The sequence below is a fragment of the Vicia villosa genome, linkage group LG1 (assembly GCF_029867415.1).
Source record: "Vicia villosa cultivar HV-30 ecotype Madison, WI linkage group LG1, Vvil1.0, whole genome shotgun sequence".
Taxonomy (NCBI): domain Eukaryota; kingdom Viridiplantae; phylum Streptophyta; class Magnoliopsida; order Fabales; family Fabaceae; genus Vicia; species Vicia villosa.
In genome coordinates, this window is record NC_081180.1 from 172,447,513 (window position 1) to 172,591,691 (window position 144,179).

General features: G+C 34.3%; 7 protein-coding genes and 1 long non-coding RNA gene across 12 annotated transcripts; 3 read left to right on the top strand and 5 right to left on the bottom strand.

Annotated features, from left to right (window-relative positions):
* Positions 1-2,304: 2,304 nt before the first annotated feature.
* Positions 2,305-10,307, bottom strand: LOC131644655 (DEAD-box ATP-dependent RNA helicase 38). Its single transcript, XM_058915212.1, has 8 exons — positions 9,868-10,307; positions 9,492-9,785; positions 8,615-8,842; positions 7,389-7,454; positions 4,541-4,948; positions 4,321-4,450; positions 2,960-3,045; positions 2,305-2,846 (listed from the first exon to the last, which is right to left on the bottom strand). Exons 1-8 carry the CDS (start codon positions 10,060-10,062, stop codon positions 2,784-2,786), a joined length of 1,470 nt encoding a protein of 489 aa, XP_058771195.1. The 5' UTR covers positions 10,063-10,307; the 3' UTR covers positions 2,305-2,783.
* Positions 10,308-39,191: 28,884 nt separating this feature from the next.
* LOC131644656 (aspartic proteinase 36-like) lies at positions 39,192-49,346 on the top strand. Of its 2 annotated transcripts, none has more exons than XM_058915213.1 (10): positions 39,192-39,633; positions 39,854-39,983; positions 40,109-40,365; positions 41,130-41,357; positions 47,417-47,579; positions 48,114-48,187; positions 48,305-48,401; positions 48,499-48,562; positions 48,685-48,756; positions 48,837-49,346. In XM_058915213.1, the coding sequence occupies exons 1-10, from the start codon at positions 39,371-39,373 to the stop codon at positions 49,010-49,012; spliced, it is 1,524 nt and encodes a 507-aa protein (XP_058771196.1). In that variant the 5' UTR covers positions 39,192-39,370; the 3' UTR covers positions 49,013-49,346. The 2 variants fall into 2 exon arrangements, with proteins under 2 accessions (XP_058771196.1, XP_058771197.1); XM_058915214.1 differs by having other exon boundaries at positions 39,193-39,627.
* Positions 49,347-52,749: 3,403 nt separating this feature from the next.
* On the top strand, positions 52,750-55,897 carry LOC131659592 (polyadenylate-binding protein 7-like). Its single transcript, XM_058928766.1, has 8 exons — positions 52,750-53,128; positions 53,484-53,596; positions 53,713-53,906; positions 54,040-54,299; positions 54,408-54,514; positions 54,590-54,779; positions 55,197-55,414; positions 55,649-55,897. Exons 1-8 carry the CDS (start codon positions 52,927-52,929, stop codon positions 55,895-55,897), a joined length of 1,533 nt encoding a protein of 510 aa, XP_058784749.1. The 5' UTR covers positions 52,750-52,926.
* Positions 55,898-60,058: 4,161 nt separating this feature from the next.
* On the top strand, positions 60,059-66,329 carry LOC131644657 (splicing factor Cactin-like). 2 transcript variants are annotated; one of them, XM_058915216.1, is made up of 15 exons: positions 60,059-60,225; positions 60,382-60,695; positions 60,778-60,869; positions 61,174-61,273; positions 61,544-61,615; positions 61,797-61,859; positions 61,948-62,088; positions 62,267-62,362; positions 63,985-64,269; positions 64,364-64,502; positions 64,607-64,761; positions 64,882-65,058; positions 65,348-65,614; positions 65,692-65,801; positions 65,846-66,329. In XM_058915216.1, exons 2-15 carry the CDS (start codon positions 60,423-60,425, stop codon positions 65,853-65,855), a joined length of 1,980 nt encoding a protein of 659 aa, XP_058771199.1. In that variant the 5' UTR covers positions 60,059-60,225; positions 60,382-60,422; the 3' UTR covers positions 65,856-66,329. The 2 variants fall into 2 exon arrangements, with proteins under 2 accessions (XP_058771199.1, XP_058771198.1); XM_058915215.1 differs by having other exon boundaries at positions 60,060-60,225; positions 65,692-66,329.
* Positions 66,295-69,031, bottom strand: LOC131644658 (peptidyl-prolyl cis-trans isomerase FKBP16-4, chloroplastic). 3 transcript variants are annotated; one of them, XR_009296582.1, is made up of 10 exons: positions 68,876-69,031; positions 68,628-68,783; positions 68,454-68,509; positions 68,223-68,278; positions 68,089-68,146; positions 67,434-67,508; positions 67,150-67,239; positions 66,830-66,907; positions 66,637-66,700; positions 66,295-66,540 (listed from the first exon to the last, which is right to left on the bottom strand). XR_009296582.1 is itself a non-coding variant. In XM_058915218.1 (10 exons), the coding sequence occupies exons 1-10, from the start codon at positions 68,934-68,936 to the stop codon at positions 66,513-66,515; spliced, it is 696 nt and encodes a 231-aa protein (XP_058771201.1). In that variant the 5' UTR covers positions 68,937-69,031; the 3' UTR covers positions 66,295-66,512. The 3 variants fall into 3 exon arrangements, 2 of the variants coding, with proteins under 2 accessions (XP_058771201.1, XP_058771200.1); XM_058915218.1 differs by having other exon boundaries at positions 66,637-66,677; positions 68,631-68,783; XM_058915217.1 differs by having other exon boundaries at positions 66,637-66,677.
* A 32,196-nt stretch (positions 69,032-101,227) lies between these two features.
* Positions 101,228-102,815, bottom strand: LOC131620411 (protein CHUP1, chloroplastic). Its single transcript, XM_058891483.1, has one exon. The coding sequence runs from the start codon at positions 102,777-102,779 to the stop codon at positions 101,430-101,432; it is 1,350 nt and encodes a 449-aa protein (XP_058747466.1). The 5' UTR covers positions 102,780-102,815; the 3' UTR covers positions 101,228-101,429.
* Positions 102,816-114,411: 11,596 nt separating this feature from the next.
* On the bottom strand, positions 114,412-117,366 carry LOC131620419 (uncharacterized). The gene is made up of 5 exons (XR_009289107.1): positions 117,144-117,366; positions 116,503-116,595; positions 115,952-116,101; positions 114,791-114,887; positions 114,412-114,689 (listed from the first exon to the last, which is right to left on the bottom strand). It is a non-coding gene; the product is annotated as an uncharacterized LOC131620419 (long non-coding RNA).
* Positions 117,367-130,238: 12,872 nt separating this feature from the next.
* Positions 130,239-133,586, bottom strand: LOC131659615 (uncharacterized). The gene has a single exon (XM_058928784.1). The coding sequence runs from the start codon at positions 133,584-133,586 to the stop codon at positions 130,239-130,241; it is 3,348 nt and encodes a 1,115-aa protein (XP_058784767.1).
* Positions 133,587-144,179: the final 10,593 nt, after the last annotated feature.

Sequence of the window (144,179 nt, forward strand, 5' to 3'; positions counted from 1 at the left end):
GGTACTCGTAAAAACATTTAGATCAATAAGATTTTTTTAATACAAAATATAATTTTGTTATAAAATATGTGAATAATAGAAGCTAAAAAAATGTAATAAAAAATAGAAGCTAAAAGAATTATAAATGAAAAAAGTATGAGAAAAATTAAAGAGAAATCTTATTAATATAAAAAAGAAAATAATATTTGAAAATAAGAATAAAAGATAGGAAGATATATTAATTCATTAGGAGTAGATGAAGATATATTGAAAAATATCTGGTACCCATGAAGAAATAATAATTAAATGTATAGAAAATTTTCGGTACCCGTAAACAAAATTGAATGTATAAAAAAATATCTGGTACCCGTAAAAACACTTATATCAATAAATTTTTTTAATAAAAATATAATTTTGTTATAAAATATGTGAATAATAGAAGCTAAAAAAATTTGGACGAAAAAAGTATGAGAAAAATTAAAGAGAAATAAAAAAGAAAATAATATTTGAAAATAAGAATAAAAGATAGGAAGATATATTAATTCATTAGGAGTAGAGGAAAATATATTGAAAAATATCTGGTATCCGTGAAGAAATAATAATTGAATGTATAAAAAAAAATTCGGTACCCGTAAAAAAAATTGAATGTATAAAAAAATGTCTGATACCCGTAAAAACATTTAGATCAATAAGATTTTTTTAATACAAAATATAATTTTGTTATGAAATATGTGAATAATAGAAGCTTAAAAAATGTAATAAAAAATAGAAGCTAAAAAAATTATGAATGAAAAAAGTATGAGAAAAATTAAAGAGAAATCTTATTAATATAAAAAAGAAAATAATATTTGAAAATAAAAATAAAAGATAGGAAGATATATTAATTCATTAGGAGTAGATGAAGATATATTGAAAAATATCTAGTACCCGTGAAGAAATAATAATTGAATGTATAAAAAAATTTTGGTACCCGTCAACAAAATTGAATGTATAAAAAAATATCTGGTATCCGTAAAAACACTTATATCAATAAGATTTTTTAATAAAAATATAATTTTGTTATAAAATATGTGAATAATAGAAGCTAAAAAAATTTGGATGAAAAAAGTATGAGAAAGATTAAAGAGAAATAAAAAAGAAAATTATATTTGAAAATAAGAATAAAAGCTAGGAAGATATATTAATTCATTAGGAGTAGAGGAAGATATATTGAAAAATATATGGTATCCGTGAAGAAATAATAATTGAATGTATAGAAAAAATTTCGGTACCCGTAAAAAAAATTGAATGTATAAAAAAATGTCTGGTACCCATAAAAACACTTATATCAATAAGATTTTTTAATAAAAATATAATTTTGTTATAAAATATGTGAATAATAGAAGCTAAAAAAATTTGAATGAAAAAAGTATGCGAAAAATTAAAGAGAAATCTTATTAATATAAAAAAGAAAATAATATTTAAAAATAAGAAATAAAGATAGAAAGATATATTAATTTATTAGGAGTAGAGGAAGATATATTGAAAAATATCGGGTACCTGTGAAGAAATAATAATTGAAGAAAAAATTTTGGTACCCGAAAAAAAAATTGAATGGATAAAAAAATGTCTGGTACCCGTAAAAACACTTATATCAATAAGATTTTTTAATAAAAAATATAATTTTGTTATAAAATATGTGAATAATAGAAGCTAAAAAAATTTGAATGAAAAAAGTATGAGACAAATTTAAGAGAAATCTTATTAATATAAAAAAGAAAATAATATTTAAAAATAAGAATAAAAGATAGGAAGATATATTAATTCATTAAAAGTAGAGGAATATTATTTGAATTTGAAATTTTTGAAAAAAGAGAAAATCGAAATAAAATATTTTAATAATATATTATACATGTATAGGTGAATGAGTTGACAATATATAGTAAAAGTTGGTATATGCATTGACAATGTGAAGATTGATTTGATTGATACAAAAATTTATTTTATTAAATATATTTATTTGTGAATTTGAAACAAAGAAAAAAATGTAAGAAAGAAAGAGAAGTTGGATGGAGAAACCATCCATGTGGCACAATAGAAGAGCAATAAGGACATTTTGGTATTTGACCCAACATATAATTTTCTTATATTATAGATATGTACAGGAAATTTTTGGATTGATAAAGATGATGAAGAAGAAAAGGAAGAATCCTAACAATTTTAATTTAGGGTTAAAATTTTTTTTTTTAAATAATTTAAAATAGTCTTAACTGCCATGTCTTTTGTTACAGTTAAACGGAAGAAAAAGAACTCGGCAACTTTAATTGTCACCTTATAGTAACACTATTATTCACCAATGTTTCTTTATTTGATATAGATAAATCCTCTCAAATGCATAAAGTTTAACTTTTTTGTTCTTAAGTTACCGCTGATAATTTTACAGTACTTGAATACACTGTTGCAGTACGTACAATCATCTCAACACCCAAAATTTATCCACAGAAACCAGCGTAGATAGCAAGCTGCGTGGATACCATAATTCGATCTGCAGGCATTATTATCTACCACATAAGCAAAAGACACTTCTCTATACTCAGTTGGATACACAATTACGGGGAGGAATGGGTTCATTGATATCAATGTTGTATCATTAAAAACACTAAAGTGAAACTATCCATCCCCGAAACTCAAACCAGAAACTTAAACCAGGATCTCCACGTATCCATGTAAATTAACTTGTCAAAACGTCAATAGATATGCTGTAATCCAAGCACACATTCAGGTGACCAACACAAAGCTACAAAGATCGGTCAACTTTGGGAGATTCAAATCAGTAAACCGGCTTCCTTAAGAGCAGCTTTATAGTCTTCGACACTTCTTTCTCGCACCTACATTCAGTGACAGAAACAAAATGATTTATGAAAGATACTAATCTTTATAATCCTTTGCACATGCATACAAAGTCTTTCATAATTCAAGTGCATTAGGAAGTAGTATATACCTCTGCTACATGGGTTCCAAAATGGTTTTCAATCTTTGACATCAGCTTTTCATCCCTTTCGTCGCATATCAAGTTAAATACAGCACCTATTCAATCAGATGAAACAAATTTAAAACAAAAACTTAGTATTTTGCACCACTACTGAAAAATCATGCATAATTTACTCACGAGTGAAATTATAAATTGACTTCCTTTAGAAAATGTTAAAATACATGCCAAACAATAACAAATGCTGGCCTGGATCAAGGGGAGGATTGCCCGAGCCCTAAAAAGAAATACATAAGGCATGTAGATACCATCCCCTAGCCATATATCTAGTTGATATGGGATCTTAGAATGGCAGTTGAATACCCGAGATTGGACATATGGAAAGTAAATTTTAGACATCAATGGGAAACTCTATCAGGTTTCAGATAAGACGAAATGCCAAGTCAGAATTATACCTAATTCAACCCTAAGAACTAGCTCAAGGGGAAAAATTGGCCCAGTCTTGCAACGATCTGAGTACTTTGATCATATCTCTTACCAATGTGGAATATCTTTAAATATTGATACAGAATAGTAAAAATTGAGTGTATTATTTCCTAAATGAGAATGATTACCAGAGTTTCCTCCTATAATCCCCGGAGCAAAGCTCCTAGGAGAAGAGATGATTCTCATTTCCCAACAGAAAAAGATGTTGGGCATATCACCTCTTGCTATCCCTATTATTTAATATAGCTACCCTTTCCCTCCAACAGATTGGCCACATTAGCAATTTGAACCAATTCTGTATTCGGCCCATTTGTTGGGCTAAGGCGCAAACCCCCACTACCTAACAAACATAATAAGGACAAAGCGGAAAAATTTTAAATGGAATTGGATTGTGGGGCCAAACAAGCCAATATTACAACATTACCCCCACCAAAGTAGGGCCAATCAATTCAAGGGTCTGCACGATCAGGTTGGTGGAACATGAAAATGCAGCTCACAGAAATGAGCAAATTCTATACACTTTTTTGTCTGGACTTTATCAAGCCCAGAATAACATTCACATTCCACATATACAAAAAGCTTGAAGTATTACTAGTTAGTTCAGAGTAAGGAAAGAAACATCTATTTTTCAACCAATGAAACGTTGTGGCAACAACACTGTTTCTTTGAGGGAAATAACACCAACAAAATATTTGCGGCCAACATTTACTTACTCTTTTGATTATAAATTCTTGGTATAAGGAAAGAGCATGACTAAAATACTATGAGATACATAATATTTGACTTAAACAAGCTGAACACAATATTAACAGGAAGCTCACTTGATAAAATAATATAATAGTTAATGATTGCTACACAACATTAAGCCGACAGTTTTAGAAACTTACCCTTGCGCCCAAATCGCCCAGCCCTACCAACCCTGTGCAAATAGACCTCACAATCAGGCTCGGGTTCACGGCCACGGACGAACTCAGCAGCATACTTCAACGGAAGATCATAGTTGATAACCAAATTAACCTAAACAATGAAATGGAAGGATGCATAAAAAACCAACGAGTCCAAGCACACATAAAGGGAAGCAGAGAGAAAGAGAGACCAAATGAGCACCTGTTGCTGATCAAAGCCACGGGCAAGAACATCAGTTGATATAAGAACCTGAGTCAAACCATCTTTAAACTCCTTGACTATCTTGTCTCTCTCGTCATGTTCAAGAGCACCTTGTATGGAAGTAACTTCATAGCCTAAATCAACAAGGGCTTTATGCAACATTTTCGCACTATTTCTAGTGCGCACAAATATAATAGTTTGCCCTACATTCTCTCCTATTTCAAATATATAATTTTTAATCACTTCAATCTTAGCAAGTTCATCAGGAACACGAACTTTGTACTGCTTCACTGCATCTAAAGATAGCTCCTCTTTCTTCACGAAAAGTTTATTATGCTCCTTCTTCTCAACAATCCTTGTAACAAAATTTTTGACAACGTCGTTAAATGTAGCAGAAAACAGAAGAACCTGCAGAAACACAAGGCAATCAAAATTTTCTTAGAGAATAAACACTCAAAAAGCAACTGTAACATACAAACATTTAAAATCTTTGTCTGATATGATTCTACTAGTTCCTTTCTAGAAAAGGGAAATGTAGTACTGAAAAAAACAAGATCAATAGATAAATGAAAAAAAGCAATGCTCCCAGTCAAGGATGAATCCTCTTTAGCCCCAGGCTATAAGCCGAGCTAAGAAAATACAACCAGAAGATCACATCTCTGTAACATTCTTATAGAAGAAATTTCAAGAAGCTGAAAAGTATGACGGAAATGGAGCTGGCTCCTTACAAGATTTAAAAGATAACAATTAGGAAAGCAAGGGTCTAACAGGGTAATGACAGTAGACTGATAAAAAATAAATTATTCCCCAGTACAACCTAACCAACCACCGATTGCCACCATAAAATGTATTGTACACATCTTCTGTTACACACCTCCTAAATAATCATTCCAACTCCTGGCCTGATTCTTGTATCCTCTCTCCCGATCCCTCTTTGCCATGTGTCCATTATGATATTATTCCCTCTCTTTGCATAATGGGCCTATGAATATTCCCCAAACCAGTTTGATCTTGTCTTAAAGGTGAAATTTACGGAAGACTATTAATAAAAGCACCGTCTTCCCATCTATTCTCATGATCTGAAAGAACTGCCCATTTAATTAAAACTCATCAAGAAACTTGTGCACTATTAACACCTATAAGGGTTTGTGAAAAAAATAGCTCTAAGAGAACCAAAGAGACAATTCCCACTCTTCAGTTTAAAACTGTGGAAGACCAGATGGCCCTCTTGGGCTTCAATACATGAACGACCAGATGCACCAGTTTACCATTGTGTAGGAAGGTAAATCCAGCCTATTAGCTTCAGTCCCTACCTTTTTTAATGACATAAGGGCCTTAAAACCTTGGTCCTGGTTTCTCATTGGCACCAATGTTATCAGAAGCTAATCATTCATCAACACATGGGGATATTGGGTCAAATAAAAATGTTACTATAAAATTAAATACTCCCTCAGTCCCAAATATTTGTCGCATTTGACCATTTCACACGGAATAAGAAAATATGATAAAAGAGAAAAAGAATGATGATTTTACTAATTATCAAAACTAACTATTGGTGTATTTTTATTATCTTAAATGCAAAGTGAAGAATAATAACTTTAGTGTGATGCACATAACACTAATTAGACGGTATAGTTAAAATATAAGCAATTAAAGTTATATTGGAAACAAAAAGTGACAATCTTTTGTGGACATTTTTTTGTAAAAGATGTGACAGTTGTTACGAGACAAAGTGAGTATTAAATTAATAAATTTTATAAAAAAAAAGATATGTATCTATTCAAAACATGCCACTTTAACTAGAATAAGTGTTTTAAAAGGGCAGCATTAGGGTCCAAACTAAGGGAAAGACTTTTCTCTCCCTTCTAGCTAACTTCTCATCGTAATTCATAAAATCATTATCTGTTGTTCCCTTCCAAGTCTTTCTCAGTCCTATGAGAAAAGACTTCTACTGGATTTTGGGAGCCAGCCTAAGTGGCAGTTGGATCTGTGTGCATGCAAGGGCACAACATTATTGGGTGAGTATAATAAGCTGTAAAACATCTTACTGTTTACTTTCTCATAAAATAAGATGAAAAATGGCACTGCAGTGCGCTTCAAACTCCTTTCACAAATTGTAGGAAGTGCTTAGATAGAACCTAGTTTTGTTCATGCCCTCCCGATGGAAAGCAATCATAATAACACATCATTTAAAAACGGTTGTTTGACACATTGTTTAGTGTAAAATGATGATGTAGATGCTGTCTTTATGTTGTCAGTGGTACACTAGAGAGGAATAGCATAGCTGTGGTAGGGCACGACGCAAATTATTTTGGTTTGTGAGCCTCCGTCATAGCAGTTGCAGAGGCCGCTAACTGCTGGGAAATTGCAGCCCCAAACTGATTTCACAACTTCTCGCTATTATGGTTTTGAGGCGAAATTCCTCAAATCCTTTTTTAAACAGTTATCTTTTTTGAGGGTATAAATGTCAATTTGAACCCTTTCAAGGGTAATGTTCTGTGTGTTCCTCATTAAGTTATATTATTGGTCACGGACTCGCGGACAATCATTATGTTCTTGCTCACAATCATTTTGTTCTTCCTACTTTTAGTGCAATTTTGTTATGTCCTTCTCTGTTTAAGTATTATTATTACTTTGGTCACTGAATTTTAGTCTTGGCAAATGGCAATAGAAGTTATCCCGCTACTCACTATAGCATTTTAGAGAGTCGGTGCTACACGACACATTTTAGGGGATTAACAACTTAAACACAACCTGTTTATATTGAGTCAACGCAAGAATTTTTTGTATGGATGGATGGAAATGTCAAACATAAAAGCACACTAATGCAAGAGAGAGATCAACAAACCTGACAGTTTGAATTGAATTTTTCTATTTCTTTCATTATCCTCAGTGAGTCATCTTTGAATCCATCCTGCAACAGCACATTTTTACAGTTACTAAGTAAATTGAGATGTGTCATATTTAGCAACCAAACCCTGCTAAAAAATATAGAGGAGAAAAAAAGTATGACAAATCAATTAAACCAAAACAATTCCTTGAACCTAGAACTGGGTCTTATATTTCCTACATATTTACGTGGAATTGTTTTCACTTGGAAGTAATTACTAGCTAGAACTAAATAAAAAGATGGGTTGTTTAAGAGCAATCTCTTCCCCTTAATCCATTGCAAGAAAGGGAGAGTCATCCTAATATCCATAAAAAAAACTTTGATCTGCAGGCATTATTCATGCCATTTCTGCAAAGGCCATCAATGTAATTCTCTCAGTGGTCCACCACAACAAATAACCAATCACATAAGTTTTAAGCTGCTTCATAAGTGGCAACTCTATATGCAGATTAAATGCCTCTCACCAATGCAACATCAGCTCTTAATGTCAGTACCTTTTCATAGTTCATAAGAGTATTAGCACTAAATTAGGGTAGAATACACAGGCTATACATAAGTGACGATGTGTAGGCGGAGTGGGGTCAAGAAATCAAGAATGGGATTGCTAAGATGGAAACCAAGTGGAAATTAGATGTAAACCAAAAACTGCAAAGGGTTGGTTCATCTTTGTTTTAGTATATCAGCAAAAGAGGGATTGTGGGAGCTAAGGCTGTAGACTAATAATTTTAGTAGTTGTTATTTCATTTTAGTAGGATCTGTTGTCTCGTCAAGGGAACTGCAGGGGTATTAGCACTTTTCGTGTAATGACCCCATGTGGTTGATGGGTAATGTTGTTCATTATGTATGTTGTTCATTATGGGCTCGAAAAAAAGGGAAGTCATACAAAATACAGCATTTCAGTATAACATGAGTACAGTGCACAGTGGAATCTGAAATTCTGAATTATAATTTTAATAATGTTATGCCCGGTGGTATCTACTAATGTTTGGGCCAGGTATCTAGTAGTGACATACTCTAGCATGTTAACATGTCCATAAGGTCTTGAAATGGTTTTGGTTTATGATAAATATTATACTTATGTTTCTTGTACTTGCATACAACTCTAGACATAAAATAACACTGTAGTCTGTAGTCACATTCCTTTTCTGATGCAAACAATATCTACTCAACATGACAAAATTTACCTCAGCAAGCATTTGATCAGCCTCATCAAAAACGAGAATCTTCAATCTTGTCACCCCAAGTTTCTTATAAGTCATCAAATTCTTAATTGTGCCTGGAGTACCTATAACAATCTGAGCCATAATAGGCGACCTTTTTGAAATTGGAATCGAATCCCTTCTGTCCATAGGAACTGCACACTCTGAGCTAATCCCTGTGTACTTCCCCATCTTACGGAGAACTTCAATGTTCTAAAACACACCCAACAAAGAAAAAATCACTCCACATTGTTCAACACAATCTATTATGAAATCAGAAAACTTAAATCAAAATCAAAGAGAAATAACTTATCTGTTTGCATAAGCATTTGTGAAATTTTTTGAAAGAGTTTATGAAATCAGCTTATAATATATCCATGTGTAGATTTTAGCTTATTTCCATATAAGCTATCAAGGACAGCTTAGGGAATAAAAAAGTTTACAGCTTATATAACAGTGGTTTGACATTATTTAATCTAATACAGAAACATAAACTTGTAGTGTGTTTGGTTATGTGGTGAAAAGAATTGATTTTGAATCAATTGATTCTGTAAAAGCTAAAAGTGAGTTGAAGGTAAAGTGATTTATGTTGAAGTGAGTTGAACATCAAATTTCAATGTAAAAATCACATTTAAACTCAAAAGCTACAAATTCTAGCTTCAAGTAGAATCAATTTTGGAGGCAGAATCATTTCGACTTTAGAAGAATCAAACAACTCAAAATCATTATAAAACCAATTCTCCACCTTTAAAATTGTCTTTGACTCTTCCAAAAGTTAAACCAAACATACATTAAGAGGTTTATGCTATAAGCACTTAACTAAGTTGTTCATCCAAATTGGGCTAAAAGCAAAGCATCTAACCTGAATAGCTAACTCCCTAGTGGGGCAAATGCAAAGAGCTTGAGGAGCTTGCAAAGTTGGATCAACACGACTAAGCATCCCAAGCACAAAACAAGTGGTTTTCCCAGAACCATTATGTGCTTGCGCGATCAAATCCCTATTAGGAGGATTGAGGATCATCGGCAAGCTCACTGCTTGTATCTTGCTAGGCTTTTGAAACTTCATCTCTACATATAGTCCCTTCAGAAGCTCGTCCGATAAAGACAATTCCTCGAATGTCGCGGCCGACGTGTAGGGAGTGTCACCAGATGTAACCTGCATCATAATTCAAAAAGATCAAGTCATGTTTTCAAGATTTGAAAGATGAAAAAAAAAGAGGATCGGTGGTGAACCGAACCGCTTGGATGTTTGAGTCGTCGGGATCGTCTAAGAACTTAGAAGAAGACTTCTTGTCTTCATCGATGGCTAATTCGTCGACTTTGAGGGTGGGTGTTTCGGAGGTGGAGCTTGGGGATGGGATGGTTTCTTCGTCGGCTTGATCGGCCCAGCTTTTAGACGCCGGTGGAGGAGAGGTGTTAGAAGATTCTGCCATGATACGGATTCGAAGTGGATGAGACTGGAAGTGGTGAATGATAATTCAGTTGGCAGTGTGAATCGGAGTTCGAAAGGGAAATGGGCAAGGTGGCCGGAGATACTCTGGCGGCGGAGGTGAGAGGGATGTTGAGAAGTAGTGGTGGCAGTTAGGGTTACGGCAGTTGTGTTACTAGTTACTTGTAGTAACTCTGACTATCAAGGTTGCGTCCAGTTAAAGCAGATACAAATCTTAGGCCGTGAAACTATGCGATTTTGCATTCAGATTTTTTTTTTTTTATATAATATATTTATGACAGTAGATCACCCTTTTTCTCTATATTTATTTTAAATAGAAGATTTTTCAAAGAAAAGATATTTAAATTAATAATAAATTTTTTTATATATAAAAATATTTAGATTAATAATAAATTTTTCTTGTAAATTATTTTTGGATCAAAAATATTTGATCATAAAAATCTTTATATCAATAAAAGATTTTTTTACGGTATATAAATATTATTTTTGTTTAGGTATCATTTATAAAAATATTTGGAACAATAATAAATTTTTTTCTCGTATATCATTATTGACTCAAAAATATTTGAATCATAAATATTATTTTTTCGTATATAAAAATATATAGATCAATAATAAAAAAATTTCCGTGTATTAAAAACGCATATGTATGCATGGATTCTGGTCTGGTACGCGCATTTTTTTCACAAATATAAAATAACATTTATAAATATATTTTTATCAACAATACACTTTTTTTTAATTCTAAAAATATTTTTATCAAAATTAGATTTTCCCATTTATAAAAATATTTATACCAAGAATACATTTTTTTTTATTTATAGAAAAATTTATATCAAGCTTTTTCTGCTTATAGAATTTTTGTATCAACAATACACATTTTTCCGCTTATAAAAAAATTTATATCAACAATACTTTTTCGTTTATATAATTTTTTGTATGAACGGTACATATTTTTCCGTTTATAAAAATATTTGTATCAATAATAAACTTTTTTCAAAGTAGTCTTTTATTTGTAAAAGAAAGTCATACTTTTAAAACAAAAACAAAATTATTTTACCAAACATTTTTTACATCAAAACTATATATTTTAATTTTTCATATATTATCTTTTAAAATTTTGTATTTTAAATTAAAAAAAATTCAAAATAAGAAATTAGATACATAAATAATTAAAAAACGACACATTTTTTTCATGTTTGGATTAATACATTATTTTTATTCTTAATTCTTTAAATGTAAAAAACTGTAATAATCAATGTGTTTCGCACGGATTTTGGTATGATTAGTCGTGTGTTCATACGATACTGGTATGTTACCCATAAATTTGCACGGGTACTGGTGCGTTACGCACATTTGCTTTTAAAGATATAATAAAAATGAAATAAAAAAAAATTTTCAAACCAAAAGAATTTATTATATTGAAAAGAGATAACAAATTGGTTTCTATAATTTCTTTCCTGTATAAAAAAATTTGAATCAACAGTATAATTATTCGTAGATATTTAAAAAAAATTGAAATATCTATAAAAAAATTAAATATATAGTAAACTTGTTTTCATATAAGTATCTTCGTGTTTGCACGGGTACTGGTGTGGTACGCACGCTTTTGTTTTTATAAAAAAAAGTTTGAGTAAATTAAATTTCATTTATAAAATATACCTGAAAAAGAATAGACGAGATATATTAATTTATTGAAAAAAATAAATTTTTATATTAATTTAAGTAACCATCAAAAAATGCAAATAAAAAGTTCTACAAATTAAAATGTATAAAAAAGTAACAACGTCTCGTGATATTTAAAGTTCTTAACAAATATTTAAGAAAATTAAATATATAAGTAAATTAAATAGAAAATAAATATCATGTTAAAATAAATAAGAATAGAATATATTGAATTAATAGTTAATGTTTGTGGATGATATTGTTATAAGAAAATTAGAAACAAAATTTAAAATGAAAGCTTTTATAAATAACTAAGATATCTCGATCCTCTCCTGTATTATTTAGGTTAAAGGTTCAAAAAAAATCCAAGCAAATGTTGGGGTAAAATAGGTAATGGTTAGGACAAAAGGTTAAAAACTAATTATTGCCTTGTGTTTCAAATATATCTATCCTCTTCTATATTATTTAGGTTGTGCATGTCCTTTCCAATAAATGTCCATTGAACCAAAATTTTCATTCTGCCGTTTATAAAATTAATTTATATAAACTAATTTGAAAGACATGTTTAAATATTAGTTTTACGTAGTGGTGTTTAAAATCAAACCGGTCTAATAAATAATTGTAAAATCAAATTGAATGGAAAAAAAATTATTTGGTTCAGATGTTTTTGGATCATTTTTAATAGAACCGCGAGATTTAATTTGCAGTTTGTATTTTACAAACCAAATCAAATCAAACTGCATTATGTTACAAAATCTTACTAACTAATATATATTTCTTAAATTTTATTTCTTAAATTTTTAGAGAAATCAACTAGTATCATGTGTATGTTTTATCATATTCTTTGTATGATATTTATTTTAATTTATATATTATCGAAAACAAAATATTATTCATTTAAAAATACTATTTTGACAAAATATATTTTATCTTATTCTTTGTGTATTTTCATCTCTTAAACCTAAGATAAACAAACTTTTTTATGTAATGTATGAATGATTAAACACAGAATTATATTTTCCTCTATATGTGTATGTATGGCTCAATGAGTTTTTTTTTGTAAAAAAACGAACTAACCGAACCAATCAAAACTGTCCAAATTACATTGCAAACACCCCTAATTTTATGTAGTAGTTTAAAGGTGTGATAGGTAAAATTTCATTTTATTTATATTAAAAAGGATTCACTCGATAGTGCATATATGTGAGAAAATAAATAAAATAATAATAAGATGAAAAGTTTGACGAGGAAACATGATGAATGAAGGATATAAAAAGTTGGAGATAAAGTTTTCTATCTAAGAGTTGTGTGCTTTAAGTTAAACAAATTATAATAATGCAACAGTAAAACAATAAACAATGGGATGTTGTTGTGTAGTCCTGTTACAATCGAGAAAAAAGGGCAGTTGTATGTAATATATAGTCTATCATAAAAGAATTCATTTTTTTACAACAAGAAAATCAACTCATATCATTAAGTAAAATGTGTTCAATACAAGGAGGAATCGTAAGAAAATAACTACGCCTAGACCAGAATTGGTTGTCTTTGCTATGGAGTGAGCAACCGAATTCGCTTGGCGTTTTACAAACTTCACCTCGAAGTTGGGAAAATTAAGCAACAAAATATGAATAGACGAAATAATAGAACTAAATTCTGAGCAACCCTTGTGATTAGAGAGAATAGCTTGAACCGTGTATTGGGAATCACTCTCGAAGATAACATTCTCCAATTGCAAATTTATGGAACTATGAATAGCCTCTTTAAAGGCCAGAGCTTCTGCTTCAAGAATTAGGTAGTGACAAAAATCCCAACCTGCACAAGCACAAACAAAACTCCCCGTGAAATCTCTCATACACTAGCCCCTGTTGGTAGTGCCTCTATCCGAACTAAAGCCCGCATCAACATTACATTTGACCCTCCCCTCCACTGGCGGCTCCCACAACAGATTCGATTAGTTATTATCCAACTGGACACCACTTCTTTGCGTCGTGAACCACTCATTCCAACTACAAAAAGCATTCAAACCAAGTTTAGAGTACATTTCACTCTCATTATTCCAAATCAAATTATTCTGGTTTTTCCACAAAAATTCAAGCAAAACCGCAACTCTACCCGCAATCAACATATCCTCCCTACTACAAATATCAAGAATAAAAGATGTAACACAATGGAAATTTTGAGTACGGGGATCAATAATATGGGATCAACCTGCATCCTGTCAACATCGATTTGTAACCAAACACCCAAAGAATACATGCCACGAATCCTCCACATGATGCTCACAAAACGGACAAGTATCTGGGCAATTTACATGATGATCACGCAACCTTACTCTCGTCGGAAGACAACCCCGGTAAATTCTCCAAAGCAAATGTTTAGTCCTTGGTGGTACCTTAATTTCCCACAGGCTACTCCATCCCCCATTAACACCAACAGTTGTCGGTCTAGAATGTTCCCTCCTCCACAACCTATATCTCGACCGAACACTATAAACCCCATTTTGTTCCTCTTTCCAATTCCACTTATTTTCCCTTACCACTTCAAGTAAGGGAACTTGAAGAAAATCGTCTGCCTCTATAGCATCAAACAAACCACGAATTAGCGAAACATTCCAGAATTTACCATCAGGAGATAAGAGATCATTAATAGTCATATCATACACACCTTGTTTTTTAGGACCATTCAACCCCCCCTCTCTTCTCCCCCTAATCTAAGGTGACCCCGTCAGTGGAGTGATACTACCATCCCCGATACTCCACCTGCAACCAATAGACAAAAGATTTCTAGCTTCCCAAATACTATGCCATACAAAACTTGGGTTATTACCCAATGTAGCTTCAAATAACGACGATTTAGGAAAATACCTCGCTTTAAATATTCTGGACACAAACGACTGAGGTTTAGACAAACGATGCCAACCCCTCTTAGCCACCATAGCTATATTGAAAGCCTTAAGATCCCAAAAACTAATACCTCATTCGCTCTTAGTACTTGTAAGTTTATCTCACGCCATCCACCTAATGCAATTTTGATTATTGCCTCCTCCCCGCCAAAAAGAATTAAGCATTTTCTCGATTTCAGATACAAGACCATCAGGAAGGATAAACCGGCTCATAATAATGGTAATAATAATTATTATTATTATTATTATTATTATTATTATTATTATTATTACTATAAGGTATTAAATACGTTTTTATCTTGGAACCTTTATACCTATAATTTTAATACATATCATATCACCATAAATAATATTTTACAGACATCAACACTATACAAATCACAACTTACTCCACATACAAGTATATGTATATGAAGAGTAAGATATTACAACTTACTTCACATACTCACCATTATTATAGGTATATGAGGAGGAATATTTTTACTACAAAAGTAAGTTATTACAACTTACTCCACATACTCACCATTAATTTTTTCTATTTAATGGTTAAAAATATAAGTAATTATATATGAAGAGAGAAAATTATTAAATTAAGAAGAATTATTGGTTAGGATGTGGAGTAAGTTGTAATAACTTATTATTAGAGTAAGAATATATATATATATATATATATATATATATATATATATATATATATATATATATATATATATAATAATAAGAGAGAGACAGGAGGGATATTCTTACTCCAATAGTAAGTTATCAAGACTTACTTCACATCTTGACCATTAATTTTTTTCAATCCAATGGTTAAAATTAATGAGTATTATTTTCTCTCTCCTTGTTTAATTGCTTGTCATTTTTAGCCATTAGATTAAAAAGAATTAATGATCAAGATGTGGAATAAGTCTTGATAACTTACTATTGGAGTAAGAATACCCTACCTTATATATATAGGAGGAGGAGGAGGAGATCAATCAAATTACACCTGGAGAGTTATACCACAAGTTACACTCGATCATAACTTCATTTCGAATAAATATTTTTTAAAATTAACCGTTGGATTGAAACATATTATCATATAGATCATATCTATAAAGTTTGAGATTAATCTATAATGATTTACTATGTCATTGAATTACATCAAAATTAATGTTATATGAAAGTTCATTTTGAGGTTAATCTTTGGATATCTTGATGGTATAGAAAATCATTATAGATTAATCTCTAATTTATAAATATGATCTATATGATAATATGTTTAAATCAAACGGTTGATTTTAAAAAAATATTTATTCATAATGCAGTTATGAACAAATGTAACTTGTGGTGTTATATATATATATATATATATATATATATATATATATATATATATATATATATATATATATATATATAAAGCATTTGAAATAATTTTTTATACTATATTAATAATAAATAATTACTATTGACTAATATAATTATCAAATCCTTGGTAGAACATTAATCATGCGTTAAACCACAATAATATTCTCTTTAAATGCATATCAATTTCAGCTTCAAAGCTGTTGATCCTAACAAAATCTTCTTTTTCTTCCTTCCAACAAAAACGCAGACACTAAATAAGCATCTTTCATAAGAAATAAGGTAATAAAAACAAATGCAAAAAAAAAATTTAAATAAAACAATTTCAAAATTTAACCGATCAATTTTCCTTTTGATATAAAAATTGCAACCATAAACAAAACTTAAAAACTAAAAAAATTGATTTTGCCAAAGACATGGACATTTGCAAAATATTTCAATATTTTTAGTTGTAAGGGTAGTTGCTCATAAAAAAACAACAATACTGAAACACAAAGACATTTATTTTGATAGACCTTTTGGAGGAAATAGAATGAAAATGTTTATAATGTATTTTATGAAGTTTATTTTCATTATAAAATCATATCAAACACATAAAAAATAAAAATCAAAGAGGATATTTAATAAAAAAATATATAAGAGAGAACAAAAACTTACGTTATATAAACATTCAAGTATAAAAGTGTTTTTTTTTTAAGGTAAAAACCAAATGACAAAAAGTAAAAAAAAAAAATCAAATATAAATCACATGAGCTTAATGATATAGCTTAGATTTGTTGTTGCCTTCACATCCAAAATGTTATCCATTATATTTTGTATATTTTCTAGATCTAAAGAAGAAAAACAAATATATGAGGTTCAATATGTGAAATATCAAACAAATTTAAAATTTTGAAAGGGAAAAAGATAAAGTCGTAACACTTAAATCATACCTTATGTTGAAGAAATACTTAACTTCAAGAACATAAATCCATACCTAAAATATTCAGATCTTTTCAACCTAAAAAAATAAAGGGGAAAATATGTTAAAAAGAGATATGGATTAATGTTTAAAAGATATGGACTTTCAATATTCTATGAATATGTCAACATTTTGAAATTGAAGAGATATGGTATGGATTAGAGTTGAAGAAGACACACCACAGAATTAAAAAAATGGGGAGAAAAGTGAAGGGGGAGAGAGAGAGAGAGAGAGAGAGAGAGAGAGAGAGAGAGAGAGAGAGAGAGAGAGAGAGAGAGAGAGAGAGAGAGAGAGAGAGGGGGAGAAATTATAAATTTAGGAAAGAGAATGAAAGAGGTTAATGAACCAAAGCTTCTCATAGAAACTATACGTATATTTTATTTAGTAATAAATATGACATGAATTGGGAAAAGAGTGTAGTAGTGGCTGCTTATATGATAGATAAAAGCAAATAAAATTGTAGCTTAAGAAGGCAGCCACGTGGAGGGCTTTAGAAGTAGCAGGGCATTTTGAGTATTTTAAGAATATTGAATTTTCTTATATTATAGATTATTAGTCTTCATTTTTAAGTTTTAATTTTTAGGTCTCTTAAATTAATCGAGTTTTTTAGATTTTATTTGTCTATGAGAATTTTTGTTGATGTGTTAGACTCGTTAATGACATGTTAGACATGAATGGTTTTATCTTATGTCATTGTGAAAGTCGGTTCATTACTCTCATTTAACTGATATATATAATTTAAAATATAAATTTTATTTTCTCTTATTTGAACCTTAGAATCCTTTATCTATTTTGTTTAGTTCATGAAGTAGAAATAGATTGAAAAGTGGTAGTGACAGTGGATAAAAATTTCAAATGCAATGGAGAAGGAGCAGACCTGTATAGTTAGCACTACAGTGCTCAAGTTAGTATGTGAGGAAGAAGAGAGAAATGAAATTGATTTTGAAACTTGTTACCTGAATTTGACACATTCTCTATATATATTAGAGAGGAAATAACAAACTCGTTATTAGTTAGGGTTGAGTTCTAGAAAGTCCTTTGATGCACTTGTAGTCGAGATTTTTGTTATTGTCATATGAAGAACTATCATGCACCAAGAATATTCTCGAAGGAATATTACTTTTTATAGTGGTCAGTCGGGATCGATATGACCGACCCAAAATAGTTTCCCTCAAGCCTAAGTCTATGTCCGACAAGGTTTGGGTTTGTTACTTCAGTTTTGGTTACCAACCACTCTCGCATTTGTGTTTGGATGAGCAAAAGAAAATGTTTCAGTCCTTTGGAGATTCATGCATTTAATGTTCCACACTTCAAACGTCTTTTTGGAAGTGACATCATTATAACTCTTGGAAAACGAAACACATCAGCTTGTGAATGTGAGTGACTTGACGTGTTTGATAAAGTCTATTTCCTTTTCTATGTTAGAATATAGTCCTTAAAAGAGTCAATGCAGTTATCTTTAAGTCATTTCTCCTGTTTAGTAATTACTTTTTATCTTTAGTGTTTCACTTTCCTACTTCTAAAAAGTTAGTGTAATATGGTGTCATACTCCATTTTTTGTCCCAGGGTCATGCATATATCGCTTTTTCATCATTAGTCGATCATTCATGCATCAGGTTGACCAAAAGTCAACCAGAAGTTAGCATTTGCATCATTTAAAAGCAAAAAATAACTTAAAATCACATTTCATTGCATTTCATGCATTTTCAGTACCTTGGGCGTCTTTTTGAATCATTCTACTATCTTCAAAATAAAATTTTGGTTCTATAGGCAGACCGGTAAAAACGATTCGACACTTTACGGAAAAATATGGGACAAAATATTTTGAGTTTTGATCTTTAATTGACTTTTTATGAATCTAAGTTACAATTACATTTCTACCTGTCAGAGTCTACTTAGCCTAGTATTTTTAATTGCACTTTTGGATTTTTTCAACTTTTTTTATTAAACTTCATTGCATGTAATTTTTTTTATGCGTCCATCTTTAGTTATTGATAAAAAAATTGTTCATATCCCTTTTTTATTAAAATAAAAGTAAAAATATATTTGTTTCTTTTGGTTGTCACATTATGCTTTATGCTTTGTTTTTTAATAATAATAATAATAGAAAAAATCAATGTTATGAAAACCGGACCGGACAGGCCGATTCAACCAAAAATCAGACTTGATTTCGGTCTAATGTAGCCTCACAAACTGCATTGCAAAAAACCGGCCAAAAACTATTAAACTGAAATTAAACCGTTCATAATCAAAAAAACTGGCGGTTGTCTGATTTGAGCAGTCCGTTTCTTTTGTAGATATGAACCATGAAATATGTTTTTCAGCATTGAAAAAACTTCTAATGAAAGACATAAACAAAATAATTAAAATATAAGGTGATTCGAAGAAAAGAATTGAAAATAGAAAACTATAAAAGACAACAATAGATTCAAAGAATTAATGTTATCAAAATAAGATGAAAAAGAAAATATGAGAGCAAGAAGTGGTGAGATGACGGTTGTAGATCTAAAAGATGAGAATGCAATATTTTTGGGCTTTGTTTGCGAGTTTGGAGGGGAGAGGAGGGAAAGACATTCGAAAACGGTTTTAAAAAAATACATATAAAAAAAAGACATTTTTTGAAAAAATGATTTTGTATAGAATGATATAACAACATAAAATATATTTGGAAAATTTATGTAGGCCCTCAAAAATCCCCAAAAACCCACCTTCAATACAAATTTTAAGTTCTCCAAATTAGGAAATTTTTGGTGTTATAATTTTGTTGGATTCACCAGAGAGATCTTTGGTTTATTTCTTAGAAGTATAATTTGAACATTTCTTCTGCATTTACGGTGTTTGAGTTGTTTCTTCATTTTGTCATTTATGGAGGGACACTTGTTCATACCTCGGTTGGTTATATTTTCTTTCTACATTTTATTTATATTATTTTTTCTTTATTTATTTATTAATTTGAATAAGTCAATTTTAATTTTTGTTTATTAATGGGTAGTGAGTAATTAGGGCTATTTTGAGTCCGGGATATTCCGTGTATGCGATGAATTGAGACCCGACCATAACAACGATGGATTTTTTTTGCCTAAAATCAGTCTGATACATTCGATTAAATCAAGACCGGGCCAAATTTAAATTATTTGCCTTATGATAACCGACACCGATCCGATGATTTTTGGCCAGGTAATCGGACCACCCGAAGTTTAAACAAAATAAATAAATTTTAAGAATTTTCAACATGTTTAATTCACAATCAAAGCTTCCAAATTGTTTGAAAAACTAAATAATAGAATTTCCAACATAATATTGTGCATAATTTTGAAACTAAATTCACATTGTATCATTGGACATTATATTACAAAACCAGCTCAACAAACTTGTTAAAACATAAGTTATGAAACTTATGTTTTCAAAAATGTACAAAATATCATTACATTATAGGCTAAAATGCAACTTTGGTCCCCCTATTTATCTATTTTTTGATTTTGATTCCCCCGTCCACTTTCAAAACCATCATTTTAGTCCCTATTTTAAGTTTGTTGCTTGGAATTAGTCCCCCAGTCAAATTGGTGCATAATTTAAGTGACGTGGCATGATTTTAGCTAATGTGTCAATGTCAAGTTATTTGAATATTAATTAAATTCATTTTTTATTTCATCTTTATTTTAATATTTTCATTAATTAAGATAATGTAGGGCCCGTTTGTTTGGCTTTTTTTAAAAATGTTTTTTATAGTGTTACATAATTTTGTGAAAATTTTTTTTTACAAGGAAACTTTTATAAATGCTTCAAATGAAAATTTTGTTTGAATAGTTATTCTTAAAACATGATTTTAGGTATTTCATCTATTTATGGGAAAAAATTTGGATATCAAAATTTCAAAAATTACACCCAAATATGTCCGAACCAAATTTCTCCTTTGCCTCATCAAATCTTTCAGGTGCTAGAAGAAGAGGTGGTAGATGTTGGTGTGGGCTTAAATCTCAATTGATGACTTCATGGACTTACGAGAATCCAAGAATAAGATTTCATGGTTGTGGTAATTACAAGGTGATGAAGAAAAAATGTTGTAACTACTTTCAATGGTATGCCGAAGACATGAGCAACCATGCAAAATATGTGATTAGAAGTTTGAAAGACAAAAATGATGAACTTCTGGACTTATTTAGGGACACCAAGATATGGAAGATTTGCTTCAGATAAAAATTAAGTTAATGTCTTATTTGGTTTACTTTTGTATGGTGTTTATAATATTACTTGTCTTTGTATTGGTTGCAACATATGTAATCAAATGAAATACTCAAATGGTTGTAAGTTATTTTGTCTCTTTAATGGTTGTGAATTAACCTATTTTGAGAAAATACACAAGTACTCAATTTATCACGTCCACTTACCGTTGGTAAAATTGGTAATAAAATTGCTTTCAAAACATGAAATAACACTGACTGATAAAGTCAGAGCAGCTTGACAATTTAATCTTGAGTTGCTTGACAATTTAACTGACTGATGAAATAACACTAACTTATCAGTAACACAATTTAACCTTGACAAAAGACTAATGGAATTATAATGCCTTGCTTTTCATATAGGCATATCAAGCAGAATTGGCATAATTGAGAGAGTTGGCCTCAAATATAAACATTGATATCATACATAATTCATCATAGGAACTAAGGAATAAGATGAGATCAAACAGAAATTATCATAGGCTAAATTGAATCATAAGGTAACATATCGAGCAGACCATACAAAGTTGGCCTCAAATATAAAACACTCATATCAAATAGAAATCATCATAGGATAAATTGAATCGCAAGGCAACATATCAAGCTACCTAATGTACAATGAAATGACAACTTAATTAATATACATACCTTGGATCAAAAACTGCACCAATAGAAATCAATGTATTAGACTCTAACCAATACTTGTCATATTTCAACTTCATTTTATTAGCAAGAGCCTACAATTGAGGATAATTTGAGATGCTTGAAGGTTTATCAAGTAGAACCTTCACCATGTAAAGCTCAACCAAAAACAGATTAGCAGTAGGATAAGAGGTGACACTTATAATTGATATAATATCAGTAAAAACTTGTAAATATCATGAACATCTTCCAATCATTTGCCTCAGACATAAAGCTGAGAAATGCACCATTTTCCCTAGCATATATAAGCCACACTTCCCTATAGTGGTATGTAGTGGACAATATCAACCAAGTTAAATTCCACCTTGTCTTGGTATCCAACACTTGCATTCTGCCTTCAAGTTGCAACTCATCAACAAATTTTTTGAATGCTTTACATCTGGTTTCAGAATTCAGCAACTATTTAACATCATTCCTAATTTTACCAACAGTTACCTTAATCATATCAAGACCATCTTTCACCAGATCACCACAAGTCTGTGGTAAGACTGACCCTGTTAATCAAAGTCATAAACCTTTTCATCTCAACTATCCCAGCCTCATAAAATGTCTAACAATCAAACTTAACATGTTGCCTAGTAATCTTGTGGTACCATGGATAAATCTATTTTACAAACTCATTAAATATGACATCTTCCATAACACAAAAAGGAAATTCATGACCTAGAATCATATGCGCTGCAATTTCTCTAACCCTAGTATGATAATACGTCTAGGTTGCCAAACTAGAAGTACTATCACATATGTTTAACCTAGATTGTGCAACCTCTTTGTCATTATTACCTTTCAACCTCAACTTTCTCTGAATACAAGCTTATAAATGATTCTTACCATTAGAGGTACTTTTCCACTTCGTATAATACGTGTAAAACTTACCACACCATCTGTACTTCCATTTTTTAATGCCATCAGGTCATTCAATAAGCATCATTTCAGTATGAACAGTAGATTTTTTGGGACAAGGAGCTTTACCAAAAGGATTTCTCTAACTTTGAGAACTTTGATCTTAGTCAATTTGAGGGGTTGACCCATCAGTATTTGTAGTATTTTGAGTAGTAGTATTTTTAGTGGGGGGTATTTTGAGTATTGTTATCAGTTGGAACTGGAAGCTCCAAATCAAGCATCTCATCAATCTTTAAGTTACCTTCATCCGTTGTCTCGTCTCCCCCAATGTCACCAAACAACATATTAATATCAATCAGATCATCCATGGTTGGAGTCAATTAGGAATCTTGAAAAGACACGGGAGAAAATACAATCAATCAAACAATAATGTAATAGGAAATTAGAACAAAACTCAACAACAGAAGCCCTACTTTATTAAGAACAGAACATAAACAATTATTCAAAACCCTAGCTGAACCTTTATTATGACCAAAACTCAACAACAAAAAACACTAACCCTTTATTATTATCAATGAAACATGAAACACAAAACTTTGGTCAAAATTGTAACATGCATTTACAAACTCCTAAACAATCAAAATAGTTTGGTCAGAAAGTAACAAAATATTTTATGTAAAAAAATTAGGTCAAAACTGAAACATAGTAATAAACAATTCATCAAATCAAATATACAAACATGGTAATGATAAAGAATAGTATAAGAAAAATAATAAACAAAAAAGGTTGAATACATTATCATTTTAGGGAAGCCTTGAACGATTAACTCCATTTCTATCTGAAACAGATATACTTAATACTCACAAAGAAGAAGAAGAACACGTAAAATCAATAACACTACACTAAAGTATTTGGCGTTAGCATGATCGGAAAAAGAGAGGGGAATAGAAGGTCGTCAAAGGAAGGAAAGAGACGCATGGGGAGCGTAACTGAAGGAGTGGGAAAAAGTGAGAAAATGAAAACAAATTTATATTAATTGTTTCGGTTACTCATTGGATAATTGGTCCGAATATTCATTCAGGAATCAAATTAAAATTTTATCCATTATCGGTCCATGCTTTATTTTGGTCGGTCCAATTGATCGGGTCTACCAGTCCGGTTCTCAGGTGGATCTCGGCTCCTTAAGCCCACAAACAACCCCAGATTTATTTTTATTTAATAGTTGATGATTCATTGATTATTTCATTTTTATTTACTATTTGTTATTATTTACTCTTTTTATTTAAAATAAATACATTGATCTATAAGTTGTTGAATTTTAGAGCATTTAACTTATTGTTTATGAATTGTTTTTTGGTTAATTATTTGATTAGTGCTAATTGTGAGAATTATTTGATTAAACATTTTTCTCTTTACATAAATGTTCATGCCACCATTTATAAATTATCACATTTGACATTTTGCACAATTTTAATTTCGTCGCATGTACATAGATTCACAATAACTAACTACTCATGCAACTCCTTTCATTGCATTACGATTTTAGAGTTAATTTCAATTTAGATTTCGAATACGTATAGATGCATATATTCTTGACCAGCCTCGGATAGGGTTGATTCCTACATGAATTGCCTTACGAGTGCTTAAACATGGCACTAAATTCAAGTCCCAATTTCGGTCTCTTGGATTTTTTCTTGGGCTTTGTTCTGAGCACTTCAAAATAAAGTAAGCACATATCCACACTCCTGGAGACCCAAGGAATCTAAGGGAAATATTTTTTGTCTCTAAAATTAGTCGTATAAGAGCATCAGACTCTCTCTGATATGTAACGTTTCACACTCTTTTAACTCTTGCTTCTAAGCATCATTTTCACCGTTCTTGATACTGAATCACTGTCTGGGTTAACATGAGCTGAACCCCTATGAAAATAGACATTGATTGTTTGTATGTGTGATTTAATTTCACACTCTTTCATTTTGTTGATGATTGGTATTTGACTCTACACTTGATTGAGTTTCATGATTACTTAATCTTTTGAATATCTCTTATGTGCTCTTGCCCTATTTGATTGATGGTTCTTACATTGATAATGTCATACTTATATTGCTTGTGCTTTAATCCAAGGGAAAGTATTGTGTGTGTTTGACTTTCTAGTCAATTGCTTGCCTCTTTGTGTGTGCTTTATACCTCTTTTCTCATCCTTTTTCCTATATATTTGTGTTTGTTTCCAACCTTTGTTTTCAAACTTACACCCATTTTTTAAAAAACTTTCACTTAGGTTATTTCATTTTCAAACTCCTTTTCTTTAATAAATGCTTCTATTCACTTTAAGTGACTCAAACTCTTTTTATAAGACTAAAAAAAATACAAAACTCATCCAAATCTTTGTGTCACTTTAGATTTTCATTTAAAACCTTTTAAAAGATTAGCCATGAGTCCTCTTTATATTTAAGATGTAAATTCTCGTATCTTCATAGTGATGATTGAAATGGTGTTTATTCTTTTCCACTTGAGATAGTTAGTGGCATACTTGTTGATTCTATATTCAAGTTGGAGCTCTTCCCTCATGATGATGCAAAGATCCATATTCTCATACTTGTGGGTTGATTAGTTGAGTGTTCTCCTTAAGATGACAATATGTCTCTTCAATTTAAAATCAACCAAAACAAACCTTTTTGTTATTTGTACCTTGAACTACGAGATTTTGATCCTTCATTGGTACGCAGGCATAAGACTTCGTGCCTTTCCAAATCAAAAAAAATCATTAAAAAAACATTTCTCTTCTCATCTCACTAATCTTTTTGCAAACAAACATTTTTTAACCAAAAATACATATATTTCAAGAGGTTCAAGTAGAGTACTATAGATACATAGGATTTTTATACCTCCCATTTGTATAATCTACCCTCGTACCTTTGATCTCTATATTGCTTTGCTTTTAGCTTGTTTTTACCTTAGTATTGCTCATGCATGTTTAGTTGTGGGTTTTGTTTGATGTTTTCCCTTTTTCCCTTGGAAACAATAAAGTTCGATGGTGATTTCTTATCTTGTGAGTCAAGTTAATCAATAACTTAGTCTCCGATTTTTCACCGCGACATATGGGTAAGCATAAACGTCAAAGTTAAACTCATTATCTTTAGATCAATTTGATTATAATTTGGTTAAATAAATGGCAGGTTGCAAACTATTATGCAAAATTTTCAAGAGATGGGGTGATAGGGTGTTTCTTAACTTAAAGTTGATGACACCGTCTGCGTATGTGGGATTTGTATAGAACATTCTCATTAATTCTGGGTACCTTTCTTGAGGTTTCTTAAAGACGAAGTTCTTTAAGCCGACGGAGTTTAAGGCTTCCATGAGTGCATAAAATTTGAAGATTTCTTCATCTAAGTAATGAGAGACATGTAGTTCTCTATCAGCATAATGTTAGTTAAAGTTATTTTCTTGAGTTTGGGTAGAGAAATCTTTAAAGAAGTAGGAAGGTGATGATTGCAAGAATCAAATAAGCCATTTGGAGGTGATGATGGATGATTGAGAGAGCTAAAATGTTTCTAAAATAATGCACAAGAAATAGTATGATGAGACGAGGAAAATGAGAAAGTTACAACTATTTATAGTTTATATTCCAATTGATTAGAAGGACGCCTCAATCAATTGGCAACCTAAAAAACTGTGAGTTGGCCGTTATAAAAAGTCGTTGCATTTAAGTCTCACTCAACTATTCTTTGTGATGATCTATAACCCTCATATTTTTTATTTTTGAGATGATCCAATTGATTGGATTATAGTGTCAATTGATTGATTGGCCCATTTCTAACATATTTTGTGTTGGGTTTGTGTGTTGCACCCCTGTTTGACCTTATTTGCATATGTTTCCATAAGGAACTTGAAAACTCATCTTTATGGCTTGTAAAATAGATTCATTGAAATTAGCAACAACAAAAAAAGTTAAAACCACTATGTGAAGGGTTTAATAAAAAATTATCCGATTATTTGAACCTTTAAAATAATGTATACCTCTTTTATAAAAAAAAATCTTGATAAACCCTTCCCTTGAGGGGAAACACCGATCATATTTATGGTGTATCCTTATCTACACATATTTGTATGTAAGAATTGGTAAAACAACAAAATGAATATGTCCATTATAGGCATATCCATTCAACTTATCATTAAGGATCATAAACCTTGAGATATTCTCAAAACACTTGTTTTGATCACTATACTTGACATCGTGTTTTTTTTTTATCAAAGACTTTGTAAAAATTGTATACTTGAAAGTATACTATTGCTTTGCACATCTCCATTGATAATCCTTTTAAAACTTAGACATGCAAAGTATACATGCAAAATGTAACACCCTGATTTTTGATATTTTATTTTAATAAAGTTTTGGGATGTTTTTAATTTAATTATTTAAGTTGGTGAATATGGGTAGAGTTTTATGGTACTAAAATTAATGTAGAAGTGAGACATTGCGGTTTAGTGGTAAATTACAGTATAATTATATATTTTTTATTTAATTAAAATAATAGAAAATTATTGAAAATTATGCTTTGAGGAGAAAAATAGAGTTTTTAGTAAAAGAATAAGTAAAAAAGTGGAATTATAGAGAATTGAGAGGAGTTTTTAGAATTAATTAAAATAAAAGGAGAATTAGGTAGGGGAGTGAAAGAAAAGTTGTAAGTACATGAAAAAGTTATAAAAAGAGGCAAGAGAGAGAAGAGCAAATCCTAGGAAGCTTTTGAAGGAGAAGAAGAACTTCATAACCGTAGCTTAAAGTTTTATGCGAATTTGATGTAAGGAGGAAAATTATTCATGTATGAGTGTTTTAAGCATATGGATAGCGAGAGTTCCTTACCCTCCTTCCTTCTTCCCTTTTATTTTTCTCTTTTGATGATATTTAAGATCAAAAAAGGATTGTGCAAAACCTTCCAAGACGATTAATATTTTAACATTAAAAAGAGTGAATGAATAATACAATTATTAAAAATAAAGATAATAAATTAAATTAAATAAGTGTAGGCAATGTGAGATGAGTGCGGACAGATATTAGCATTGCCCTCGTAACTAAAATTCAAATTTTCTATGCACCTGCCCCTGTTTACATTGGATTTCTCGTTAAATTTAGAGCGGAGACGGGCGGGTCCAAACACAATGTGTTGGAAATCCATTAATGAAAATGATGAATTTCTTTCAATCTTGATGAACAAGATTGTTATCACTCACACAATGATGATAAAAATAAGAAAGGAAATTTAAAGAAAAGAGACTAGAGTTTATGCAGAGTAACTCTCTGCCCATAAATTGTGGAAAAACTTTGTTATTAACTTGCAACCGCAAATTCTATGAATACAACTTAATTGACTTGATTACAAAATAATGAGGGTTACTCCCTATTTATAGATTTAGCTTAGCTTGCTCCCTAAGCCAAAGCCAAAAACTATAAAAGCCCAAAACAATAAAAGTCCAAAATACCTATTTTGAAACTAAATTAAATCTAATCTTTTTTAAATCTAAATTAAATCTATCTAGATCTAAAACAAATATGTGTTTAACAAACTGTTTTCACACTTCTAAACAAAACAAATCTTTTCGACACAAGGAATTACAATTTAACACACCATCTAATTTATTATGTCTAAACTAGTTATGTTCATCATAACTTTTAGTCTTCTGAACACTTCGACTTGTACTCCCTTCGTCATGATGTCTGCAATCGGATTCTCAGTTCTACAGTGTTCCAATTTTATCTTCCCTTTAGCTATCTACTCTCGAAGATAATGGAACCTCATTTTGATGTGCTTACTTCGACCAATTGCTATCGAATTCTTCGCCAGGTTGATAGCTGACATGTTGTCGATCTTCATGGTAATTGATCCATGATCTTTACCTGTTATTTCTTCGACCAAGTTCACCATCCATGTTTCCTGACATGCACAAAGATAAGCAACTATGTACTCTGCTTCACATGATGATAATGTCACTAATGGTTCCTTTCTCGAACTCCAAGCAACTGATGCACCACCTAGCATAAACATATATCCTATTATGGATTTTCGACCCTCAACATCACTACACCAACTCGAATCAGTGTTTCCCACTAACTTGCATTCTTTTCCTTTATCAACTACAGGAAATAAAATGCCATAGTTAAGCCTTCCTCTTAGATACCTTAATATCCTCATCACCACTGCTAGGTGTGATACCTTTGGCTTCTGCATGAATCTACATACCATACCTACATTGTATGCTAAATCAGGCCTTGTATGACAAATGTATCTTAATGACCCAATAATTCTTCTGTACTGAGTTGGGTCGACATCATCTTTATCTACATCTTTCGACAGTTGCAGTCTTGGTTCTGCAGGTGTCAAAGTCGAGTTGCATTCTTCCATCGCAAATCTCTTGAGAATTTCACTTGTATATCTTATTTGATACATCATTAAGCCTCTACTACTTTTGTAGAATTTGATTCCAAGGAAATATGAAATGTCGCCCAAATTTGACATTTCGAACTCCTTGCTAAGATCACCTTTTAAGTCTTCGATCTCTTTCTTGCAGCTTGTAACACCCCATAATTTCCATTATTTAATTGAATTGGAATTTAAATTATTAATTTGGATTATTTGGAGTTTTGGTGATTTATTGAAATATTATGAGAAATAAAACAATTGGGACTAGTGTGATGTTAGTATAAGGGAGGTGCAAACAAGTAAGCCCTACTAAGTTAGTTTTCATTTTCATATATTCAAAATTTTAGAAAGAAAAGAAAATTAGAAAGCAAAAGAGGAGATAAGAGGAGAACTCAAGGTACGTGAAATCAGAGGAAGAGGAAGAGGAAGCTCTCAAGGTTTCTTGGCTAAGGTAAGGGGGGACTAATTCCTTTTAGCCTATATTATCAGTTTATGGATGATAGAATTGATTAGGTGTATTGTTTATCTCAATTGAATGTATCAAAGGTTTTGGAGATTTGAAACCTATAGGGTAATTTGGAGGATTTTTACGAAATTGATAATTATGGAGTATGCTTGATGTTAGATAAGCCCCAAGGTTAGGAATGTGTTAAAATTTCGAATTTGGCACTGTTTTGATGATATAAATGTTTGGGTATGTTTTGGTTTGAGTCAGGAAGATGAAATGTTGTCAAAAAGGAGATTTTTTGGTTCTGGTATAGTGGTAATCAGTTACGGTATATGCGTACCTGGTTACCACTCGAAAAATGGCATTTCTGAACTTTTTAACACGGCGTAACCGGTTACCAGCCATGCCATACCCGGTTATGGCTGAGTTTGATAGTTTTAACTGAACTTTAAATATTCATAACCTTTGAACCGTAACTCCGTTTGAGTCCCCATTCGAAGCATTAAGAAGCTAACAAAATGCTCTTTGTGATGAAAATAAATTAAGTAGAACTAGATGATCTAATTATTAATTGGTTATGGAAATGACATGTAATTATATATGTGTATGTCATGAATTAATGTTATTTAGGAATAACATGTATTAGTATTGTGTATTATGTGCTAGTTGTGATACATGGAATTGATGAATGCTAATTTTATGCACTGTTGTGATTGTTACATGATGAGTGTATGTTGTACAAGTGGTGGATAATTCAATATGTTGAATTATGGTGATATGCTTAAATGTTAAGATTATATGGATAATTTTTATTTGCATATATTTTGGTAATTGTATGTATACATGATGCTTAAATTTATCAAATGTAGATGTTGTTTTTGGTGGTTGTTGAGAATGACATTGATTGTCTTGTATGCAATATATCATTTGTGATTGATAAAAGCTATGTGAGTGCTATTGATGAATGTGATAATATGGTTATGTTGTGACTACATAACTGAGATGTTGATGTTATGTTTGGTGTGAATTATGCATGGTGTGATTATTTGATTGTGCTGAAACGTGAATATAATAAATTCGGTGTTATTAACAGTGAGTTATGTTATGGTGAAATTGTTCGTATTGATTCAGTGTTGATGAATAGTATGCTATATGGTATACATGCATTCATAATCATATAGTGGTTGTATCGCAGTGGTGTTTGATTCAGTGGTAGCTAATTTCCATTGTGTGGAATTAATGAGTTGGCGGTGGCCATATCCCGGTGGTGTTTGGATTGGTGAGATGGATTAATCCCATGATTGGTACCATGTGCATAAAGTCATTGCATTTGTATATGTGTTGTTATAACATGATTGGAAGATTTCCATTTTTATATCGTGATGATGTGGTTTGTGTTTGATTCCATTCATAATTGTTGGTGAATAATTTCTGAAACCTATAATATGTTGCAATAGGGTGTGTCATACCCCAAAACTTGCCCACTATATTTCAAGCTTTGATTCACAAAACAACTCAAATGGTCAAGAGTCGACTGATTTGACCTAAAAGTCAACTGTGGTCAAAGTATAGTCAAAATTCCTGATTTTTGGTCAACATCCTTATTTTGAAGTATCATTCATCATTTGATCAAGGGTTGATCATGATTCGTCAAGGAAAGCTCAGAAATCAACAAAACTCAAAGTTTCTAAATTAGGGTTTTTAACCTAAAAGTCAACTGAACTTTGACCAGCCATAACTTTCACATGGAACATCAGAAATTTTCCATTCAAAGCTCATTTTGAAGGAAATTGAATTATCTACAAATTTGCATCTCACATGCCAAGTCTAAAAATGCTTCGTTTGAGAGATATGGATCAATATATTATAGGTCCTTTTTGAAAGTAAACCAAAAATAGTTTTTTTGTCAAAGCCCATATCATCAAGATAAAATCCTCAAATGGAAAAAATATTCCAAAGTGGCTTGTAGAGGACATCTTGGTGTTTCCAAAAAGTCTTAGAACTTTTCTATATCTTAAAAATTGAGGGAGATATGCCTTATCAAGGTTGGACAATTTTGAGAGAGAAATGTGAAACAAAAGGCTCCAAAATGGATTTCTTTGCAAAGAGGCCCAACTTTTTATGATCCAATTTTAATCCTCGAGTTATCAAAGTCCTAAAATCTGATTGCCACGAATTTTTGAGTTTTATTAGATTTTATATGAATTATTAAATCATTTAAAAGTGATAATTAACTCATATAAATCATGTGAAATTCAAATATTCAATTAGAGATCTTATTCTAATCAAATCCAATCAACATTAACTCCAAAAATCAATCAAATTTCGTGTACCAATTTATTGGAGGAAGATTGGATCAATTTGAACCAAAATTAGAAAGAATAATATCATATTCCTCCAAATTTCCAAGTGATAAAAAACTCAAGATCCAAACCCAAATTTTACCCTAATTCAACCTATTATATCAGGACACAAATATTACATGAAGAGGGGACGAAATTGGCAAGAGAAATCTAGGGTTTCCAAGAGAGAAAATATCAAAGAAGAGGTGCAATTCGAATCCTTTGCTTGCAGCCATCATTCATCAAGACCAGGCCCTCAAATCATCTTATGAACATCTATAGGGTAAGAATAGGTTCGTGTTTGAATTTGTACGTGATATTGGGCATTCCTAACCACCCAGATTAGTTCATGTGGATGTGTAAAACAGGTCAGAGCCCCTGGAACGACGCTTTGAAGCCCATAACGTAAAACACCATTACTAGGGCAAAGGAAGGTTTTGATATCGTTTTCTATGTTCCAGCGAATTCCAGACCAAACGGACATCTGATTCGTGATTAGGGAGTAGTTTAACATCGATCTGGGCTATTATCCATTCCTATTGACGTTGTTGTTGCAGGTTTTAAGTTCCGAAGGATTTTCCGCAACAAAATTCGCATGAAAATCCATGGATGAATCCGCAGGTATGGTGAACGAGGAAGATGAACAGGAGCAAGGAACTTTGACTAAATGACGTGGCGCGTTGGGCGTTTCTGGTTCGTCAGTCAACTAACGCATGGGGTCCACTTTAATTCGCGTATGACTTTTCCATTTGAGCGTTGATTGTTATTTATTGCACATTGACGATTTCAATTACAACATAGCGAGACAGTCCAGTTGGCAACAAAGCAGCGTTTGAGACCTTGAAGGCTCGGGTTTGAACCCAACGCCCTTCACTTCTTTTCCTGGCTTTTTCTCCACTTCCTTATTTTCTTCTTTTTGTTTACTTAATTCTTGATGTTTTCTATTAATAATAATAAGTTAACAAATAGGTTAATAGCTTAATTATTGGGTTGATTTAACTAATTAGGTTTAATATTTTTAATTTAATTAGATAATTGAATTTAATTAGTAATTGTTAGATAATTAGGTTTTTATTAAATTAGGTTTAATATTTTTAATTTAATTAGATAATTGAATTTAATTAGTAATGGTTAGATAATTATGTTTTTTATTAGATTAGGTTTAATATTGTTAATTTAATTGGATAATTAATTTTATTTTAATTAATTAGGATAGTTAGTTGATTAATTAGGTAAATTAATTAGGATTAATATTCAATTTAATATTGTTAGATAATTTTAGGATTTTTAGATTAAGATAATATTAAGATAATTTTATTTAGGTAATTTAAATAATTTTAATTAAGATAAATATTTTAATTTAATTATTATTAGGATTTTTTAGGTTTTAGCCTTAAACTAAAAAATCATAAATAACTAAGAAAAACCTTTATAAAAATGTGCCCATTAATCTAGGCAAAAGCCTGTAGATTTATTTTACCCTTAGGTTTTTTTAGCCATTAACCTTCAAGGTTTATGTTTGTCTTTTGTAATCAAACATTGAATTTCTTCAAACGCGCATTCTCTTCTCACCTCATAGTTTATGATTGTCGTATGCTTCTTCTCAGCCTTGGGGTAAAACTTGTTTATTTATTTAATTTTGCCTTTATTTAAATTTTTGCCTTTATTTAATTTTTGCCTTTAACTTTAATTATTTATTTTTAAAATGTCGTTTTTGTTATTTATTTTAAAGTCTAGAAAATGTGTATAGACGTGCAAGGTTTTTGTAATAGTTATAGATTTTATTTCCTGCCTTTATTTTTCTGCCCACAGGTGTTTATTGTAATAACGTAGGAATTTATATTTTCTGCCTTTAATTTCTGTATAATATTAATTGTTGTGGTTAGTAATAATAGGGAGTGACAAGCCTGCTAATAAATTTAGTTTGCCTAATTTACAAAATAAAATATCTGAATCTAACCACATGATTGTGACACACACCTTTAGGGTAACCCTTCTTGTTGCCTGGTTGCCTTGTTGCCTTATTGTTGCCTTTAATGTTGATTCTAAAATAGTCAAGTCCCTCAATTCCGAGGATACCTAAAGCAAATGTTGTCCTCAGTTCATTCATCATCAATTTTGTCCCTCGAGGTTGCCTTATAAAGGATGATTGTCCACATTGCTAAGGTATCCTCGCCTGTTGCCTAAAAGATAAAATGACTATTATATCCTTCCCTTAGACTACCTGCCCTCTTTATGGCAGGGTCAGTCTTATGGCGGACGATAACTCCGATGACCCTTTACATCCAACGAAAGAACTTCCTACCCTCCTATGGTATGGATAGCCCTGAAAAGCTAAAAGAACAATTTTTATAATTTAGGGGTAATTGCTTTTTAATTGCTTGCTCTTTTTCAAATTCAAGAATATTTTTCCCACTCATTTTCAAATACTTTCAAAAACAAGGCTATGCTTATTTACAAGCTAAAGTCCTTAACAAAGTTTTTATTATTCACACACTTCAAACATTTTTGAAAACAAAGTGAGCTAAGCAATTAAGAGCCCATGGATAACCATTGATACAAAGGGTGCTTACACCTTCCCTTTGTATAAATTACCCCCCGAACTCAATCTCTTTCAAAAAAGGTTTTTTTTTCTGTTCTTTTAACCTTTCTATATATTGGATAAAATAAAAGTCGGTGGCGACTCTTGCTATCCGCAACATTTCAAAAGGTCAGTTCTCCCACCGTATTACAGGGTGAACCATTTATTTATGATATTTTGTTGTTTATGAACACATAATATAGTTTAATTGTGAATATGTCTCACTCTTACAGTTGATCATTTTCAGATTAAGGAGTATCGACGTTGTGCTTGGTGAGGATAGCTCGTAAAGCTAATCCGTTTAGTTTTTGGTCGTGTCGGTGTCATGCTCTAATCTTGTAACGCTGCGGAACGTTTGTTTTAGAGTTATTTTGATAAACTCTTATTTTATTGGTTTGGATAATTTCTAGTTGAGTTATGAGTTGGTGATTTGGTACTGATAACTGATTTTTACATTATTCAGACTTTGAAATGTATCTTCGTTGTGCTAAACATGTTTGCTGAATAATGTGATTTATGTTCCTCAGAAAAGCATGACAATGGTTTTTAATTTTATTAAGGATATATAACATCCTTTTTACCTGTTTTACTCTGAATTTATTTTATATTTCGCGGGGGATTAGAAGGGTGTTACACAGCTACCCGTTATCAACAAGTCATCGAAATAGAGACATAGTATAAGCAATTCACTATTGCTTCTTCTTACACATACTCCATGTTCAGTTGTGCACTTCACAAATTCCTTTTCCCTTAAGAAACCTTCAATCTTCTTATTCCAAGCTCTTGGAGCTTGTTTCAATTCATACACGATTTTATGAAGCCTGTACACCTTTCTCTCTTCGCCATGTTTCACAAACCCAACTGGTTGTTGAACATAAACTTCTTCGTCTGAGGGTCCATTTAGGAATGAATACTTCATCTCCTTCTGACATAAGTTCCAATTGTTTATTTCATCTAGACCAACAACCAGCCTGATTGTCTCGATCCTATCAACAGGTGCAAAAACTTCATCGAAGTCGATTCCTTCCTTTTGAAGAAATCTTTTCACCACGAGCGTTGCTTTGTGTCAAGTTATTTCCTATTTGGGATTCATCTTCACTTTGTATACCCACTTGACACCAATTGCCTTTTTGCCTTGAGGAAATTCGACAAGTGACTAAGTATTGTTGTCTTCGATGGATTTTACTTCCTCATTCATATCTTTCACCCACTTCGAATCCTTCAATGCCTTAGCTGCATTGACAGGTTCGACATCTGAGTAGAAAGCGTAACGTACCAGCTCACCTTTATTATTAATCACATCATCTGATGTAATCACATAATCTTGCAACCTTGCAGACCTGTGTCTTGTTCTTTGAGATCTGCTTGTACTTGATTGATCTCTAACCTCCTCTTGCCAAACTTGTCTTTCGACTTGATAAATCTTTTTTGACATTTTCAGTCGAATCCCATTCTTTAAGCTCATCTATGATCACGTCCCTACTTATCACTACTTTTTTATTCACTGGGTCGAATAACTTGTAACCTTTAGTTGAATGATATCCTATTAGGATCATCTGACTCGACTTGTCATCAAGTTTTCTTCTCAACTGATCTGGCACATGTCTATGTGCTATAGATCCAAATACTTTCAAATGACTCAAGCTAGGCTTCACATCATACAAACATTCTTCTGGAGTAATTCCTTCTAGCTTCTTCGTCAGACATCTATTCAGAATATATATTGCGGTCGACACAACTTCACCCCAAAACTCTTTCGGTAAATTCTTGCCTTTCAACATACTTCTCGCCATATTCATGATGTTTTGGTTCTTCCTTTCTGCAGTTCTATTCTACTATGGAGTGTACGGTGGCACCACCTCACGCACAATCCCTTCTTTCTCACATAATATGTCAAAGTCTTTCGACACATATTCTCCACCATATACTTTATTTTCAAGTATTTGATGTCTTTAAAGTTGAGATGACCTAGTCGATAGTGCCACATCCATTCATCTCTCCTAATTGCAGACGAAAGGCACTTGTGCTCCATCACATCGAGTTCGATCTTGAAGGTTCTATTTTGAGACATAGGAGCCTTCAAGATTAAACTACCTCTTGCGTTGATGACTCTCATCATCTTGTCTTTCGATCGACACTTTGTAATTCTTTTCAACAACTGCCTAATGCTGAGCAAGTTGCTCTTCATGTTTGGTATGTATAACACATTGGAAATTATTGACCTTTTTCCATCTTTCCGTATAATTAGAACATCTCCGATACCTTCAGCTGCTAGAGTATTGTCATCTGCGAATTTCACCATGTTCTTCATCAAGGGCTTTATTTTGACAAACCAATCTTTCCTTCTAGACATGTGTCATGACTCATGAGCATCCTGAATCCAAGCACCATTGGTCCTTGAATTTATCTTCATCTTTTGTTGTGACCATCAACATCATCTTTTATTCTTCTTCTTCTTCTTGTTTTGCAAATTTTGCATCACTTTCTTGATCCTTATTCTTTTCTAGACACTTTGTAGAATAATGACCATACTTCTGAAAATTGAAACACTAAATTGACTCTTGTCAGGCTTTTGACCACCACATCTTCCTCTACCTGCAACACCACCTCTTTTGTTGCTTTGGTATGAGAATTTTCTCTGATTCGACCAGCTTCTTTCTTGTTGACTTCGACCAGTAGAATTGTTATAGCCACCTCTACCTTTATTTCCATTCCAAATTCCTTTGCCTTTATTTTTGTTTGCCGACTGAGCCTGCAAAGCCATATCACTTTTCGACTTACCTGCAACTCTTTCAGCCATTCATTGTTCATGAAATTCAAGCGTCCCTTGAAGCTCTTCTTTTGTCAATTTTGAAAAATCCTTCGACTCTTCTATGGCTACCACCACATGGTCGAACTTAGGGGGCAAAGACCTCAAGATCTTCGAAACAACAACTCTTGTTGTTAGTGCTTCTCCACATATCTTAATTTGATTCACTAGTTTCGTAACCCTAGTGAAGAAATCAGTTATGCTTTCACTATCTTCTATCCGATGCAATTCATACGTTCTTTTGTGAGTTTGTAACTTCACCTCTTTCACCTTCTCTGCATCTCCAAAGAAATTTTCAAGATTCTCCCAAGCTTCTTTTGCAGATTCAGAATCAGTAACCTTTTCAAAGTTGTTTGGACTTAAACATTGATGAATTATAAAGAGTGCTTTTATAAATCTTCTTTTCCATTTTTTTGTGTTCTTCCTTTTCTTCGTTTGAAGCGTCTTCTCCAAGCTCTTCTACTCCATCCTTTACAAGATCCCAAAGACCTTGACACCCGAATAGAACATTCATCTGTTTGCACCAATTCTCATAATGATCTACTTTGAGAATTGGAAAACTTGCTGGATAATTTCCATTCCCATAATTCACCACCATCGTGATTTTCTTCTTCTTCTTCTTCCCTTGATCGATAAATCAGAGCTCTTGATACCATATGTTGGAAATCCACCAATGACGATGATGAATTTCTATCGATTTTGATGAACAAGATTGTTATCACTCACACACTGACGATGAAATTAAGAAAGGAAATTTAAAGAAGAAAATAGACTAGGGTTTCTACAGAGTAACTCTCTGCCCACAAATTATGGAAACACTTTGTTACTCACTGCAAATTTTGTAAATACAACTTAATTGACTTGATTACAAAATAACGAGGATTATTTTTTATTTATATATTTAAGTTAGCTGCCTCCATAAGCCAAAACCCACAACTATAAAAGCCTAAAACTATAAAAGCCCAAAATAGCAGTTTGGAACTACATCAAATTTAATCTATTTTAAATCTAAATTAAATCTATCTAGATCTAAAACAAATGTAACAAACTATTTCTATACTTTAAAACAAAATAAATCATTTCGACACAAAGAATTACAATTTAACAAAATGAGGAGGAATTTATTTGCAATACCTTATTACACGAAGATGCTATGATGGGTACCATAAGAAAACTTGGAACAAATCAATGTATATGTTGCCACACGTGGCTCTCTATCGCAAAAGATAAATTATTCCAGTACAATAGGTATATTGTTATAATCCACCACACCAAACATAATTTGATTTTTATATAGCTTTGGTAGATGTAACATAAACAATTACAAACAAACTATTCAGAGTTAAAGTGTCTCTTTTCATATGGATTGTGGGGTTGTCCCTTGTCGATACCTAACAATATCTTTCTTTATATATGTATGTTTTCGTGATTCTGTTTTCCCTGCTTTGCATGAGAATGAGGAGGGTAATTAAGCCTAAATATCAAAATTAAAAGATCCAGTAAAGATAGACTTGATATTGCCGAAGAATAACTTTAAGTAAGAATCTTGCCATCTAAGTGCACTTTCATTTGAAAAGTTTGGGAGGCTAATTCAGCCAATGTGTCACTAGAATCAATGGATCTAACCAATGTATGAAGAATGAAAGAACCTACTTTAAAGTTTAAAGAGAAATACAACATCTAATTATTCACATATAGAAATATAATTAATTAATTTAAATATATAATTAATTTAATATATGTTAAAAAATGTAATTAATTCTTAGAGTTGAATCGATCATAATTTAATATAAAGTTGAAAAAGTGATAAATATATAAAATATTTTTCACCCACAATTTGTTATTTTGTGTATACGAGAGTAATTTTGCGTATGATTTACTACTTGCACTACTAACATCAATCGAGTTGCTACTACCGGTAAACTATCATGTTCTGAACAAACCGTAACACCTCTTTCTCTCTCTTTCTCTTTTTCTCTATGTTTCCACTTTCAATGCACCCATTTCATCACCATTAGTAACGGAAAAACCCCAAAACGGAAAACTCACACCAAAATGCGCTTTTACTTTCCGACGTTACTCTTATTATCGCTAACATGCTGCTTAGTCAGCTTGCCGGTATCCGCCGTATACACCACCGGCTACCTCCCTCTACAACGAACCCTCCCGCTCAGCCACCGCGTTGAGATGGACACAGTCAGAGCTCGCGATAGACTTCGCCACGCTCGATTCTTGCGAGCTGTTGGTGGTGGCGGTGGCGGTGGTGTTGTCGACTTCACAGTTCAAGGCTCCTCCGATCCTTTTGCCCGTGGGTATGGGTAATCAATCCTCTCTTTCTTTAAGCTTATGGTATAAGCTCTCTAGTATAGCTTATAGATTACGGCTTAACTTATATCAAAACTGTTTGATTTTGTTGTATTTTTTGTGAGAGAAGTAGTTTTTAATATATAAGTGCTTTTGTATAAGCACTTAATTTAGTTGTTTATATATATCTAAACAGGGCTAATTGTTCATGATTTTTTTTTTTTTTTGGTTCAGGTTGTATACTACCAAAGTAAAGATGGGAAATCCACCTAAGGAGTTTAATGTTCAGATTGATACTGGAAGTGACATTTTGTGGGTTAATTGTAATACTTGCAGTAATTGTCCTAAATCTAGTGGAATTGGGGTTAGTGTTTTAGATTTTCATGATTGTGTTTTTTTACTATTACTTATGGTGTTGTGTGGTTGTTCTGATTTGGAGGTTAATGTCTTGCTGTTATCTTGTTTCTTCTTGTGTTGTGTGCTGTACAGATTGAGCTTAATTTCTTTGACACGGTTGCTTCGTCCACGGCTGCGATGGTTCGTTGCTCGGACCCTGTATGCACTTATGGGGTTCAAGGTGCTGCAGCTCAATGCTCCCCTCAGGTTAATCAGTGTGGCTACACGTTTCAGTATGAGGATGGGAGTGGTACCTCGGGGATTTATGTTTCTGACGCGTTGTACTTTGATATGATCCTCGGACAGTCTTCTTCTGACAATGTTAACTCTTCAGCTCCCATTGTTTTCGGGTGAGCAACCCTTGTGCTTACTTATTGTGGACAATTATAATTGCATGTGATAGAGAGCCGGGCTTAGATGTAGGAATGAGTGCTAGGCCAAGGTGTGGAGACTGGAGAGTCTATAGAAGGAAGGGTAGGAAAGTCAAAGTGATTGCTGATGTGGTATTAGGTGTAACAGAATGAACGAAGGAAAAAGGGGATATGCGTTATGTAAGGAATTGGGGAGTGAGGGAAGGGATTACCATGAAGTTGTTAGAAGTTTGTTAGGCAGAGTCAGAGAGCTCTAAATTCTCTGTTGGAGCTTTGCTCTTGGCAGCTTTGGAATCTCAATTCCTAGCTGAGTTTATCATATACTCATTAATACAATTCCCTTGTCCTTTCATTTGTGTTATCACTTTCTGTGATTATCATCTTTGCTATTATTAGGGATGTCAATTTAATCTGTTAGCAGGGATTCCTTGTGTGCAACCCTTGTACCTATTTAAACTCAGAGGGATTCAGAATATATAGAAATTAAACCTGGATCGACATGTCAATAAGGTAGACTGTCCTTGTAAAGGGAACTACGGGACATGCTTGGGAGGACTTAAAGTCAAGAGAGAATGTTGGGAGAGGGGAGCGTTTTTTTTCTCTTCATTTTTTTGGTAAATAATGGGATTTGCTTATCTTCTCTGGTAGTTTTTGCATACGTTCCAATGCTTTTGTTAACACTAGTACTTAATATGGATTTTGGTTTGAAATAAAACTTCATTTGATGGTTGTTTTGGCAATAGGTGTAGCACTTCTCAGTCTGGAGATTTGACTAAGACAGATAAAGCAGTTGATGGAATTTTTGGGTTTGGTCCAGGTGATCTATCTGTTGTATCACAATTGTCATCACGAGGAATAACACCCAAAGTTTTCTCTCACTGCTTGAAAGGAGGTGGCAATGGAGGAGGCATTCTAGTTCTTGGTGAGATTTTGGAGCCAACTATTGTTTATAGTCCACTTGTCCCATCACAGTATGTTCTCTTCTGCACTGCTTTTCTCATTTTCTTTCCCCAGTTGGTGGATCACTTTTCTCTGTTATCACACAATATTTATATAAAGGAACATACATGCATTTTTGGAATTAAATATTTGCAATTGAATTTTTGTCTATTGCCAATCAATAATTACGAAATTTATCACTTTTGCTTTTGGAAGTAAGTATTATGCTAGGTTTGAATGACAAGAAATGAAAAGTCATCACTGCCATTTGATCACTTAAATGTGAGCCGATTAATCACCTTTTTAAGACAATAGGCAACAATTATTATTTTTTTGGGGGGGGAGTTAAAAATTTAAACTATGTTAGTTTTTAACTCCATATACAATTTCATCTGGATGAATTCTGTTTCATTATATTTAGAGTATCTTGAATTTGTGGTTTTAGACAGTTTCTTGTTACACTAGTGAGTTGGAAGATATTTGGCTTCATCTCTCTTATGGAGAAGAAAATGCTTTGGTTTCTCAAGATGATGTTGTTTTGAAGGGATATGTCTTTTCATATTGTGTTGATTGAGTCTCCCTTGGGTTCCTTTATGTCTTCTCTTAAACAAGTTACATCACATGCCACACCCTTGGTGGTTATGATTGAATGGGTTTTTAATTGAATGTAAAAGGTGATTGATAGATATGGTAAGGTATATGTGAGGAAAAGACAAAAAGGGAAGGAGAGAGAATAGAATCTATAATAGATTGTGCTGCACATGGGTCTGACAGTTGGCAGCCTGTGAGTGGAGAATAAATCCTAGGATTCAGTATTTAATGATTGGTTCAGCAATCATTAGGGTATGCAGAAATTGAGTAGTGGAATATCCACTTGGGAGAGTAATAGGCCTCTCTAAGAGCCTCTGTCATTTCTATCTTTTTTTTCTGCAATTTCTAAGCTTTCTGCTTTTAGCTTGTATTACTAGATCCCATTTGAACTCTAGTAGCTTAATAAAAATCAGAACTTTCTTACACAATCTTGTCCTTGTTCATTTACTGTTTTTAGATATTAAATTGAATCCTATCAATTTGGTATCTAGAGCCTTGGTTTCTTCTCCTCTGTGAATGGTCTTTACACGAAAGGTCATGGAAAACAGAGTCGACACAATCGAACAGAGGATGGATAACTTTGAGGGAACGATGGCACAAATTCGTGAGCTAGTGTTGGAGCAACAAGCACGACCACAAGTGACGGTGGAACAGATTAGACAACTGATTCAAGAGAGACCTACTCGGAATCGTAGACGCAATGGAAGAGGGTACGAGGAGGAAGAAGACGATGGAGGTAGCGACCGGAGTACGTTGTCACGGGAGTCGCGACCTCGTTACCATCGTAGGGGAGGCGAAGGTGGATCCCGGTTCTTCGGAGGGAGGAGACGAATGGAGATTCCGATCTTCAAGGGTGAAGATGCGTACGGCTGGCTGGTACGCATTGAAAGATACTTTCATCTGAATGGAGTCAGGGTGCAGGAGAAGTTGGAAGCAGTAGTGTTGGCTATGGAGGATAAGGCCCTGAACTGGTATCAATGGTGGGAAGAACAAGCTCCTTTAAGAACTTGGGAGGAATTTAAGTTAGCAGTGATGAGGAGGTTTCAACCGGGTCTCTTGCACAACCCGTTGGGACCTCTGTTGAGCTTAAGGCAGAAGGGGACGGTGGTAGAATATATGGAAAAATTTGAAATGATGGTGGCTCCATTGCGAAGAGAGGAGAGAGGTATGTTGGACTCCATTTTTATGAATGGATTAAGGGAAGAGATTCAGGCAGAGTTGAAGCTTCATGAGAGTCAGAGCTTAGCTGAACTCATGGACAGAGCTTTGTTAATTGAAGAAAAGAATGAAGCCCTAACAAAGAAAGGAGGAACATGGAAGGATAGAGGAGGATCTCTGAGGATTAAGGATCCTGGAGATTTTGGAGGGTTTAAAAAGGAGAATGAGAAGACTAGCAGTGGAGGGAATGAGAAGTTTAAAGGGAGGAGATTGAACCCTGCTGAACTGGAGGAAAGAAGTAAGAAGGGGCTCTGTTTTAAGTGTGGGGATAAGTGGAACAGAGACCATGTATGCAAATTCAAACACATGAGTTTGAAACTATGTGTGGATAGTAGTGAGGAAGAAGAAATAGAAGAACAAACAGAGGTGCAACAAGGGAAAGTGATGGAACCAGTGGAGGAACTTCATACTTTGCAGCTGTCTATGCAAAGTAAGGAAGGATTTACTTCAAACAAATCCTTTAAGGTTTGGGTGAAGGTGAAAGATAGGGAGTTACTAACCTTAATTGATTCAGGAGCCACTAGTAATTTTGTTGACTCAAGGCTAGTGGAGGAGTTAGGGTTGAAGGTGGTGGAAACCCCTACCTATGTGATTGAGGTAGGAAATGGTGAGAGAGTCAAAAATCAAGGAGTATGTGAAGGATTGACATTCTACATACAGGGAATAGAGTGCAATCAGAATTTCTTCTTGATGGGACTAGGAGGATCTGATATGGTGCTAGGGATGGACTGGTTGGCTAGCCTAGGAAGTATTGAGGCTTTGGAGAATTGAGTTTGAAGTGGAAAGAGAAGGGCAAGGCATATCAGATTCAAGGAGATCCTGCCTTATGCACCAGGCAGGCCTCTTGGAAATCTATAGTGAAGGCCTTGAATGATGAAGGTGTAGGGTTCTATCTGCGGAGTTTACAAGCTGACACAGTGGTAGGACTGTCAGAAGTGGAAGAATGGAAAAAGCTGTTAGATTCATTTGAAGAGGTTTTCCATCTGCCTGCAGGTTTACCCCCCATAAGGGAGCATGATCATGCCATTCGACTGAAAGCTGAAGCAACTATCCCTGATATCAGGCCCTATAGATATCCATTTTTTCAGAAGAATGAGATTGAAAAGATTGTGAAGGATATGCTTCAAGCTGGCATTATAAGGCACAACACCAGCCCTTTTTCAAGCCCAGTTTTACTAGTGAAGAAGAAGGATGGAGGCTGGAGGTTCTGCACAGATTATAGGGCTTTGAATAAGGTAACCATCCCTAATAAATTCCCTATACCTGTGATTGAGGAGCTGCTGGATGAATTGGGAGGTGCTAACATCTTCTCTAAACTAGATTTAAAATCTGGCTACCACCAGATCAGAATGAAGGAAGAAGACATAGAGAAGACTGCTTTTAGAACACATGAAGCTCACTATGAATACCTAGTGATGCCCTTTGGGTTAACCAATGCTCCCTCAACATTTCAAGCCCTAATGAATAAAGTGTTGAGGCCTTTTCTTAGAAAATTCTGTTTGGTTTTCTTTGATGACATCTTGGTTTATAGCAGGAGTAAGGAAGAGCATGAGGAGCATCTCACCAAGGTTCTCAAAGTCTTACATGAACAGAAACTATATGCCAACAGAAAGAAATGCTCCTTTGGCCAAGCAGAAGTGGAATATTTAGGCCACATCATCTCTGGAAAGGGAGTCTCAGCAGATCCCAAGAAGATTGAAGATATGATCAAATGGCCTATACCTAAGGATTTAAAAGGGTTGAGGGGATTCTTAGGTTTAACTGGATATTACAGAAAGTTTGTGAAGGATTATGGAAGGATTGCCTGGCCTTTAACACAACTACTCAAAAGAGATAACTTCAAATGGAGTGATGAGGCTCAAGTAGCTTTTGAGAAATTAAAGGTAGCTATGACTACACTGCCTGTGCTAGTGATGCCAAATTTTGAGAAGGAGTTTGTACTGGAAACAGATGCTTCAGGCAGAGGAATTGGAGCTGTACTCATGCAAGAAGGGAGGCCAATATGTTATATGAGCCAAACACTATCTGGGAGGGCTCAACAAAAGTCAGTTTATGAAAGGGAGTTGATGGCTGTGGTGATTGCAGTTCAAAAATGGAGGCCCTATTTATTAGGCAGACATTTTAAAGTCCACACTGATCAAAAGAGCCTCAAATTCATCACTGAACAGAGAATTATGGGGGAGGAACAGCAAAAATGGTTATCTAAACTATTAGGCTTTGACTTTGAGGTTAAGTACAAACCGGGTAGGGAAAATAGTGCTGCAGACTCTTTGTCTAGACAGATGCAGTATGCTCATATTTCCACCATTCAGTGTGAATTCTGGGAGGGATTGGAAGAAGAGATCCAAAAGGATGATAAGCTAAAGGCTGTGGTGCAAGCTTTGGTGCTGGATCCTCAGGGCCAGAAGGGGTTTCAATTGAAAGGAGGGAGATTGTATCATGAGAATAGAGTAGTAATTCCAAAGGATTCACCTAGGGTGGCTTGGATTATGAATGAATTCCATGATACAGCTGTAGGTGGGCATTCAGGGTATCTCAGAACCTACAAAAGAATTGCTAGTGTGGTTTATTGGGAAGGGATGAGAAAGCAAATTCAAGCTTATGTGCAGGCTTGTGAAGTATGCCAAAGAAACAAGTATCAAACCTTGTCACCAGGGGGGCTGCTTCAACCTTTACCAATTCCTTCACAGACATGGAGTGATATATCCATGGATTTCATTGGAGGATTGCCTAGGGCTCAAGGTATGGATACTGTGATGGTAGTAGTGGACAGGTTAACTAAATATGCTCACTTCATTCCTATTAGCCACCCCTATACAGCCAAAAGCAGTGCTGAAGTTTTCATTAAAGAAGTTGTAAAGCTCCATGAATTCCCTAGTTCTATTGTGTCTGATAGAGACAAGGTTTTCTTGAGCAATTTTTGGGCTGAATTGTTCAAACAGGCTAGTACTAAGCTGAAGTATAGTAGTGCTTACCACCCTCAATCTGATGGCCAAACTGAGGTGGTGAATAGATGCTTAGAGACCTATCTAAGGTGTGTTACTGGGCTGAAACCTAAGCATTGGCCTAAATGGCTAGCCTGGGCAGAATATTGGTACAATACCAATTACCATGCCTCTCTCAAGACCACTCCTTTTGAAGCCTTGTATGGGAGGGTTCCTCCTATTCTAATCAGAGGTGACACTCCTCCATCAGTGGTAGATGAGGTCAACATACTTACTGCTGAGAGAAACTTAATGATTAAGGAATTAAAGGATCAATTATGTAGAGCCCAAGAATTGATGAGAGGACAAGCAAATAAACATAGAAGAGAAGTGGAGTATGAGGTGGGAGATATGGTGTTCCTGAAAATTCAGCCTTACAAGATGAAGAAGTTGGCCAAGAGATTAAACCAGAAGTTGAGTCCTAGATATTATGGACCTTATGAGGTGATTCAGAAGATTGGGGCTGTTGCTTATAAACTAAAACTGCCTGAGGATACTAAGGTGCACCCTGTTTTTCATGCATCCTTACTTAAGAAGGGAGTAATCCCTTCTGTGACTCCACAACCACTGCCAGAATGCATGAATGAAGAATGGCAGCTGGAGCCTGAGCCTGAGAAGGTGATTAGTGAAAGAAGGAATGAGCAAGGAGAGAAGGAAATTCTAGTGAAATGGAAGAACCTCCCAGAATTTGAGAATTCATGGGAATTAATTGAGAGAATGCAGGCTGAATTTCCACACTTTATCCTTGAGGTCAAGGATAGTTTTGAAGGGGGAAGAGTTGATAGATATGGTAAGGTATATGTGAGGAAAAGACAAAAAGGGAAGGAGAGAGAATAGAATCTATAATAGATTGTGCTGCACATGGGTCTGACAGTTGGCAGCCTGTGAGTGGAGAATAAATCCTAGGATTCAGTATTTAATGATTGGTTCAGCAATCATTAGGGTATGCAGAAATTGAGTAGTGGAATATCCACTTGGGAGAGTAATAGGCCTCTCTAAGAGCCTCTGTCATTTCTATCTTTTTTTTCTGCAATTTCTAAGCTTTCTGCTTTTAGCTTGTATTACTAGATCCCATTTGAACTCTAGTAGCTTAATAAAAATCAGAACTTTCTTACACAATCTTGTCCTTGTTCATTTACTGTTTTTAGATATTAAATTGAATCCTATCAGTGATATTGCTAAGAATCAGGTTCTGAAAATGCTACTTATGCTGTTTTGGTTATTGTCAGATGATTCACAATTCTATATGATATTCTTGCAGTATAATAAACTAGTGTTTTCCTTTTTAATTATCTCAGGCCTCATTATAACTTAAATCTTCTGAGCATTTCTGTCAATGGGCAAGTTCTGTCAATTAATCCAGATGTATTCACAACGTCTGACAACCGAGGAACTATAGTTGACTGTGGTACAACATTGGCATATCTTGTTCAAGAAGCTTATGATCCTCTTGTCAATGCAGTAAGTTTTCTTGTACATCACCCAAATCTGTGTTGGGCTTGGGCATATTATTCTCTTTTGCCTTTTCTATGATGATGAATTCTGCATTGCACGTAACTAATGAGGATACTTTCTTACTCTTTGGTCTGCTTGTTTCGCATTTTTTTTTTCTGTTCCCTGAAATTATTGATTGGCATTTCTCCATTGAGTTCATTTGGATTCTCACATTCCTGTCTTATTTGTCTGGTATTAAGTTTATTATATGGATATAGATCAGTTTCGAACCATTCATCGATCTATTCGATACTTGTTTTTTGTTTAAAATAAAATCTGGAGATGCTTTAACGGCAATTTGTATGCCTTAAGATGCTTCAACAATTCTTTTTTTATGTATTAGGGATTTGTATGCCTTAAGATGCTTCAACAATTCTTTTTTTATGTATTAGGGTTTGGTAGAAAGGCTAACAAATTTTCCTTTTGCTTATTTCTCTTGTAATTTATGAATGATATCGACCTTAGTGTATATTAATCTTGAGTTTCCAAATGGATGTATAGGTAAATACTGCCGTGTCACGTTTTGCTACTCCCTTTATTTCGAAAGGAAGCCAGTGTTATCTGGTCCTAACCAGGTAATTATAAATACAATATTTGTTACGAATATCTTTATATACTTCATGTGAAAAGAGAGTTTGTCTCGTTAGGATTTTTGAATATGTCATTAAAATTTGTGTTTGTTACATATTCAGTATAGATACTTATTTTCCTTCAGTCAGTTTAAACTTTGCGGGTGGAGCATCAATGGATTTAAAACCATCTCAATATCTTCTGCATAATGGTTTTCAGGTAGACATGTCTGTCACAGCTGATTATATTCTTATTTCTTAGATATAAGTTATTCTTTAGATTTGTATACCTCTGACGTACTAATTTGCTTTAACAGGACGGTGCTGCAATGTGGTGCATAGGTTTCCAAAAAGTGCAAGAGGGAGTCACAATTTTAGGAGGTTAGTTGATTGGAAAAATTGAAACCGACTTAACTCTGCAAGGAATTGGAAAAAATAGAATTCTCTCGTTTGATTATATAATGGTCACCTTTATCATCAACGCGCTGTTTCTTCTTTTGCAGATCTTGTCCTGAAAGACAAGATCGTAGTTTATGACTTGGCTCGTCAGCAAATAGGATGGACTAACTATGATTGTAAGTTCACCACAGTAGCTGTTATCTCTTACAAAAAAAGTATATACGGTTCTTCACTCTGTCTTAATATTTGCTGCCAGGTTCCATGTCTGTAAACGTCTCGGTGACTACCACTAAGGATGAGTACATCAATGCAAGATCAAGACAGACGAGTGACAGCAGCTCAAAAATAGGGACTCTCTCCCAGTTACTACCTGTAAGCATTATGGCTCTTTCTATACACATAATAATCTTCATGAAGTCACCACATTTATAATTTAATCTAAAGTTCAACACTGAGACCTACTCGAGTTGGCAACCCTTCCCGTTTTTTGATCGGGAGCGGATGTGTTTACTTATGTTCACAAAATGGGGTATCCTCCATTTATCCAATGAAAACGGATCTTATTGTAAAGAGAGAACTGGAAGCAATGTACATTAGTGTATCTCTATTGGTTCATGTTGTAATATCTATATAGTGCTCTGTGGTCTTCCGCTCTCACTTTTAGATAGGTGTATAGGATTCTCATAACAATGGATTCATGAGTGGTGCTCTGATAATTTTATGATATTTGCACCCTTCCAAGGGACAAAAAGAAAGTTATTATTCACATTTATCTTTCACAAAAAGAAAGTTAGTATTCACATTTATCTTTCACAAAAAGAAATTATTATTCACATTTATCATTCATGAGTTTGCATAGATTTAAATATATTTTTACTTGTAAAATATATTCATTTTTTAGTTTTAGTTTCTATAACTTTTTTCCTCTTGAAACAATTCCTGTAGTTTTTCTCTCTTCATTTTAGTTCAGTTAACTTGTTTAATTCATACAACTATACAAATTTTGTTTTACCCTTTAAAATATTTTCTCATGTATCTCTATTATAAAGAATAACAGTTAATATAAACATTTGGATTGGTAGAATTAGTCATAGATTGCATGATTTCAAATGTGTAATATGTTACTACTTCCCTCTCTAACTATAAGATTTCTTTGAATAAGTCATCATAATTTAAAAATAAAGTTGATTATGTTAATAAGTTTATTAATAATTTGTATAATTATATAATTTTACTTTTGAAAAAAAGAATTGGTTAATAAGATTATTTACTATAGATTACGAACAATCATGTAATATAATTAAGAGTGTCTTGGTAAAGAAATACTATCGTTGTTTATAAGTACAAGATTAAGTTTCTTAAATTTTTTTGGGTTCTTTTTATAAGATTTTTTTTAATTTTTTCAACCACATTAAATTTTTTTATAACATACTAAAGGAAATAGAAATGTCACAAGATGAAGGGTTGAATTGTGATCCTTTTACATTTTATTTGTTAGTTTTAAAAGAACACAATTTCTTAGGAAATTCTTGGAAAAGATTATGCAAATTATCATAAATTTACTTCGTATTGTGTGTGAGATTGTGATTGATAATATAGTAAATAAAAGGAGAAAAGTGTACGAGAGATTACACACATGATTTATATTGGCTCACCAAAATAGCTACTCTAGTCTTCACAAAATAAAATTTCTTTACTTATGCTTTAAAACACTTTTCTTTTAAGTGTGTACTTTTTTTTCAACTATGTATTTTTCTAGTCTCATCAAACTTATACTACTTATTAATATAGCTTCAACCAAGTTACAATGAACAAGTATTTGTATCATTTGAAGACACACGCTCTTTTAGAGTTTATTGGTTTCAAAGAAAAGCTAATATTTCACCATATGATAGTGTGAGGTTTATAAAGAGATTTTTTTGCTAAGATGTCTTGATGATTCTGATTTGTAACGAGTTTGAGTAAGAAAGATACTGTGTATGAAGTTTGGAAGTCATGAATGCTTCTTTCTTCTTTTCTATTCAAATGCCACACTTTTTAGGAAGAATGAAATGCTCTATTTATAAATGAAAGATTAATATCATATGATGGTTACAACAATGAGATATATTTTTAGTCATGAAGTGACTCCAAACACAAACAGGGGAGGAGGTGAATTTTGATATTCAAAATTCAAAAACAATTTTATAAAAATCTTTGATTTAAAAAACGTTTATGTTAGTATAAACAAATAAACAGAGGAATACTAGGGAAAAAAAATAGAAAGAAGAGAAAAATACAACGAAAATAAAAGACTGAAAGTAAAAGAGATAAGAGATAGAAAGATTACACTAGAGTTTTATTTTGGTTTGGCCTAAACCACTTGGCCTACTCCAATTCTAAAGAATTTCCATTTGAATTTTTTATTAAAACTTGAATAAAACTCTAGTGCAATCTTTCTATCTCTTAGGATTGATGTAATTAAGATGTTCATCTTCAAGATCAAAACCCACAAACATTGAGAAATGGAAGTTTTTATGAAAAAGGATGGACAATTCAGGGTCCGGGAGCATATCATTGAAATGATTTTCTAATAAATCTTCATTAGAATCAAGCACAAAAAGATTAATGTCAGGAATTCAGTTAAATGATTAATGTCATATGTATTAGGCAGTTCAGGATGATTGTCATATGTATCAATAATAATGTCGGAGGATTCTTTTTCATTGGCAGTGGAATCCTAAATGAGTGTATTCTCATTTGAATTTAGCAAGGAGTATCCTTAATAATGATAGGTGAGCTTTCAATTGGGGTTGTTTCCTCAATTGGAATAGGTGTGTTTTTCATAGGGGTTGGTGTATTCGCAATAAGAATGAGTGTATCCTTGGTAGAAATTGGTGTATCCCAAGTAGGAATGTGTGTATCCTTGCTAAGGATTGGTGTATTCTCAGTAGGGATTTTTTTCTTTCTGAGATCATCACTGCTTCAGAGTTTTTTTGAGTTATACGAGGTTTGGGTAACAATTTTGGGAGATGATGATGATGATATGGTAGTTCTAAGTCTTTTGGAAAAATAAGTTGAATGTTTTGATTTTTTTTTTTTTTTTTTTGCGTTTGGTTGAAGGTTTGTTTGTGAAAGGAATGACCATGCCTCCAAGTTTGTATTCTTACATAATTTGAGGGTATTTGATTAAGGCTTCATATTCTAATGGAATGTTGAAAATTTTGAAAACCTGGAAGCATTAAACCCTTACACGACTAATAATTGAGTGGTTGTGTATATGTCCAATCATTTGATAGGACTAAAAAAATTATTTCACCTTTACACGACTCATGCTTTAGCGATTGTGTACACGTCTAATTTCTTAGTAGGACTCATGAAATCATTTCACCCTTATATGACTCATGAAATCATTTCACCATATTAATATTCTTATTTTTCCTTTTAAACTCAATAATCAATTGCACATTAATTGATTGATTCAACATGTGTTTGATTTCACGTTAAAAAACCAAATCACATTAAAAAACAACGTTCCAATGGAAGAAAATGTGAAACTGTTGAAGCTACTATTTAGAACTTTTGAGTTGACGTGTTTTTTAACGTGATTATAATCAAATAGATGAATATCCAAACACATACTCACTCTCACTAGAACTTAACTATTGCCTTCTCCTCAACAACATAAAAAATCTAGACACTCCCGTTCATAAAAATATACATGATACTTATGAGGTTAGATCAAATCAACCCCTCCTTACTTAGGTTTGAGTCACAAAAACTCTTTTTTTTTTTGTTGGCGAGTCACAAAAACTCTACAACCTCTAGATTAATTGATTTTATGATGTGTATTAAGAATAAAAACACTTAAGAATAAAAAATAAAAAATAAAAAAGATTGACTAATTTAATTTCAAAACAACGATAAAAGATTTGAGTCACATCATAAAAATGGTTTTAATAAAAAATTTGACAATAAAAAGCTTGTTATGTAATTTTCTAGCATATACAAATATTTAAGTCACAATATTTAATTAAATCTGTGAAAAATATAAAATGTATATAAGTTAATTATTTTTAAATATTAAAAAAATAATAAAAAATGTAAGAAGAAAAACGAACCAGTGAAGAAAACGCTCCAAATAGCTTGCGTAACCGTATTCATATTCCTAACTACCCCTTATATATAAACTGAACCCGCCATGCAAATTTCTCACACTCACCTTCACCACCCACCACCCTCTGTTTCTCTCTCTTCACATTCTCACTCCTCTCTTCTCTTCTCTCTTCCTTCATCCATCCCCGTAACAGATTTTCAATTACATCTTTTTCCAAACAATCAACGCCACCATTCTTTCTCCTTCAACTATGACGGATTCCGAGACAGAAACGGTGCCGGCTCCGATGTCATCACTTTTCGTCGGCGATCTTCACTCCGACGTAACCGAAGCTCACCTCCATGCGGCATTCTCCGAATTCAAGAGCCTCGCTTCCGTTCACGTCTGTAAAGACTCAGTCACCGGGAAGTCCCTCTGTTACGGTTACGTCAACCTCACCTCTCGTCAAGAAGGTAACGGTTTCTCAGATTCATTGCATTTCAGATTTTTCTTGTCAGTTCATTCGATTGATTAATCTTTTGCTTTTCTTGCGTTTCGAAAGTTAGTTATGCTATTCTTTATATGAACTACACATGCTTTATTATAATGTATGCTAGATTGTGCTAGTTGATTAAAGATTGAACGTTATAATCTTATAGTTATGTTTGTAATTGTATTTGTAATTGTATCGATCTTGAAATTTGTGATTTTAGTATCTAATTAGGTTAGGTTTAGTTTGTGAAAGAACGATTTTGAGCATATATATCTAAGATTGTTTGTGTGTGATCGTAGTCTGATTCTACGTGATTTGATTTTTTGATTGAGTAGCAATTTCTGCTATCGAGCTGAAGAATCAGTCTTTACTCAATGGAAAAGTGATAAGGGTCATGTGGTCAAGTCGTGATGTAAGGAAAAGTGGCAAAGGGAATGTGTTTGTTAAGGTATGTTATAGGGTTTATAGCTTTGATTTGAAATGCTTAAATGGTGATATTCTGTTTCGTTTTTAAAGTTTGATGTGAATTGTAATGGAAACTTTCTGGTGTTTATATCATTGCAGAACTTAGCGGAATCGATAGATAATGTGGGACTGCATGATTTATTTCAAGAGTATGGGAATATTTTGTCTAGCAAAATTGTCATGTCTGAAGATGGGAAGAGCAAAGGGTTTGGTTATATCCAGTTTGATTCAGAGGAGTCTGCAAATGATGCTATCCAGAAAATGAATGGCTCTACTGTCAGAGATAAGCAGATGTATGTGAAATTATTTTAGAATTTGTTAAAATTTCCCATCATCCATATCTGTATGTTTTCTCTTTTGAATTTGTTATTTGCTGTTTTAGTTATCTTAAGATTGGTTTTAATCGGATTCCATTTCTTCTCACAGATTTGTTGGGAAATTTATCAGAAAAAGTGAGCGCTCTTTGCCTGAGCCTGATGCCAAATATACAAACTTGTACGTTAAGAATTTGGACCAAGATATTACTGAAGCACTTCTTAAAGAAAAGTTCTCCTCTTTTGGAAAAATTATTAGCTTGGCTATTGCAAAGGATGAGAAGGGGTTGTCAAAAGGTTTTGGATTTATGAACTATGAAAACCCGGATGATGCAAGACGTGCAACGGAAGCAATGAATGGATCACAATTTGGTAGTTTTATTACTTATCTCTTTAGTACATAGGTCTTTTGTGCACAAACTTGAACTTTCCTGGATGATGATTCTCTGTATATATCTGGTTTTGATTTGTCATAACTAGGTTCAAAGAACTTGTATGTTGCAAGGGCACAAAAAAAGGTTGAACGTGAGAAGATCTTGCATCAGTGGTTTATGGAAAGATGCATGGAGAAAAACTTGAAATACAAGGTAATTCCATACCTTTTTTCCTATAGTTAACTAATTAATCTCAGCTTTCTCAGTTTGTCAACATTTAATTTTCAGGGATCAAACATTTATGTGAAGAACATTGATGATAGTGTTAGTGACGAAGAACTAAGGGGTCAGTTTAGTGCTTGTGGCACAATAACTTCTGCAAAAGTTATGCGAGATGACAAAGGAAAAAGCAAAGGGTTTGGGTTTGTCTGTTTCTCTACCCTGGATGAGGCTGTTAAGGCTGTAAACAGTTTTCATGGTGAGTTAAGTTTCTTTGAATCTGAAAGCCACTAAGGTGATAGGATTTGAATGTTCTGGTCATGAGTCATTTTTTTCCTAGATAAGTTTAGGTAGTACTATGAAGTTTGAAAAATGTGATCACTATGATGTTCCAATAATACTGCATATTATGTTATATTTATTGGATTATAACTTGAGAGATTAGATATATGTTACATGCTATTTTCTATGTTCTGAATTTTAATTGAAGTTCTGATCTAAAAAATTTACATCGCTGTTTCTTACTTCTTTTAAGAAATTTTCTGATGATATTACAATATTTTTATTCAAGTATCAAATCCATTTAGAACAATATTCTCCAATACTTTTGTTATGTCATCATTTTTTGGATAGACAAATGTTACTTGATCATTTAAATTGATGTTATATTCCACAGGGCGCATGTTCCATGGAAAACCACTGTATGTTGCTTTCGCTCAGAGGAAAGATGTTAGGCAAAGCCTATTGAAGCTCCAGCATACTCGAAAACCAGCTGGATTAGCTGGACCTACCACTGCTGTTATCCCCGGTGCACTTTCTCCTATCATCCGCACTGGTGTTGTTTATCATCATCCTATGGGTTCTACAACATTTTATCGTTCATCGGGTTCTATTGTGAGTGACAAATTTGCTTAATAACTAGATAAAAAGAATTCTTCAAAGTTTTTTACCGAATATTTGCCTAGTTTGTTTTTATTTGTAATACTCCTATACATGACTTAAGGTGAATACAATCCTCAAATCGAAAATGTAGTTATTGTATTAGCTAGAATAGACTAATCTTAATTTGATGTCAGTTTTAAGGAGTCTTAGATATATGTATTTCAATCTTATTTCTTCCATCAACAGATTTCCAACAAAGCTACTATGCAGCAATGGAAAAACATGAGCTGGATGATTGGCAATACAGATTCAAAAGAGTCAAGTAGTCATGCAGGACAAGCCAAGCATGTGGCCAGTGGATGGCAGCAGCAGGAGATGGGAGAAAAATCTGGAATTTCATCTGCCATGCAGTTTCTTGATCCGAAGACCCATGTTACTGGCCAGCTGGACATACTTCATTCAGATTCTATTTCAGCCGAAGTTGCTGCCATCTGAATATACTTCAAAAACCAAGAGATGATACCTGTTAATAGGCGTAGCTTGTGATGTGTTAATACTTGATTCTTGCCATCTGTGTTTTTTTTACAGGATTTGTTCTGCAGACTGCAGTATATTTCTTGTCTTTTGATGTGAATAGGTAGTCATGATACATACATTCAGCTTTTTCAGTTTAATTGTGAATAATGGTTGATATTGTACCAATCGAATAATGGATAAGGTTTGTTTTCGAGTTTAAATGTGATTGTATGAATTGTGTAGCTGACACCTACTACACAACTTCCTCATGCACAAAACGTTAGTAGGTTTTGCATTTGTCCTGCACAAAGGAAGTACTTCTGCTCAGGAGGAGGTGCAATATAGGTCCTCACACTTGCACTAGAGCCATTTCAATGTGGATGATTTTGATAGGATTAGTTAGTTTATAAGTTAGTTATTCTGTTAGTGTTAGTTGGTTTTAGGTGTTAGTTATAGTTTTCTATTGCGGTATTATTCTGTTTTTCCTTTGCAGTATAAGAGGATAATCACTGTTTCTTTCAGTTTGATGGTTCAAAGATAATGAGGAATATTCAGAATTCATCTCTGAGTTCTCACTTGAATAATTTCTATATTTTCAATGTGAAATTTTCTTAATAGATTCCAAGAGGTTTTTCTTACTGCCTTCAGAACTTAATTTATGGATTTTTTTTATATGTTCTTTAATATGATTCTAGTATGTGAAAAACATGTTTTGAAGATATTTAAGTTGTATGTTATATCGGCATGTGAAATTATTTTATACACCCATTTAATAATGTTTTGTCACATGTGTTTGAAAATACATGACTTCGATATTCATCACAAAGTTTTTTTTTTTTTTTAGATTAGTGTACAACTTAAGAGAAGAACAAAACAAAATAGCTAAACTTTCAAAAAGAAGGTTTCTGCAAAGAGTGTAATTAGTCCCTAGATCAGAGAAGTGTGAATCAGAATGGGGGAAACAAGCCAAGAAGATCAAGGTCATGTATCTGGTTATAGACACCCTATGTTCCTATAATATGATCATAGGGCGACCAAATTTTAATCAATTGGGCTCCGCCTTGTCTACTTTATATTTGCGCATGAAATACCCACCCTCTGACGGGCGGATTGGAGTCATCCAAGAAAACCAAGAAGTCGCCAAGAAATGTTAAGTGGGAAGTGTAAAGCTGAAAAAGAGTCTGAATCGTAGGCGTGAACACCAAAAGTGTGGGACAGAGGATCAAGCCACCAGAAGCGACACTAAAAGAAGGAGAGGCCCTTCCTTAGAAGGGCGAGAATATAGGAGAATGAAACTCAACTTAAAATAGGTTATAAGCAAGAAAATTTTGTATGATACCAAAAATAACATTATACGCTGAATGTTGCCATCCCAAAAGGGTGGAAATATGAGTCAACTACAAAAACCCTGGGAAAAGAGAGGTTACAAAAGGGACACCAAGATGCACACGAACCGCCAAGAGACCTACTCGTCGTCTACTAGTTGACCATCCCGAACCACCTTGAACAGGTCCATCTGATTTAGGTCCAGGTCCGGATAGAAGAAGACCACATGTTCCTTCGCCCTCTCAAATTATTGATCGAAAACGACCAACACTTCAATCTTAAGAGATCTTTTGTGGAATTGAGGGTTTTTTTTAGCGATCCCTTCAAACATCCCCCTTTTTAGCATAAGCTTATGCTTTTAAAGCCAATTTCTTAACAAGGAATTTCAAATTATCCCGTTCCTTTGCCAAGGCTTTCACCTCCCTATGATGCCCTTGAATACACCCTATGAAAAAATCAACTCAAGACTGCAACTCACCAATCGTCTGAAGATGCTTCTTCCGCTGGGCTCTCTCCACCAAGAGATATATAAATATTTGAACTTCTAAAAGCCTTGTCAAATAAGAAGGAGATTAGTTGTGGTGTGACCGATAATCACTGAGAATATTTTATGGAAAAAAGGATGCAACACCTTGTGAACTTGACCACACTCAACGAAGGGTCATTCCATAACGAGGGTCAAGGAGCTTCAACCGTCGGAATAGGCCCTCCATATACCTTTCTTCCCTCGGTATATGTTTGATTTTCTTCCGAAGGCCTCGAGGGACCCTCCTCCCATCTTTGACTCTTTGAAGGGTGAACATCAGTGTTAAGGGATATCTCGCCCTGCCTCTTTTTTCTAAACACTGACAAACCCTTGGGGAAATCTTGAGAGATGGTTGTGGCTTAATGTTTAATTTGCATTCGAACCAAACGCTCTATCCTTCCAACAAGTAAGATTATAGATATTTCCCCTGCAAAATAAAGATACCAATATATATAAATCGGTGAGAGGACAAAAGACCATGCAAGATGACTCCTTTCAGGCCATAAAGCTTACCAAAATATTTCTCTGTCTCGCCGTTATCTCCTCAGTTGAGGTAGATTAGAGTATGATGACTTATTGTTTGAAAGCAACTCAACTCCTGGATCACCTCTTGCTCAAGGGGAGAAAGGTTGTTGAAGTTTATTCCCTTGATAAGCTAAGGATTCATTGTCCACGATAGAGGAAAGCGAGAAGCGTCTGTCGCCTTTATGGTCACCAAAGAAGCACCATCTCGCCCTTTGGCTCGCACAAATGTATCTTTTCAACCCTCATATGGCTATGTGAAAGGTCTCAAACAAACGCTTACCAATCAAAGAACATTTAGTTACCCACTCGCAGACGTGGAAAGACTCTACACCATAAAAAGAAAGGAATATCCAAACGGTGGAGAGGACGCCCAGATGACAATAAATTATCTCAAAGGTCCTAATGATGCTCTAAACGTTGGGTGTGATTTGGGAGAGGTGACATTAGCAGTCACCATAAAGTATGCTTTAAAAGGCGTAAAAGGTATCAAGATCCTTAATTCATGAATGATAAGGAGGTGGAAGTAAAAATAAGGGGCGGGTAAACCACATAAAGTAGCTATATTAGCCCTTTCCGTTTCTAACCAGTGCTCCAAGATTACATCATCTTTATGCCGTGTACTCGAGAAACTAATATTCCAAAGGTACCTTGCGATACCATTTGAGTCAGAATATAATGATACAATATCTCGAACATGGACTTGTTTGGAATTCTTCTTGGCTATCAATTCATGATGAGAAGGCAAAAGGTTAAAAAGCTGTAGTACTTGGATCTATGGAAGCTTAATGAACCCCGTAATCTTCTCCCCTCCTATCCGAGCTTTAAGTTCAAAGAAGCACTACCACACATTTGAAATTTCTCCGATTAAATAGTAGAAATCCTAAAATAAGAGGCAAAGGAAAAGGTTTCTCTGAAAATAAAATCGATGCCATTTAAAAGGAAAAAACTACAAGCACGGGCAACATACTTGCCTGGCAGCGCAACTGTTGAAAGATGTAGAAATAGTTTCACAGGCCAGAGACACGCGTAGGAAAATAAACTAGAATGAATTTTTCCAGGAAAAACATCATGAGCGGCATTAAACGCCACACACGTTTCCTTCCCACTAAACAATCAAGTATACATAATTAAGAGACATTTTGACGTCTCTAAAAATTGATGGACCGATGTTTGATATCCTTCAGTTTACACACAAGCTACACCTGAGACACATGGTAGAAGGCTTGATGTCTCGCCCTAACTGAGGGAATCACTCATAACTATGGGACTCATCCTTAATTGAGGGACTCACCCATAATTAAAAGACTCGCTAGAAAGGAATAACAATCTTAAACTAAGGAAAATGAGCTTTAATCACTTCGTCATTTACAAATCTTTACAAATCTTTGTGTTTGAGGGACTATGATATGTTTGTAAAAGATCTGCATGAGCAATATTAGGACCTACCCCTGTTGGGCCCTCACGTAAGGGGTGGCTCCTAGGACTTCCACTCGTTAAATTAAATGACCCGCCCTTATGAGAATGATGACGTGTATACAATCCAAAACCAATTACTTTTAATAAGCAATTTTGTATCTAGCGGGTTTCGAACTTGAGATCTTGAAAGGAGCAAACTCTCAAGACCCTTTCACCGCTAGACCATACACACGCACACCCAATTACATGGAGTTAAAGAAGATCATAACATATCATTTGATTTATGTGTAAAATAAGCCATGTATAAAATTTTTGAAATAAGATTATTTACCGCAGAGGGGCGAGTGTACGAGAAAAGGGGTAGAAACAAAAACCCCTAGCCATTTTTGTTGGGCTTCGGCCCATTCGTCTTTACTGACGGAAAATAAAAAAAACGAATTTCAAGCCCGGCGTCGAACTCCGGCCGTTCATTGTCACCGTCGTCGTCATTCGTCAACTGTGTTCTACGCTCCAGGTTCGTTGTTTTATCGTCAATTATCTCTTTAAATTTTGAAACTCTATCTTCATCTCTGTACCGGAGAATCATTCTCTACCGCAAATACTTGTTAGGGTTAAAATCTTGTAGCGCTTATTTTTTTGTTTGTTTTCTGAAATATAATCATTACTTTAGGTTCCACTTTTTACTGAGCGTAAGAATCTGAGAAGAATAGAATGGGTAGTAGTAGCAAGAGTAGGAAATCAAGAAGAAAAAGGAAATCGGATGATTCTGAATCGGAATCAACTTCTTCGCAATCTGAAGATTCGGATAGAAGTGGTCGTCGCAGTGATCGGCGGTCACGGCGGCGGCGGAGCCGACATGACTCAGGTTCCGATAGTTCTTCTGATGACAGTGGTAGTGATAAGGGTGGGAGGAAGAGGAAATCCTCCAGGAAAATTACTGAAGAGGAAATAGCACAGTACATGGCTAAAAAAGCACAGAGAAAGGTTTGAATTTGCTCTCTCTATCTATGTTTGATGATGTTTTATGAATTGATTTGGTTTTGAAGAGTGTGTTTCATGTACTCAGGCGTTGAAAGTTGCTAAAAAATTGAAGACTCGGACTGTGTCGGGATATTCAAATGACTCGAATCCATTTGGTGACTCCAATCTTAATGAGAAGTAAGTTCTGCTCTATCTGTCTTGGAATGAATTTTAATTATTGATGTTTTTGGTGATTCGTTGCTACTATTTGTCATGTTATGGTAGAAAGGTTTTAGATTTTTCGTTTTGAGGGGGTTAATGTTTAGCAGTGGTTCTTAGATAATTCATTGTTCATTTCTTTCCCTTCAGTTTTGTTGGTTCAACTAAGAATGTATGTTGATTGACATTGTTATGTTCTAGAAGCGGTGGCTAGCTTATCTATCTAGAAATTAATGTATTAGTAGCTGAGTGATGCTTACTTACATCATTTTACTATTTGTAGGTTTGTTTGGCGGAAGAAGATTGAGCGTGACGTTGTTCAAGGTGTGCCTATTGATGAATATTCAGTCAAAGCTGAGAAAAAGAGACAGAGAGAAAGGATGGTAAGCAATTTTCTCCAAAATAGTAATGTTTTTGTATGGTAGGGACATATGCGTATAGAACGTAGACTACCTTACAATTTTTTAAAATTTCTACTTGTATTAGACAAGATTTTGTTGTTATTACTATATATACAGTTGCCAATTTGCCACTACTAAGTAGTTATTTTGTGAGTTATTGATTTGACTTATGATAATGTGGTCAATCAAAACAATCAAACTTTCCATCTACCATTTAACATTCACTAATTTCATGTTAAAATTATAATGCAGGCGGAAATTGAAAAGGTGAAGAAAAGAAGAGAAGAAAGGGCACTTGAGAAAGCACGCCACGAAGAAGAAATGGTGAGTTCATTCTTAAAATGTTACAATAGTTGTCATTTTGATAGTAGAAGTAAAATTCTTTTTTGGGCACCACCTATCTGTCTTGGCTATATTCTATGTGACGTGCCAATTATTCCCAAACCATGTTAGTGCATAAACTACATTTTTAAAAAAAAAATTTATACCCATTATCTTTTCACAGGCATTGTTAGCTAGAGAACGTGCTCGAGCTGAGTTCCAGGACTGGGAAAAAAGAGAAGAGGAGGTATGATTGCTTGAATTGCTTCCATTTGTTGTTATTCTAAAATAAAATAGTATTAGCAATCTGATGATTAAAACTGTTTCATATGCAGTTTCATTTCGATCAAAGCAAGTTTAGATCCGAGATTAGATTGCGTGAAGGACGTGCCAAGCCAATTGATGTCCTTACCAAGCATCTTGATGGCTCTGATGATTTGGATATTGATATAAATGAACCATACACAGTGTTCAAGGTTAATATTTGGCTTTATAATAGCAATATCTTTATTTTCTTTTAACTGTTATAAATTTAAATGTAAAACACTTCTCAAAATTTTATTAAATCCTTTCCTTAGTGTGACTAAAAATTTCTAGCTTCGATTGTCAATATTGTTGGATAAATTACATAATAATTTGACATTGATGATGCAGGGTTTGACAGTGAACGAAATGGAAGAACTTCGCGAGGATATCAAAATGCATTTGGACCTTGACAGGGCCACACCAACCCATGTAGAATATTGGGAGGTATCTTCCTTTGTCCATTGCCTGTTTAGTTACATCATAGTTCTCCATAGAGTTTTTTGACAGGACCACACCAACCCATGTAGAATATTTGGAGCTATGACCTCTGAACTAGTTGTTTTTGGGTCCGGGTTCCATTGTAAAATTATGGAATTATCTAAAGATTAAGAGGAAATATCATGCATTTGTTCTTATATATGCTTGTATACTCTTGGAGTTCGGGGCTTAGACCTTACTCAACTGTACAAAACCTACATGGGTGGAATGCATGGATCTCAACACGTCCATGACCGGATGATTTAAGCGTGGACATATGTGGCTAGTTTAATTGAGATCTTGGCCAAATAACAAATCTTAGATCTAGGATGGACTCTAATTCAATCTTAGAATTTGAGCTTTAAGTCTAACTGAACCTCACAAAACCGGTGTGCATGGTGAATGTTGCCCAAACCTTATAAGCACTAATCTCTAGGTGACGTGGAACTTTCAAATCTTGACTCCCACAATAGGCTTAAGAATAATCATTTGAAGTATGGATTAACATAGGTGGAATTAATAGGGATCTCAACATATACAATCATGCCTAATAATTGATAGTTTTGAATTTAAACTCTTTGGGAGTAACATTGGAATAATATCTTTTAATCATTTTGTTTTAATTCCTAAAAGTGCATTAGCACAATATCTCCTATGCAATTCTTAGTGCCCATTGAAATGAAAAGAAACAATTACTTGCAATGATATGACCTCATAAGTATAGTCTTTTTAAAGTTGGTATTTGAATGAAAAGGATTTATTTGTTCACGATTTTCATTGATATGGAAAAAAACATATGATGGTTTTCTTTAAAAGGTTTTATGGAAAACCCTAAGAAGAAAATAGTTTGTATTTCTTATGCTCGAGAAATTAATGTGTGGAAAGTCCATATGGGGCTACGTTAGACTTTCCCATTAGTAAAGATTCACACAAAGGTCTGTTTTAACTCTTTATCTTGTTTAAGGTCTGCTTTGACCGCTTATGATTTTATCTTGGTTTTACATATCCAAGAGACAGTGGCATCATACATACTTTCCGTTTGATTTAGTCATATAGCTAAAATGTCAAGAAAAGGAATATATGGAAAGATAGAGACCTAAAGACAGGTAATGGAAACATATAGTTTTCGCTTGAGTTGAAATAAAACATAGTATATGGAATACATGTTTAGTAGAAGGCACACAAATCCTAGATTAGAGACGAAAATTGATTAACATATTATACCACAAATATCATGATTTGGGTACCTTAGGTTCATCGTATGTAATGACGGGGTTATATAGGTAGATGTTAACTATAGGATCCTACTAGAAGGGTAAGTTAATTGGAGAATTGGTTTGGGCCTGATTTGTGAGAGAAATGTTACTCAAGCTTATTTTTTCTTATAAAGCATAAGACCAGCAATGCCTATTTATGTCCAATAGGCACTAAAGCTCCAACGAATTAGTTGTTTTAATAGTCTCCTCTTCTGTTTCAGTTAGCATATTAGCCAATGTGTGTGGTTTCCTTAACATGTAATGCTATGCATCTTGGCACTTAATTAGTCATTTTATATTTCATGTTCAAAGTTGATCCATATCATCATGCAGGCACTCCTACTGGTGAGTGATTGGGAGCTAGCTGAAGCTCGAAAAAAAGATGCACTTGATCGGGCTAGGGTGCGTGGAGAAGAACCTCCAGCTGAGGTGCTTGCAGAACAGAGAGGTCTGCATGGCAGTGTTGAACCAGATGTGAAGAAGCTTTTGCAGGGGAAGACACGTACAGAATTGGAGGCTTTGCAGGCGCATATTGAGTCAGAAATGCGTACTGGTGCAGCTAAGCTTGTTGAGTACTGGGAGACGGTTTTAAAGCACCTTCGCATATACAAGGCCAAGGTAATCTTCCTAACATTTTATTTTAGTATTTTATATTGCATGCTATAAATTAATATGGGTTATTTTACTCAATTATTACTTTGCTGCAATACAGGCTTGTTTAAAGGAAATTCATGCTAAAATGTTACGCAAGCATTTACATCGCCTTGAGAAACCATCAGAGGATGAAGAAGATAAATTGGAAGATGCTCATGTAATGAAATCTGAGGAAGATATTGAGGACTATGTTGAATGTATAACTTGCTTGTTACTGTTTAACTATTTGTGAAATATTGACTCTTTTTTACACTTCCTCTCTTCAAAATTTCATATGATATTTTCCTGTTTTTTTATGCAGTCCAACCTACAAATAGATCACTTTCTCCAGAACCCATCAAAGGAGAGGAGGAGGGTCAAGAAGTTGAAGATGAGGCTGGGTCCTTTTCACCCGAACTGTTTCATGGTGATGAAAATGAGGAAGCTATTGACCCTGAAGAGGACAGAGCTCTACTGGTAAATCTTATTTAGCACTTAATCTAATGGTCTTCTGTCTCTATGTTTGTGTGTCTGTATCAAGTATATAAGCTAACTCGCTAATTCGCTAACTCGTCCATGATGGTGGTACTTTCATAGGAACAAAAACGTATGGCTGTAAAGGAAGAGCAGCAGAGACGAATTCAGGAAGCAATGGCATCAAAGCCTGCTCCATCTGAAGATAATTTTGAGATGAAAGCCATGAAAGCTATGGGAGCTATGGAAGAAGGAGATGTAATGTTTGGCTCTGGTGCTGAAGTGAATCTGGATTCACAGGTATCTTGTCTTGGTCATTTGTATAATTTTCACCCTTTGAAAACTGGCTTCAAATTCTGTCACTTTCCACAATTGTTAGTTGGAAATCGGAATACAAAGTTCTGAAATTCTGAAGTTCTATTATAAAGGAGAGGGTGGTTAACAACTTACAATAAGAGAGTTTTGTTCATCACTTTAAATAGTCATATTATGTTGTCTCATAATATATTGTTATGTTAGGGTGAGATTAAATGTTTGTTAACTGAATGTTTGTGTTTAAGTTTCTTATGTAAATGATATGTTTGCACAGGTTTATTGGTGGCATGACAAATACAGGCCTAGGAAACCTAAGTACTTCAACCGTGTACATACTGGATATGAGTGGAACAAATATAATCAGACTCACTATGATCATGACAATCCACCTCCAAAGGTTGTACAAGGGTATAAATTTAATATTTTCTACCCAGACCTTGTAGACAAGATAAAAGCTCCAACTTACACCATTGAGAAGGATGGCAGCAATGGCGAGACTTGCATCATAAGATTCCATGCAGGGCCACCATACGAAGACATTGTAAGTCTACTGTTCTTGATGGTCTGAAAGGTTTTTCTTTTTTCCAGCCAAATTACTTATTTCATGTGTCTTAACAGGCTTTCCGCATTGTAAACAAAGAATGGGAGTATTCTCACAAGAAAGGTTTTAAGTGCACATTTGAACGTGGAATTCTTCATGTATACTTCAATTTCAAACGCCACCGCTACCGCCGATAATTTCAGCCACTGGTTAACTTTCTGGTGAATTTCTCCGCCGATAATTTCAGCCACTGGTTAACTTTCTGGTGAATTTCTCCTGCAAGCTTGAGGAAGCTAAGGCTACTGTTTTGAAGAGTAAAATATATGTGAAGGTGTTAACAGTAGAGTTTCTTTTAGATATTTGGAAGACTTGTGTTACTTCCAGCAAATTTTAGATATTTGGAAGACTTGTGTTACTTCCAGCAAAATTTATCTGCTATTGATGGCACATATATGACATGAAATTTAAAGTTGAAGGAATCAGTAATGGTGAACAGCCACTGCCATGAACATCGGTGGAGCAATTATGAATCAATCAATGGTCTGTGGTTGGAAACAATTGATGTATGGTGCAAGAACACAAAGCATGAAAACAACTATTATTGTTTACATTTTATGTGGTCTGGATTCATGAATTTTGAATTCTTAGCTAAGACAAGTCCTGGATTGAAATATTGAATATTTAATTGAATACAATCCAATCAATTTTTTTTTTAGCAATGTTCAACTTTTCAATCTTTCTTTTATGCCAGACCAGAAACAAGTAAAATTCTATCATCAAAGACAAAGCCATCTGGTACGTCCCCTACCAGGACATACATTATCCTCTCACAATTTTTGCTTACATAGCAAGCACTTTGAATATTAAATCACTGCACTCTGAATATTAAACCACTGCATTAGCCTTCAACAATCTTTACAGCACTCCTGCAGAGTCCAAAATCATTGAAATTAAAATCATTGAAATTACCTTCAAGAGTCCTGTAGTGTAGGAATACATAATATTTTGAAAGAATTACTTACCCAAATGGGCTTTGTTTAATGGCAAGCAGTTCAACATCCACCTGCAGAAATTGAATAATTAAACCTAGAAAAAATTCAATTTAGGTAGATGCACAAGCATATATATAATGTGTCTAGTTATATGGAGCAAAAATGAAAGTTCTATTATCAAATTATAGGAGGTATTCATAACAAAGAGATCAGAGTAATTCACCTCTATTGTTGCATTTGGAGGGATTTCTTGAACTCCCTTGCTTCCGTAGGCCAGTTCAGGAGGAACAATTAACAGCCTCTGCAGAAAACTAAGTTAATGCTTAAAAAGCATAGGATCCAATCCAAATATAAACAATTATCGCCCATTTAGTGGAAGAATATTGCCGCAAACGCTAATGGTGTGCTAAAATGTTTTCTATTAAAGTTAAAAAAACAACAAAATCTTGAGGAAGATAAATTCTGATTCAATGTAGTTCATTAGTATCGCGAGTGAAATTGTAAGAACACATATATCTGCTTTGTCTTTGAATCACTTCTTACCTGGCCTCCAATTCGCATGCCTTCTACTCCTAAGTCCAAACCTTTTAGGACATTTCCTCTCTCAGATTCGCCTACATCAAATCCATAGGGCTGCAATTTTTGCAACAGAAATATATCTTAGAAGATTTATACTTTATGATCATGAAGAAAATAATTTTCTTCAACTGTTATCATTATGTAACAAGGAAGAACATGCCTTGTTTATTATACATGGAAGAACCTGTAACTTATAGAACAATCAACTAAACGATAAATATATTTCGTCCGAGTTACTTGAATCGTACCGTTCCTCCTCCAACGCCCATTCCTTGTCTACTAGTCATAAATGTGATTCCCCTCCATTTAGCAACATAGTGAATCTACAATATCATAATCTAATTATTAGCATTTGTAAAAGAAACTGAGTTATTCAAGCCAGGATGCAAAAGCACCAATGAGTGAAACATATTTAACCATGGTTGTCAAGATCTCGATCTAGATCTTAAAATCTTAAGATTTTACGATCTCAGTCACCCCTAACGATCCCGATCTTAAGTAGAATCGCGTGTTGTAGTTAAATTGTAAAAAATGTCCCTAATGTCTAGTAATTGGCCAAATATGTTCCTATAGTCTAACGAATTGTCCATGTGGTAGTAATAACATATAAAAACTCTGTCATAAATGTCTAGAGAATATGAAAAATACTCATTTTCTCACTTATACACTTTCCTACTATAATATATCATGTAAAAATACTTCAAATATAGTAGGATCTTACGATTTCGGCTGCGATCTTATGTTTTACGATCTTGTTACCTGCTCTCGACCTTACAAAACTAATTGGGTAGGATCTTTCGATCCTAGCTACGATTTTATATTTTACGATCTTGTTATTCTCTCCCGATCTTATGTAAGATCTCGATCTTGACAACCTTGTATTTAACTGAGTTACAACCGTACTGCGACACGCGATCCTTTCACAGCTTCAGCTCCATTTCCAACCTTCAAATCATAGTACCTAAACATATCTGAGTTTTATCACACACTGCTCCATAATCCAAACAATTGCAGATGTAATCAAAACATATACTTACTTCAAACCATTCGGCAAGGTTTTGAAATCACTTTCAGGAATTTTTGCTCCTCTTAGCTGTATAAAATCAAAAACAAGAAAAACATAATTCCTATTACTAGTCACATTTTCAGAACATAAATGTTACTTCAACATCATTTTCGGGACAACAAAACTCGACAATGTTTTGATGTCCCAAATTGATGTTCTAATAACATTTCTGTTTTTAAATCATCATGACGGAGACACATACAGCTCTTCTACTAGTGCTAACAGCTTCAGCCACATCACATGCATAGACTCCAGCAACTGATCACAATCACATAAGATACAAACATTTAACAAACCTAACAACCTTGTAACTCGAACATTGAATGTCATATACACATATAAGAAAAATCATCAAATGTATAACTAACTAACTAACTACATGTTGTGAGGAGACAAGTGAGTAATGCTCTTCTTCCTTCAATTTGTGAAGACACAGTAACTGGTTCTACAGAAACATTATTGGAAGAAGAATGTGAACAGCTACATGGTAATAACCTATTTGAATTTTTGTTGTAAAGTTTTTTGTGTGTTCCTGTGGAGTTGAAAAATTCAATTATCTTAGATTATATATAGATAAAGAAAAAGTACTAGTAATTAGGAAATTGTAGAAAAGAGAGAAGTTACTTGTGAAGAGATTGGAGGTGAGGAAAGGATTGTGCTGATGGGTGAGAAGAGAGAGTTCCATGATCTTTGGCTTGTTCTTTGCTATTCTATGGTTTATTAATTAGATTGTTATGTTTATATTTTCTTTTTTAATTTGGTTTGAGAGGAAAAAGAGAGAGAGAGAAAATATAGAGATAGGATAACGTAGTTAATTCTATCCACAATTTTTATTCTTGACATTGATATTAATGTTACGAACTAAACCATTAATATCAATATGCTTATAATTTTAATATATACTTCTATAATGATAGATATTTTCTTATTTCAAAAATATAAATTAGTTATTTTTAATTGATTGTATACAGGTTTAACAACTAAATAGAAAATGATTTTTTTTTTTCAATTAAGTCACTAATATTAATTTTAACTATATTGTTGTTGAGAAAATAGTCAGCTATATTAAAAATTACAAAATAAAACAAAAAGTCTTTGCGGATTATATGTAAACCTAAGAAAATAAAGACATGGTTTTTTGGTTAAAAATCTTATCAGAACAAATTAATAGGATAAAACTGAATGAAAGAAAAAAAAAGAGTGAAGTGCAGAAAATAATACCAAAAAATTATTAAATTTTGGATAAATGTAGCGGTGAAGCATAAGTAATACTAATTTTTTTTTGATAATTTTGAACTATTGATAAAAAAAAGATGTGTATCAAACAAATTTATGGATAAAAGCCATCCAACTTCGATTTTATTCAAAATATTGGAATAATAGTATAAACTTACTCAAAGCTAACAAGCATAGTGTGGTTCCTTCTCACACCCTCTTTGCAGATGATATCATGATATTCTGCAGAGGGGATATCAAATCTCTAACTGCTATTGCTGAACTCTTGCAGGACTATGGACAATTCTCTGGCCAACACTGCAACCTTTCCAAATCTTTCATTTATGCTGGTGGAATGTCTAACAATAGACATAGCAATTTGGCAAATCTCATTGGATTCACTATGGCCTATCCTCCATTCATTTATCTTGGTGTCCCTATTTTTGTAGGTAAACCTAAAGCTTGTTACTTTATGCATATTGCAGATAACATAAGGCTCAAACTGACTGCTTGGAAAGCTAAAACCTTGTCTATGGCTGGGAGAATTCAGCTGGTGAAGTCAGTCATTCTGAGCATGTTGGTTCACTGCATCTCAATATGCAGCTGGCCAGGAAGCTTAATAAAGACAATTGAGACTTGGATAAGGAATTTTGTTTGGAGTGGCAACATGGATAAAAGGAAAATTGTAACTGTTGCTTGGAAAGCCTGTTGCAGGAAATTGAAGGAAGGAGCGCTTGGAACTATATCTTTAAAAGCCTACAACACTGCTGCCAATATGCAACTCTACTGAAAGTTTCTAAATGATAGCCAAAACTGGTCCAAGCTGCTTAAGAATAGAGTGAAAAGAAATGGCAGGGTCATCAAATACTCAATCAAGTCATCAATTTGGAATGGAATCAAGGAAGTGCACACAACTGTGATGGAAAATTGCACATGGAGCATTGACAATGGAAAAAGTATCAACTTTTGGTTGGATAATTGGACAGGAGAACCTCTAGATAGCAAATTTCAGATTCTAATCTACCATCATGCTCTCACTACTACACTTAGTGATTGATGGAATGGATCTTGGCAGCTCAACTCAAACATTCAACTGGCCATTCCATCTTTGATGGGCATCATTTCCAAATTCTCTGTGTCTGCAACTGATTTTTGTGATCTCCTGGTCTGGAAGAATTGTGCCAATGGCATTTTGTCCATGAAAGAGGCATACAACAGTGTTACTAAGCCTTGCCCAAACAATTCTTGGAAGTCATTCCCTTGGGATAGGGACACTCCTCCCTCTCACTCCTTAATTGTTTGGAGATTCATTCATAAAAAACTCCCAACAAATGAGAACCTACATATAAGGGGCTTTTCTTTTCCCTCTATGTGTAATCTTTGCTCTTCTTCTTGTGAAACTGCCACTCATTTACTGTTTGACTGTAATTATGCTTGTGGATTGTGGAATTGGCTTACCAACATCATGAACCTGAACTTTAGGATTAAGAGCATTGATGATTGCAAAAAGGATTTATCTCTTAATTGGTCTCTTCAGGCAAAAACTGTCATTCATGCTAGTATTGCTGGAATTTTTCACCAGATTTGGAATGCTAGGAATAATTCAAGGTTTGAAGAGGTTAACTTGTCTTGGAAGTATTCTGTTTCTATAGTCAAAGCCCGAGCCAGGATTATTGGAAATTCAACTAAGAGAGTTTCTAATGGTTCAATATCTAACTTCTCCTTCCTTAAGCACTTTGATATTTCTATTCATTCTACTACTGGTATTAAAACTATGGATGTCATTTGGTCTCCAACTTTAATGGGATGGATAAAATGTAATGTGGATGGTGCTGCTGTTGGAAATCCTCGATTGGCGAGTTGTGGAGGATTTATGAGAGACCATGATGCCAAACATATTGTAAGCTTCAGCTCCTTCTTAAATGATGAACCTCCTGAAAATGCAGAACTTATTGATGTTATTATGGCTATTGAATTGGCTAAAGAGAGGAATTTTGATAAGCTTTGGATTGAAACGGATTGTAGTTTTGTCGTAAATTCTCGCAACGACCTTGCTTTGGTGCCTTGGAAGCTTCGGTCTCGTTGGCTCTCGTGTTGGAACTATGTGTTAATGATAGATTTCAGAATATCTCATAACTTCCGAGAAGCCAATTTTTGTGCGGACTCTTTGGCTAGCATTGGTTTAAAAACCAAAACTACAACTTTTTATGATTATGTTCATAAGGATATCACTAGAGATTACTTGTTAGACAAGTCGGGTACCCCTAGACTTAGAATTTGTCATTAAGGGGTCTTGGTTTGGTCCCCTTGTGTTGTTTTGTTTTCTCTATTTTTAATGATATCCTTTCTTCTTTTTGCTTAAAAAAATTTTTAATCATGTTCATGTAAAACTAAATATATCAAATAATATTAATAATGGTTGAGAGAATCAATGTTCATATAGAATTAAATATACTTATATAGTAATTGTTGGAAGAATTAGATCCTTAATTATCATTTATGGGGAAAGAAGATTATGCAATTGCGAGTATTTCAAAAGTATTAACTACAACATAATACGATATTGAAACTCCTCTTTTTGATATTGTCACACGATATTAGGAAGAATTTTTTAAATTATCAAAGTTTTGAAATAAGGAATTATATTATACCAAATTTTTCTTTCTATATTAAAAAAGTATACGAGGAGTAACATTAACTATGATTTCAAACCCATATTTATCACGGCTTTATCAGATGTGAGAGAATAGTGTGATCCTTAATTTTATTGAAAAGTAATTGATCGGTCTCGAAAAATCGAAAAATTAATAAGACCACCCTCAGTGACAAGTTCCCTTTCCAGTTTGACCGTTGTAATAAATTGCATAGCAAAACAGTATGGTTGAAATTTGTCAAACTGGTGAACGTTGCAATACAATGCAACAATACTATTTAATAAAAAATTAATAAAAACACATATAGCCGTTCAACAACGGCCATTTTTCTATTTTTTTTCTTTCTTTTAATTACTTAATTACCTATAAATATAATAAAATGAAAAATTATAGATTCAAATTTCCTTTTATATTTTAATTATTATTTATATTATTATATTTTTATTTTAATATTTTTATTTTATGTTAAGTTTTAAGTTTAATTTTAATTTTATTTATTTTATATTAGTTTTAGTTTATATAATTTAAATTATTGTTTTAAATTTTATTGCATTAACCATTGTGTATGAAATCATAAACCATGACATACAAACTGACACAATAGAATTCATCAACAATCATATTCTGATCCATTTGTAATTCCAAAAAAATATAGATATACCATCTTTAATTTCTTAAAAACAAGAATTAGATAAGGAGATTTATAAAAATGAGTAAATAATAGTTAACATAGTCATTTTAAGAAAAATGAGACAACTACGTCAACAAAATTGAAAAAAAAATTATGCTTTACATAATGGTTAAAATGATGTTTTAATTGTCATAAAATTAATAATTCTAGGTTGAATAAAAATATTTATACTTAATTGTCAATTATGCTATAACTAAAAATAAATAATTTAGTAATCAAATAATGAAGTTGTTAATGATTAAATATATTTCAAGATTTGTACATATATATAATTAAGAAAATAATCTTACTTAAATGTCACACAAATACATAACAAACAAATTTGCAACGAATAAATAGGTTTGAAGAGAAAACTATTTATAAACCCATGAATATAATACGAAAAAATGTTGTCTAAATTTTTTTATTAAAAATGTATAATTATTAAATTGTGAAATACATTTTTATTTAAAATAAATAAATAAATTTTATTTAAAAAGGAATTTTCAAAAGTTAAATTTGGACAATATATAATGGTTAAAGATAATTTTCATAAAATTAGTAAATATGCATCGAATTGTAATCATAGTAAATAATTACACTAAAATGTCAATTATACTATGGTTTATAATAGATCATTTAATTAAAAATAAATTAGTACTTAAATAATAAAAAGTCAGAATGTATTTTTTATATGATTATCCATGTATAAATATAACTAATAAAAAAAATAATTTCACTGAAATATCATTTTAATATTTAATTAAAAATAAATAATTTAATTAATGAATAACTAAATTTATAATGAAGAAGTTAATTTTAAGTCAATTTTTTGATAAAAATAAATTAAATTTTAAGTCAAACATATAAACTTAATTATTTAATTATTTATCCAATCCAGAATAATTTAATAAATAAATTTATCTTAAATGTTTTAGTTATAAATAAATTATTTTTGACAAACATGATTGATAAACCAAACCAATAAACTAATAATATGAAGAAAATAAACTGTATGCTTAAATGTTAGCTACGCCTTCCATTTGTTGAATTTTTTTAAAATTAATTAAGTTTTTTTCAAAAAAATTACACAAATAACTAAACTTTCAAATAATTTACGCAAATGGTCAAAATTTAAACAATTTAATACATTGTCGTCAATGGGAGTAGCGACTACACTCATTTTAAATTTAAATTTTTGTAAAATTGTGGCGGTTCAAAACAGCCACAAATATATATATTTTTTAAAAAAATATATATTTGCGGCGATTTTGAACCGCCACAATTTTTATAAAAAATTAAAATTTAAGTGTAGTCGTCTAATGGAGTGGCGACTTGGTCTCTTTTTTAGGTGTAGTCGCCACCTAGGGTGGCGACAATGTGTAAAAAAACTGAAAAAATGGCCATTTCAGTAATTTTTTTGAAACATTAGTTATTTACGTTTTTTTTTTTTGAAAAAAGTGGTTATTCTAAAAAAGAATTCTCATTTCTTCTCCAAAAGATTGCTTATAAACTTCAATTTTTTCTCCAAAATCACATGAAGTAAAAAAATGTGTTTATCATGCCTCCCCGTCCAAAAAAAACATGACTTATATTTTACCTACTCTACAACTAATTTAGAAAAAATAAGTATGTTAATTCATTAAGTTATCCTTCATGCTCATGCTATTAGTGTGTGAGACACTTTTAACGAGCAGAAAAAGAGAAAAAATAGCAAATAAAGATTAATATTATTGAATGAATAAAAACTAATTTACAATATATCTTTTATACACAAATAACTTGTATATTAAGTAACAAAGAAACTCTAATTAACTTGGACTTGAGTTTAGATTACTTAACTTGGATTATATCACAACATACCTCATATAATCCAAGTTGTCGAACATATGCTAATCATAGTCGATTTGAACTATTCCTAATTTCTTTCTCAAATTTAAAGATTTTCCGATCTTCAATCCTTTGGTGAAAATGTCGGCCAACTGTGCTTCACTTGTGCAATGCCTTGCTTCAAGTTCACCTCGATTTACATTCTCCCTCAAGAAGTGAATTCTAGTTTCGACGTGCTTACTCCTTCCATAGAAGACAGATGCAAGAAACAAGGAAAAACTACTAAGACACAAAAGGACTAAGACGACCCTAGCTTAGACATAATCTTGGCCAGCATGTCATGAATCCCAGCATTACTCTCAGTCTGCCTCTCCATGAAAGAGCAGAACTCAACATTGGTGTCTTCTTGCTTGTCCATACGAGAAGCTAGCTCTGCTTGGTTCTTCTGAATAACCTCTAGAGTCTTCACCAGAAGAGAGGGTTCACCAGAAGAAGCTTCCCAACTTCTGTTTAGAGGGACAACATTCCCAACAGCAGCTTCCATTGTTAGATCATCAACTTGATTTTCCTCAACAGGAATAGACTCAGCAGGATGATCTTCAGCATCAGCTTCTCCCATATCAGCATCTTCTTCATACACAGGAGCAGGAAGATCAGAATCTCCATTCTCAAGAGCTTGAAGAATGGCAGCAAGATTCCTTGGAGCAGAAGGACCTTCAACTTCTGGCGGGTCAACAGCTTCTGGAATGACCAAATTGGGGTCTTCCTCAGAAGGATTTTCCCTCAGAAAGTCAAATAAGGACTTGAAGTCTCCAGTAAGAACTGGATACTTAGGTCTCCAGACCACAATATCCCTGCAAGGATTGGCTTCCAACTCCGCAGAAACTCGCGCTTCTACAAGTTCATCAATGAATTTCTTCTCTTCAAAGTAATATCTCCCTCCAAGACGACTGAACCATAAGTCTTCGTAGTTCCTCAGAATTCCACAAGGTCGTGGAGCAAGTTCTACACAAATTTCCTGAAGTTCTTCAAAATAAGCATCTGCTTTTCTTCGGAAGATTCTCCAGAATTTTCGCATAGCAACATCATTTAATCCAGCATGTTCAACTATTCTGAGAGTATCAAAGACTCTTCTGATATTCCTCTTTACCATTTCATAGATTACACCAATAGGGTATGCTCGGCGGGAGTTTATTTTGGTTATGGGAGAATCTGGGTTTGGGACAAAATAGGGTTGAGGCTCTCTATCCAAACGGAAGGATGATTCAGCTTCATTCTCAGAATCTAACACTACCAGCTCAGCTTCAGGACGAGGCTTGGGTGTGTAATTGCAGTCACAGAGCAATTGCTCATGTGATGCAGAATCTGGAATATCTGATACAGAAGGATTATTTTGAGAGGTGGAAGGAATGGGTTCATAGTTTGCATGAGGTGGGGGTTGAGAAATAGATATATTTGTGTGAGGTGGAAAGAGAGTTTGAAGGGGTTGTATATCAAGGGCAGGGTTTTTAAGGGCCTGGTCAGAAGCAAGGTTGGTTGTGGGTGGAGATGAAGGAATGGGAACATTTGTGATGGGTGAATGAGGAGGAGTAAGAGTTTTGGTTACAGGAGAAGAAAGAGGTGTGAGAACATGGATATTTATGGGTGATTCTGATGGGGCTTTTTCTGGTTGATTTACTGGTTCAGGGGTTTGAGCAACATTTATTGGTGCAACTTCTGAACGTAAAGCAGGAACAGAATCAGGTTCAGAGAGATGAATACCTTCGGACACCTTCTGAATAGCTTCAAACACAGCCTCCAGTTTCCTCTGCTTCTTACTCTTCTGTTCTTCCACAATCTTTGCCTTCCCAAGAGAAATTTCTCTTCTTCTGGTAGATTCCAGTCTCTCCTTCTCATTATCAACAGCCTTCTCACCTTCAACTACTTGAGTTGTTGGTCCTTGAATAATTCCTTCTCGCTAATTCACAGCTTCTGCTTGCTGATTCACAGCTTCTGCTTGCTGATTCACAGCTTCTTGAGCTTCTTCTTCTTCATCCGAATCATCAATGATTAATTTTCTTTTTCTTGTCTCCTTCTTTTCAACAGCCTTTTCACTTTCCACATTCTTATTTTTCATTTTTCTCTTCTTCTTCTTCTTCTTCTTCTTCTTCTTCTTCTCAGCAGTCTCTTTTTCTCTGTCTTTATTTTCAACTACAGTTTCCTGAACTTCTTCACCAACAACTTCTTCTTGAGCAGCTTTCTCAACAACATCAGTAGCAGCAGCTACACTTTGGACTACCTTTTCCTGGTTAACATAAGGATAATCAAATTTTCGCTTTGTCCTTCTTTCCTTCTTGACAACAGCATCAGGTGCAGCTTCTGAAACATCTTCTGAAGCAGCAGGCCTGGAAGTGGAAACTTTCTTGCGACCACCTTTAGCAGGAGCAACTTTGCCTTCTTCTTCCTTGAGTGAGTTCAGATATATAGTTCTGACTTCTGGCAGCTCACTTCTGAAAAAGGACTCAAAGTCAGCAAGAACAGGATCTCTTCTGCTTCTTGCTCCAGGAAGAGGTTGAGGGGTTTGAATGATAACATCAATAACACTCATCTTTCTCAAGGTGAGAGCATTCAAGCAACTTCCAGTACCAACAACAAGATCTTTGATGGTCCCTTGAGCTTCCAGATCTTCAACAATCTTGGAATGAACCAGAAGATTTGTAATAATTCTTCCAAAAGGAATAATAGTACACTTCTTCTTTCTGAAAGCATTTCTGGAATCCTTCACAGCATTCCACATGGGGTTGAAGATTATGTAGATAACATCAACCTTCTTCTGAGTGGCAATGCAATACAGAATGTATTTCTGCTCATTGTTGACAAAATCTGCAGAATGGGTTGCTTTCCTGTGATAGAAACACCCCATAAGAATCTTGGTCCAGATTTTGTAGAGATCCTTCATGCCCTTGACACGATCAGTTTTCTTCACATCTTTATAGAGAGTAGCCAACACCTCATCCCAATCAGTCCTTAGATCAATTCCATGAGCACCCTCAGGGTTTCTTAGATCAAACATCATTCTCAGGATGTTTTCAGTAACGACCACAAACTTCCCATGAACAAAAGACAGAATAGATTTGGGAGCTATAACAGCGTGCACCCAAAATTCTTTTACAAGATCTGGGTAAACCGGTCCACAGAACTCAGCAAATAATGAAGTCCATCCTTGAAAGATGATATCTTCTTTAAGATGAAACTCATGTTCTTCAAGACTATCAAAGTCTACCATAAGTTCACAAATAACTTCCAACTCATTTTTGGGAATAGAGCAGGAGATAACTGGAACAATTTCCTGATCTTCTTCTTGAAGATGGAGAGGAGGTGATGAACCAGCGTTGAGAGATGATGAGGCCGCCATTGAAACAGTACTGAGATTGCAAGAAATATTTCTGGGTTTGCGCTTAGGGTTAGAGAAAAGGGCAAAGAGGTTACAAAAGTGCATGCACAAGGAGAGTGAGAGAATGGGAGCGAAAAAGATAAACGTTATGATTTGAAATAATATTATAGATGCGGATTTGAAAAAGAATGCAATAAAATTATGAGAATGAACAGTTACAGAATCAAATGAAATCAACCACATTAAATGATGAGTGACGTTAGGTGAGAGAACGTGGTAATTGAAATGACTTACACAGTTACCTAGGGCGGCGTCCCATCAGATTCACTCACGCTTTTACCATCCGTGCAAACACGTGTTCACCATCAGAAACACTTGATGACAGCTGTGTTGCATTGCATTTGCTTCTGATGATGAATAGAACTTTTCATCTTCTGATTCTGGTAACTGATTCTGACTACCATTCTTTAGAAATGATCTAGTTCTGATAGGATCATCTTTCTTTCCAAGAATCACATCTTCTGAGTGAGCTGAAATGGGTCTAGAAGATCTTCTGACGGTTGGCTCTTCAGAAATTCTGAGATTCTCTAAAGATGCAGCAACTTGATCTTCTGATTCTTTGCTTCTTATATTTTCAGCTTCTGAAACTTTGCTTCTTGGTTCTACAGCTTATGATATATCAATATCTATATCTGCAAAATTCTCAAACTGCTTTGGCTTTTCAAGACCAAGCTTATCATCAAATCTGATATTGATTGATTCTTCTACAACCAATGTTTCAGTATTGTATACTTTGTAGCCTTTAGAGCGTTCAGAATATCCAAGAAGGAAACATTTTTGTGCCTTAGAATCAAACTTACCAAGATGATCATTAGTATTCAGAATAAAACAAACACATCCAAAAGGATGAAAATATGAAATGTTGGGCTTTATGTTCTTCCACAATTCATAAGGAGTCTTATTTAGAATAGGTCTTATAGAGATTCTATTCTGAATATAACATGCAGTGTTTATTGCTCCTGCCCAGAAGTGCTTAGCCATATTGGTTTCATTGATCATGGTTCTGGCCATTTCTTGTAGAGTCCTATTCTTTCGCTCTACAACTCCATTTTGCTGTGGAGTTCTAGGACAAGAGAAATCATGGGAAATACCATTTTCTTTGAAGAACTCCTCAAAGAATCTGTTCTCAAATTCACCACCATGATCACTTCTGACCTTTATGATCTTGCACTCCTTCTCAGATTGAATCTGAGTGCAGAATTCAAAGAACACTGAATGAGACTCATCCTTGTGTTTTAAGAACTTTACCCATGTCCAGCGGCTATAATCATCTACGATGACTAATCCATATTTCTTCCCTCTGACAGATGCTGTTTTGACTGGTCCAAACAGATCAATGTGCAGAAGTTCTAACGGCCTTGAGGAAGAGACAACATTCTTAGATTTGAATGCAGGTTTGGAGAACTTGCCCTTCTGACATGCTTCACAAAGAGCATCTGATTTGTATTTCAGATTTGGGAGTCCTCTGACCAGATTTAGTTTGTTAATCTGAGAAATCTTTCTCAAACTAGCATGTCCTAATCTTCTGTGCCAGACCCATTGCTCTTCAGAAACAGACATAAGGCAAGTCACCTTCTGCTTCTCAAGATCTGAAAGATCAATCTTATAAATGTTGTTCTTTCTCTTGCCTATAAATAGGATTGAGCCATCCTTCTGACTTACAGCCTTGCAAGACTTTTGATTGAAGATTATGTCATAACCATTGTCACTTAATTGACTTATGGACAATAAGTTATGCGCTAATCCTTCTACAAGAAGTACATTAGTTATGGAAGGAGAGTTACCATTACTTATGGTTCCAGAGCCAATAATCTTGCCCTTCTGATCTCCTCCAAACTTGACTTCTCCACTAGATTTAAGCACCAGGTCTTGGAACATAGACCTTCTTCCCGTCATGTGTCGCGAGCACCCAGAGTCCAGGTACCATGACATTTTGTGCTTTGTCTTCTTTGCTGCTAAGGATATCTGCAACAGAAATTATCTTCTCCTTAGGTACCCACAGTTTCTTGGGTCCTTTCTTGTTAGTTTTCCTCAAGTTCTGATTGAACTTGGGTTTAGCATGATAAGTAACAGGAGGAACAACATGATATTCTTTTGGTTTGGCAGCATGATATTTTTTAGGTTGTGTCACATGCTTCTTGGTGTGTGAAGTGTTAAAACTTTTGGCATGTGAAGTGAGTGTAATATCATGTGAGTGACCATATTTGAACTGATCATACAATGGCTTGTATGTGATTTTCAAATCATCAACAGGTTCAAATTTTTGTGAGGTATCACCCTCATAGCCAACGCCAATCCTTCTGTTTCCAGAAACACCATATATCATAGAAGCAAGATGACTTCTGCCAATACTTCTAGATAGAAACTTCCTGAAGCTCGAGTCATATTCTTTTAGAATATGATTGAGACTAGGAATGGATTTTTCTGATTCAGAAGGAGATTCAATATCTTTGGATAATTTTAAAACTTTTTCCTTCAGTTCAGAATTTTCCACTTCCAGCTTCTTAGTTTCAAATTCAAATAGCTTTTTCAGCTTTTTGTATTTGATACTAAGATGAGCCTTGAGTTCCAGAAGTTCAGTTAAACTGGAAACTAACTCTTCTCTAGAAAGTTCAGAAAATACCTCTTCAGAATCTGATTCTGATGTAGATTCTGATCCATCATCCACTGTGGCCATCAGTGCAAGGTTTGCCTGCTCGCCTTCAGAGTTTGATTCTGATTCTGAATCATCCCATGTTTCCATAAGACCTTTCTTCTTATGAAACTTCTTCTTGGGATTCTCCTTCTGAAGTTTTGGACATTCATTCTTGAAGTGTCCAGGCTCATTGCATTCATAGAAGATGGCCTTCTTCTTGTCAAATCTTCTGCCTCCAGAAGATTCTCCTCTTTCAGGCTTCTTTGAACTTCTGAAGCTCTTGAACTTCCTTTGCTTGCTCTTCCAGAGACGGTTTACCCTTCTGGAGATCATGGACAATCCATCTTCTTCTTCTGACTCTGATTCTTCAGAATCTACTTCTTCAGCCTGAAAAGCGTTAGTGCATTTTTTATAGTTAGATTTTAACGCAATAGACTTACCTTTCTTCTGAGGTTCATTAGCATCCAGCTCAATTTCATGACTCCTCAGAGCACTGATCAATTCTTCAAGAGAGACTTCATTCTGATTCTTGGAAATTTTGAAAGCAGTCACCATAGGACCCCATCTTCTTGGCAAGCTTCTGATGATCTTCTTGACATGATCAGCCCTTGTGTATCCCTTGTCAAGAACTCTTAATCCAGCATTTAGCGTTTGAAATCTTGAGAACATCTTCTCAATATTTTCATCATCCTCCATCTTGAAGGCTTCATATTTCTGGATCAAAGAAAGAGCTTTAGTCTCCTTGACTTGGGCATTTCCTTCATGGGTCATTTTCAATGACTCATATATGTCATAGGCAGTTTCCCTGTTAGATATCTTTTCATATTCAACATGAGATATAGCATTCAGCAAAACAGTCCTACACTTATGATGATTTTTGAATTGCTTCGTTTGATCATCATTCATTTCTTGTCTTGTAAGCTTTACACCAGTAGCTTTCACTGGATGTTTGTAACCATCCATCAGCAGATCCCATAAGTCACCATCTAGACCAAGGAAGTAACTTTCAAGTTTATCTTTCCAGTATTCAAAGTTTTCACCATCAAATACTGGTGGTCTAGTATAACCATTGTTACCATTTCCATTGTATTGCTCAGCAGAGCCAGATGTAGATGTATTTGTTGGATTTTCACCAGACATCTTGACTTAAGCGTTTTTCTCTTCCTGATTCTTTTCTAAACACGGTTAAGTGCTTGCACCTTAGAACCAGGCTCTGATACCAATTGAAGGATAGAAAAACACTTAGAAAGGGGGGGGGGGGGGTTGAATAAGTGTAGCTTTAAAACTTGTAAGATAAAAAAAATTTGCACAATGATTTTTATCCTGGTTCGTTGTTAACTAAACTACTCCAGTCCACCCCCTTGGAGTGATTTACCTCACCTGAGGATTTAATCCACTAATCACACAAGATTACAATGGTTTTCCACTTAGACAACTTCTAAGTCTTCTAGAGTATACTGATCATAACCTGATCTGTAACACCCCATATTTTCTAATTTTAATTTAATTGGAAATTAAATTATTAATTAGAATTATTTTGGTATTTGGTTGAATTATTGTAGAATTATGGATTAAGGGCCATTGGGTCGGATGGTGAGGATAGTAGTATGGGGGTGCTAAGTGAGTAAGCCCATTACTAACTATTTTATGTTTTCATAAAATAAGGGAAATAAGGAAAAAGTGTCAGAACGTGAAAAATGAGAAGTGGAAGAGAAGAGCTGAGGAACGTAAAGAGGAACCAAAGAGGAAGAGGGGCAAAGAGGAGGAAAACCCCAAAGCTCAAGGAGAATAAAGAACCTAATTCCAGGTAAGGGGTGATTGCTCTAATTATATGGTATTATGATTTTGATGATGATAGGATTGAATTAAGGAATTAGAATCTCTATTTGGGATGTTATGTTTTGTGAAATTCCAACACTGACATGTATGATTTGATGAATTGCTTGCAATTGATGATGTAGTATTGTTACATGGTGTTATGGTTTGTTGTTTGTGTACTAGAATCATGTATTTGGAGTATTTTGATGTTATTGATGATCAATTTCGTAATGGTATGAGTTGGTATGTGTTTGGGATGCATAAAAGTCTTAAAAATCATGTTTTTCAGCTACTGGGTTCGTGGGAACCGGTTCCCATGTGGGAGGAACTAGGTTCCAGTGTTTTTAAACGTTAAAAATGGCATTTTTGGGTCCAGGAACCGGTTCCCATGTGGGGAGGAACCGGGTTCCAGTGCAAATTCCAGCAGCACGTTTTGAAAACTGTTCTAACTTTAAAAGCTTCTAATTTTCAAACCGTAAGTCCGTTTTAGACGCCGTTTTTGACGTTGTTTCTTAAATTAAATACTCTACGATATAAAGTAAAGAAAACAACAATAACTTGATTTTATTTTGAAAAGTATCATTTGTTAGAACAAGATTTGTTCTGATCAATTATCTTAGTTTTGATGATAACAATAATATGAATTTTGCTTAAGACAATATGGTACTCTAATCAAATGCAATTTCCTTTTCAGGAAATATATAAAGAGTATGCATAATTCAGCTCTCAGAAGCTTTGTCTCAAAGGGTTCAGCATGCAACATCAGAACATGGTCTGGAAAGACATCAGAAGATGGTCGAAGCAGAATCAGAACATGGGTCTATGAAAGCATCAGAAGAACATGAGATCAGAAGCACTGAAGTTTTGATGGTATCACGCTCAGAAGCACTTCAAGGTCAGAAGATCAGAAGATGCTTTGCACCAAGCTGTTTGACTCTGATGATATTCAAACGTTGTATTCACAAACATCAGATCAGAAGAAAGTACAAGTGGCAGGCTACGCTGACTGACAAAAGGAACGTTAGAAGCTATTAAAGGCAACGTCAGTAGACACAGCGTGAACAAGGCTCGAGGTAGTTGACAAAAGCGTATAACATTAAATGCGATGCTGTACGGAACACGCAAAGCATTAAATGCACTCAACGGTCATCTTCTCCAACGCTTATATATATGAAGTTCTGATGAGAAGCAAGGTTAACGATTCTGGAACAAAACAACTCATATTAACTTGCTGAAACTCTGTTCTATTCAAAGCTCAGAATCTTCATCTTCATCAAAGCTCACTACATTGCTGTTGTAATATATTAGTGAGATTAAGCTTAAACGTTAAGAGAAATATCACTGTTGTGATTATAGCTTTTAAGAAGCATTGTAAAACTCTTATTTGATTACATTAATTTGTAAGTAACTAGAGTGATCAAGTGTTGATCAGGATACTCTAGGAAGTCTTAGCTTGTGTCTAAGCAGTTGTAATTAGAGTGATCACGTGGTGGTCAGGATACTCTAAGAAAGTCTTAGCTTGTGTCTAAGCATTTGTTCCTGGAGTGATCAGGTTGTGATCAGGATACTCTAGAAGACTTAGTCGCGGACTAAGTGGAAAACCATTGTAATCCGTGCAATTAGTGGATTAAATCCTCAGTTGAGGTAAATCATCTCTGCGGGGGTGGACTGGAGTAGTTTAGTTAACAACGAACCAGGATAAAAATAACTGTGCAATTTATTTTTATCGGTCAACTTTTAAAGCTACACTTATTCAAACCCCCCCTTTCTAAGTGTTTTTCTATCCTTCAATTGGCATCAGAGCGCCGGTTCTAAGGTGCAAACACTTAACCGTGTTTAGAAAAGATTCAGGAAGAGAAAAACGCTTCAGTAAAAGATGGCTGGTGAATCTCAAGCAAATCCAACTCCATCTACATCTGGCTCTGCTGAGAAATACAATGGTAACAATGGTTATACTAGACCACCAGTATTTGATGGTGAAAACTTTGAATACTGGAAAGATAAACTGGAAAGTTACTTTCTTGGTCTAGATGCTGATCTATGGGATCTTCTGTTGGATGGTTACAAACATCCGGTTAAAGCTACTGGTGTAAGGCTCACAAGAAGCGAAATGAATGATGATCAAAAGAAAGATTTCAAGAATCATCACAAATGCAGGACTGTTTTGCTGAATGCTATCTCTCATGCTGAGTATGAGAAGATATCTAACAGGGAAACGACCCATGACATATATGAGTCCTTGAAGATGACTCATGAAGGAAATGCTCAAGTCAAGGAGACCAAAGCTCTTGCACTAATCCAGAAGTATGAAGCCTTCAAGATGGAGGATGATGAAGACATTGAAAAGATGTTTTCAAGATTTCAAACTTTGACTGCTGGATTGAGAGTTCTCGACAAAGGTTACACCAAGGCTGATCATGTAAAGAAGATCATCAGAAGTTTGCCCAGAAGATGGGGCCCAATGGTGACTGCATTCAAGATTGCCAAGAATCTGAATGAAGTCTCTTTGGAAGAGCTTATCAGTGCCTTGAGAAGCCATGAAATTGAGCTGGACGCAAACGAGCCTCAGAAGAAAGGTAAGTCTATTGCATTAAAATCTAATATTAAATGCACTAACGCTTTTCAGGCTAGAAAAGAAGATCCTGAAGAATCAGAATCTGAAGAAGATTATGAATTGTCCTTGATCTCCAGAAGGCTAAATCAACTCTGGAAGAACAAGCAAAGGAAGTTCAGAGGCGTCAGAAGTTCAAAGAAATTTGAACGTGGAGAATCTTCTGATGACAGAAGATTTGACAAGAAGAAGGCTGTCTGCTATGAGTGCAATGAGCCTGGACATTACAAGAATGAGTGTCCAAAACTTCTGAAAGAAAATCCCAAGAAGAAGTTTCATAAGAAGAAAGGTCTTATGGCAACCTGGGATGAGTCAGAAGATGATTCAGACTCTGAAGATGAGCAGGCTAACTGTGCGCTGATGGCGACAGAAGATGACGGATCAGAATCTACATCAGAATCAGATTCTGAAGAGGTATTTTCTGAACTTACTAGAGATGAGTTAGTTTCCAGTCTAACAGAACTTCTGGAATACAAGTCTCAGATTAGTCTCAAATACAAAAAGCTGAAAAAGCTATTTGAATTCGAAACTAAGAAGCTTAAGTTGGAAAATTCTGAATTAAAAGAAAAACTTTTAAAATTATCCAATAATGTTGGATCTCCTTCTGATTCAGAAAAATCCACTCCTAGTCTAAACCATATTCTGAAAGAATATGATTTAAGTTTCAGGAAGTTCTTATCTAGAAGTATTGGCAGAAGTCAGCTAGCTTCTATGATATATGCTGTGTCTGGAAACAAAAGAGTCGACATTGGTTATGAGGGTGAAACCCCATACAAACTTGAACCTGTTGATAAGATGAAAATCACATACAAGCCATTGTATGATCAGTTCAAGTATGGCCACTCACAAGATATTAGGCACACATCACATGCACAAAGCTTTCACATTACACACACCAAAAAGCATGTGACACAACCTAGGAAATATCATGAAACTCACATTAAGAATTATCATGCTGTCCCTCCTATTGCTTACAATGTTAAACCCAAGTTTAATCAGAACTTGAGAAAATCTAACAAGAAAGGACCCAAGAAAATGTGGGTACCTAAGGATAAGATTATTCCTATTGCAGATATCCTTGGCTGCAAAAAGGACAAAGCACAACATGTCATGGTACCTGGACTCTGGATGCTCACGACACATGACAGGAAGAAGGTCTATGTTCCAAGACCTGGTGCTTAAGTCTGGAGGAGAAGTCAAGTTTGGAGGAGATCAGAAGGGCAAGATAATTGGCTCTGGAACTATAAAGTCTGGTAACTCTCCTTTCATTTCAAATGTACTTCTTGTAGAAGGATTAACACATAACCTCTTATCTATCAGTCAATTGAGTGACAATGGTTATGATATAATCTTTAATCAAAAGTCTTGCAAGGCTGTAAGTCAGAAGGATGGCTCAATCCTATTTACCGGCAAGAGGAAGAACAACATTTATAAGACAGATCTGCAAGATCTTATGAGTCAGAAGGTGACCTGTCTTATGTCTGTTTCTGAAGAGCAGTGGGTCTGGCACAGAAGATTAGGTCATGCTAGTTTGAGAAAGATTTCTCAGATTAACAAACTGGATCTTGTCAGAGGACTCCCTAATCTGAAATACAAATCAGATGCTCTTTGTGAAGCATGTCAGAAGGGCAAGTTCTCCAAACCTGCATTCAAGTCCAAGAATGTTGTTTCTACCTCAAGGCCATTAGAACTCTTGCACATTGATCTGTTTGGCCCAGTAAAAACAGCATCTGTCAGAGGGAAGAAATATGGATTAGTCATCGTAGATGATTATAGCCGCTGGACATGGGTAAAATTCTTGAAACACAAGGACGAGTCTCATTCAGTGTTCTTTGATTTCTGCATTCAGATTCAATATGAAAAAGAGTGTAAAATCATAAAGGTTAGAAGTGATCATGGTGGTGAATTTGAGAACAAATTCTTTGAAAAGTTCTTCAAAGAAAATGGTATTGCCCATGATTTCTCTTGTCCTAGAACTCCACAGCAAAATGGAGTTGTAGAACGAAAGAATAGGACTCTGCAAGAAATGGCCAGAACCATGATCAATGAAACCAATATGGCTAAACATTTCTGGGCAGAAGCAATAAACACTGCATGCTATATTCAGAATAGAATCTCTATCAGACCTATTCTAAATAAGACTCCTTATGAATTGTGGAAGAATATAAAGCCCAACATTTCATATTTCCATCCTTTTGGATGTGTATGCTTTATTCTGAACACTAAAGACCATCTTGGTAAATTTGATTCCAAAGCACAAAAATGTTTCCTTCTTGGATATTCTGAACGCTCAAAAGGCTACAGAGTATACAATACTGAAACATTGATTGTAGAAGAATCAATCAATATCAGGTTTGATGATAAGCTTGGTTCTGAAAAACCAAAGCAGTATGATAATTTTGCAGATTGTGATATTGATGTATCAGAAGTTGTTGAGCCAAGAAGCAACGCATCAGAAGCAGAGCTTCTCAGAAGCAAAGAATCTGAAGATCAAGTATCAGCTTCTCTGGAGAATCTAAACATTTCTGAAGAACCATCTGTCAGAAGATCATCCAGACTCATTTCTGGTCATTCAGAAGATGTCATTCTTGGAAAGAAGGATGATCCAATCAGAACAAGAGCATTCCTTAAGAACAATGCAGACTGTCAATTAGGTCTTGTATCTTTGATCGAGCCAACTTCTGTTGATCATGCTCTAGAAGATCCAGACTGGATAATTGCTATGCAAGAAGAACTGAATCAGTTTACAAGGAATGATGTTTGGGATCTTGTTCCTAGACCAGATGGATTCAATATAATCGGTACAAAATGGGTCTTCAGAAACAAGCTCAGTGAGAAAGGTGAAGTGGTAAGGAACAAAGCCAGACTGGTGGCTCAGGGTTACAGTCAACAAGAAGGGATTGACTATACAGAAACCTTTGCACCAGTGGCCAGGAGTTTGCTGAGTCTATGCAGGCTGAGTTTGAAATGAGCATGATGGGAGAACTCAAGTATTTCCTTGGAATACAAATAAATCAAACATCAGAAGGAACGTATGTTCACCAAACCAAGTATGTGAAGGAACTTCTGAAGAAGTTTAATCTTCTAGACTGCAAAGAAGCCAAAACTCCTATGCATCCAACATGCATCCTAGGTAAGGATGAGGTAAGTAAGAAGGTAGATCAGAAGTTATACAGAGGTATGATTGGATCTCTTCTATATTTGACTGCTTCTAGACCTGACATTCTGTTCAGTGTTTGTTTGTGTGCTAGATTCCAATCAGACCCTAGAGAATCTCATTTAACTGCTGTTAAGAGAATTCTAAGGTATCTGAAAGGTACTACTAATGTTGGCTTAGTTTACAGAAAATCTAAAGAATACAACTTAGTAGGATTCTGCAATGCTGATTATGCTGGAGACAGAATTGAAAGAAAAAGTACTTCAGGAAGTTGCCAATTTCTTGGAAGTCATTTGATCTCCTGGTATAGCAAGAAGCAAGCAACTATTGCTCTATCAACAACAGAAGCAGAATATGTCGCTGCTGCTGGTTGCAGTACACAGATGCTCTGGATGAAGAGTCAGCTAGAAGATTATCAGATATATGAGAGTAACATTCCTATATTCTGTGATAATACTTCTGCTATATGTTTATCTAAGAATCCTATTCTTCATTCAAAAGCTAAACATATTGAGATTAAACATCATTTCATAAGGGACTATGTTCAGAAGGGTGTTCTATCTTTAAACTTTGTGGATACAGACCATCAATGGGCTGATATCTTTACAAAACCCCTGGCTGAAGATAGGTTTAAGTTCATTCTGAAGAACATCAGTATGGATTTATGCCCAGAATGAGAAGATGAGAAGTTCTTATGTATGAGTATCTTCTGAAATGAAAGTGGATTATTTTTTAATCAGAAGTTCTGATTAAAATCTTTTAGAAATTATGATTCGGTTATTACTAACGTTTCATTGTCTAAGTTGATTCAGAACCTCTTTTAAAGCAAAACAGCTGTAACGTTTTATCTCGGATGGTAAACCTGTCTTTACTGTTCATGGATAAGCGCGCGTGCAGTTGAAGGGACGCCGACCATAGGTAACTGTGCGTATCTTATTTTTTGTCAAAATCTCTCTCCCGTCTTGTCATGTAACATTAATTGTTCTTCACCATTTTCTTTATTGTACTTTTTCATGTTTTTTTTGTCTATTTAAATCCTCCGTTCCTTTGCATTCCTCATCAAGTTTTCTCTCTCTCTTCTATTTTTTTTCTTAATGAAAAGTTTCTTTGTTTTTACATTCCAGTGATTTTATTTGTCGTTTTATACATCTGGATCTTTTGGAATATTCTTTTTGATGTTATGACAAAAAGGGGGAGAAGATAAATGATAAATGATTTGATTAATCTATCAGTTGCTGGGTAAAGCTCCCACACATTTACTAACAAGAACTGCAAGTTCTATATGGTTTAAGTGTTTTGCAGGTATAAAGAAGTGAAGAGAATCTTCAAAGCAAAACCATAAGAAGCGTTATTCTGTAAAAAGAATAAGCTTATGGAAACTGAAGCAAGCTGAGTGCTGTCAAGCTTCAGAATCAGAAGCACTGATAATAGAATTTGATCCATATTTGTATATTTGCTTTGACAAAATTCTATTTGCTCTGATATATTATTTTAGCCTATATGGCTCTGATACATATCATGTGTTCTAATATACATTTTATGTTCTGACTCGTTCATGCTGACTTTTGTCGTTTAATTTTTGTTCTGTAACATTTCAGGATGTAGAGATGCTCTGATGATGCTCTGGTACATTCAACAATGTTCTGATACAAATCTAGCATGAAGTGATGTTGGTAGAAATTCAAAGCTCTGAAGCTATCCGAGGGAAGCAGAAATCAGAAGCTGTGAATGTTCTGAAGATCAAAGAAATTCAAGTTCTGAAGCTGTCCTAGATGGAAGCAGGAATCAGAAGCTGTGAATGTTCTGAAGATCTAAAGAAATTCAAGTTCTGAAGCTGTCCAATGGAAGTAGAAGTCAGAAGCTATGAATTCTCTGAAGACAGAAGCTTATGTGATCGTCTCTACCGAAATAATCAGGGAAGTCTTTTATTAAAGTTCTTCGAGTATTTATTTCAGGGGGAGATTATTTATCTCCGGGGGAGATTGTTAATCTCAGGGGGAGACATATTCACATGCTTATGCTATAGCTGTGTAATTTGTCTTTTGCCGTCTGCTCTTTCTGATCGCAAATTCATATCATTTATATATGTTTTTGTCATCATCAAAAAGGGGGAGATTGTTAGAACAAGATTTGTTCTGATCAATTATCTTAGTTTTGATGATAACAATAATATGAATTTTGCTTAAGACAATATGGTACTCTAATCCAATGCAATTTCCTTTTCAGGAAATATATAAAGAGTATGCATAATTCAGCGCTCAGAAGCTTTGTCTCAAAGGGTTCAGCATGCAACATCAGAACATGGTCTGGCAAGACATCAGAAGATGGTCGAAGCAGAATCAGAACATGGGTCTATGAAAGCATTAGAAGAGCATGAGATCAGAAGCACTGAAGTTTTGATGGTATCACGCTCAGAAGCACTTCAAGGTCAGAAGATCAGAAGATGCTTTGCACCAAGCTGTTTGACTCTGATGATATTCAAACGTTGTATTCACAAACATCAGATCAGAAGAAAGTACAAGTGGCAGGCTACGCTGACTGACAAAAGGAACGTTAGAAGCTATTAAAGGCAACGTCAGTAGACACAGCGTGAACAAGGCTCGAGGTAGTTGACAAAAGCGTATAACATTAAATGCGATGCTGTACGGAACACGCAAAGCATTAAATGCACTCAACGGTCATCTTCTCCAACGCCTATATATATGAAGTTCTGATGAGAAGCAAGGTTAACGATTCTGGAACAAAACAACTCATATTAACTTGCTGAAACTCTGTTCTATTCAAAGCTCAGAATCTTCATCTTCATCAAAGCTCACTACATTGCTGTTGTAATATATTAGTGAGATTAAGCTTAAACGTTAAGAGAAATATCACTGTTGTGATTATAGCTTTTAAGAAGCATTGTAAAACTCTTATTTGATTACATTAATTTGTAAGTAACTAGAGTGATCAAGTGTTGATCAGGATACTCTAGGAAGTCTTAGCTTGTGTCTAAGCAGTTGTAATTAGAGTGATCACGTGGTGGTCAGGATACTCTAAGAAAGTCTTAGCTTGTGTCTAAGCATTTGTTCCTGGAGTGATCAGGTTGTGATCAGGATACTCTAGAAGACTTAGTCGCGGACTAAGTGGAAAACCATTGTAATCCGTGCGATTAGTGGATTAAATCCTCAGTTGAGGTAAATCATCTCTGCGGGGGTGGACTGGAGTAGTTTAGTTAACAACGAACCAGGATAAAAATAACTGTGCAATTTATTTTTATCGGTCAACTTTTAAAGCTACACTTATTCAACCCCCCCCCCCCCTTTCTAAGTGTTTTTCTATCCTTCATCATTTTCTCCAAATGTGGTTTATTCTTGTTTTGCATAGTTGATGAGGTGCAATGATTTGTTGTTTGCATAATTGAATATGTGCAAAGATGTGTGTTATTATAATGTGATTGCATTCTCTTTGTTATGCAAATGGATGTTGTTCGTGGTAAATATGGTTATCATGTGTTTTGATGGATGATAATGCATATGGATGTTATTCATGGTAAATGTTGTATCATGTGTTTTGATGGATGATGATGATTGATTTGTTTTGAATGATGCTTGTACATGTACATACTTGTTGTGACGTTATTGGTAAGATGTGACATGTGTGCATTCATTCATAAATCATTTGCATTGGACTCGTTGATGAAACGGATCCTTGACGGCTAATTCCCATTGTGCAGAGATTAGCAGGCAGTCATCGTGTGCCCATGTGGGGTGTGAGCGATGAGGCAGTCATCGTGTGCCCATGTAGGGTGTGAGAGATGAGGCAGTAGTCGTGTGCCCATGTGGGGTGTGAGCGACTAAAGGGCAGTATCGAAGAGAGAAGTCCTGTGAATGTGATTCACGAATTTTGGTACCACATGCATAAGAGTCTGCATGGTCTTTGTATAAATTGTGACATGTTAGGATCAAATCCGGTGTTATGATTGTGTGGTGTTATTGGTGCATATTTTTGACTTGTGCTTGTGATTGGTATGAATTGATAAATCTGGATATGCTAAGTAGGGTGGATAATTGCTTATGAAATTCTATATCTGATGATTTATAATGCTATTTAATTATGATGTAGTCTCACCCTTACTTTGATGATTTCAGATTACAGTAGCGGTTTAAGCGATCGGTAAGGATGACTCGTAGAGTTTATCCGGTTATGTGGAGTCGTGTCGGTCATGCTCTGATCTTGTAACACTGGGGGTCGATAGTCTTAGAGTTACTTGTGATACACTGTTTTGCCATTATTGGTTTATGTACCGTTGATTTTATTGGAGATGTTTTATAACATTGTTGAATGAGTTTCCGCTGTGCTGAACATATGTTTTGATATTTTTGGATATTTCCTAATAAAGCATGACACCCAACTTGGAGGTTTATTTATTTTATTAATTGTAACATCCTTGTTGTATAATTACTCTGATCTTTATTATATTTTTTCGCGGGGGTTCTTAGAAGGGTGTTACATGATCACTCTAGGAACAATCTGCTTAGATACCCTCTAAGACTTTCTAGAGTATACTGATCAACAACCTGATCACTCTAGTTCTTACAACTTAATGTAAACAAATTCTAAGAGTTACAATGCTTCTTATAAAGCTATTATCACAACTGTGATTTTCTCTTAAGTTTAAGCTTAATCTCACTAAGATATTACAACAGCAATGTAGTGAGGTTGAAGATGAAGTTTGAGAGCTTTTTGAATTTGACAGTGTTTCTGTATATTACTCAGAGTTGGTTATTTTGCTTCTCATCAGAACTTCATATTTATAGGCGTTTGAGAAGATGACCGTTGGGAGCATTTAATGCTTTGCGTGATCCGTACAGCATTGCATTTAATGTTTCACTCTTTTGTCAACTACCTCGAGCCTTGCTTTTGCTGTGTCTACTGACGTTGCCTTTAATAGCTTTCAACGTTCCTTTTGTCAGTCAGCGTAGCCTGCCAGCTAGTACTTGCTTCTGATCTGATGTTTGTGTAAACAACGTTTGAATATCATCAGAGTCAAACAGCTTGGTGCAGAGTATCTTCTTGTCTTCTGACCTTGAAGTGCTTCTGAGCGTGATACCATGAGAACTTCAGTGCTTCTGCTTTTGATCTCAAGTCCTTCTGATGCTTCCATAGACCATGTTCTGATTCTGCTTGACCATCTTCTGATGTCTTGCCAGACCATGTTTTGATGTTGCATGCTGAACCTTTTGAGTCAGTGCTTCATGCGCTGATTTTGTGCATACTCTTTATATAATTCCTGAAATGGAAATTGCATAGTATTAGAGTACCACATTATCTCATACAAAATTCATATACATTGTTATCATCAAAACTAAGAATATTGATCAGAACAAATCTTGTTCTAACATTCTTCACAGTCATTTGTTCGTAGAACCTTGATCTTCTTCTCACTTTTATTTTTGACAAGTATCTTGAATCTCTTAAAATATTTCAAATACTTTGTCCTTTGCTTGATCACATAGATCCAAAGCTTTTGACTATACTCATCGAAAAATGAGACGAAATACCTATTTCCTCCAATGGTATGCTCCTCAAAAGGGCCACATACATCTGAGTGTACAACTTCAATTATGCAGGAGGGTCTCATTGGCATAGTCAAAATGAAAGACTTTATGGATTACTTCCCTACTAAGGAACCTTCACAAAGTTTGTCAGACATCACAAGACTTGGTATACCTATTACTATCTCTTGAGTGATCAGTTGATTGAGTGACCTAAAATTCAGATGGCGAAACCTTAAATGCCATAACAAACTATTCTTGTGGTCGACAACTATTTTCAAACATCGTACCTCATTCAAAGGAGATTTCATTACCAAATTATTCTGAGTGTCGAACAGTTCCAATGCTTTATCTTTCATAACCATTGAGAAACCGTTTTTGACCAATTGTCCAACACTTAGCAGAATGCACTTCGTTCTAGGTACATAAAGTACATCTTTGATCATAGCTTTCGCTCCATTATTTCTTTGAATAACTATGTTGCCAGTACCTTCTGCTTGCAACGAGCTATTATCAGGAAGTTTGACCTTGCTCTTCTTCTACTCGTCGAAATTTTCCAACCACACCTTTAGATTAGTCATGTGATTCGAGAAGCCAGAGTCGAGGAACCACATCTTGGAGTCGACATGGTCATCATCAATTGCATCCATAACCATCTAATCATCTTAATCTTGATGGAAAAGGTTCACTCTTTCGTCCTTGCCTTTTGTCGGTCCCTCGTATTTCCTGTACCATTAGTTCTTAGTCAAGTGACCCCACTTTTCACAATTATAGCACTTTACATGTTTTTCTCTTTGTCTTTCTGATAGGTGTTTTCTTCTTTTTTCGAGGATTCAGAAGCCCTATCATCGACCTTGTGCTTGTGAGGGTTTGACCAAGACTTATTTCTCTGAGTCTTGTCTCCTTTGCCTTTGAACTTATTGGAACCACTATGCTTCTTCTATGCCCGAGTCTGCAGTGCTTGTATCGACTCTCGAACCCCATTTCCTTTCGAAAATCCTAATCTCAAGCGCCTCTAACGAACCAACCAACTCTTTTAGTTATATGGTTTCAATATTGTTGGATTCTTGAATAGCTACGATAACATGATCAAAGTGAGAGATCAACGTACACATTACCTTCTCAACTATCATCTTATCAATTAGGAGTTCACCATAATCCTTCATGAGATGTACGAGATTCCGCACCTTCGACATATAGCGTGCAATATTTTCATCTTCTTTTATCTGCAATAATTCATACTACCGTCACAAAGTCTGCAATTTAACAACTTTGAATTTCTCACCTTCTTCATAGTATTTGACAAGAATATACCATGCCTCCTTTGCCGATTCGGCATGAGAGATCTTGTCGAAATTTTCCAAATCTACCGCTGATTGAATGCAATATGCAGCCTTGCAATATTCATTCTTCAACTCCTTGTCTGCAGTTTTCTGCACATCGGTTGCATCCTGAGCAAGCTCAAGAACACCATTTTCGACCACTTCTAGGGTTTCATGAAAACCGAACAAAGACTTCATCTGCTTGCGCCATCGGTTCCAATTTGTGCCGTCAAGAATTAGAAGAGAATTTGGAAAGCCATTAGTGTCATTCATCTTTGCAGCAATTGATTCACGTTCCATGGTAACATGATCACCAACATGAAGCTCTTGAAAACACGATTAAGAACACGAACTAGAAGTTCTAGATACCAATTTGTTTCCTAAGACACGGACCAGAAGTGACTTTAAGTCAGTGTGTCGTAAACATACGTATTGAGAATAGGAGACCATCTGCTTAATTAAGAAGCACACCTATAATCTCCAGAAGATAGATGAGCGTTATATCCTGCTGGAATCCCTTAACGGTTCATCATCTAAGGTTAGTCACAGTGGTTTGCTATGCAGGATTAGTCACAGCAGGTTGGTTGTGCAGGGTTAGTCATAGCGGGTAGACTGTGCAGGGTGCTTGAGTCAATGGAAGTTATATCTCACGGAGATCACTGAACGGGTCATTGTCTAGATGGTTAGTCACACCAGTTGGCTGTGCAGGATAGTTAGTTACGATGGAGGATCGTGCAATTGTAATCAAGTTTGGTTATAGTGGATTAAGACCTTTGTTGAGAGGCAAATAACCTGAAGAAGGTGGACTGGAGGTAGGCTTAGTTAGAAGGTGAACCAGGATAAGAACGTGTCTTTTACTTTCTGCACATGTCATTTTAACTTAGAATACTCAGACAAATGTTCTTCAGAACTGTACTGAGCAAGTCTGAAGTTTTGATATCCTCTAGAAGTTAAAATGAACATCTTATTGGGTATGTAGTTTTACATCTTCATGCTTCCGCAACATCAAAGCATATTTCAATAGATGATTAAACAAAATAAAGAAAAGATGTTAAAGAAAAAAAAAAGGAATTTTAATCGATAAAGAACACAATTCAATCCCCCCTTAATGTGTTTTTCTCCACCTTCAAGTGTATTAACTGTTACTACAATGTCGATAGTAGATCTTTCAAGTTTTCCAGACACTTTTCCAAACAGATTTGCAAAGAAAATACAATAAAATCATAAATAAAAAGAAATAAACACTCACCATGGATAATGAAACCCTAACCATCAAATATATGAAGTCTGGTATAAAAACGTGTTTTTTTTTGGAAAACATGTAAATAGTTGAGCTCAAGGATATCAAAATAGGAAAACCAAAACAACATAAAAACTAAAATGAATGGAAAATCGAGCAGGAACATACCTTGAGTTATTTTCAGCCATGTCGAAGTACAAATCCTGAAAAAAGAAAACAGGAACAGATTCAGGTGAAATAGATTTGGATGTGATATAAATGGATTTGGATTGTGAAGGTCAAAGTCGGTTTAGATTAGGGTTCTGAGGTGAAAATAAAATCGATTCGGAGTTGACATTGTTATTGGCGTAATCTATCAAAAAACGAAAAAAGTGTATTCATAATTTTGTTTTCCATTGAAGTAAAAATGATAAAACTCAACACAATAAAGAAAAATATAAAACTATAAGAACAACCTCGAGAAAACGCAAAGCTCCTTTTAACTCAACACGGTGAAGAAAAATGTAGAGATGTGAAATGATGCAAGTTAACCATGGTGGAAGAAGCAAACCTGAGTGAGTGAGAGCGGAGCAAGATGAAAGGATGTGTTTTGAGAGAGAGAATGCAGAGATGAGGTAACTCCAAAACACAGATGGAGAGAGAAAACGAAGCTGTGTTATGAAATGGTGCTCTGTGTGTTGAGTCTTTTGGATAGATGGAAAATTGAATTTTTTAATGTGACCAATGGGTAGCAAACAGTTGGCATCGTATGGGACATCCTGGAATACATAATCTTTCTCTTAATTATGTAGTTACACATTCATCCTTTTAGTAAGGCAAAAGTGTACTTCAGAGGGTGATAAAAGGGCTAATTTGGTATTGTGCCTACATTTTAGGTGAAAAGGTGTGTTAAATTGTTAGAAAAGGTGGGTGAATTGACAGGTTACCAAAATGGCCTTTTTGAAGGGTAAATGTTTTTTGATAAAAGGGCAAAATGGGTAGATTGACTAATTATTTTGTAATGAATAGAAATAGTAGATAGTAGATAATAGAATAGTAGATAAGAATAGAATATGAGATAAGAATTGGCGTTTTATTTATGTACAGTTAGTGTCATTTGTCTTCTAAAATATTTTAGAGGAACATCCTTATGATTGTCTTGTTATCTATAATATGTTGTTACTCTATATATTTTCTACAGTATAAAACAAAACAAAAATTAATATAAAATCATCAAGTAGCACAAAATAATAAATAGATTGTCATCGTATTACGAGGGTGCTGTTTTTGTTGTACTTTGCTAGCCAAACCGTTTAGGAATTGGTATTCGGCATGTCTCCCATTACACCTAGTTTCAAGTAATATAGATTTTTATAGACGGCTTTATAACATCAAATTCTTCCTTGTACGTTACAGGGAGATATGTCACATAAAAAATAGTAATACAAAAATTAAATAGAATTTAATGTGTTGATTTAAAAAATAAAAGAATAATTTGTTAAACTTTGAGATGAGTTTATTTTAGAGGATATAAAGAATGGTGAATTTATTTTAAAGGTGTCACATTAGAAGTTTTATGACATAGCAATATTTAAATTATGTGACACATGAAAAAGTGTTCTGTCCGTTAAAGAAATCGTGACTTTGTTTTAATATATTATAAATAAATTTAATGAACCCTCAAAAGTTGGTCTAGCGGTGGAGGCTTAGATTTTGAGAGTGTGTTTTTTTCAAGGTTCTGAGTTTAATTTCTGCTAGATGCTATCAATCTTTGTGTTGGGTCAGTCCATCGCAAGGCTGGATACAAAGATTTCAAAAAAAAAAATAAAATTTAATGGAGTTGTAATGCAAATCGACTGATTTCAAATCAATGGTTTAGATCGATTAGCATGTGTAATTATGATTTTTTTTATTCATTTATTTACAAGTGAGTCTAAATTCAGTTGGATATTTGAAGTCTCACATTTTAAAATTCATAAAATGTACATCGTTTGAAACTCTCTTATGATATAATTAACTTTTAAAAGTGAATTTTTATATATTCAACAAGAACAAATTTAAATTATTTAAGCACACACAACTAGAAAAAGAGGTAATATATAAATTAATTATTTTGTATATTTAAAATAATTTAATAACACGTATTTTACATGTGCGCGTTTGAATAAATTAGATTGGGATTATTTAAGGTTTTTTCTTTACCCACCTCCCTATGGGGGTCATCCCCAGCGAAAACTCCACTTTACTCTGCTTGGGAAATGCATTTCTGAAATATTTTTTTTTCTAAATTTTTTCAGACTTATTTCCGAAAAAATCTCAAAAATTAGGATTTTGATTAATTCGGAGATGCATCTCCGAAAAAACAAAACAAAATCAAAAAATCCCAAAAATTAATTTTAGGATATTAATTAATTTATATATCATAAATTTTATATAATTTATGAGTAATGAATAATAATAATTATATATTATGATATAATTTATGAGTTATGAATAATAATTATTATATATTTTTATTTTGATTCATATTTTAAAATTTAAAATAATTTTAATTAAAAAAATTAAAATAATTTCACTTACAAAATGAGTTATAATTTTTTATTTATATATTTATAATAATTATTATATATTTACAAAAAAAATTTAAAAAATGAGTGTTTTAATTTATATATTTATATATTTATATAATAATTAAAATAATTATTATATATTTATAAAAATTATTATATATTTATATATTTATATATTAATTATAAATATATTTATATATTAATTATAAATATATTTATATAATAATTATAAAAATTAAAAAAATGAGTGTTTTAATTTATAATAATTATTATATATTTATATATTTATATAATAATTATTATATATTTATATATTATATATTTATATATTTCACTTACAAAATTAATAATTATTATTATATATTTATATATTTCTATTTTGATTCATAAATAAAAAGGAGTTAAATTTTTTATTTAGTTTAAAAAAATTAAAAAAAGATTTTGTCTTATTTTTATTTAATGAATAATTTTTATATTTACTTCTATATAATTCAAAATTTACTTATGAAATTAAAATGTTTTTGATTTATATAAGTTAGTAAAATAATTTTTAACTTTAAAATTGTTTAGGAAATTTTGATTCACCTTCATTTTATTGATTCACCTTGATTTTATACCTATTAATTGTATTGATTCACCTTGATTTTAATTTTTTAATAATTATTGAATTCTTTCGGAAGTGTATATCCGAAACATTCCAAGACCAATTTGGTCTTGGAATATTTCGGATATGCATCTCCGAAGACACCCCTCCCAAAAAAAAGTGTTTTCGGAAATGCATCTCCGAAAACTCAAAAAAGGGGGTGTTTTCAGAAATGCATCTCCGAAAACACCTTTTTTTCGTGTTTTCGGAAGTGCATTTCCGAAATAAGACAAATTTTGAAAAGAAAAAAAAGCGTTTTGAAAATGCATTTCCGAAATAAAGGGTATTTTGGATTTTTCAGTAAAGGTGACCTAGAAAGTAGGGAGGTGGATAAAGAAATTTCCTTAATTAATTATTATGTCCGGTTAGTGTAAAAAAAATTTTATGATCAATTCATCACTATAATTCGTTTATATTATTTTATAGATAATTTAAATAAAAATCATTTTTTTTTAATATTTAACATCTATGTTTAAGTGACTGTGTAAAATCTTTTTAGTGTGTTGGTACATTTCAATAATGAAAGAGTACTCAAATTAATAATGTACACATCACTTTTATAACCAATAAAATAAAGGCAAAATACCGTTTTTAGTCCCTTATGTTAATCTCGAGGTTCATTTTAGTCCCTTATGTTAATCTCGGGGTTCATTTTGGTCCCTTAACTTTAAAAAGTGTCATATTGGTCCTTTAACTCTTCAAAAGGTGTCATTTTAGCCCTTTTTGTCATATTAGCGACAAAAATAGCGACCGATTTTTGAGTTTTTCCGTCACTAATGTGACAAAAAGGACTAAAATGACACCTTTTAAAGAGTTAAGGGACCAATGTGACATTTTTTGAAATTAAGGGATCAAAATGAACTCTGAGATTAACATAAGGGACCAACAAGAGTATTTTGCCTAAAATAAACTACCAGGTTACTCTTAATCTAAAGGCATAAGTTTGTGAGGATACTAGAGCATCTACTTGGGAATCAAAAACCCTAATTAAAATGAATTAAGAAATAATTTCGATTTTGTCAAATATAAGTACATTATAAGTTTCTAATCAAAGTTAAATCCCGATGACATAAATAGTTGACAACGCTTTCAATTTGTGCATATTTTGATCTCTTAGTTTCTCTCACAATAAAATTAGGACTTGTCAAAGGCATTTCTTATTTAAGATTGTTCAATACTGTCAATGGTTGACTAAATAGAGTGTCCTATTCCCCTAAAACTCTACCGACTGACGTATAAGTGGACTTTCGCTCTAGAGCATCACATAGGAGCATGTCTCCATTCCCATCTTTATTGTAGATCTACATTCAACAGTCCTCAACGTCTCACACCTGATAAATTGATAACGGTCTTAAACGTCTTTCCATATATAAACCTGACACTGAATGACATCCTGATATTTTTCAACTCACACTTGCATAATTCCACATCTCTTATATATAATTTAAACACTAAAATATTAACCTTACATATACATTTCCTCAAAGATCCTAGAGATCTCAACCTTCACACCAAAAATCCTTTTTCGAAAATCATTTTCAACTTTTCATCTATTTCTTTTCCGGTGCAAAATAAGAATTAATTCTACAGCATAGTTATTCATAAAACTTGGACAAAGAAGTGCATAACTAAGAAAAACAACTCATAAAACAAATTCCCATGTATCTTGCAGAAATATACAAATCAAAGTCAAACAAATTTTAAATTAGATGACATAATCATTTATTTGCCACAATGCAATATCAACATCAAAGTCTCATTTATTTATTACATTAATATCATCAATAACTACATGAAGACAATGACTTATTCTAATAAATTTGTTTTGAATTTTTGCTAAGAAATAGATTATATCTATTTTCACTCAAGCACTAGAGCAAAACCTTGGAGTAGTAGGAGCAGAATTACTGCTTTTACCTTCTTCTTTCACTTTAACCCTTTCACTTCCATCCACCCATTTTTTCAATCTCTTAATCAACTTCCCCTTCTTAGAACAAGAAGGATCACCATGAGAACTAGAACTAGAACCTATGCATGACACATTTTGATGATGATGATGATGATCCAACAAAGAACAATGCAACTCATGTTTCATTAACTCTTTCCTTAAACAAACATTAATGTTCCTCAAGTAAATCAATTCTTCAACCTCATTTTCATGTTCCTTCTTAACATGTTCCAATTCTTTAAGAACCTTGTTGTAATCTTCCTTCACAATATCTCTTGATTCAACTTGCAAATAATATTTCAATGGCTTTTTATGTAACTCTTCTTTACCATTTGAAATTTCAAGCTTCTTTAGAACTTCATTCTTCTCATCTACCAAATTATCTAAATCCATTTTCATCTCTCTAATTTCATCTTCTAACTTATCAATCACATTAGCCCTTTTTTGCAATTCATCATAGTTTCTCATGATTTCTGCTTCTCCCTCTTTGATCATCAAAGTTTGCTCCTTTATCAAAACCGATTGCGCCTTCGATTTCTTAAGAAGCTTCTTAACCTTTTTCTCAAGCACCCTATTCTCTGATTTCAAATACTCAACCTTTTCAATAATCTTAAAATATTGGACAACAAAATTCTCCAATTTAATAGTTTCAGTCTCTAACAACGAAATCTCTCTATCGAAGAACTCGACGCGAGACATCTCCATTGACAACATGTTTTTGATTTCCATAAGCATAGATTCTCTCTCTTTCATTTCACAATATTTTTCAAACTGAAAAGCTAAAGCCAATTCTCGAATCTTCATACCTTCAATCTTGCTTCTTAAGCAAGCAACCTCTTGTTCCAAACATGAATGGTTTTCATAAACCACCAAGCTACTAGAAAGAACATTACTATCTATAGAGCTATCATTTTCTTCTTCATCTTCTATAGAAGAAAAGTTATCATCAACATCATGAGAGTGGATTTCATTTTCAATGGTATATGAGTTATTTTCTGAAAAGGAAGAAACTTTTGATAACTTTTTCTTTGTTATGATCCATGCATAGACCAAACCAGCCAAAGAAACAGCTAAAGGAACTCCAGCTTTGAGGATAATAGGCTTTATGTTTTCTGCTTTAAGTGTTGAGTTTTCCATCAAAAAGAGAATGAGAAATTTTAGATATTTGGTAAAGTTGAATAAGGTTTTTGTTAAGATATATAAAAGGTTTGAAAATGTTGCATTGAACAAGTTTGTAGGAAGGTTTTCCTTTGTTTGGAGGAACATTGATATGTGGCTTTTTGACTAAGCTATGATCCCCATCTTCTAGGGAATCTGATTCCTTTCTGAATTAATGAATTGCACTAGGAAATTTATGTTTGTCATGCTGGGCTTCTTTTCTTCAATGGGGTACGTGTGACCGTATTAGTCATAGAAATATATTCTTCAAATATTCAAACATGATCTTAATTTAAAGCAAAAGTAACCGACCCTAATTATTAATAAAAAATTAGTCAATTATAATTTTCAAATAATTATTTTATTTTAATAAATGTGTTTTTGAGACTCTCCAAGAGTCCAATGTTGGAGAATCATATATGAAGATGAACTTCATTTTCATTTGGTGACTCATTGGATATTAATTTTATTTTTCTTTTTCGATTTCAAGAAAAATCTCTATGGAGAGTGTCTCATATTTCTTAGTCGAATTACAATTAAAAACCAAAAGATATTCTATGGTGTTTAGAGCATTCTGAAGGTGAGAAAAATACGGAGGGGGGAGGGGTTTGAATTGTGTATCTAGTGAACTTTTGTTTCAAATGACAGCAACTTCTAAATCTGACCAAGTTCAGATTCTAACCAAGAGTAAGTAACAGCGGAAAGATTAAAGAAACAAAAGCAACAAGTAAAAATACACACATAATTTATCTTGGTTCCTCTATAACGAGAGTAATCCAGTCCTTTTGTCCCACAAGAGCTTTTCACTATAATAAGAACCTGATTACAATTTAGTCAATCAAACTAGAAAGAGACTTCTGCTAAAGCCCACAAGCAAGAGACTTCCTTGCTTAATCAATCATGAAACAAAGTTTTTGCTCAATCAACCTAGCTCGAGATTTCCTTTCCTAAACACACCAGTTCAAGACTTCTTTGCTCAAGCACGCATACAAGAGATTTCAAACTTTTTAACAATAGAATCTGATATTAACCTTTCTGTTTATATAAGTGCTTCTTAGTTAAGTTGTACACAAAGGGTTACACTATGAACATAATATAAGAATGAAGCCTTTCTTCTTCTTCTTCTTGCACAGATAATCTTCATTTTTGTACCTTATTGTTCTGTTGATATCTTGATTATAATCACATTTTCTCTCTTGAGTCTTTTACTCATATGTGGATATATCACACTCTATTCTCTTTTTCTCTAACATTCTTTTCACATGTCTGGTTGAATGTTTCATTTTTTGTGTATTCCCCATATTTATCCAATATTCCATTTCTCTTTAAATAGATACTAAGAACAGATCCATTAGAGAGGGAAATATTGAATCTTTAAATAGACAAAATAATCATTGACTGACTTTAGATAAAATAAAGTAAAGTGAGGTTAATTCCACAGCTAGCATAAATACGTTGAGAGGAGCAAAGTAGAGTGACATTTGCAGCGCAAAGCAGTTGAAGAGACATGAAAGTGAAGATACTAACAATAGTACTTTCTCTTGAATAGACATAAAGTAGTACACCGTTGTCACGAGATCTTCTCAAGATATCTTCTAATCAGGGACTTCTCATCAATGTTTGTTGAAGCTGGATCAGAGTTACTATCACCTTAATACTTAACTTCTTGAGTCAGAGGCTTCAGAGTCTTTGTGTTCTCATGACTGATATTGTCTTTATCATAGTCTTGATTAGATAAAGATAAAAATACTTTTGAAATAGAGGCTTAAAAAAACATGTTGATGAAGCTTGTTCAGAGGTTGCAGAGTCATTCCTTATGACAAAGTTTGTTTGCTTCAGATGATGCCAGTCTTCAGACTTTGCTGATCTTTAGATATTGTATATGTCTGGTTCAACATTTGATGCATATAAATTGACTTCTTCATAATCAAAATTTCTTTCCTTATATTTGCATAAATAGAAACCTTGATAGAGTACAAAATTGTTATCTATACATTAAAGACTTTGTTGTCATCAAAACTTAAGGATAGTTAATGAGCCAAACTTGTTTTAACAATATCTCCCTTTTTGATGATGACAAATCCATGTATTTTGATGAACAAATTTAACTTTGGAGCGAAATAGTTTAAAACATCAGAGTTAGGTTTATAAGCTCCCCCTGAGTTTAAACTAATTTAAAATTTTAAACTTTGTCAAAGTGAGGTTTGCAAGCTCCCCCTGAGAATATTATCAAAGATTTTCATGATTACTTCAGAGTGAGGTTTGCAAGCTCCCCATAAGAGTAGTAAGACTTAGAAAATTGTGATAGTTTAGAAAAAATTAATAAAATATTTTGCCTTATTTATTCTTAAGCCATATGATTAGATTTATCAGAGTCTGCACCAAGAATCATTTCAAAAAACATACACATTTTCTCCCCTTTTTGTCATCATTCAAAAAGAATGATAAAAGAAAAGAAGCAATGATAAGCTTGACAGAAAGAGAATAATATTTCATAGATAGAAGAAAATAGCAAGGAATACAAGGACATAAACAGTAGATGTTTAAAGATCTGAAGAACCAACATCAGAATCATTCCTCACTTGTAATACCAGTTTCTTTGCCAACTTCAAGGTCCTCTCCCCAAGTTACTTCAAGATAATGAGTCATACCTTCTTTCAACATGTTTTTGACAATTACTTCTTGAATATTTTTTATAGAAAGAACTCTTCCAAAAGGAATGCTGAAAACATCTTCATTCTTAAAGCATGAAAATGTTATTTCCCATATGATAAAGAATGATGAGAGGTAGGTTAACTTTTATTTCTGAGTTGAGCATAAGAATTTTGTCTTCTGAAGTGACAAAGTCATCATATTTAACCACAGGATTAAAATTGGCATATAACACCTGATGCCAGATATATGCCTTGGAGAAAAGATTTGATGCATGATCAGTGTCAGAAGGATCTTTAAAAATCTTATGAAGAAAACGATGAAGATGAGGAAAATAAAAAGAAAAATAATAAGGAGCAACACCATTATCATTACATTTTATTATTTTCGCAATAACAGATGTTGTAGTGGTGATAGGTGTTGCACCCCAATTTTTGACCACTGAGATCCCACCATATTCCAAGTAATAGGATCATCATTATTATAATTATCATCATGCATATATTATTTGTTAACCCAAAAATACAGAAATTTGTTTGTTGCTTGTGTCTCAAGACAAGAGACTGGTTAGGGAGAGACTGGGAAAATTAGGGTTTTGAGGCCCACAAAGGAATCCAACACTCTCCTATGATTCAAAGGATTCTCTCATCAATATCAAGGCCCAAGGATGGTTCAATACAAGATCAATCACTTTCAAGATCACCAGAGGCCCCAATTAGGGGTTTTGACCTGATTACACTAGAAAGTTGACTTTTAATCAGGACATGACTCCAAGGCTCAAACCATGATTGAAGGACATCCAAATAAACATTATAATCCATCCATATCATTCATTTGAAGAGGAGACCTTGAATCATATGAAAATCACAAAACTACAGTTCATCTGGAAAAAGTCAATTGTGCGGGTCAACCATTGACTTTTGAGAAAAATGGTCAACTGTGAACTTTTAAGGATTCAGATCATCATCATATGATTATTGGAGACATTTTACCAAAGAAAATCAAGAAAATTTAGCAAGAATCAAAAAGTCAACAACAGTCAATTAGGGTTTTAAGTGGATTTTAACCTAATTTTGGGAACTCCAAATTTTGCTTACAAACTCAAAAATCTCCAAACATGAAAGTTGTAGATCTTGATCAAACAAACAACTCATCAAATTGAGCATTTCTTCAAAAAAATGATTATTTTGAGAGATTTGGAATTTTGAAGATTATGTTCCAAAAAACTTAGAAATTTTCTAAGTGTTTTCACGTAGATATTTCCTAACTTTATGGCCATTTTTCTCCATGATCCCAAAGGATTTTTAAAAAACTTTTAACAAGTGGATTGAAGTATGTAGAAAGGGCATTACAAATAGACCACTAGCATGAAAATCCATGGCTTGATCAATGAGTTATGATTTTGTGAACAAGGCACCATGACACTTGAATTTAAGCCATTTTTACGAAGAACATGAAGAACAAGTTTGAGATTTTGTCCAAATATGAAAGAATCTTCCAAGTACAAGCATTCTAACTTGTTTAAGGCACCAAACTCAGAAGATTAGACATTCTTTTGAGCTATGATCCATGTGTTTTATGCATTACCCAAGTTTCATGTCATTTATGTACAAAAGTCACCACTTCCATTCTAGAAAAGCATTACTTTTACAAAGTCCACTCTCCTTGAGCCTCTCCCATGTATCCTCTACAGAAAAATCATTCCTAACATCACAAGCAACCTCTCTAAGATCAGATCAAAGCCTCCCAAGCATGCTTAAAGTTATGTACTTTGTTATGGAAAACCAAAATTCTCATTTTCTTCATAGACAAGCAAAAGAGTACAACTATCACATGTGAACTTAAAACTCTGAGATTTTCCCTCCATAAACCCTATTTTGTGCCTATAAACTTTTGGGGCTTAATTGTTTAAAATAAGCATTTAATTTGAATATGAAATTTTAGGGTTCATACGAGTTTCTCAGAAATTCGTGAGTTTGAATGAGTTTTAATTTATGATAAGCACATGGTTGAATTCGCGACTAAATTCTGATCAAGTTAGTGTTTTACATTTTTAAAATTGATTGAGAAATGACAAAGTTTGAAATCAAAGCCATGGTGTTGTTGTTGCTGGTGCGAGGAAGAAGATGAAGTTTCAAACTTCATTTTCAAATTCTCAGTTTCACATATTATCAAATGCGCGCGTTTCCTTAACGACTACATCGTTATAGCTCAGTTGGTTAAGCACGTTTGTGTGAAAAGTATGCTCAAAGTCGGGGGTTCGAATCCCCCTCGCCCCAGACTTTTGATTTGTTTTGCATTTTTTTTTCTCATTTACACCAAACTTCACATATTTTGGACGGATTGCCTCTCTTTGACACAATACACGCTCTAGCATGATGGTATGTGTTTTGTGGAGAGTGTCCAAGGGCCTGGGTTCAAGTCTTGGCTCCCACACTCCCTTTCTTTTAATCACTTGTTTTTTTTAGTTTTCTATTAAACTTCTAAAATCCATGAAAAATAGTAAAATTAAAATTTTTGATCCCTTCTTTTTTGTGATGTACTCATTTTGTGTATTTTAATACCATGCTAAAAAATACCAAAAATTATTTAATATTTCATCTTTTAAAAATTAATTCAAAAACATGTCTTTTATATTGAAAAATCAACTAAAAATCTCTTTGTTTTGATTATTTCTTTGAAATAATTTTGTGTACCTTTGTAAATATTTGTTTAGGGTTAGAGTAGGATGTCTTTAACTTTTTCATGTACCCTTAGACCATTTCTCCTAAAGAATTTGGTATTTAATCATTAAAATTAAATAGGTTTAGGCGTTTATTTTAAAACCCTAATTCAAAAACTTTAGGTCTAAAACCCTAATCCAAAAACATGTTGATCTTTGTTTATCCATGATTAATTAGGCTTGTCACCTTGTACATACTTGTTGATTTTAATCCTTTTCTTGTACTTAATTGTTTATCTTAACCGTTATCTTGTTAATTTCTTATCACTTGTTATGTATATATATTGTTTATCTAACCCCGTGTTTAATCATCATATCAATTATTCATACATGAGTTTGAAACCAAGGGTTTAGATACATCCATCTCTCTCATTTATTGATTATCATATTCACTTGTTTGTTCTTGTGTCACATGATATCACACACACACTTGAGGTGTCCATTGTTGATTGCTTAAGTTTGTTGTTTTTGTCCAAAAGGATGGGAATGATATTGACTAAAATTGTCAAGGTACTCAAACTCTCTTTCCAATTTCTTTTATCTTGTGTTTAAAGTATTGTTAAAGATTTTTACCTTGTCTTTTAAATGGTTTAGTATTGTTAAAGCTTAACCAAACTCTTTTGTTTTTGAAACCTTGGTACTAAGAATAGAATTATTCCCGGTGAAACTATTCTTAGTCCATTGACCTTGTATTTTAAAGCTTGGTCCTTTTGTTTTTGAAACCTTGGTATTAAGAGTAGAATTATTCCCGGTGAAACTATTCTTAATCCATTGACCTTGTATTTTAAAGCTTGGTCCCTTTTTATGTATGTTTTAAAAATTGTTAAGTATTTTAAAGCTTAACCTTTTAAAACTTGTTAGGTATTTTAAAGCCTAATTCTTTTTCAAAATATTTTGTTAAGTATTGTTAAAGCTTAACACCAAAAAGATTTTGGCCACTTTGGCCCTTTTATTTTCCTTTTAAGAGGAACTACAAAAGATCTGATTTCCCTTTTTTTTAAAGGGGTATGTAGGCCTAAGATGCGATGTCTTATCGAGCTCACTTTTAAAAACCTTCTTTTCCCATCCCCATCCTATATTTTAAACAAGTTTCACATATGATGTTCAAAATACATGTACAAACAAAAACAATAATATTTTCAAAGAGGTTCCCATGGAGTACCATGGATATGAGGGGTGCTTAAAACCTTCCCCTTGTATAACAAACCCCCTTAGCCAAATCTCTGATAAGTTTATTAGTTTTGATTTTAAAAACTTATGTAGGTTTTATTCGCTCTTTTTCCCATTCATTTTGGAAACAATAAAGCGCGGTTGCGACTCTGTTTAAAACAAATGAGCTAGGCCTTTTCCATGGATTTAGTCTCACCAATTTCACTGCTACAATAGGGAAACCAAAAACATTAGACTAGATAAAAGGGTCCCAAATAGTGTTGTTGATAGTCACATTTGCCTAAAATTCCTTGACAAAAACAGGATAAATAGGACCATAAAACAAGTCAAAATATCCGTCCCATCCCTGAAACGAAATGATCTTTAGGAGATCGAAACCAAAAGATTTCAGCTATTCAAAATTAATAAACCTTTAATTGATGACAGTTAGACGATTAAAGACACTACTAAGAGTTCTAGAAGTCATCTCATGTTTGAAGTTTTTCTTTTGAAACACAAGGAGTTAAAGAGAAAAAGAAAACAGAGTTTAAAAAAAAGATATATATATATATATATATATATATATATATATATATATATATATATATATATATATATATATATATATATATATATATATATATATATAGCTAAGAGATTAAAAAAAAGGTTGAAAGAAAAGAAAGTGTTCATCTGTAGTCGAAGCAGACATCAGTTCAAAATTCTTATCAAATATATTGATATTTGTTAGTACGACAACTGTCATACTTAAGATTCTCAATATTTTTCTTACAACTTCTGAGATTTCTAGTTAGGTTAACATATGATTTTTTTAAATAAATAAAATCAGTTTAGGGTTAAAAATAGCAGGTAAAATAACAGAAAAGGGGGCCACAAAATCTGTTGATATACAAGCATGCAAACTACAAATTCCAAGATGGTCAAAGTGAGGGTCTGACAATAGAGCATAGGTAATGACGCCCAAGAAGCATAGTCTTTAAGGTAGATTAATCTTATCCAAGGAAAAAACTCCTTTAAGAAGATAAAGATTGTAGATCATAACCAAATCACATTTCTCTTTCAGGTCTTTATTTTTCAGCAAGATGGGCAAGTGAAAACCATTCAAGGCTGAGAAAAGAGACTTCGAGAAAGATATCATCCAACTGATGAGGAAACATGCCAGAGAGGAGAAACATAAAGTTAAGACGGATGCAAGAGCATAGAAACCCTCAACTCCTGAAGGTGAAGGCACTTTTGCTGGAGTCACTACTCGAAGCAGAACATCAAAGACAACAATGAGGAAGCTCAAGAAGAAGGAAGATTCACCAGAAGGTGAGGCTGATGAAGACCGGGAGGCTTATTTGGATGAACTGATGAACAAGCCAGAAAGTTCCGCCGATAGTTCATAGGTTTCCTTGAGCTCACATTGTACAGGCCTTGAGATCCAATCATATGTATTATCCTTCTTAATGAATAACATTCCTTTTGATTCTATGCTTGTTTGCCATTAACTCACTTTGATAGATCCATCAAGTTAGTAGAATATGCTTAACAACCAGACAATTTAAGCTAAAATATAAGACTTTAAAAAAGAAATAAAAGGCTAGGATATAAGCATAAATAAAACATCTTTCATAAAAAGAGGGAAGGTACAAAATTAACAACAAAAAACAAAGAATTAAATAGAAGATGAGGAAGATTCATTTAAAGAGACCGCCTTGACCTTAAAGAGGTTATTATCATAGGATTTCAGGCCTTTAGGTAGCTCCAACTTATCACCCCAATTTTGTGAAGTAAACTCAACCATAGTTTTCACTACTCCTCTACTCCTTGTTGCATGAAGATTTTAGAAAGAACCCTTCCATAAGGAATGAAAAAGGACTTTCCTTCATGAACGAATAGGGGAGTCTTTTTCAGATATTCAACCATAACATATGGAAGGTTGATCTTTACATCTGAGTTGACAAGAAGAAGCAAAAAAACGCTTTCACTAATATCTAGAGAGTCTATATTCTTGTTCTTTGGCAGAAGGTTTGAGGCTAGAATTTGATACCAAACTAGTGCCAAAGGTTTAAGATTAGAAACTTTAGATAGGTCAGACAAATCATCAAAGATAGTATTAAAAGGAAAATAGTGTTCCCAAAACATCATATCTGGAGTAACATCGTCATCCTCATAATTTATTGCATTTGCAATAGTAGTTGCGATGATGGTGATAGGAACACCAGGTACTTTGGAAAGAATTGCTTTCTCTAAATTCAGCTTTTGGATAGATGCATTTACCTAAAATTCTTTGATTAGATTAGGATAAGTAGCACCATAGAGAATATCAAAGAATACATCCCACTCCTTTCGGGAAACAACACTTCGAAGATCAAAGCCTTGAGCCATCATTTCTTCAAAGTCAACATGCCCTTCAATGATAACAACCAACTGATTTTCCATACCAAAGTTAGTTCAAAACGGTTAGCTCAGGATATGGTTTTTAGCACAATTTTTTTTTTGAAAAAGAGAGAAGTAGTAAAGACAATTTGTTAAAAGAAAAGAGATTCTCAAAGAAATGTCCAAGAGTAATGCAAGACAACTAGTTTTTGCTTAAAGCTTACTTAAGGACGTACAGTTTAAAGGTCACTCAAGGACAGTTTTAAAGAGAATCAAGACGAATGGAAAGTAAAAAAATTATATATTAAAACATTTGAGAAGACAAAGCAAAAACAAAAGGGATACGACAGAGAGATAAGTACAAAAGAAAATTAAAATTTAGGGCATTCTGAAAAAAATTTAAGGTTTTTTAAATTTGTAATTTATGTTATTTGAGCATTCTAAATTTTTTTGTTTCTTTTAATTTTTTTTGTTTTTTTATTTGGTTGATTTAATATCATGTCGTAAAAAATTGGATCAAATAATAAAATAGGTTCAAATTAACCCAATTAAATGAGTTTAAATATTTCAAATTTTTTATATAAAAATAAGAGTTTTTCAACAAACTATAACCTTTTTTCAAAGTATTCTCTAAAATACCATACTTTTCCCATTTATTATTAAACAACCGTGTTTTCAAACAACTTTTTTTTTTTAATTATTGAAGGTTCATCCAATGTTTTGGCGGTCCTGTGTTATTTTTTTAAAATTATTTGTTTATTATCTGCGGATATTTCTACAAAATTTTCTGTGAAATTATATTCTTACAAAATTACTTGCGGATTTTTCAAAGTTATGAATTTTAAAAATGTGATTTTTATAAAATTTGTAGATAGGTTTGCAGGAAAGAATTTCTATATAAAATTGTAGCAGATTTCAAAGTAAATTCGCAGTAAATTTTTTTGAGAAAATCTCCAGCCTAATTAAAAAATAAATAAAGTAGGAGGGTCCACCAAATCAATTGGCGGATATTTTTTTAAAAAAAATTTCTTGGATTGAAAATATGATATTTCACTATTTTGGTATTTATAGGAAAAAGGATGGTAGTTTAGTATTTAAATCCATTAATTTGTCAAAAATTTTATTTTAAAAAAAAAAGGTAGCATTTAAGTTTTATGAGCTTGAGTTTGGAATGATTTGAAATTATAAAAGAAATTAAAAATCCGTATGGATTTATATTCAGACTTTTTTAAAAGGGCTAAATTTGTAAAAGAAAATTAAAACAAAAAAAGGAATTTTTTATTACAAAAACACTCTTGAAATCCCCAAAATGTCCTTCGGATATGTATATTTGAAGACACTCTTTTCACATTTAGGTGATTCGGATATGCATATCCAAGGGCATCCTTTTCACATTTTTAAATATTTCGGATATGCATATCCGAAAATACCATGAGCCAGTTTTGGATATGCATATCTGAAATATGCTCTAAGTCCTTCATTTCTAAAAACAACATCATTACATTGTTACAATCGGAGCATCATAGTAACTAAAATTAATACCTCCTATTATCCCACAAAATGTTATGGAAATAAAAAATACGTAGACTAGAGTAAAAAAAACGATATCATAATATAGAAATAATTGTTGGATAAGTGCAAAATGTCGAAATATTACAATACTAAAAAAAGTCATAAATAAACATAACTACTACAACTAATGAGTATGCCTAATGTGAACTGCGTGCGACCTCCTCTGCCTCTTATACGCCGCCGCACCAGACGCCTCACTAACGATCCTCTGCAATATGGAAACCGCCTATGGACCGCCCTCCTCAACGATCCCTCCTCAATGCCTCCCGCTCAATCAACTGTATTCGCTGACATATCGGTAGGAGATCAATGGCATGGTAATTCTCGGCCTGCTGATTCTCCAATAGCTCCTCGTGCGCTGTCCTAGTTGGACGCCCTGGAGTATCGGGTGTCATGATAGGATGTGACACTTGATAAAACCATATCACGTACTCATCTACACGGTGTCAGCTCTGGGTGGCCCGCATGCTCCGATACTCAATTGGCACCATGTAATGCGCCAAATCCTGAAAGATAGCAATGAGATATCGGCGAATAATGGTGTCGAGAGCAGCCTCAAATGGAGATCTCAGTATCATCTGCACACATCCAAGCTGTCTCATGCACCGCTTCGACGGATATCTGAAAATGGTGTTGGCCCCAAATGTTAACCATCTGAAATATAATTTGATGCAGTCGAATGGGACAACATCACCATAATCACTGAAAGACGTCCACCTGATATCATGTGAGCAGTACGATCGAGGTATACACGATATGGTCCCACTTTCTGATCCCCTCTATGGAAGACGTATCATGCAACCCTGGGCATAGCGTCATTGTACAAGGGACCAGGATCGTAGCCGTGAATGCGGTGGAAGTAAGAGATGATCCAGCTCTGAAACACAAATACGATAATATGTTAGTACATGTTAATAAATAACACTATGAGAAATACTCGAATTTCCTGCGGATTTACCTGCGGATTTTAGCTAAATTTCCGCAGGAAACACGTTACCTGCGGATTTTCCTGCGGTTTCTTGTCCCCAGCTAAAACCTTCGTGGGTAATAATATTGGCAGCAAATTCCGCAGGTAAATCCGCAGCTAAGTCCGCAGCAAATATTCCGCAGGTAAATCCGCAGCTAAATCCGCAGGAAATTTAAAACCAAAAAAATTATTTTTTCTTGAAATATTATTAATTTTATACTAAAATAACCATAATATAAAAATTAAAATTTAATTTAAAATACTTTGAATTTAAATAAGACAAATTCATAGAACAACTTGTTAATATATATATTATCCACTATAATGATATTTTTTTCTTTGGTGTATAGTGGTGCCATTAGATAAGACAAATTCAAATTCATAGAACAACTTGTTACTATAATAATATATCCTAGTTCCTACCCAACCTATCCAAATGCTTCTGGTGCTTCACTTCAGCTGCCTTATTAGCAGCTTCCCTTTTCTGTGCCCTCATTGCCCGTCTTCCTGTCATAACTTTTGGAGACTCTTGTTCTTTCTTCTTTGGCTCACGCGATGAACTTGCTCCAGGAACCTGGGTATAGGAAGAAAGATGCACCAAAAATCAGGTTTCACAGAGAGCTGAACAGGAAGATCCCTAAAAAGCGTGTTAACATGTTTTTAACAGTCATATACCTCCAATAGCAAACGGTTGTTGTACAATTGTTCCACCTAGAGGAACTCCATAAATCTGACAACGGACATAGTCTGAGACAACCTGACAATATGCAGCCTGGAAAAAGAAATAAATTACTTAATTATTGTTAAAAGTTCAAGTAATTCACTCAATAAATAAATAAGTAGAGTTTTTTACATTGTATGGTGCCCTGTAGAATTGTTTGAGAAATCATAGATTTTGAATAACCTTAGAGGGTGTTCAATCCAATCCATTGTTATATTTACAATGAACACTAATCAATTTTCATAGATAATAAAAAAGATCACTACACATACCGTTGATGTATCAAGAATCATCAAGAATGATCAATATTTGTAAAGAACAATGATAAAAAACGTGGTAAGATCTATATTTAGTAGATCTATTTCATCGTGGTATCGTAGATATAAAAATCCATCAAGGCATATATGAATAAAAATCCAATTAATTGGTGCTATAACTGATATCCCATAACAGAAAAACATTGCATCCTAACTTCTCTTCAAAGAACCAAATTATTTTAAATGTAGGATCTACTGTAAGATTTAGGAAGAACTAGAAGCCACTGTGTTATTACTTGTGAATGAGCTGGCTATTGCTATTGTTCTTAAACCTTGATTAGATTAATTGTACAATAGTTTCAATACTAGATTTTGTGATATCTGTAGCTATGTTAGTATTTGTCTATAAGTTTCTGGAAGACTCTCTTAACCTCAGGTTTCATTATATTTGTAGAAAGCAATAGAGATAAGTATCACTTTAATCTCAATTTATTTATTCAAATATGAATATATCAGAATGGTAAAACAAACTACCTCACAATATCAATCTCCCCTTTCTAATATAAAGAAATACAAGAACATTTAGGCAATGCTAACTAAGAATAGGTTCTATTACACCAATAAATTAAACCCATTTAGCCATGAGAGACATGCCACCAACGCCAAGAAATACACCCATATAAGATTTCAATTGAAGTTTAATACTACTCTGCATCCTCTTACTCATGAAATCAGCAGCAAGATCAACAAAAGCCATATAAATTAAAAGACCAGCTGATGCTCCATTAAGCAATCCAACAGTAATTAGTGTTTTTGGACTGTTCTCTTTGTAACTACTAGACACTGTATTTTAATTACCTGAAGAATGCTACCACCAAGACCCATGCCTTCAAACAATTGATGAGCGCAAAGTGCAGCAACTAAACCTTTTATTGAGCATGTGTTACTCGAGGCTCCTAGGGAAAGTCCTATCACCACCGAATGAACTACGATTCCAAGTTCTAATACCTGCGTTCGGACAAGATCACACGAGTTAGAGTTAAGTAAATTTTGATAAAAAATTGTTGGTTTCTTAGTATTATTGTCTCTTTGCTTTTTGTGACACTTGTGTGATAATTTTCTGTAGCTGCCACTGCGAGTACTGTCTTGTGCATCACACAATCGCTTGCTGCTTCCCCATACTCTCTTACACTTCTTTACGAAATTCATCTCTATAGTTTGTTTGTATATATCAAGAGAGTTTAGTTTGTATATATTTCCTTGATTAAAGTTGTTGTACGGACACAAGTCCCTGACATACTTTTAATATACACACTAGTGAGTCCTTTACATCCTCTCACCTTCAAATCAACCAAATGAATGCAAGAAACCAACATGGAAATGAATAACCAACATGAATAAGACCTTACGTGTTAATTGCGACTGAAAAACCTTCTTTCTACAAGCAATCAAAGCAAAAGGTGGTGATTTCCTTGAAGCTCCTGTTTCGGGTAGCAAGAAGCCTGCAGAAGATGGACCTATAATTGTCAGGTCATTTAAAATTGCAGATGGAAATGATAGAATGAGTAGAGGTTATTGTTTAAATAGAGCAGAATCATTTCCAATGAACACGACAACTAAGTTGACCCAAAGTTGCAAGCAATCCTTTCTCCCTTTAAACCACATCAGAGTTTATGAGTGCCAATTCTTCAAGACCATTATTCACTGCCATACCAAGAGCCTTAAGCCCTTCACCAGTTACAAGACAACACTTTGAAGCCTAAGACTAAAATCATTTCAACAAACACCTTGTTTACAAAAATCACATAAGTTTATATTCAACCTAACTTAAAATCATCTAATTTCAGAAATGAATAGGAACAAATTTACCACATCAGAAAAACAGGAACAAAACCCTAGCTATGGAAACTGAAACTCTTGTAACATTCATGATTTCAATTGATTTTTTAGCTTAAGCCATAACTTGATAGCACTGGTATTTCTTACTAAAGTGTGAAGATGCAGTGATGGGACTCCGAGGAACGAAATGTATATAATGCCAAGAGAATACCTGAGTTGAAGTGTGAAGATGAAGAAGACCACAACGATAGGCTCCGGCGAGATTGCGGCAATAGAACACCGACGAAGATGCGGGGATGGCAACAGAACACGGTTGAACAAAGAGAAGAACGAAGTGATTTTTAGGTGTTTGAAGTTGAGTAGCTACAACGTGAGAATGAGTGAGTGGTGGTTTCTTAGGTTTTTGAATATTGTTTAAACGTGAGAGTGAGTAATTTGTTGAACAAATCAATGTAACAAAAAAAAAGAGCTTAGAGGTTCACATAGTGCAGTTAATTGATTTGAAACGTGGGTTCGATTCCCATCAAGTTAAACTTTTACAATTTTTTTTTTAAAATATAAATTTCCATCAAATTAAATTTTTACAATTTTATTTTTTAAAAATTTTCATACCTATTATTTTTTGAGCTTAAAGGTACTGCACTATCAGTGTAATTTTTTTGAGCTTACACGATCAATACATCAGAACCCTTAAAAATAAATACTTTATATTTAATTAAAAGAAAAAGTCAAATTTTTATATAATTTAACGGTTTAGATTTCACTGACAGTGTAAAACTGCTTTACACTGTCAGTGTATTTTCATTAAATCCTTAATTTTTTATAAAACAATCCTATTATTAAAATATAATAAGTTGAAAAATTAAATATATATATATATATATATATATATTCAAAATCTACATACCATTTATTTATTTTATTAAAAATTAAGATTAAAATTAAAAACAAAAATTAACTAAAATACATTATAAAAATAATTAATAACATAAAAAAAATTAAGATAAAAAAAAGTAAAATTAAACTAAATAAAAAACCACTCTAAATAAAATTAATAAAATAAAAAAAATAATGATTAATTTTTTAAAATATTGAAATATATTAAATCCGCAGGTAAAACCGCAGGAACCTTTCCTGCGGAATTACCTGCGGATTTTGTATTACAGTGTGGTTTTAGTAAAAATTAATATTTCCTGCGAAATTACCTGCGGATTTAGTATCGTGGTTTAATTTTATATAAAATATATTTTCGCAGCAAAATCCGCAGGAAAATTTCCTGCGGAATTACCTGCGGATTTTCTCTTATAGTTAAATGTTTTGGAGGAAATATATATTCCGCAGCAATATCCGCAGGTATTCCTGCGGAATTTTCTGCAAAATCCTTTTCCGCAGCAGAATTTATTTTATTTAATAAAATGGCAGGAAATTCCGCAGGTATATCTGCGGAAAAAATTCCGCAGGAAATTCCGCAGGTAATCCGTGTATTTCTAGTAGTGTAACATATTAAATGTGATATAATTAAAAATAAATGTACCATGAGGAGTGTGCAAGAGCCAGTCAACTGTCTGGTTCTCCAGCTGCATGCTTCATTCAGCTTCTAGTATATGTAAACCAGAATGGCGGCCCCCTAGTTTCACTCGAGAGCTGTAGTCAAATCAATAAAGTACCAGAGGTATGTCATGTCCATGTAGGTTGCACTTTTATCCACAAAGAGGGACATGTCAACCAAGAATATGAGGTACTCATGGTGAACATCAGGTACCGCCCTCCTGGGGAGCCGCCCTCTTGTGCATCCTGAGCATCCTCGTCGTACTCATGGTGAACATCAGGTACCTCCTCCTCCTCATGTATCACCTCCTCCACCTCACAAGAGGAAGACGCCTGAGACAGCCGAATCCCCATCAATTTGGACTTGGATTCAGACTCGACCCCGAGTCACTCCTTATTACGCAGATCTCTCGCGGCGAGTTGAGGCTGCCTGTATCTTCCTCCCATGTTTAAGTCGATCGGTCGATGCCTGGTTGTCAGCCATTTTCTTGAAAAATGTCACTAGTAAGAGTACGATAAAAACATAATTGAAAATTAAAAAAAAAACTACTCAGAGCCAATTTCGGAAGTGCATATTCGATACTGGTCAGAGGTGATTTCGGATATGCACTTCAGAAATTACATGCGAAAATCCATTTTTGGAAGACTTCCATTTCTTTCCCTAACTCATCCAAAATCTAATTTTTTCCATCTAAAAACTATTATTGAACTACAATAACTTCAACCTACAACATTATCCTAATTTCTAACAGCCCTAATAGAATTTCAAAGCTAGATGATAACACGAAATCGTATCGCATTTAGGCTTAATTTACATGAATTATTTCTCCGTCTTTATCGATTATATTACTTCGCATTGGTATTTTATTGCGTTTTCAGGTATTTATAATTATTCAAGCCAAAATGAAGCTACATGATGAAATGAAGAGCAAACAACCAAAACAACACACTTCTGCTATGAAGCAGAAGTGTCTGCAAAAGAAGCCATGACAAAAGAGTGTTACGAGCGACACAGAGGGTGTCACGTCCGTCATAGAAGAGAAAGGTGTGCCCCTCGGCACACCATTGTTACGAACGACACAAGCCTAAATGTGAATTAAACCAGAAAAGCCCACGTACCAGAAGCAAGCTCAGTTCTTCCTAGATTCTTTGGTGACCAAGTCTCTACCCAGTACGTGATGCTCCCTACATTCCACGGAGAGTAGGTCGTGGCAAGTGACTATAAAAAGCATTCAGTTACCAAATTTGTATCTCTCTCCCTTCCGTCATTGTTTTCAGTTTTCTCTGCAAATTGAGTTTTACAGCTATTTTTCAATTCTTCTGCACCTTTAATTTCCAGCCCCTTTTACTACTTTCCATAAGCAATAGCTTCTCAAATTGAGAGACTATTGCACCAAAGATTTAGGACTTTTTAGTTTTGGATTTCAAGTGTAATCGAAGAAGAATTATGTTCATGTATTAAAGAATATTTTGGTACTTGAAGATAATTCCAATTTTTGCATTTAATCCCAGGTTCCTAATTTATATGCTTTCACTATTATATTGTTCAATTGCCATGCCTTAATTTATGTCTTTTTATTTTTTCTGTATGTTTATATTCGAAAGCATGTCTAGCTAATTCCCCCGCACTAGTATGTAAGGTCACTGAACCGACGGGTTCGATAATGATTTGGCTTAAAAACTAATTAAAAATATTTTTGGTTTTGATTTCTAGAATTAATACTAAATTGTTTTGTTACGAAAGTAAATTACAAACTAAGGTTTAAAATCAACACAACGAGAGTTTGAGGTCTTTTACCGGATAGTAGATATCAAACATCAACTCTAAATACAGCGAGAGCGCTTTAGAGTTGATTATATTTTATTTGATTTTCAAAAAGTAATTTCAGTTATTAAATGATTTAGCGAGAGCAAACTTTAGGGCTGATTTTATAATCTAAATCAATAAACACGAGAGTGTGAGAAGAGGGTTTTTAATTCGAATAACGTATTCTGAAAAGTATTTATATACTTAATTTATGCTGATGATTTATTGAACCTGGACGTGCGGCTATCACATACCAATACTCTTAACATCTTATTTATTAAAAATCATATTTAGTTTTCGTTCCCAACAACCAAGAAATCAATAGCTTTAGCTAACATATAACATAAGATCGTACTATATTGATCCTCAGTCTTTGTGGGTTATATATCTTTTAAAACTAAAACGACTAGACTGTATACTTGCAGTTAGTATCCTGATAGACTTATAAAGTCCCTCACTAGAGTGGAAAGTTATGGAAACTTACAATTTCTTGAAGCTTTGAGTACAATTTTAATGGAGCTTTGAACCCTTATGAATGCTTGGATGTGAGTTATAGAGTAGGAATGCTTTGAATAGAATTTGGTACAAATGAGTTTGAAGTGAAAATTTTGTATTGAAGAGAATGAAAACAGAAAGAGGTGGTTGTTTGCGTTTTGTGAAAAACCCTAGAACATTCCGGATATGTATATCTGAAGACACTTTTAAAAAAAAAAAGAAAGTGATTTCGAATATGCATATCCGAAATATAGGGATATTTTAGAGTTTTCACCGCGGGTTTGTGAGTATGTATATGGATGCAATGAGTATTTCCCATTAAAAAAAATGTAATTTATTTTAAAATTGGGCTTGAATTTTGATATGACCCAATTGCCTGCTAAACCAAAAAACTAGATGATTCAAGATGTCACCATCAAAATTATATCTGGCATCCTTCAATGATGAGTGCTATTACTCTTATGCCCTTACAAAATTTTATTGAAATTTATTTTCTTGTTTATCGGAAATTTAAAAAGAATACCAGTTTTTTTGATAAATCTAGTAGTTCATCTTCGATAAAGAAATTTTTTTTCCTACTGGAAATTTCAAATTTTCCAATAAATTACAACACTTTTCAAAATTTACCGAAAATTCCAGTAGTATAAAAAAATTTATTTATTTTTTTAAAAAATATTCATACTAAAAATTTATAAATGAACTACCAAAAATTTAGTTCTTTACTGGAAATTTCGTTTTTGTCAGTCCCCAAATTTGTTATGGACAATTTTGAAATTGAGAAGAATTGAGGGTGTCAGATATAATTTAGGGAGTGACATGTTAAATCCTAAAAAATTCAATATAGTTGAAATCGATCTCAATTAAATGAAAATTTCAAATAGTCGGAAGTGGGCTCAAATTGCTGTGGGTTGGTCTGATTTAAAATTTTAGGTTGAATCTGAACCTAACTGATCAAATATCTGTTAGAACAAGATTTGTTCTGATCAATTATCTTAGTTTTGATGATAACAATAATATAAATTTTGCTTAAGATAATATGGTACTCTAATCCAATGCAATTTCCTTTTCAGGAAATATATAAAGAGTATGCATAATTCAGCGCTCAGAAGCTTTGTCTCAAGGGTTCAGCATGCAACATCAGAACATGGTCTGGCAAGACATCAGAAGATGGTCGAAGCAGAATCAGAACATGGGTCTATGGAAGCATCAGAAGAACATGAGATCAGAAGCACTGAAGTTCTGATGGTATCACGCACAGAAGCACTTCAAGGTCAGAAGATCAGAAGATGCTTTGCACCAAGCTGTTTGACTCTGATGATACTCAAACGTTGTATTCACAAACATCAGATCAGAAGGAAGTACAAGTGGCAAGCTACGCTGACTGACAAAAGGAACGTTAAAAGCTATTAAAGGCAACGTCAGTAGACACAGCGTGAACAAGGCTCGAGGTAGTTGACAAAAGCGTATAACATTAAATGCGATGCTGTACGGAACACGCAAAGCATTAAATGCGCTCAACGGTCATCTTCTCCAAACGCCTATAAATATGAAGTTCTGATGAGAAGCAAGGTTAACGATTCTGAACAAAACAACTCATATTAACTTGCTGAAACTCTGTTCTATTCAAAGCTCAGAATCTTCATCTTCATCAAAGCTCACTACATTGCTGTTGTAATATATTAGTGAGATTAAGCTTAAACGTTAAGAGAAATATCACAGTTTGTGATTATAGCTTTTAAGAAGCAATTGTAATACTCTTAGAATTGATTACATTAAGTTGTAAGGAACTAGAGTGATCGTGTGGATTAGAATACTCTAGGAAGTCTTAGAGGGTATCTAAGCAGGTTGTAACTAGAGTGATCGTGTGGATCAGAATACTCTAGAAAGTCTTAGAGGGTATCTAAGCAGTTGTTCCTGGAGTGATCAGTGTGTGATCAGAAGACTCTGGAAGACTTAGTTGCTGACTAAGTGGAGAACCATTGTAATCCGTGCGATTAGTGGATTAAATCCTCAGTTGAGGTAAATCATCTCTGCGGGGGTGGACTGGAGTAGTTTAGTTAACAACGAACCAGGATAAAAATAACTGTGCAATTTATTTTTATCTGTCAAGTTTTTAAAGCTACACTTATTCAAACCCCCCCCCCCTTTCTAAGTGTTTTTCTATCCTTCAATTGGCATCAGAGCGCCGGTTCTAAGGTGCAAGCACTTAACCGTGTTTAGAAAAGATTCAGGAAGAGAAAAACGCTTCAGTAAAAGATGGCTGATGAAAATGCAAAGTCTACATCTACATCTGGCTCTGCTGAGCAACACAACGGTAACAATGGTTATACTAGACCGCCGGTATTTGATGGTGAAAACTTTGAATACTGGAAAGATAAACTGGAAAGTTACTTTCTTGGTCTTGATGGTGATCTATGGGATCTTCTGATGGATGGTTACAAACATCCAGTAAATGCCAGTGGCGTAAAGCTGACAAGGCAAGAAATGAGTGATGATCAGAAGAAGCTTTTCAGGAATCATCATAAATGCAGAACTGTTTTGCTGAATGCTATCTCTCATGCTGAGTATGAGAAGATATCTAACAGGGAAACGGCCTATGACATATATGAGTCCTTGAAAATGACTCATGAAGGAAATGCTCAAGTCAAGGATGTAGCGGCCGGCCAAAAATATTCGAGCGTTTGAACATTCGAAATATAACAGAGTCGCCACCAGATTTTTATTTATTCCAAAAGGAAAGGGAAAATAATGATAAAACCCACAAAGAAAGATAAAATAAATATGAAAACCAGATTAGGGTTCGGAAGTCGGTTAAGTAGGGGGAAGGTATTAGCACCCCTTACCTCCATCGTACTCGATGGGACCCATTTAGTTATTCTTGTGATTAATTGTTAGCGTGATATTTACTTGCGTTCTTATTATTATGAGAAAGAAACAAAATTAAAGTTTTTTATTATCGTGCTCGCCAAGACATTCGTATCTTGTGCCTACGTATTCCCTAGTGCAATGGGAAAGTCAGAGCAATCGTAGTTCGGGATAAAACTACGAATTTTTGTTGTTTGATTTTAATGAACGACGTGTGAATCGCTTTTTTATAAAAAAAGTGTTGCGAACTAAGTTAAAGGGTCTTTAATGGAATCAAAGCATTCAAACAAAAGCTTAACGGCCATCGCCTAAATGCTTTAGAGCAACTTGTACAAGTACGTACAAACCCCTCTTGATTCATCCATTATAGACCAAACTCAATTCGATTTTTCAGAGTTTTCTTTTTAGATGTAAATACGAGTAGGAAAAAAAAAAAAAAAAGTTTGATATTGACCAATATGTGTTTATGAAAAGAGAGTTTTAATGAGTTAAAATCGTTTACTTTTAGTATTTTGTTGAAAAATGAGACAAATCGAATTTTTAGGGTTTTTTAATGGAATCAAAGCATTCAAACAAAAGCTTAACGGCCATCGCCTAAATGCTTTAGAGCAACTTGTACAAGTACGTACAAACCCCTCTTGATTCATCCATTATAAACCGAAATTGATTTGATAAATAAAAAAAAAACGTTTTATAGAGAAAGGTGAGACAAATTGAATTTTAAGGATCTTTAATGGAATCAAAGCATTCAAACAAAAGCTTAACGGCCATCGCCTAAATGCTTTAGAGCAACTTGTACAAGTACGTACAAACCCCTCTTGATTCATCCATTATGAACTAAACTCGATTCAATTATAAGTGTTTTTGATTATGAAAAAGAAGTTTTTTAAAAAAAGAACTTAGTGTTGATCAAAGTTTATAAATTTTGTTTGAGTGAGAAAATGAGTTGTATCAATGACTTAATTAGTTTATATGAATTAAGGAAAAAAAAAAAAGAGGTGTATCGATGAAAAAGGGTTTATAAATAAAAATGAACTAGGCCCATTAATTATCATGGGCCAAACTCACAAAAAAAACCTAATTAACTTCTAAAAAAAAAAAACTCTAAATAATAATTAGTAAAGAAATTAGAGAAAAGAATGAGTAAATAAAAATAAAAATAAATAGAAAAAAAATGGTGAGAAAGCAGTAGCGTCCCTCCCCTTAAAATCTCTCCTGAGTTGTTTTTCTTAATCTTTTTTAATTTAATTAGGAAAAAAAACAATTACAGTTATCTATATTAAAAAAAGGAAGAGAAAAAAATTAAGTATGGGAGAAAAAAAAAAGGGAAAAACCGTCCCACCCCACAAAAATCTCATGGAATGTTTTTATTTATTTTATAATTAAATGCATTAATTGAAAATAAAGAACAAATTAAATTAAATAAAATCAAAATAAACTTAAACAAAATATAACTCTCCCTTATTTTCAATACTCGTTCCAACTCCTTCTCTCTCGCTCATATGAAACAGAGCAAAAGAACGCTCTTAACCCTCAACTCTCGATTTCTCCCCCTCTCACCGATTTTTACGATTAATCAAGCAGAACGAACCTAAACAACAATTATGCATCAAAAACCCTAACCCCAACCTGAACCCTAAGCGGCAAACGTTCAGCCCCATCAGAAATTGAAGCATACCCGCGTTGCTACATGGTTCGGTTTTCAACACAAACAAAGAATCACAATGGACTCGAAGAAAATCGACAAGCGTCCTACCAAAATCCGATCTCCATAACAATCCCGTGAGATTTTGCGTATAAGCGCTTTCACGATTGCGTTAGGGTCATCCGCGGATTTCAATCGGTAAGTCTAAAATCGAACTAGATTAACACGGTTTGCTTTGTGAAATTTTAAGCAGAAAATGTACTGATACGATTTGTTTATGGTTTATGCAGAAAAAACGAAATGCTTTAAAATCAAGAATGGTAATGGTCAGACCAACGTGGATGAGGATTCATTCGATATTGCGATATCACCTCAGCACCATGGAGTTCTAGCAAGCTAGCTTCTTCTCAAGGGCTTTTCATCAGTGAGCATGAAGAAATTTAGCCATGGTATTTGAAGAGAGATTACATCATAACAATCAATTTTTACAAATTTACATCAGAACGGTAATAAAATACAATGTTTCAGGTACACTTTTATACCTTCTCCTTCTAGCTTTTACTGAATCTCTGCTTCTAGTTCTGTGTGGTGGGCTGAATGCAGGTTTCTTAGGCTAAATCAAGCAGAGTTTCAGTGTGAAACTCTATTGATTCATTGAGAGAGGAGAGCCTTTGGTGAGGTGAATGAAGGGTGGTTCTTTCTTCCTTTCTTACTGAGTTCTATTAGGGTTTTTAGTGACCAAGTGTGGCTGCCGCTCCTCCTCCCAATGAAACAGTATGTGGATATATAGTGCTTAGGTTTGGACATCATTCTAGGTTAGGATGGATTCAAAAATCTGGTTTGGAATTAGTTTGGGAAACTCTGCAGTGAACTTTTGGTATAGCAGCCTGTGTTTTTTCCATTTTCATGCTATTTTCTGATACAGGTAGCAGCATGGTGAGAGCAGGGCAGCAGCTTTGTTTTATTCTGTGGACAGCAAAGCCTTGGGTAGATAATGAATTTGGGCTGATTTTGTTGTTTTGAACCAACTATTAATGGGCCTGCATAATCTCATTTTGTTGCAAAATTTATGGACAATTACTTAAGCCATGTTGCTTTGATCTTATGGTTTCTTGTCTTTTGTTTCAAGGGCTATTTCATGGAAGGTGATGCAAGGATGTTAAAAGCATTGGTTAGAAGTTTGACAATCGAAGAATGCTCGAAGACTAACACAAAAGCTATATAAAAAAAATAATGATTGGAATCAAATTTATGTAACTTGTAGTTTTTGGTTTAGGCTTTTAGGACTTTGCATTTGAAAGATAAATATTCTCTGTAATTTAAAGAAATTCTCTTGTAAATTCACTTCCAACCATAAAGAAACATCCTTATGAATTTCGTCCTTTGAACTCTTGAATCAAACATTCGCTATTCTTTTGCAAACTTGGCACTTAATCTTGCATTCTCAATGCAAAGAAACACAACTTCACCCGAAACCAATGAACATAACCAAATGATTCTTGACTGGATGATTGAATCAAATTCCTGATGAATGAAGCCCTAACCTTAAAAGAGGCATTTAGGGCCAAGTCATTGGCTAAATGACTTCCAAGGCAAGTGGAACGTCCCAATCAAATAAAGAACAAGGACCTAAGTCAACCAAAATTTCATGACCTTATGCAAAAACCTTAATTTTTTACAAAAGTCTATTATTTGAACTCATGCCTTAGTGAGTGAATGAATGATATGCAAATGACTTAGTGGAATGAAATGTATGGGGCAAAAATTGGGTATGACAGATGCCCCTATTTAAGTGTCTTCAATCTAGAGGCATGAAGATTGAAATCTTCGTCTCGATGTGATTGAAGGGACTTAAATACAAAAAATACACAATTTTTGGCCCTAAGAACTGCATATATGCATATGAGATGATATGTATGAATGTATATGAGGAAAATTAATGGAATAAGGTGTCGCAAGAGACAAACTACCACCAGAGAAACAAAAGATACACCGACGTTTACCGAAGGTGAACTACCGACTTTTACTGAAGGTAGAGTAAATGAAAGATACACCAACGTTTACTGAAGGTGAACTACCGACTTTTACTGAAGGTAGAGAAATGAAAGATACACCAACATTTACTGAAGGTGAACTACCAACTTTTACTGAAGGTAGAGAAACAAAAGAGTCACCGACGTTTATTGAAGGTGAACTACCCACTTTTACTGAAGGTAGAGAAATGAAAGACACACCAACATTTACTGAAGGTGAACTACCAACTTTTACTGAAGGTAGAGAAACAAAAGAGTCACCGACGTTTATTGAAGGTGAACTACCCACTTTTACTGAAGGTAGAAAAACAAAAGAGTCACCGACGTTTATTGAAGGTGAACTACCCACTTTTACTGAAGGTAGAAAAACAAAAGAGTCACCGACGTTTATTGAAGGTGAACTACCCACTTTTACTGAAGGTAGAAAAACAAAAGAGTCACCGACGTTTATTGAGGGTGAACTACCCACTTTTACTGAAGGTAGGGAAATGAAAGATACACCAACGTTTATTGAAGGTGAACTACCAACTTTTACTGAAGGTAGAAAAACAAAAGAGTCACCGACGTTTATTGAAGGTGAACTACCCACTTTTACTGAAGGTAGGGAAATGAAAGATACACCAACGTTTATTGAAGGTGAACTACCAACTTTCACTGAAGGTAGAGAAATGAAAGATACACCAACGTTTACTGAAGGTGAACTACCAACTTTTACTGAAGGTAGAGGAATGAAAGATACACCAACGTTTACTGAAGGTGAACTACCAACTTTTACTGAAGGTAGAGAAAATGAAAGAATCACCGACGTTTACTGAAGGTACATGAATCTCCATCTGGACATCAACTTTTTACCTGAAGATGCGGGAATCTGGTCATCTGGATACCAACTTTTTACCTGAAGATGCGGGAATCTGGTCATCTGGATACCAACTTTTACTGAAGGTATAGGAATCTTTTTATCAAAGGTGTAAAAATAAATACACTCTTGATCCAAATTTCATTGATTTGAGAGACAAAAATCAATCCAGGAATGAGCTAGAAAGAAACAATCAACCAAGATTCTTCCTTGTGAGGAAATAAACTCATCTAAGGATTTATCTTATCCAGAAGTGAAACGAAAGCTAAAGCAAACACTCCCACGAAGGATAAACTCAGTGGGGAGCTTAGAAGGATAGACACCTTTCTGCTTAGGGCTGACACTCTATTGGAGAGAAAAGGTATGCCACTTGGTAATAGATACTACCAACGTGGGTTTGGGGTCATTAGGAAATGCAAATATGCACGAAATGTGTGAGTATGAGTGTATGAATGTCATGCATATGCTGACAAAACAAACCAAGGATACTTGTATTAATAACAATCAGAACTTCACAGTACAGGTTAAATATTTGGCAAGCCTAACTGGGGAACAACAAAAATCACTGATGGAGTTTGATTTCGTTATAATGCTTGAACCTCTTGGTGGGATGATAGCACACGTTTGGAGCAAAATTTATGGTCCAAAATTCTTAATATTGATGTCTCGATGGGGGCCAAATGACCATTAACTCCGCTTTGAAGGGGAGGAAACTAAACTCCGAGGACCATTGGGGAATTTATTCAAGTTCAGTACCCAATGGAGGTAGTAAACCACCACATGCAGATATCCGCGAACCATGTCACTAAGGTAATCTGTTTGGGAGGATTGCTCCAACTCTGTGCTTGGAGATTTAGCCACCCTTGGAATAATTGTTGACATCCCTTTTGGATTCGTAAATCAGAGGAAAAACCTTTTTAGTGTTGTTTTTTTTTTTTTAAAAGAGTAGGTTTATTATTTAAAATGAAAAGTTCCAAAAAACATATCATCAAAAAAAACAAAATTTTACGAGAGGCGGAAATAAAACAGGAACAACAAGCAATGGGGCAAAGGCTCAAATTTTATTTAATGGAATGGTAGTCCACAAAAGGCATGACTCCATAGATCATTACAAAGTTTGGAAAATGGTATAAAATGGAAAAGACTACATTGAAATATAATGAACACTATTCTCCCTAACAACTTTGAATTCCAACTGCGCCCCCGCCTTAGTCGAAATTGTTTTTGATGAAGAATCTCTGGTTGCTTCCAAGTGATCGGATCCGGTTAAATGCAGTTACTTGCCGTAATCCTTAACTTTTGCGTAGACTGCCTTTTCAGGTTTTCAATCTATCAGGATGACTATTTTCTTTTTATGTCTCTAATTTTTGCCTGGACCGCCCTTTCGGGTTTTCAGTCCACCGAGACGCTCTTTTTTGCCTAAGTCGCCCTTTCAGGTTTTCAACTCAGCGTACTCTCTCAACAACTCTATCAATCCTTTCTTGACGTCTTCAGCGAGCAGTGCCCCAATCTTAACTTCTTTCTTGTCTTTTTCAGAACCCAAATTAATCACTTCTATTGGTTCTTCGTGAGGTTGAATGGTCCTCTGTTCTTGTTCAAGCAAACGGGAGATCTCGTCAGGAATTTCTTCAATACCTTCTTCTTCAGCTTCGAACACAGGGAAATCAAAGTTGGGAGAGGGCATAGGGTCATAATTTTCAATGGGTTTATCATGGATTAATCTGCACATATGATTTATGCTTGATTTTAGAAACTGATGAATGCGAGAATTTTATGCAGATATTGAAAGTGATTATTTTCTCTCTTTTTTTCTTTTTTTTTTTTTTCAGGTTTTTTAGGTTACCATTTTCCAGAAAAGCGAAAAGTAAAAAATAAAATATAGGAAACAAAATAACATTTTTATTGATGATATCAAAAATTTGAAACAAAGCCCGACACACATTCTCTTTTGCCTTGGGCAGAGCAAAAGGAGTTATTTTAATGAAGCCCTAACATAGCATATTCTTCCGCCTTGGGCAGAGCGGAAGGGTTTTCAAAATAAACAACAACAAAAGGCATTACTTAGAAATGTGAACCACTGACGGGACATCAACAACACTCCAATTCTGGCAAGCTACTCCACGCACCACGAAGCTTGACGAATCCTCTTCAGAATCATTTTCAATAACAGCATCTACTTCAGGAGGTGTAGGGTGATCAAAACCTCCACTGTGAAATATCTCTTGCATCGGGCGGGTAACAGTGTCTTGCTTACTATATCTTGCAGATGTAGGAGAAAAACTAAGACCTTCACGAAATTTGTTATCGGGCGGACTCAAAACTTGACCCCAACCCACAGCGGAACCATCTTGAACCACTTGGCGTGCATCTTTCAAAGAAGAAATAGATGTCCCATTCTTTTCAACATCCTTGCCAACCACAGAAAGTGCTTGGAATTGAGTTCCAACGGCTTCACCAGCGTCAATGTAGGAAAATGACGAAAGATGATTGACCACTAATGCCTGCTCTCCATCCACTGTAACCAACTTTCCATTGCTTACGAACTTCAATTTCTGATGGAGTGTGGAGGTAACTGCCCCTGCCTCGTGGATCCATGGGCGACCCAATAGGCAGCTATACGCAGCATGGATGTCCATTACCTGGAATTTGATTTGAAAGGTATGTGGGCCGATCTTCATTGGAAGGTCCACTTCTCCAATAACACTCTTTCTTGACCCATCAAAAGCCTTGACAATAACCCCGCTATATCTCATTGGAGCACCTTGATACGAAAGTCTAGATAAAGTGGATTTGGGCATAACGTTCAAAGATGAACCAGTGTCTACCAATACATTAGATAAAGCATCTGACTTGCAATTCATTGAAATGTGCAACGCTAGGTTATGATTTCTGCCTTCTCCAGGAAGATCTTCATCACTGAAACTCAGGTTGTTGTAAGCAGTTATATTTCCCACAATCTCACCAAATTGGTCAGTCGTCACATCATGGTCGACGAAGGCTTGATCCAGAATCTTCATCAAGGCTTCCCTATGCACTGGGGAGCACGCCAACAAGGAAAGCACAGAAATCTTAGAAGGAGTTTGCAATAGTTGATCGACAACTTTGTACTCGCTCTTCTTGATCAACTTCAAAATCTCATCATCACTTGTACCAGCGTTTGTCCCACTAGATTGCCCTTCCACAAAGCTTGGTTCATAATCCACCATTGGATTTCTCACTGGCACTTGCTCACTAACTGGGATTTCGACTCTTTTCTGAGACGACGGTGCGAACACGCGTCCACTTCTGGTCACTCTGCTCATACCAGCAATATTATCAACAGAAGGCACATCGGGTATTGGAACTTCCCTTCCTTCTTCAAGCATAGTGGCGTTGTATTTGTAAGGTATTGCTTTGTCTGAAGTGTAAGGAACCGGACCAGATGGATAAATTACCAAAGGAGAAACAGCGGAATTCTGGCTATCGTAGATCATCTCCATAGGCTTGGGTATATTGAAATGAGGGGCCACAACATTGACATCATTATCCTCGTTTCTATCGTACGTAATGGTTATGAGCCTTTGATCCAACAGCCTTTGCAAGTCTCTCCTCACAACGAGACATCCACGTGAACTTCTGGAACAAATTGTACATGCGGCGTGGTCATGTTGAAAATAAGCAAGTCTGCATAAACCAGCATGCATCCTAACCAATGATCCTCTAATATAGCGAATGTCGAAAACTTGGTATCTCCCAGGACATCCGTGTACCATATTCACAGAAGCTGCCCCATGTTGAGGCAAAGGATTAGCTTGAACATTTGGATTGACATCTTTGAAGGTCAGCATACCGCTCTTGACTAACTTCTGGACTTCCAACTTCAATGGGTAACATCTTTCCGTACTGTGACCAGGTGCACCTTGGTGAAAAGCACAAAAGTCATCGGCCTTGTACCACCATGGGATGTTTTCTGGGACAGGCGGAGGAGCCCTAGTCTGCACGAGATTCTTTTTTATGAGGGCAGGAAGCAACTCAGTATAAGTCATGGGTATCGGATCAAATTCTGTCTTTCTCTGCGCTCTATTTTGCTGATTATTATGTGGCGGACGAGTTTGTTGTTGAGGTTGTAGTTGCATATTTTGTTGAAGAAATTGGGGTTGATATGCTGAAACTGTTGGAGTTGTATTGGATACAGCCGCGACGTGTTGTGATCGATAGTTGTTCTTTCTTCCAGGCGCTCCATACGAAACAGCACTAACTTCTTGTTCTTTCTTCTTAAAAAAACCTCCCCCAAACTTTTTGGCGCCACTAGAACTTCCCTCTTTGGCCAATCTTCCTTCACGGACACCTTCCTCAAGTCGCATTCCCATATTCACCATCTCAGTAAAGTCTGTCGGGGCACTTGCAACCATCCTCTCATAATAAAACGAGCTAAGAGTTTTCAGAAAAACCTTTGTCATTTCTTTTTCTTCCATGGGTGGAGAAATCTGGGCGGCGACTTCACGCCATCTTTGTGCATATTCTTTGAAGGATTCCCTCTCTTTCTGTGCCATGGCTCGGAGTTGGTCCCTATCGGGAGCCATGTCAACATTATACTTGTATTGTCGGATAAATGCTTCTACAAGGTCGTCAAAAGAACTAATATGGGAGCTATCCAATCCCATGTACCATCTTAAAGCAGCGCCAGTTAGACTATCTTGAAAATAGTGGATCAATAACTTATCATCATCGGTGTGAGTAGCCATCTTTCTGCAATACATGGTCAAATGGCTCTGAGGACATGAATTCCCTTTGTATTTTTCGAAATCAGGTACTTTGAATTTGGCCGGAACTATCACGTTCGGCACAAGGCACATGTCATAAGCATTCTTTCCAAATGAACTTTTCCCTTTGAGTGCCTTAATCTCTTTTCGTATCTCTTGGAACTGATCTTGGAAATCAATACGAACTTCGTTTCCTTCATTTGGGTCAACATGGTAAATGGCTTCCTCAGTCTGTGGCACGGTATGTACCAGAGTTGGGGTCGTAGTCATTACCGGGATAAATTTAGCAACTCCAGGGATAGGCGGAGTAAAGACCATCGTGGGAATGGCTTGAGTGGCTCCAGGAACAAAATGAGCCCCATTCATCGTAGCGGTAGTTTGCATAGTTCCACTAGCGTGTTGATATCCTTCGGGTATGAAGTTGTGAGACATGCCCCATGGGAAACCACTGGTCGTTTGATGGAATGAATGACCAGTGTTTTGAGCTATGGAGACGGTAGTAGTAAGAATTTCCGACATCGCAGCGGTTTGTTCCCCAGTCTGAGCTTGAGTACTCTGAGCAGCCATCAAAGTCTCTACCAAAGCAGTTAATCTTTCTACCCCTGCGCGGAGAGTAGTCACTTCATCGCGAAGTTCATGATTTTCTTGCTCAAGGTCTTCCATTCTGCGTCTGGCGTTGGCGCGAGTTAAGTACTGGTGTCGATGAAACAGCTTGGAGACTTGGACACTTCTTCTGGAGACGGTAAAAGGCGGAAATGAACTTTTATTTTCAAAAAAAAGAGAAATAAATGTATGAATGTGAATGCGTATGAATGGATGAGGATATAGAATGCGTTGATTATTTTATTTTCAGGGAATCGTATAAATTTGGAGAGTCGTTTTGGAGCATTTGAAAGCAAGTAAAGAAGCTTGAGAGTAAAAGTGAAACTACAAGTTCTCATTCATTCATTCATTTTGAAATAGAATACAATAATGACACCTCTTTTCCTTTTTGTGTGTCAGTACAATAATGATTACAATATAGAAAATAAATAAAAGCAAATCACACTCCTTCCAATGCTCTTTTCCTTTTAAGCTCCTTCACCTCTCTTCTGAATCTCTCTAACATGTCTTCACAGAATCTAACAAAGTCACGGACCGGATAAGGGATATCATCATCCTCCACAAACTTCATAGCATCGTGTAATTTCACTGGCATCTCTCTGATTAGCCCATTGCAGAATTCTACTAGGTTGGAGAACTTTCTGAAGTATTCCTCATATCCTATTTTCAGACGGTCAATATCAGCCTCTTTGGTGTGTATGATGTGTTCCAAACGTTGGAATTCTCCTTCCCATTCCAAACTTTGTTTCTTCAAGTCTTCATAAACCTCTGTCCACTGTCGTTCTCGCTCTTGACTGTCATTTAAAGCAGCACGGAGTTCTCTCCACTCATCATAATTGCCAGGAATCGCCCTTAGAGCTTCTTCTTTGAGACGACTTTCTTGAACTAACTGTGCTTTGGTGTTTCTGAGGGAGGCTTCAAGGTCTAAAATCCTAGCCTCAAGCTTTTCTCTTTCTTCCTTTTTTTGTTTGGTAGCTAAGTTCCACCAATGCTCCCATCTACGTGCCACTTTCTTTGCCTCTACTAACTCTTCATTGCGATTAGCTAATTCACAACTAGCACTTTCCAATCCTCCACCTATTACCTGTCTTTTGTGTTTTTCAACATCGGCCCTCTTCTTTTCTTTCTCGAGTTGCTCTTCTTTCTGCTTGAGATCCCACTTCAAATTATCTCTTTCTTCAGTGACTCGATGGAGTGCTATCCTCATATCCTCTTTCTCTTTTTCTAACTCTAGATTGGCGGCCTTGAGTTTATTGGCTTCCTCCATGGTGATGTGAGTAGGTTCTGTTGCTTGCGGTGGCACAGGTATTTCAATGCTATAAGGGAGTTTGATCTCTTGAACTCTCTCCATTATCCATTTGTAATAGGGTTCTTCAACCATGAGTGTTCTCTTCCCAAATTCTTTCCCTTTCCTATGAATTCGACTCCATGCTCTTTTTACTCTTTTCAACATACTTGGGTCACTAGCTCCCATATCTGTTATAATGAATTCTTTCAATAATCCTATTTCTGGCTCTTTCTTCATGGAATATCCGTGTTGTCTCAGAGCTACTTCAGGATTGTAATTGATGCAACCTCGAGAGCCTATTAATGGAACATTAGGGAAATCGCCACAATGGTGAATGAGACTGTCTATCGCCCAATCATGGGTGTACCAAAACACAGCATTTGCAGTGAGGGAAGCTAACTTTTGAGACCATTTGAGATTATCCAGTATTTCAATCCACGCATTCTGTCGAGGCATGTGTTCTTTGAGCCAAATGTAGAGCAAGGGAGCACAACAAAGAACTGTTCCTTTCTTCTTCTCATGTCTCATGCTGAGATGGTAATACACATCAGCTAAAAGAGTAGGGACCGCTGTTTTGGCCAAGAACACACCAACAGCAGGTAGATCTACGAAATCCTCTTCATTAGGGAAAAGGACAATTCCATAGATGAGCAATGCCAAGACAGCACTAAATGCTTCCCAATTCTCTGCCTTCTCCAAATCTCTAGCCTTATTTTCCAGGAATTTTCTTGTGAAGCCTTTGACTTCTCCTCTTGGTTTTAGGTGCGGTGCTACTTCATCTTCTTCAAGATATAATGCCTCAGCTATCTCTTTAGGATCTATCTTTTCACCTAACTTCACAAACGGATCATGATCTTTCACGTAGTGGTTCAAGATCCTTTCATACTCTTCGATAGTCGGGGCTAATTGGAAATCTTGAAAGGTGAAGCATCTGAGAGGAGGGTCATAGTACTGAGCCAAAGCAGTTAACGCCGCCATATCCACATCTACATCCAACAAAGGAAGTATTCTCCCATAAGTTACATTAAAACTCATTACCTTGAAAGGCGTTAGGCTTGTACTCAACTTTTGCAAACTATCCACATTAGGTGCTCTGAATTTGAGAGGAATGGTGTTTCTTCTTTCAGAAGCCATCTAGCTTTCAAATGCTCACAATGCAACTTAAATCTTTTAAATTCCCTGAAAGTAAAAGCAAATGCTAAGATGTTTGAATGCAATGCATGTTTATGATTTATTTGAGTTCCAAGCATCATGATTATTCGACACAAAATAGCTCTCAATTTCTAAGGTTCTTCTTTGATACGGTTCTAAACAAAGTTCTCAGAGTTGTGGGCCCCTTTTAAACTTTAGACCATCTAGCAAATAACTTGCCATCCAAATCTTATTTTTTTAAATGGGGCCTATTCTGAGTGTGGTTTTCGCACTTATCCACGATAATAGTTACGTTACGCAAATTGGGTGCGAAACCACCATTTCCTAAAAGTCAATGGTTTAGGGTTTTTCTAAAGGTCCCCAGAGTCGGCGGTCCGAATTGAAAACATCATAGCCCAAGTAAATAACTTACTTAGTCACAGGCATTTCCTTAAAGGACCTACTCCAGTCGGGGTTTTAGTACCTCCCACTTGACACTACGTCAAGCGAGTTTAATACTAGACCACCATCTTATCTTACGTGTCACTCGAGCTCGGGTGTAGAGCTTTTTCTCACATGCGCCAATAATCAAAAGATTCCAACCAAAATAATGAGAAATCAAACAAAGATATAATAAAGACAATAAATAAGCAAGTAAATGAAGTTAGCAAATATCACAATAAAACTAAATTAGGGTTGACTCTCTTAGGTATCCCCAGCAGAGTCGCCAGCTGTAGCGGCCGGCCAAAAATATTCGAGCGTTTGAACATTCGAAATATAACAGAGTCGCCACCAGATTTTTATTTATTCCAAAAGGAAAGGGAAAATAATGATAAAACCCACAAAGAAAGATAAAATAAATATGAAAACCAGATTAGGGTTCGGAAGTCGGTTAAGTAGGGGGAAGGTATTAGCACCCCTTACCTCCATCGTACTCGATGGGACCCATTTAGTTATTCTTGTGATTAATTGTTAGCGTGATATTTACTTGCGTTCTTATTATTATGAGAAAGAAACAAAATTAAAGTTTTTTATTATCGTGCTCGCCAAGACATTCGTATCTTGTGCCTACGTATTCCCTAGTGCAATGGGAAAGTCAGAGCAATCGTAGTTCGGGATAAAACTACGAATTTTTGTTGTTTGATTTTAATGAACGACGTGTGAATCGCTTTTTTATAAAAAAAGTGTTGCGAACTAAGTTAAAGGGTCTTTAATGGAATCAAAGCATTCAAACAAAAGCTTAACGGCCATCGCCTAAATGCTTTAGAGCAACTTGTACAAGTACGTACAAACCCCTCTTGATTCATCCATTATAGACCAAACTCAATTCGATTTTTCAGAGTTTTCTTTTTAGATGTAAATACGAGTAGGAAAAAAAAAAAAAAAGTTTGATATTGACCAATATGTGTTTATGAAAAGAGAGTTTTAATGAGTTAAAATCGTTTACTTTTAGTATTTTGTTGAAAAATGAGACAAATCGAATTTTTAGGGTTTTTTAATGGAATCAAAGCATTCAAACAAAAGCTTAACGGCCATCGCCTAAATGCTTTAGAGCAACTTGTACAAGTACGTACAAACCCCTCTTGATTCATCCATTATAAACCGAAATTGATTTGATAAATAAAAAAAACGTTTTATAGAGAAAGGTGAGACAAATTGAATTTTAAGGATCTTTAATGGAATCAAAGCATTCAAACAAAAGCTTAACGGCCATCGCCTAAATGCTTTAGAGCAACTTGTACAAGTACGTACAAACCCCTCTTGATTCATCCATTATGAACTAAACTCGATTCAATTATAAGTGTTTTTGATTATGAAAAAGAAGTTTTTTAAAAAAAGAACTTAGTGTTGATCAAAGTTTATAAATTTTGTTTGAGTGAGAAAATGAGTTGTATCAATGACTTAATTAGTTTATATGAATTAAGGAAAAAAAAAAGAGGTGTATCGATGAAAAAGGGTTTATAAATAAAAATGAACTAGGCCCATTAATTATCATGGGCCAAACTCACAAAAAAAACCTAATTAACTTCTAAAAAAAAAAAACTCTAAATAATAATTAGTAAAGAAATTAGAGAAAAGAATGAGTAAATAAAAATAAAAATAAATAGAAAAAAAATGGTGAGAAAGCAGTAGCGTCCCTCCCCTTAAAATCTCTCCTGAGTTGTTTTTCTTAATCTTTTTTAATTTAATTAGGAAAAAAAACAATTACAGTTATCTATATTAAAAAAAGGAAGAGAAAAAAATTAAGTATGGGAGAAAAAAAAAAGGGAAAAACCGTCCCACCCCACAAAAATCTCATGGAATGTTTTTATTTATTTTATAATTAAATGCATTAATTGAAAATAAAGAACAAATTAAATTAAATAAAATCAAAATAAACTTAAACAAAATATAACTCTCCCTTATTTTCAATACTCGTTCCAACTCCTTCTCTCTCGCTCATATGAAACAGAGCAAAAGAACGCTCTTAACCCTCAACTCTCGATTTCTCCCCCTCTCACCGATTTTTACGATTAATCAAGCAGAACGAACCTAAACAACAATTATGCATCAAAAACCCTAACCCCAACCTGAACCCTAAGCGGCAAACGTTCAGCCCCATCAGAAATTGAAGCATACCCGCGTTGCTACATGGTTCGGTTTTCAACACAAACAAAGAATCACAATGGACTCGAAGAAAATCGACAAGCGTCCTACCAAAATCCGATCTCCATAACAATCCCGTGAGATTTTGCGTATAAGCGCTTTCACGATTGCGTTAGGGTCATCCGCGGATTTCAATCGGTAAGTCTAAAATCGAACTAGATTAACACGGTTTGCTTTGTGAAATTTTAAGCAGAAAATGTACTGATACGATTTGTTTATGGTTTATGCAGAAAAAACGAAATGCTTTAAAATCAAGAATGGTAATGGTCAGACCAACGTGGATGAGGATTCATTCGATATTGCGATATCACCTCAGCACCATGGAGTTCTAGCAAGCTAGCTTCTTCTCAAGGGCTTTTCATCAGTGAGCATGAAGAAATTTAGCCATGGTATTTGAAGAGAGATTACATCATAACAATCAATTTTTACAAATTTACATCAGAACGGTAATAAAATACAATGTTTCAGGTACACTTTTATACCTTCTCCTTCTAGCTTTTACTGAATCTCTGCTTCTAGTTCTGTGTGGTGGGCTGAATGCAGGTTTCTTAGGCTAAATCAAGCAGAGTTTCAGTGTGAAACTCTATTGATTCATTGAGAGAGGAGAGCCTTTGGTGAGGTGAATGAAGGGTGGTTCTTTCTTCCTTTCTTACTGAGTTCTATTAGGGTTTTTAGTGACCAAGTGTGGCTGCCGCTCCTCCTCCCAATGAAACAGTATGTGGATATATAGTGCTTAGGTTTGGACATCATTCTAGGTTAGGATGGATTCAAAAATCTGGTTTGGAATTAGTTTGGGAAACTCTGCAGTGAACTTTTGGTATAGCAGCCTGTGTTTTTTCCATTTTCATGCTATTTTCTGATACAGGTAGCAGCATGGTGAGAGCAGGGCAGCAGCTTTGTTTTATTCTGTGGACAGCAAAGCCTTGGGTAGATAATGAATTTGGGCTGATTTTGTTGTTTTGAACCAACTATTAATGGGCCTGCATAATCTCATTTTGTTGCAAAATTTATGGACAATTACTTAAGCCATGTTGCTTTGATCTTATGGTTTCTTGTCTTTTGTTTCAAGGGCTATTTCATGGAAGGTGATGCAAGGATGTTAAAAGCATTGGTTAGAAGTTTGACAATCGAAGAATGCTCGAAGACTAACACAAAAGCTATATAAAAAAAATAATGATTGGAATCAAATTTATGTAACTTGTAGTTTTTGGTTTAGGCTTTTAGGACTTTGCATTTGAAAGATAAATATTCTCTGTAATTTAAAGAAATTCTCTTGTAAATTCACTTCCAACCATAAAGAAACATCCTTATGAATTTCGTCCTTTGAACTCTTGAATCAAACATTCGCTATTCTTTTGCAAACTTGGCACTTAATCTTGCATTCTCAATGCAAAGAAACACAACTTCACCCGAAACCAATGAACATAACCAAATGATTCTTGAATGGATGATTGAATCAAATTCCTGATGAATGAAGCCCTAACCTTAAAAGAGGCATTTAGGGCCAAGTCATTGGCTAAATGACTTCCAAGGCAAGTGGAACGTCCCAATCAAATAAAGAACAAGGACCTAAGTCAACCAAAATTTCATGACCTTATGCAAAAACCTTAATTTTTTACAAAAGTCTATTATTTGAACTCATGCCTTAGTGAGTGAATGAATGATATGCAAATGACTTAGTGGAATGAAATGTATGGGGCAAAAATTGGGTATGACAAAGGAGACTAAAGCTCTCGCTTTAATCCAGAAGTATGAAGCCTTCAAGATGGAGGATGATGAAGACATTGAAAAGATGTTTTCAAGATTTCAAACTCTTACTGCTGGATTGAGAGTTCTTGACAAGGGATACACCAAGGCTGATCACGTAAAGAAGATCATCAGAAGCTTACCCAGAAGATGGGGTCCTATGGTAACTGCATTTAAGAATGCGAAGAATCTAAATGAGGTCTCTTTGGAAGAGCTGATCAGTGCCCTGAGGAGTCATGAAATTGAACTGGATGCAAACGAGCCTCAAAAGAAAGGTAAGTCTATTGCATTAAAATCCAATATCATGAAATGCACTAACGCTTTTCAGGCTAGAGAAGAAGATCCTGAAGAATCAGAATCTGAAGAAGAAGATGAACGGTCCTTGATCTCCAGAAGGCTAAATCAACTCTGGAAGAACAAGCAAAGGAAGTTCAGAGGCGTCAGAAGTTCAAAGAAATTTGAACATGGAGAATCTTCTGATGACAGAAGATTTGACAAGAAGAAGGTCATGTGCTATGTGTAACACCCCAATTCTACCCAAAGCATTTAGGCAAGAAAATATCAGAGTATTTAAAATTTCATACAACACAATTAGGATGTTACACTAAGTAACCAAACAAACACCTTGAAAACAAACGGACATCAACGATGCCAAAAGCATACACACCTGCCAATTAAATGATACATAACACACGGAAGATATGAACATATATATATACATATATCTCTCACTCTCAAAGAGGAGTTTTCCAAAATAAAGTGTTTACAATACACATCAACACATTATCACATATACATGTTCAAAGAGTCATATATAAATAAATAACAACAGACTCCCGACTCCCCGGTGTTACGTATCAGAGCAACTGACAAGACCGACTGGAGAACTACCTCTTCCAAAAGACTCCCAAAGCGGCTAATCTGCAGGATGCCACTCAAGCATCAAATCAGCAGAAGGGTGAGAATATAATTCATAATGAAAGCATGACAATTATAGTAATGCCAACAAGTATCATCAAGAATCATACAACAAAGTAATCCACTCATTCAACCAAAATCAATATATAAGTAATGTGACACATGAATGATAACATAAATATAAAGACAGACAATGATGAATGAGACTCGACTATGCATATGCATGTGGTACCAAATCCGGAGTAAAACTCCCCTTGTCATTATGACAAATACACCTTTGCCGAGCATTATGCTGGGACTTCTTTCCCTCAGGAAAATACACCTTTTTCGAGCATCAAGCTACGACTAAACGTCATCGAGCATTTAGCCCCCACTGATGACCTCTTGCCACTAGGGCAAATACACCTTTTTACCGAGCATTAAGCCCCCACTGGTAATAATTGCCAATTCAGGCCACCTGCTAATAGCATTCCGCCATTAACGTAATGAAATGTTATGCTGTGCAAATATATGACTCTATTACACGACAACAACATCATCAACAATATAACACGGTCACATACCCACGTTACACCGTTTATATTCTATCCAAAAGGATACATCACCAATTAATAACATCGTTATCAATCACATCATCAACAAGTTGTAATAACAACAATTCAACAATGATTATACATCATTCTCATAACAACATTTACTTGCCATAAGGCCACACATCATGTTAATAACAAACAACCAAACATCGTCCCACATCAAGAACGAACATTCATTAATACATATGAACATGATCTCATGTTATCGACAACTAATCACATACCTCGTACCATTACGATAACATTCACACAACACATCGTCTTGATTTATCATGCACTAGTTCACAAAACCATTTATGCAAATCAACCAACCACTACTACATCCTACATCATTAACAATTACAACCAAGCACTATGATTATTTACCAATCATATCGCGCATATAAACAATTATGTGTTTTCATCAACAGCACCTCATAACTAACTAATAACAATCTAACCAAGCCTATACTATCATATAGAACATCCAACTAGCTTCCTAACACTTCGAACGGCGTACGAAACGGAGCTAAGGATCAAAAGTTACAAGGTTTCAAAGTTTGGATAATTGAACATATTACACAACTCATCACTTGATCCTAATAAAAATAATGGGATACTACATCCTATGAATCATTTAATTAGATAATAATATAGGTTATTGCGTTAGCTTTCCAACGCTTCGAACGGCGACAAAATCGGAGTTACGGTTCAAGAGTTATGAAGTTTCAAAGTTTTGGAAAAACAGAAAAAGCTGTCATCCGCTTCAGCTCCGCTCAGCGGACCTTGGCAGAGAATTTTCTGCAACAGGACCTCCGCTCAGCGGACCCACCTCCGCTCAGCGGACCTGCGTAAACCCAGAAAAAACCAGAACGCACCAGAACTGTTTCAGGCCCCCTATACCCACCAAAACCACTCCAAAACATCATTACAACACCAATACAACACATACAAACCATAGAAACAACCTATTATCACACTTTTCATGGTTAATTCACCAATCTATCCCAAAACCTAACTTTTTATACAAACTCAATCAAGCCATAGAAAAGGAAAACAAACATGATCAATCACCACAACACAACAAGGATATCATTTATTCATCATACAATCATTCTCAAACAAACTTAGATCAAACAAAGATCACACAAGAAAATTGTGGAAATTGGAACAGGAAGAACAAGAACAAGAACAAGAACAAGACTATAAGAATCATACATCCAAGATAAATTAGATTCACCCCCTTACCTTGCTATTGTGACGATCGGCAATCGATTCGGTTGAGAATCCACCAATCTCCACTTTTTCCTTCTCTTTTCCTTCTTCTCCTTTCTCTCTTCTCTTCTCTTTCTTTCCTTTCTTTCTCTTCTTTCTCCCCTTTTTCTTTCTATCTTTGTTTTCTTTATAAAGAAAATATCTTCCTCGCGGAAATGACCAAAATGCCCCTACGCTCAAATATCGTTCAAACGCCCCAAAACGCGGAATATTACCTTAATGATATTTCCAGTACCAAAAATATGAAAACCTTCAATTAAATATTAGTCCGCCGTCCTGAACTAATACCGACTGAAACGACTCCAAAAACGGTAAAATTCCAATAAATGTCACAAACGTCCAAATCAACTATATACTTATTTTCCGGGCGTTACAACTCTCCCCCACTTAGAAGATTTCCGTCCTCGGAAATATCCCAAACACAAACAAACTTGGATACACTATCGCCTCCGACTAACCAACTATCAAGCCACGAAAGCAACGACACAATCAGCGCCAAACAACGAACCACTCTAGCTAAAAGCAAAACAACCAAAACACAACAACGACAACGAGATGCAATGCCCATACAATGCACTCATCGACTAACACCAAAACACAAGAAATAATAAAGACACAAACAACAACCCGGTCGCACAACATCCAAATAACCATGCCAAGACATAGCAGCCAAACATGTAACCAGAGCATCTGGTGGTCTTATCATTCCTACCACATCCACTGTCCACAATTTGAACTTTAACAATTCATACACTTACGAACCGCGTCATTTCACGCTTCCGATGCGCACTCTGATCTCCCACAACAAACAGATTTACCAATTTCATAACCTACTTCCAACTCCTTCTAGTATTCACCAGAAACCCATTGTTCTCTCTTAACATACTCAACCTCTTAATCTGCCGTGTCAGCTCGCACACCAGGCAAAAGTCTTTGTATTATCCAATCAAAGGCAAAAAGCTAATCCAAACACATCCTTGTTTCACAACACAAGCCCTCATAGATCCTTAAGTGACCAAATCGTCCTCTCAGTCTGACCAATATACAACTTGCAAGTACTTCCATCGGTTAATCCAT

What these genes read in the sequence shown, in the direction of transcription:
- LOC131644655 (XM_058915212.1), bottom strand. Translation starts at nt 10,062, where the DNA reads ATGGCAGAATCTTCTAACACCTCTCCTCCACCGGCGTCTAAAAGCTGG. An exon ending in AATTCAATTCAAACTGTCAG is followed by an intron (nt 4,949 to 7,388) that starts GTTTGTTGATCT and finishes GTGTTTCTGCAG; the next exon opens with GTTCTTCTGTTTTCTGCTAC. An exon ending in GTGGCTTTGATCAGCAACAG is followed by an intron (nt 4,451 to 4,540) that starts GTGCTCATTTGG and finishes TTCATTGTTTAG; the next exon opens with GTTAATTTGGTTATCAACTA.
- LOC131644656 (XM_058915213.1), top strand. Translation starts at nt 39,371, where the DNA reads ATGCGCTTTTACTTTCCGACGTTACTCTTATTATCGCTAACATGCTGC. An exon ending in TGTTATCTGGTCCTAACCAG is followed by an intron (nt 48,188 to 48,304) that starts GTAATTATAAAT and finishes TTACATATTCAG; the next exon opens with TATAGATACTTATTTTCCTT. An exon ending in GGGAGTCACAATTTTAGGAG is followed by an intron (nt 48,563 to 48,684) that starts GTTAGTTGATTG and finishes CTTCTTTTGCAG; the next exon opens with ATCTTGTCCTGAAAGACAAG.
- LOC131659592 (XM_058928766.1), top strand. Translation starts at nt 52,927, where the DNA reads ATGACGGATTCCGAGACAGAAACGGTGCCGGCTCCGATGTCATCACTT. An exon ending in AAGGGAATGTGTTTGTTAAG is followed by an intron (nt 53,597 to 53,712) that starts GTATGTTATAGG and finishes ATATCATTGCAG; the next exon opens with AACTTAGCGGAATCGATAGA. An exon ending in GGCTGTAAACAGTTTTCATG is followed by an intron (nt 54,780 to 55,196) that starts GTGAGTTAAGTT and finishes TATATTCCACAG; the next exon opens with GGCGCATGTTCCATGGAAAA.
- LOC131644657 (XM_058915216.1), top strand. Translation starts at nt 60,423, where the DNA reads ATGGGTAGTAGTAGCAAGAGTAGGAAATCAAGAAGAAAAAGGAAATCG. An exon ending in CTAAAAAAGCACAGAGAAAG is followed by an intron (nt 60,696 to 60,777) that starts GTTTGAATTTGC and finishes TCATGTACTCAG; the next exon opens with GCGTTGAAAGTTGCTAAAAA. An exon ending in GGCCACCATACGAAGACATT is followed by an intron (nt 65,615 to 65,691) that starts GTAAGTCTACTG and finishes GTGTCTTAACAG; the next exon opens with GCTTTCCGCATTGTAAACAA.
- LOC131644658 (XM_058915217.1), bottom strand. Translation starts at nt 68,936, where the DNA reads ATGGAACTCTCTCTTCTCACCCATCAGCACAATCCTTTCCTCACCTCC. An exon ending in TTGTCTCCTCACAACATGTA is followed by an intron (nt 68,510 to 68,627) that starts GTTAGTTAGTTA and finishes GATTGTGATCAG; the next exon opens with TTGCTGGAGTCTATGCATGT. An exon ending in GCATGCGAATTGGAGGCCAG is followed by an intron (nt 66,908 to 67,149) that starts GTAAGAAGTGAT and finishes AGTTTTCTGCAG; the next exon opens with AGGCTGTTAATTGTTCCTCC.
- LOC131620411 (XM_058891483.1), bottom strand. Translation starts at nt 102,779, where the DNA reads ATGTTCCTCCAAACAAAGGAAAACCTTCCTACAAACTTGTTCAATGCA.
- LOC131659615 (XM_058928784.1), bottom strand. Translation starts at nt 133,586, where the DNA reads ATGGAAGACCTTGAGCAAGAAAATCATGAACTTCGCGATGAAGTGACT.